General features: G+C 37.2%; 11 protein-coding genes, 1 long non-coding RNA gene and 2 pseudogenes across 17 annotated transcripts; 4 read left to right on the plus strand and 10 right to left on the minus strand.

Annotated features, from left to right (window-relative positions):
- Positions 1–604: 604 nt before the first annotated feature.
- Positions 605–10,542, minus strand: LOC145214860 (uncharacterized). Its single transcript, XM_080083468.1, has 19 exons — positions 10,357–10,542; positions 10,064–10,249; positions 9,799–9,984; positions 9,502–9,687; positions 7,151–7,325; positions 6,731–6,846; positions 6,092–6,181; positions 5,894–6,024; positions 5,163–5,306; positions 4,881–5,096; positions 4,324–4,533; positions 4,090–4,209; positions 3,407–3,544; positions 3,232–3,341; positions 2,701–2,908; positions 2,492–2,636; positions 1,936–2,099; positions 1,173–1,343; positions 605–865 (listed from the first exon to the last, which is right to left on the minus strand). Exons 1-19 carry the CDS (start codon positions 10,511–10,513, stop codon positions 665–667), a joined length of 3,054 nt encoding a protein of 1,017 aa, XP_079939594.1. The 5' UTR covers positions 10,514–10,542; the 3' UTR covers positions 605–664.
- LOC145215477 (complement factor H-like) lies at positions 7,546–9,390 on the minus strand (annotated as a pseudogene). Its single transcript, XR_013857310.1, has 7 exons — positions 9,234–9,390; positions 8,962–9,147; positions 8,686–8,871; positions 8,405–8,590; positions 8,134–8,319; positions 7,856–8,041; positions 7,546–7,785 (listed from the first exon to the last, which is right to left on the minus strand). The product of XR_013857310.1 is annotated as a complement factor H-like (transcript).
- Positions 10,543–14,374: 3,832 nt separating the features above from the next.
- On the minus strand, positions 14,375–33,588 carry LOC145213246 (uncharacterized). Its single transcript, XM_080081479.1, has 20 exons — positions 33,540–33,588; positions 27,083–33,217; positions 23,518–27,031; positions 21,812–23,445; positions 21,520–21,642; positions 21,183–21,345; positions 20,820–20,938; positions 20,663–20,752; positions 20,465–20,595; positions 18,791–18,946; positions 18,280–18,567; positions 17,803–18,021; positions 17,504–17,623; positions 16,660–16,797; positions 16,467–16,576; positions 16,198–16,405; positions 15,990–16,134; positions 15,646–15,809; positions 15,417–15,587; positions 14,375–15,271 (listed from the first exon to the last, which is right to left on the minus strand). The coding sequence occupies exons 1-20, from the start codon at positions 33,586–33,588 to the stop codon at positions 15,050–15,052; spliced, it is 13,899 nt and encodes a 4,632-aa protein (XP_079937605.1). The 3' UTR covers positions 14,375–15,049.
- An 11,486-nt stretch (positions 33,589–45,074) lies between these two features.
- On the minus strand, positions 45,075–49,666 carry LOC145214858 (sushi, von Willebrand factor type A, EGF and pentraxin domain-containing protein 1-like; annotated as a pseudogene). The gene is made up of 15 exons (XR_013857143.1): positions 49,486–49,666; positions 49,214–49,399; positions 48,942–49,127; positions 48,662–48,847; positions 48,388–48,573; positions 48,116–48,301; positions 47,844–48,029; positions 47,564–47,749; positions 47,292–47,477; positions 47,006–47,191; positions 46,726–46,911; positions 46,453–46,638; positions 46,182–46,367; positions 45,905–46,091; positions 45,075–45,804 (listed from the first exon to the last, which is right to left on the minus strand). The product of XR_013857143.1 is annotated as a sushi, von Willebrand factor type A, EGF and pentraxin domain-containing protein 1-like (transcript).
- On the minus strand, positions 49,648–50,219 carry LOC145213247 (protein lev-9-like). The gene is made up of 3 exons (XM_080081480.1): positions 50,039–50,219; positions 49,724–49,944; positions 49,648–49,671 (listed from the first exon to the last, which is right to left on the minus strand). The coding sequence occupies exons 1-3, from the start codon at positions 50,193–50,195 to the stop codon at positions 49,648–49,650; spliced, it is 402 nt and encodes a 133-aa protein (XP_079937606.1). The 5' UTR covers positions 50,196–50,219.
- An 83-nt stretch (positions 50,220–50,302) lies between these two features.
- LOC145213248 (coagulation factor XIII B chain-like) lies at positions 50,303–52,025 on the minus strand. Its single transcript, XM_080081481.1, has 5 exons — positions 51,807–52,025; positions 51,136–51,321; positions 50,856–51,041; positions 50,583–50,768; positions 50,303–50,496 (listed from the first exon to the last, which is right to left on the minus strand). Exons 1-5 carry the CDS (start codon positions 51,955–51,957, stop codon positions 50,303–50,305), a joined length of 903 nt encoding a protein of 300 aa, XP_079937607.1. The 5' UTR covers positions 51,958–52,025.
- A 9,069-nt stretch (positions 52,026–61,094) lies between these two features.
- On the plus strand, positions 61,095–79,624 carry LOC145213249 (uncharacterized). The gene is made up of 23 exons (XM_080081482.1): positions 61,095–61,215; positions 61,607–61,775; positions 61,936–62,076; positions 62,850–63,054; positions 63,128–63,302; positions 66,056–66,237; positions 66,584–66,732; positions 66,902–67,042; positions 67,720–67,864; positions 69,072–69,105; positions 69,849–70,096; positions 70,431–70,579; positions 70,740–70,880; positions 71,550–71,754; positions 71,828–71,955; positions 72,024–72,027; positions 76,023–76,271; positions 77,083–77,231; positions 77,676–77,816; positions 78,267–78,395; positions 78,731–78,941; positions 79,014–79,141; positions 79,205–79,624. The coding sequence occupies exons 1-23, from the start codon at positions 61,095–61,097 to the stop codon at positions 79,242–79,244; spliced, it is 3,384 nt and encodes a 1,127-aa protein (XP_079937608.1). The 3' UTR covers positions 79,245–79,624.
- A 195-nt stretch (positions 79,625–79,819) lies between these two features.
- LOC145213438 (uncharacterized) lies at positions 79,820–82,711 on the minus strand. Its single transcript, XR_013856830.1, has 3 exons — positions 82,657–82,711; positions 81,989–82,117; positions 79,820–79,866 (listed from the first exon to the last, which is right to left on the minus strand). It is a non-coding gene; the product is annotated as an uncharacterized LOC145213438 (long non-coding RNA).
- LOC145213435 (melatonin receptor type 1B-A-like) lies at positions 80,304–83,973 on the plus strand. 3 transcript variants are annotated; one of them, XM_080081712.1, is made up of 7 exons: positions 80,304–81,123; positions 81,447–81,589; positions 81,766–81,909; positions 81,997–82,125; positions 82,683–82,902; positions 83,138–83,265; positions 83,322–83,973. In XM_080081712.1, the coding sequence occupies exons 1-7, from the start codon at positions 80,779–80,781 to the stop codon at positions 83,332–83,334; spliced, it is 1,122 nt and encodes a 373-aa protein (XP_079937838.1). In that variant the 5' UTR covers positions 80,304–80,778; the 3' UTR covers positions 83,335–83,973. The 3 variants fall into 3 exon arrangements, with proteins under 3 accessions (XP_079937838.1, XP_079937839.1, XP_079937840.1); XM_080081713.1 differs by lacking the exon at positions 83,138–83,265; XM_080081714.1 differs by lacking the exon at positions 81,766–81,909.
- On the minus strand, positions 83,964–86,460 carry LOC145213434 (uncharacterized). The gene has a single exon (XM_080081711.1). The coding sequence runs from the start codon at positions 86,458–86,460 to the stop codon at positions 84,109–84,111; it is 2,352 nt and encodes a 783-aa protein (XP_079937837.1). The 3' UTR covers positions 83,964–84,108.
- Positions 86,461–87,090: 630 nt separating this feature from the next.
- Positions 87,091–89,738, minus strand: LOC145213436 (SAGA-associated factor 11 homolog). Its single transcript, XM_080081715.1, has 5 exons — positions 89,560–89,738; positions 89,212–89,321; positions 88,897–89,028; positions 88,660–88,787; positions 87,091–88,547 (listed from the first exon to the last, which is right to left on the minus strand). Exons 2-5 carry the CDS (start codon positions 89,287–89,289, stop codon positions 88,055–88,057), a joined length of 831 nt encoding a protein of 276 aa, XP_079937841.1. The 5' UTR covers positions 89,290–89,321; positions 89,560–89,738; the 3' UTR covers positions 87,091–88,054.
- Positions 89,739–90,378: 640 nt separating this feature from the next.
- On the plus strand, positions 90,379–93,288 carry LOC145213437 (basigin-like). Its single transcript, XM_080081716.1, has 5 exons — positions 90,379–90,724; positions 91,133–91,317; positions 91,531–91,621; positions 91,827–91,940; positions 92,104–93,288. The coding sequence occupies exons 1-5, from the start codon at positions 90,416–90,418 to the stop codon at positions 92,215–92,217; spliced, it is 813 nt and encodes a 270-aa protein (XP_079937842.1). The 5' UTR covers positions 90,379–90,415; the 3' UTR covers positions 92,218–93,288.
- A 1,247-nt stretch (positions 93,289–94,535) lies between these two features.
- On the minus strand, positions 94,536–102,669 carry LOC145213250 (uncharacterized). The gene is made up of 18 exons (XM_080081483.1): positions 102,438–102,669; positions 102,296–102,341; positions 102,032–102,082; positions 101,762–101,929; positions 101,581–101,698; positions 101,117–101,269; positions 100,026–100,131; positions 99,837–99,952; positions 99,639–99,759; positions 99,477–99,587; positions 99,244–99,289; positions 98,962–99,012; positions 98,715–98,882; positions 98,517–98,634; positions 95,581–95,733; positions 95,394–95,499; positions 94,931–95,046; positions 94,536–94,879 (listed from the first exon to the last, which is right to left on the minus strand). Exons 1-18 carry the CDS (start codon positions 102,544–102,546, stop codon positions 94,769–94,771), a joined length of 1,968 nt encoding a protein of 655 aa, XP_079937609.1. The 5' UTR covers positions 102,547–102,669; the 3' UTR covers positions 94,536–94,768.
- A 2,640-nt stretch (positions 102,670–105,309) lies between these two features.
- On the plus strand, positions 105,310–113,161 carry LOC145214616 (melatonin receptor type 1C-like). 2 transcript variants are annotated; one of them, XM_080083175.1, is made up of 8 exons: positions 105,310–108,426; positions 108,492–108,640; positions 109,830–109,964; positions 110,312–110,440; positions 110,778–110,988; positions 111,564–111,704; positions 111,841–111,906; positions 112,835–112,900. In XM_080083175.1, exons 1-7 carry the CDS (start codon positions 108,196–108,198, stop codon positions 111,886–111,888), a joined length of 1,044 nt encoding a protein of 347 aa, XP_079939301.1. In that variant the 5' UTR covers positions 105,310–108,195; the 3' UTR covers positions 111,889–111,906; positions 112,835–112,900. The 2 variants fall into 2 exon arrangements, with proteins under 2 accessions (XP_079939301.1, XP_079939300.1); XM_080083174.1 differs by having other exon boundaries at positions 105,312–108,426; positions 111,564–111,697; positions 112,835–113,161.
- Positions 113,162–114,053: the final 892 nt, after the last annotated feature.

Raw genomic sequence — 114,053 nt, forward strand, 5'->3', positions numbered from 1 at the left:
ACTGTGAATTTGGCAGTTGTATGTATTAGCATTAAGTCTTGTGTATAATAATTATTTGTGTGTTTCCTTTTATTAAAATCACTTGGTGGAGTGGAACTAGGTTTGGTTTATAGACAGGTTTTACTTTCATAAAATAATTTAACTTTAACTAAAAGTTCGTTCTTACACAAAAAGCAATCAGCGAATTAGTGAACTCACGCAATAATAAAATAATTATATAATCTACATTAACGTAAGATTATACTCTAAATTTAGTGGCGTTTTTATGATAGCTCAAATAGTTAATTTAGACTAAAAAGGCTACCTAGAAACGTTACAGTCACCAACGCTTTGCAAGCTTCGATGCTTAACTTAGCATGAAATTTGACTCCCGCGATATACGACGCTTTTTAATAGCAGTATTAACTGCGATGGGTCTATGTGCCTTCGACTTGTCGCGCTTTACAACGTCTCAATTTCCGGCATGATGCATATATTAGCGCATCGCTGCGACAATTTGTATTACTGAACAAAAATTCACTTGATTTTTGGTTAAATGTATATTACAACAATACATATTAAGTTACAGCTATGATTTGACAAAGCCTATTTACACAATACACAAACGAACACAATGATATATCACCAAATATAGATCTTGGGCATTAATTACACAACAAGGTAGTTAAGGCAAATTGGAGTGACTAGGACTGACAGTGGCAGCTGCACTCGACTTCGTAGCATCTGAAGACGCCGCAAAAGAAAATCTTCTAATCATGTCATCACTCAGATTGCAGTGGCAACACAGTCTTGTCCGAATGGGATTCCACCAAAAGTTGAACATGTCCTCCCTCGTTACGCAAGTGATGTAGAAGAGAAAAACACCCTGCCATATTTTTTTCTTGTAACATGTTTTGTAAAGACGCTGGTGCTGAACATACAGTTATATAGCAGGAACATTTTAAGATAGGCAAAATTATGAGTCGATTGACTGCCAACACAGTAAAAACATTGTTCTTAAAGAAAGTAGCCTAAACTAGGTACTAAAAAATGCTTTTCATTGGAAACATTTACAAATCTAACAATTAACAAAGGTTATTAAATAATAGCACAAGTAACAACGAGATTCAAATCCCAAGCAGGGTCGAGAAAACTATACGCTATTGGCGAAGCACACAAATAAGTCTCCGTACCTGAAACGAATTAAACAATGTAAACAGCCAGTTCAATACGAGGTGGTACGTTTCATCTGTGGCAAAAAGCATGAAAATCCCAAAAACCCATGTAATTCCGAGTGTAAAGGAAAGTATACAAGCCATAACCACTTGTTGAGATGTGGTAAATTTTTTCGCTGTAGACTTGATCTAAATTACAATACAAGTCTGGTGATAAAACATCCTACATGTGTTCTTATACTCATAGTGATAATGTATACCATTGAAAGATTTTAAAACTTTCAACGGCGCACAATGTTGGTGTGTTTATATCAGTAGTTCTCAAACTGTGCGTAGCGACGCCCTGGTGCATCGTTTCAATTTTCTAAGGGCGTCGCAGAATAGTTTCGTGGCCGAACTCAGTTTATCTTATAAAAATGAGGTTAACACTTTTAGTGCGGTTGACGTATATCTACGTTCAAAGACGTATTGCGTAATGTGCAGATTGACATAACTTAATTTAAAAGTTTTTGTTTAAAAATACGGCTGCCCGTAAATGTACGTCGAGAGCAAACAGCCCGTGCAACAAGAGCGTGGTCGACGCGGGTCTGGGGGCGACGCTTGGCGGACATTAAACTTGATTTTAAATTTTTTGTTAACTTTTATTTGCTGGTGCGAAGACTTTTCCAGGGGCGTCGCAACAAAAAAAGTTTGAGAACCACTGGTTTATATCATAATAATGAGGGTCCGGGTACCACTGATAAAAATGGAAAAAATAGCTTTTTTTATAAAAAAAACTTACCTTTCGGCGTTTACAAAAAAGTTTAACTAAAACCAGCACAAGTATGACAATATTGTTGACCAACACCAGACCCACAATCAGTAAAAATCCCACATAGAGAGAGGAACCATGGAGCCAACACATGTTCTCTGCACGGTAAGTTGATTGCAAGTATTCTGGGTCGTCTAAAAGCAAAGGTTTTCAGCTTAACTAGACCACTAAGGAAAATCTCAACCTGGGGTTGACAAGATTTTCCAAGTCGGGAATTAAAACCAACAGCAGCAAAATGTCGGTAAAAGATTCTATTTTTCAACATACAAGTCTGTTCTTTTTAGTGTTTATATAACCGCTAAAACTAGCACATTTTCTTCCGATTTAAAAGTAGTTTAATTTTTGTGATAGTAGTTAACAGTTCAAAACGAAAACACAACAATAAAGAAACACAAGTTGCCTTCTCGCATTGAGCTTTATTATTTAGTTTTCAATAATTAGTGGAGAATATGTCAACATGCTGCGGGCTGGATTGAGTCCGGGGCTCATAGCTTGAGGACACTTAGTGTTATGTAAAGAAACATACCTTTCATACACAAATCCTCGTTGACTTGCAACTTATCAAAATACAAGAACGTCAAACCAACATTCATTCCTACAACCAACAAAGGAAAACCATAGGCAAAAATACAAGCCTTTATCATGTAGGATTTGCTGGAAACGGTGAAAACCTGTGAAACAAACAGAAGTGGTATAGTGAGACTATCTTCAACGTAAATTCCACGAAAGATAAACCTTAACAAGCGCTGTGTATAGTTTGTGGCTGTACACTGCCATCCACATCCAGCTTGTCAGAAAAGTGTATTGCATGACAACAGTGAGAACTGTACATACTTCGGAGTCTTCGACTTTTGAAACACCAAATAAGAAGACTACATAGGCCACAAGAAGGTTGATGCAAACATGAAGTTGAATCTGGTTTGGTCCTTTTTTTAACTGTGGTCTAAATAAAAAAAAATGTTGTTCAAAACATAAAAACGAGTTTACTGCAGACTAAACAACATCCAGTTTTTCTTCAGTAGGAAATGCACCATATATTTCGGAATGTTAAATGTATATATTACTCATTTTCCCCTTTGGAAGTAAATTGTCAACGAAAGCAGGAATTGGATGAATCCTCTGTTTTCAGTTCGTTTTTCGGTGTTTTTTTGTGCTGTTGAACGTAACTTTAGGTTCCAGTAAAGTTCAGAAAGTTTTGATTGTTAACAAGCAAGCAACTGTAAGGTGTTTTACTCCTAATGACTAATCGGCAATACTATTACAAACTTGTTCAGTAGATGAAGTATAATGGTGGCAACGAAACAAAAGATTGAGAATCCACATCCGACATCACTTACGATGGAAAGAACAACATCTTGAGGTATTTCGATTGTAGACTGTAAGTTAACAGTATTGCAATATAGTTGTTTAGACCAAAGTTTAACACGCAAATTTAACTTACAACTAGAAGTGCAAAGCTGGTCAAGTGATCACATTTACACACTGGAGGATGAGCACTGTTGTCAAGGCAACATCCATCTGTCTTCCAATCCGAAACATCTGGATCCCAATACGCACATTGCTGACGAACTTTTTCAGCCTAAAACATTTTAATGTCATCACTTGAGTTTTCGCTTGGAGAAAGAAATTGTCTAATGCAGGTCTCGGCAACCCCTGGCACGCGTGCCAAAGTTGGCACGCGAGGTGGTTTTTCATGGCACGCCAACCGATTTGTGTGTTTATATGGAAGTAACAAATAAACCTGTTACATTGCTTATTTTCAGTTTTTATCATACCATTGTCTTAAAATTCACCCTTACATGCACAAAACACTATGCTTTCTCCTTATCATTGATATCAGCTGGCACGAAGCACCATTATTCAGAAAAACGTTGGCACGCACGGTCATTAAAACATGGAAATAACAAGTTAATTGGCACGCGTCGCCTAAAAGGTTGCCGACCCCTGGTCTAATGTTTCGACGACTGTTACCCAAATGCATGTTTAAAGGGACACTTTGTACAATAGTAGACAACGATATTTTTTTCGTATTTGTGTTTCAAATTTATTGCACGCAAAAACATGTTTCTGTGTGATGTTCCTCGTTTCTGTGAACGATAACTGTTTGGCTGTTGGTGCAGTTACCTTTAAATTTGTGGAAATATGTTTCTGTCCGTATCTTGCCTTTTCGTTTCTATGTTTGATTGACACAGGTGGGTTCAGCTCAGTGAGCGAGGTGCCGTTGCCAACTTCCACAGTTATAACCTGCAAAAAAACTCTTTCGTGATTAAACTCAGCCAATGTTACATCTAATAGTGGTTTACTGGGAAAATAGTTATGATTGGACTAATACCCAAAAATCTGTTTCACCCAACTTACGAATTCTGGACTCTTGTTCGAGGGAAACAAAAAGTTTCCTTTGTGTAGTAGAAAGACTGTTTTTAACTCCTTTCCATTCATTTGACTTTGTGCCTTGGATAAAACCGAACTTGGTATGGAAACGTTAATGGGGACAACATTCTCAGCATTGCTAACTTCTGGTGCAAACCAAAGTGCAGCTGGATCAATTTGCATAGATTGTTCCACAACCTGTAACCGATAAGGATAACAACAGTAAACTGCTGAAAAAAAGTCTATTCCTTCAGTTCTCTGGTCAGATTGTGTCATGACAACAATCATCCATCAATTGTTTTTGACTTATTGAACTTGCAGTCACATCATTTACAATGCTATATTTTTAATTGGATTTAGTCTGTAAAACAACTAAGGGGTCAATCAAAATAAAAATGTGTCACACTTTAGTAATTGTCTTGTTCGTATGACAGCTATAACAGTTTAAATTACACGTTGTTGACCAAAACGTACAAAGAAAGGGAAGGGACCATTAAGCTATATTTTTAATACTTGTTTTTGTAATTTCTTTTCGGCAAAATTACCTTAAGTGATACCGATTTTGTTTTTATTTCGATTGATGAACCGGTGTCGTTATCAAACGAAACACGGTGAGCGAAAAAACTTAGAGATTGAGTAATATTTTTCCTCATTTCGTTGACATGTTCTGAAGATGCTTCTATGTTTTCTGACATCATTTCCAGCGATTCGCTAACAGATGCAATGACCGTGACGACGTTAACCAAGATATCCTTTGTAACCTGTTTAATAAATGCACAATCGTGAGGTCATATAGCTAAGTTTTTGTTTATTCGCTTTATTTTTACCTCAGTAACCACTTGCGCGATTGAGTTTACAACCTCGAGTGAATCTTCAATCTCTTTTGTATGCAAATCTGTTCCCGATGTGATAATTTGCAGAGAACTGGCTACTTGTTCTACACTCTCTTTTGTCACGTCTGATGTATTGATCTGTAAGACAAGTTAGAATCTTTCAAAAACAAACTTAAAGTTGTTACGTTACAATGGTGATTGTTTCTTTCAACTCCAATTAGAAAGTTATTGTCAAAAAGGGACAATGATCTCGTTCGTTTACTGCATGTGGCGTGTTAACTACCTGCTACGATTTATGTGACAGTTGCAAGTTTATGTCTTTTCGTAAGGATACTTAGATGCAATCTGTTGAGAGTAAACGTTACAAATGTGCCCATATGTTGTTATTCGACTGACGTTTCTGACAGTGTGTTGCAAATTTGACTCAATGCACTTGAAAAGTTATTCAAAATGTCAATTGTCTCAAAGTTACGCGGTAATGTTGTGAATTGGATGTGTAATCGTAAAATGCTTTGGATTTCTTTGAATGTGGGTTTGTCTACAGACTATTTAGCCTGTATTGTTTAACTGACCACTCCAAAGGTTTCCGACATTGCCATTTTAGAACAACTATGTCAAAAAGATGTATAGTGATGCTTTTTCGAAACTGTTGGTTTAATCAATCGGACTTCTTGTTTTGGCCACTACAATATTTTTAAGCCTTTGGCAACCCGACAGGCAGTTACCAGGAGGTTCCTAATAGTTGTTTCACATTTGGCAACAGACAAGCTTGTAAGGTCAAATTTAGAGGTATGAAGAAATCCTTCGTTTGTTTCTTTGATACATGGACTGCAACGTAAAGATGCTTGTGAATAACCTTTGAAGAAACAGGGGTTTGGTAAGCACAACAACAAAAAATGGTCTCATTGATGTAGAGCACCAACCTTTTGGGCAGATTTCTTCAGAGTAGCTCAATTTGTTGGCAGATACTTCAGGGAAAATAAAACCTCCAAACGAAAGCCTTTTGCAAGAAGCTACAGACAAATTATACAATGAGTGGTAACCTAGCACATATTGCCTTACACATGTTGGCTATTTTAACAGTGATGTACTGTAACATCAGGATGTACAAACTGCTTAAATAATGATATTATATGAGGTACAAACATCCATTTTACATGAAGTTCAATATGGTTTAGGTGAAACGCAGCAATTGGCACCCGGCCTACAGTACGTATTGTAACCTTACATACTGTCAAAAATCCATTCAACTGATACATTGTAAAATTCTACCAGTTCCGGGGAGACCAGCAGGGTATAGGATAAAAACAAAAAAATGACCTTGCACAAAGGCATGTATTTAAAAACGAACTTTTATGCTGCAAACATCATAAAGCTCTCTACATACAACCTCTGACAAAGGCCCACAAATAACTATATTTTAACGCCAAAGGCCTAAATCTACAGATACATGACAAATGCAGTTAATGAAATTGTTAGGTAGCCTCATTGAACACAGTGATTGCCTCCACCCCTGATGTATAATCAACATTTATGGCAAGTGCTTTGTAGTTAATACATACTTGTTCGTGGTACTCCTTGTAACATTAGGTCATTGATTTGGTTATTTTTTATGAAATCTTGATACATAGTCAAAAACACATTTGAGGGTTGAAATTGAGTGAACTGCACCAAGTATCTGGGGATAAAATATTTTCCATGTAAACTTTGCCACCATCACCCACTCACCATTCTACTACATTTGTATATATTCAACACATATAAGTATAACTATGCTGTTCCTACAAGACATGATGCAGTTTTTTTATAAATGCTTTTTACACTTTGTCAGAACTTTGGGATTCAAGAAATGCTATTAATCTGATAAACTTGTTTTATAGAAGACAACTAAACGTTGGTTGTTTATGATAAAATTGATTGAAAACCATTACTAGTTTGTATGTACGAATATGTAAAAAAATGTATGTATTTTATTTATATACCTAATAACAGAAGAATTCGAAATACTTTTGACAAAAATATTTTGAACATTGACACTTCCAGATTGAAATATTCTCAGTAAATCATTTTTTAGTTTTCGAGTTATCCCTCCGATATCAGTTTTGCTGCTGTTGAAGTCTTGATCGAATTCGTGCAAAAAAATATCTTCAGGTATGACTGAACAACAAACATGCCAAATTATCAGGTAAATAACTATTTTAATCAGAGCAATAGTACATTTAATAATATCCCCCATGTAGCTCTCTAAACAACACAAGACTTGAATTTTAAAATTTCTAAACAATAAAAAAAAAATTAAGACCCATTTTAACCAATAAAAAAAGTTTTACTATCATCCTGGTGTAATTAATACAAACACACTTGACAATATGCAGCAAAGAGATAGTACAATTTTAGTTCGATTGTGTTTCTATGTTAAACAAAGAAATACCAATCAATTGACATTGAGGCCTAGTTGTCCATTCTCCACTGTCCTGACAAGTTATTGTAGCAGAACCAACTATCTGATAGCCAGCAATACAAGTGTATGTGACAACATTGTTTGATATTGGAGTGTATGGTGCCAAATCTGGTGTGAAACTTGCCATGTTGCTAATAGTTGAAGGTTTTGTACAAACTGCCAAAATCAAAAGAAAGATTTTATTCATTAAACACCACAAAGCAAACCTTGAAACTGATCTACACACCTATCTGTTGGCATTGAGGGCCAGATGTCCATTCTCCACTGTTCTGACAAGTTATTGTTGCAGATCCATCAATTTTATACCCAGCATTACAAGTATATGTGACAACATTGTTGGATATTGGAGTGTATGGTCCAGAATTTGGTGTAAAACTTTCCATGTTGAACATGCTAGGAGGAATTTGACAAACTGTTCACAAAATACATTATGTTCCAGTTGTGTATGACATTGATTTACATTAGAACAGTCAAAATAAATGAAAATTGCTTCACAGTACACACCAGTTTGTTGGCATTGAGGTGCAGTTGTCCATTTCCCACTGTCCTGACAGGTTATTATAGGAGATCCAACAATTTTATACCCAGTATTACAAGTATATGTGACAACTTTGTTGGATATTGGAGTGTATGGTCCAGAATTTGGTCTGAAACTTACCATGTTGGTAATGATTGGAGGCTTCTAACAAACTGTCAAGAATAAAAATATTTTACACCAGTTTGTCATGAAAATGAATTCCACAGAAACAGCACAAAACAAAAATTATGTATGTACCAATTTGGTGACATTTAGGGATAGTTGTCCAGTTTCCACTGTTCTGGCAAGTTATGGTAGCTGATCCATTAATTGTATACCCAGTAATACAAGTGTATGTGACAATGTCGTTGGATATTGGAGTGTATGGTCCAGAATTTGGTGTGAAACTCACAATATTTGAAATGTTGGGAGGAATTGGACAAACTGTTTAGGAAAACATACGTCATTACAGTTGGGCTTCGAAATGATTCACATAAAAGTGAACAAAAAATAACTGTAAATCGCTCTACAGTACTAACCAACTGGTTGGCATTGAGGGGCAGTTGTCCATTTGCCACTGTCCTGACAAGTTATTGAAGGAGATCCATTTATTTCACACCCAGCATTACAAATATATGTGACAACATTGTTGGATATTGGAGTGTATGGTCCAAAATTTGGTGTAAAATTTGCCATGTGGGTAATGTTTGCTGGGTCTGGGCAAACTGTAAAGTACAAAATATACACAATATTGCAATGTGTCCTAAAAATTCATATTAAATACCTTGTTTAGAACATAGTGATGCAATATGTACCTATTTGAAGGCATTTGGGAATAGTTGTCCAATTTCCACTCTCCTGAAATGTGATTGCAACTGATTCATTAATTTTATACCCAACATTACATGTGTATGTGACAACATTGTTCGATATTGGAGTGTATGGTCCAGAATTTGGTGTGAAACTTGCCATGTTGGAAACGCTGGGAGGAGTTTGACAAACTGTTCACAAAATCCATTAGTTTGGAATAACACTAGTGTACACTAGTAGTGACAAAATAACTGCAAAATTGGTTTACAGTACACACCAATTTGTTGGCAGTGAGGGGCGGTTGTCCAGTTTCCACTGTCCTGACAAGTTATTGTGGCAGATCCAACAATTTTATACCCAGCATTACAAGTGTATGTGACAACGTTGTTGGGTATTGGAGTGTATGGTCCAGAATTTGGTGTGAAACTTGCCATGTTGTTAATGCTGGAGGGGTTTGGACAAACTGGAAAACAAGTACCCAACTTTATTTTGCAAATGTCCATTTCATTAGACTTGGAGAAAAGTTGAAAGTCATGTACATATACCAATTTGTTGACATTGAGGGTTTGTTGTCCACTTTCCACTGTTTTGACAAGGTATAGAGGCGGAACCATCAATTTTGTACCCGGCATTACAAGTGTATGTGACAACATTGTTGGATATTGGAGTGTATGATCCAGAATTTGGTGTAAAACTTGCCATGTTGCTAATGTTGAGGGGATTAGGACAAACTGTTATACAATAAAACATTACACTTATCAATTTGTTTTGGGTTTGTATTACAAACTTTGTAATGCCCTTTCTTCATAGCATACATCAATTGTACTGTATGTCATATATACCTATTTCTTGACATTGAGGTGTTTGTGTCCATGTTTCATTTTCCTGACAAGTTATTGTAGCAGATCCATCAATTTTATACCCAGCATTACAAGTGTATGTAACAATATTGTTCGACAGCGGAGTGTATGGTCCAGAACTTGGTGTAAAACCAGCCATGTTGGTGATGTTGGTAGGATTAGGGCAAGCTGAGAAAAGTATGGAGTTTGATATTTGATTAACATTGAAAGAAACAAAAACATATGATGTAGCAATCACTATGCATACCAATTTGTAGACATTGAGGGCCAGTTGTCCAATTTCCATTGTCTTGACAAGTAATTGTGCTGCGTCCAACCATTCTACTTCCAGCAGTACAGGTGTATACGACAACATTGTTGGTGTTTGGAGTGTAAGTTTGCGTGTTTGGATGAAAGCTTGCCATATTGTCAATAAGCCCTGGATTTGTACAATCTAAAATTACAAAAGGCAATTAGTACAGTATGGTGCTACAGTTTATGCACTCTTCAGTTATGGCAAATATTTATTTTTAGGAATTATTATCTCAGTTTTAATCCTACGTGTTTCTTCACATGATGGTTTAGTTGTCCAAGTACCATTCACCTGGCAAGTTATGGTATTGGATCCTACTATTTTGTATCCAATGACACATGCATATGTAACAGTGTTGTTTTCTACAGTAGTGTATGGTCCAGTGCTTGGCTTATAGCTCACCATGTTGAATATGACTGCAGGAGGCGGGCATTCTGTAACTGCACAAGTTAAACTTAGTTAGATTTACTGGGTACACTAGCATTTTATTTTTATTACAATAAAACTTAATGATTTGTCAAACAAAAGTACAGCATTATAGTTGTGCACAGGAGCCAAATTAATTTGTTATTGGAACCGTTTGTGCCAATTGCTGCAAATTGGACAAACAATCTTCTCACATAAAGCTGTTAAACAAAAAATATGAAAACTAATTTCCACATACTGCAAAGAAATTGGGTTTCACCAGATTATATGTGGATTGGTGCATGTCAAAGAAGATCACACAGTTTTACCAAGCTAGGAAATGAGCCTTAGGAGAAATGCCTTAGGATCCTGTTTGTTACTAGTTGTCTAACAGTACACGTTAAATACACAAATAAAAATCCGCGTTTCAAGAAAACACAGCATTTGATGCTACATGGGAACATGGGAAATTTCATTTGCTTTCACTGTGAACCTAGCATGCAAGAAACTAATAACAACGAAAAATGCAAAAATGGTTAACGCACAGGTTCTCAAACTGGGATCTGCGGTCCTTTAGGTATTTTGTGGTGACCGCGAAAACGTGGAAGTAATTCTATATTTATATTTGGCGTCAGTTTGTACAACTGAATAAGTTTGAGTCAAAGTGAAAGTGAGAATCTACTGTCTCCATTGCTAAACAATTTTATTGCACGACAACCAACAAAAATGCATGAATTGTTCGCGCACAATTGTAATGCTTTTGTCTTGTCTGTGGTGTCAGATTTGTATTATTGTTATACGCAATTTTGCATAACTAGATAAAATCCTGCAATCAACTTTCGTTTTTCGGAAACACACATTCAGGCTTACGCACCGCTAACCCTCGAAATAATGGCAAAGGAACTATTCAGAAAAAAGAACGAAAATGCTTGAGAAAAACTGGGTTAACGCAACTATTCAGAAAAAAGAACGAAAATGCTTGAGAAAAACTGGGTTAACGCAACCGAGATAAATTTTGTCAGGGATTGTGTATCAAAAAATATGGCAACCCTGGCCTCAATAGAACATATAATTTGAAACAAGTAATATAAATCTTAATAAGCAAGGCCATTGTGACATAGTTTTCGTCAGTACATCAATGTCCTATTCAGGTATTGATATGATCATTTTTCAGTTGAGTAATTAGTTATAGTCCCAGCCAGCATTTTCAACATATTCTATAACACTTTACAGATTATTGCCCCACAAAATAATAGCCATAAAGTTTTTTTGGGTATCATAACTGACGAATTTAACAACTGCATTACATTTATTTCAGCTCTTGTTTATTTAAACATCTTAACCTTGAAGTTTTGTGCATAGACTATTGTCTTTCAGTTTCTTAACTGCTATACTTGCCGATTTATTTTAAAGGAAATAGTTTTAATAACTGTTTTTTCCAATATAAAACTTCTCTAAATTTACAACACTCACACTCAAATTTTAACTATTTTATCAAACCTTGCTTCCTTTTTACAAATACTTGATATGCAATTGTAATCTACGAAAATGTTTTTTTTCCATGTAATGCAAGCACTGCAGGTGCAAGTTTTTTTTTTATAAATAATCGTGTTTCTTAGAAAAGTTTGCATTTTTTTAATATTTAAAGCCATCGATTTCTGATGTTGTTCTGCATTTAATATTGCCTGAATTTCCGCGTGGCATTTTCAAACATTTTCAAAGTCACAACGCCATTTTTCTTTTGCTCCATTCAGAATTAAAACTGCGTATTTTTTGTTGTTTCTTATTCCTGCCTGAATTTTTCTTTTTGTTTTCTTGCATTATTTAATTCACTTATTTATTACATAGGTTGACTTTTTTTACTTTTCAAGGTTGCCTATTTTCAAACGTTACCTTTTAAAATCATATATTCAAGATGGCAAAATAATTCTCCTATTACTGTTCTCACAGTCGAACGTACGAATATGCCACACCCTGGGTGTGGCTTTGGGCACAGCAGACTAGGAGCAGACAACACATCCACCGCTACGTCACGGGTGGAGCTGCGCGACAGCTTCTTACCAACTACTTCACCCGGCATAGCTTTTCTTAGTGCGCATGCGCACAACGGCAAAACGTCATGAAACTGGAGCTGTGAAGCGCACAGCTCCACCAAAGCAAAGAGTATAGAATTAATATTAACATATTGATCCCATACAATGTTAAAAAAAATCCCCATCAAGGCGGGAACTACTATGATTATTACATATTGTTAAAGAATAAAAAAATATGTATCATAAACGTTATCTGTAATACAATGGTAGGAATAGTAGGTAAAAATATCTAGGGAGTGCTGCAGCTCCGCAGCTCCTATGTACGAGCCACCTGGTCTGGTATAAGCCATTAAAAGGATGGCTTGCTATGACTTTAACAAATGTTTTGCGTTTGGGTATGTATTTCTAAGGAACTCTATATCCTGTTTTCCATTGTAGAATGCGACAAAATAGTTTTTCACACAAACCAGTTATAAATTGTTCGACACGCATCTAACACAATCAATCACAATTATTGGTACCGTTATAGTACCTTGAAAAGGCATAAAATTGAGGTAAATAAGAAGAATACAGAGATATAAACGAAACCATCCAGGCAATAACAATTAGTCTAAAGTTATAAACAGACCATCATCCTCGGACTCGCTGCACAAACACTTTGTCAGAGTTGATACATTTCCTCACATACAAAATCTAAAAAATATTATACCTTCAGCCGTACTGATTTGCATGAATAAAAAAATAAATCCCAAACTCCATATAGGCCACATATCGCTTGTTTTCCTTGTCTTGGTGCAGGTCAGTAAAACATTTCTCGCCCAAGGTTCTTGTGTATGTATTAAGCCATGTATTACACTTCATCACCGATACAGTTTTCTGATGAGTAAGTATGCATGAGTCAATCTAGTCTTTAAACGGATGACTTTCCATATCATACTAGCAGCTGCCACGTATTACCGTTGTTTTCAGGGAAACACCGAAGTTGGTTGAATCATATCGTTTCTTATGGAGCTGTTCTCTAACGAACTTGCCATGGGAAACAACAACATTTTTTGGTCTCCAACCTGACGACTGTAATGTCATTGACATATATCATTGATATGACATATATCATTGATATGGTGTTATGTTAGTTATGTTATGAAAGTGACAACTAAATTATGAACTGTTGGCCTAAAGTAACATGATACAAGCTGTGAAACCGCATTTGTCATGTTAATTTTGGTTTGCACTAATCAATTAAGCAAAATCACTGATAAACATTTGAATTAAAGTTGAGTTTGTTTGTGGTTTGTACAAATCAAACAACTTCTTATCAGCCAGTTGTTCTTCCTAGAGATGGCACCGCTCTTGTAGCGACTTTATTATGGTAGCTTACAAATTACAGTAAAGGTAAGTTATAAGGTCTTATTAGAAACACATTGCATGCATTGGCGCTGTATAGTAGGCTTATTTGTTACTTTAAATAAATCTTTTCAGCTTGCAGAATGAGACGACAACCAACGATTAATCAGGTAATGCGTACCCGTAACCCAGTATGATATCACCTGTTGCAACACTGGTAAGTAATTTAAATATGCTCACAGAGATTTAGTCATGCAGTCTGTTGGTTGTGATGGCTTAAGATGGAACCTGTTATTATGAGCGATCGGTATGATTCGACATAACGACAATTGTGACCCCGGCGCAGTTTTGATTACTATCATATGAGTCATATGTACGTGGGGTTATCGCTGCTTTGCATATACGTACAAGGACCAACTCATGTTTACTATTACCGAAGAGTTTTATTTCAAATGGTAAAAGATAGCAAGTTTAAACCGTCCTGCCATGCGCTAATTTTTGCCTTAAGCCTTCGTTTTTGCACAATATGAAAAACATCCAAAGAGTGAAGGATAAGACCTAATCTGTCATGTTAATGTTCTTCTTGTTACTGTAAATGAATAACAGAACCAACGAAGTTGTAACTACCACACCGGACTTGACGTCACTGATAGTGTCATCACAAACCTCGTACCAAAAGCATAATCTCTGACTCATGATAAAACGGGTAATAAATGGCAAATGCTATGCATATTTATAGTTAAAAGCAAAATTGTTATTGGATTTTTCAGTTGTCCAAAAATTTCGTGATGCCGGGAGATTTTTTTACAAGTTTGAAATATATGCGCGACTAAACAAATATGTGGTAAATAAAACAGTTGCATTCAAAACCAACTACACTTGTGGAACATACATAGGCAATATGCGGATACAATCCGGTTTCGCACAGGTCTTCGTAACAACAAAAGATAGGATAATATGAATTTAATGTTACATAACAGTTTAAAAATATAGGGAGAAACAAGGCATAAGGCAATAAGACTGCAAAACAAAGTCAAAAACATACTTGTTCTTAGAAACAGAAGAATTAGTTTTGGATCTAATCAAGACTGGGAAACGTTAGTGCAAGGCATTTGTGTTTTAATCAAATAGTTTATAGTGTCATACAACGCAAGTTATTTTAAGCTTCATGAACAGAATAACTCGGACTGACAGTCGGAGCGCTGGTCGATTTGGTGGTAGTGGACCTCGTGGCGGCTGACATGGAGTAGGAGGTTGGTTCAAATCCAGCTGCGTCTTTTACTCTATTTCTCAAACCTCCGAACAAGTTTCTAACTGGATGCCACCAAAATTTAAACATGTCCTCCCTCTTTACGCAAGTAATGTAGAAAACAAAGACTCCCTAAGCAATAGGAAAAAAGTCTAGTTGACCTATCTAAATGGCCGAACTGGTTACACAACTTGTTTTGTTTGTGTTATATTGTTTTTAGCTTAAGAGAAATAAATATGCGTCAATAACGAAAACAATGAAATTGCAAACAACCCACCTGAAAGGTGTTTAATAAAGCAAATATCCAATTCATCACTTGGTTGTATTCTACGTCTGTTGAAAAAAGCATGAGAAAGCCGAAAATCCATGTGAGACCAAGAGTCAGTGATAGTGAACAAGCCATTATGAGTTGGTTCATTTTGCTGTGTTTAGTAGCAGTGGACTGAATCTAAAAACACAAATATAGCGATTGTAAATGTGCATTTATTTAAAAGATTTTTTATTACCTTTTGGCGTTGAAAAACTGCCTTTCTCAGGACGAGGACCAATATGATGATATTGTTGAGCAACACTAATCCCACGATAAGAAGAAATCCGAAGTAAAGAGAGTAACCACTCAACCAGCACATATTATCAGCACGGTAAGTTGATGACAGGTATTCTGGATCATCTAAAACAGTATATAACTAAAAGATGAATTTGTACCTGCACTTTTACAAAAAGTCACAAAAAACAGTGGTCAGCTCAGAAAGTCAGGAACTATAAACTTCACTCAAGTAAAGGCACTCAAAGAAGCTTAACGCGGCCAACACAAACATAAATATATTTCTATCTGTGGCTATCCACCTACCATGTATACATGCATCCTCATTGGTAAGTTGCATATCAAAATGCAAGAGCGTAAGGCTAAGATTGAACCCGACAACAACCAATGGAAACCCATAAGCAAACAAACAGGCTTTCCGCATGTAGTCTTTGGTTGCAGTGTTAAATACCTGTCAAACAAACATAATGTATCCATCCTGTTAAAGCACAACCTACATCAGCTTATTACTTACTTTGACGAGAGCTGTATAAAGTTTGTTGCTGTACACCGCCATCCACATCCAACTTGTAAGAAAAGTGTATTGCATGAGTGAGGCGACGGCTGTGCACGCTTCAGGATGGTCGACATCGGATACACCAAACAAAAACACTAAATAGGCCACAAGAAGGTTGACACAGACATGGAGTTGAATCTGATTTGGTACTTTCTTTAATTGTTCTCTAAAAACAAACAATGAAATTATTGCGCTGTATAAAATAAATTGCGTTACGAAATACTAGCCTGTTAAGTACGTGTAACACGACAGTAGCAATAAAGCCACATAAAGACAGACCACATCCAATGTCACTTATAGTTGAAAGAACAACGTCCTCTGGCACTTCGATAGTCGACTAAAACGAACGAAAACAAACAATATTTTGGAGATAGTACTGTATGAAGACAAGTAAAGAAACTGTCCATAACAGTTACTTACAACCAACAGTGCAAAGTTGGTCAGGTGATTACATTTACACACCGGAGGATGAGCACTATTATCAAGACAACACCCATCCGTTTTCCAATCCAGATCGTCAAAATCCCAATACGCACATTGCTGACGAACTTTCTGCGCCTAAGAATACATGGACATATAGACTAGCCCAGGGGTGGGGAACCTGCGGCCTAAAGGCCATATGCGGTCTTTTGGGGCACAAAGTGCGGCCTTCGACGTCAAAATACATTTTTAGAATGCTATTGATACTACTGACTGCACCAGGCGCAGAAAAACTAGTCCCATAGAGCTACACGCAGCGATTTCCACAGAACTACCGAAAGCGCAAGGTTCTATTAATTTTGTTGCAAACGAATACTACTTGTTTGCGCATAATCGAATGTCTTAAACTCGTCTGTGATGTCACAAGGCGTCTTAGATTATTGATATTTGTAAACAAGCGAGTTTCTGGGTTAAATAAATCCTGAATGTTTTAGTGAAGGTGAAAATGAAGTCAGGAACTTTATTTAACTTCGGCATTAAGTCTTACAACACTACGAGGGAATAACAAAACGACCACTTTGCAAGTCAAAAATGTAAAACACCACTGTCATTGGCCTGAAATAGTCTATGCGGCCTAACGAGTGTTGATAAATTGTTTGGAGGCCTTTGCATACAAAAAGGTTCCCCAACCCTGGCCCAGCCTTTTACGAGACATCCTATAAAAATATGTAGACAACATGAAACACAATGTTAAGTGACAGTCAGTCTGACTTATGTGAAAATAAATTATAGATGAATCAGCAATACTTTAGGTTTGATTTCGTCAGTGATTTGAAAATTATACCATTAAACCTTGCGATCCGTTTTTTATTCCGTATTTAGTTCTTTCATTTGCGTGTTCCACCGAAACTGGTGGATCAAGGTTGGTTAGTGTCAGTCCGTCGCCGACTTCCACAGTAATAACCTGCCAAAAACATTATTTACATGAGTGGTCCTTTTTGGTGTAACTTCCCATTAAAGTCGATTACCAAGTTTAAAGTCGATTACGAATTTTCCATTCTAAAATTTTTATGATGATGTTGTGTGCCGTACATTAGCAATACTGTTCTTTATGCGATTAAAAATTACATTTCAAAGTCTTACAAATTCGACTTCCATTTCCGACGGGAATAGAGAATCGCCTTTGTGGAGAAAGAAAACTGTTCTCAACTTTGATCCATTTGTGTTCTCCCACGCTTGCGATATGACAGAGCTCGGGACAGAAATGTTCACCGGGACAACGCTCTCTACTTCAAGATCAACGTCTCCCTCTGGTGCGAACCACACATCGGCTGGAGCAGCCTCCGGAGCCTGCTCTGTTACCTAAATGTAACAAGAAAGCAATATAAAATCTCATCAACAAAATAGAGTTCGGTCTACACATCTAGTGATAATGCATTGGGCAAGTTAACATTTTAATGCCAATCCAATATTTTAGTCTATAGTACTCTATGACACGTTTCTTCTGGATCAAAATCTTCAAAGTTTGTTCCGTAGGACAAACCTTTACATTTTTACATGATTGAATAAAGTGTTACCAGCTAAGACCATTGATACAACAGTTTTACAAGACAATCATACCTTAATTGTGATGGATTCAGTCTTAATTTCAAGCGTAGGGTTGGTAGTATTTTCCAACACAATTTTATGCGCCAGGGCGCTCAGAGACTTCACGATTTTTTGCTTTATAATGGTCTCATTTCTTGTGTCTCTCTTTACTGGTGTCGGTGTGGTTGGTGCAGGATTGTTAGAAGTCTTGTTATTATTATTGTTGTTGCTATCAGCAGGAGGAGACGGCGCAGCCGCTTCAAGCGAACCTGTGAGTTGGGACGTGGTCGTGACTATATTTACCAAAAGACTTTGCGTCACCTGCAAAACGTTAAGTTTGGTAAATTGGAAACACTAAACCGGGACTTAAAATTACTTTAATTAAAAATGTAACTGCACGTCAGTGATAATGACATAAGCAATAGGTGATGCGTCTGCGAGGATGTATTCTGTACTTACAAATTCTCTAGTAGCTATGTTTTTGATAAAACAAGCGAATCGCCTTTGGCAAATCCAAATCAGTGTCGTAAATTACGCACATTACCTCTACTTTGCCTTCTTCAACGGCCTCGGCAATTGAATCAACAACTTCCAGCGTTTCCTGTACTTCCTTTTCTTTCAAATTCGAACCTGATGTAACAAGTTGAAGAGAGCTTGCAACTTTTTCTACGCTGTCTTGCGTAACATCTGACGTGTTGATCTGTGCAGTATTAAACACTCAGCGTTGCTAGGGCAATTTTTTTGAAGAATATAAATCTAAACCATAATTGACTGTGAGATAACACAAACCAAAAGTGACCTGACGCCGAAATGAATATAAACCAGTTTGGAGATGGAACTAACAGAATACAAACCAGTTTAAAAAACAAAACTGATTTAACTTAGCGGTTTTCTGGGGACCGCAGTCCTTTAGGGGTCGGTGATACAATTTTGGGGGGACCGCGAAGCGGTTGAAGTAATTTTATTATCTTTTTTAGCGTTAGTTTATGTCACTGAATAAGTGTAAATTAAAATTAGAACTGAGAATCGACTGTCTACATTGCTAAACAATATCCTTTATTAAATGACAACTATCAAAAATGCAATTGTTCGCGCACAATCGTAATGCTTTTTGTCACAAGCTGTCTTTGGATTATTATTATGCGCAATTTGGCATAACTAGCTAAAATCCTGCAATTAACTTTCGTTTTTCTGAAATGCACACTCCAGCTAAAGGAGACCTCGAAATAATGGCAAAGGGACCGTTTTGAAAAAAAAACTTTTACGTGACAACTTTAAGCTTTGTCTGACAATAGTTAATGTAATTCATATATACATTCTATGATTGCTTGCATAAAGTGTTCGCGGGCCCCACAAAAGCTGCAGTAAAGGTGCAATGGATTAGACCAGGGCTTCCCAAATTGGGGGTCGCGACCCCGGAAGGGGTCGCTTAACCAACTTGAGGGGTCGCAGAGAGCTGTACCAATTTTTGCAAAAAGTACTCCATACACTGGCGCAGAATACGGGGGTGCGAGGGTGCCGCACACCCCCGGCCTTTACCTTTGTATAACGTCAAAATCGCGTCTTTGTTCAAGTTACGTCGATTTTAAAACTTTTTCAGCCAAGCGCAAACGCGTTTGTAGTGACGCCATTGATCGAACAGACGTCGGTTGAAACGCGACGATTGCAATTGTTTTGAAATACAGGCAATACATTTACGATTTCTAAGCAGTGTTTAATATCCGTTTGCAAAGAACTGCAACGGCCTAAACTTGGGCCAAGGTGACCTCAGTTTAGGCGTCAACAATACATGATTTAAAACTTAAATTTATTTTCCGCCCTAACAAATTACTTAAAACCTAAATCGTTGTGAAACTTGCCGATTCGGTAAATCGTCCTTTATGAACGGTATGTTCTCGACGCACAGCAAACGTTCAAACCACAATGAGAAATTGTGGCAAGTGCCTATTTGCAAAACTATATGTCAGAAAGTAAGGCTTAAGCACCTAAAAGTTGACTCCGAGTACCGGTAGGTTGTTGTTAGTTTTCGTTTGAATTGGTCGTTTCAATAAATACAACAAACGTATTTTTCGCACCGTTTATCATATTATCCGTGAAGGGTCGCGAAAAATTTGAAGAGATTAAAAAGGGTCGCGATCAAAAAAGTTTGGGAAGCCCTGGATTAGACTACCCCGGTACACATAACCAAGATATACTCATTACAGCAGTTGGCCTATACCTTAATTTCTTCAATTTTTACTTCGCATGTTACTGATGACAGACTGTTGATATCGAATTGCGTCGAGTGAAGTTCACCATTTACTCCGAAGCTTTGAGTCGGAACGCAGCGCAAAGACGCTTGTGAGTATCCTACAGATCAGATAGAGAAATACTTCACAGAGACAACAAAACTTTACCAGCAACATTCGAGAGTTACCTTTGGGGCAAACATCCAAAGAAGAACCTAATGCATTCACAGAGACTTCGGGAAAGGTGAAGTCGCCCACTTTTTGACCTTGACACGAAGCTGGAACAAAGTTGGCATATCAAGCAAAAACAGATTTTATGTTTTCTATTGATTCATGTTCGCATACCAGTTCGGGGAATTCCCACCAGCAAAAGTCCCGCATTTTTATGGATTTTGTAATGTTGGAGGTAGGTGTCCAAAAAAACTGACGGTTGTTTATAACCATTGTAAAACTGCACCAAGTATCTGTGATAAAAGCAAGGTAACACTGCTACGGACTTGCACTAGGTAAATCCACCTGCTAACCAAGATTGATAACTATGATTACATAACATATATTAAATAGTAAGGTTGTAAAGTTTTTTATAATTTTTGTACCTGGTAAAATGACGCTAATTTTAGATTTAGATTTATTCCCATTCAAATTTTTTGATATACAGCCATGAAGAGACATCTTTGATTTAAATTATAATGCACATGTATCGCATACCTCACTATTGATCCAAAATATATGTTCTGAACAAAAATTCTTCTCACATCTTTGTTATTAAATGTATATACTTGAAGTAGGTTTTCCTGAAGTTTGTTCTTTAAATCACTTTGAACCAATGAGTTTGATGTGAAGTTTTGTGAAAATTCATGAAGATACAACCCTGGGAATTGTACCAAATATCAATGTAAATACTGTACTTGCTTGCTAAAATACAAATTCTGTTTTAAAAAGCCAATTGTGTGATGTTAAGTAACTTGCACTTAAAATCCTCATTAAATATGACACAAGTTTGCCTAAACTCTTAGTGATCAACTGAGCAGCTTTAATAAATTACTTTTGCATATTTTTCCATTGCCTTCATATCCCATATTGCAGGTACATGTGTAACTTCCAATTGAGTTGGCACACTTTGCATTCTTATCGCATCCATCAGTGTTTTCTTTGCATTCATTAATATCTATTACCAAAAATAGTCATGTCAAGGTCTAAATACATAAAGTTTATTAACTTTTTTTTAAAGTATTCTTGTTGAGATAACATACCTGACAGCAGCCAGTACATTACTATACATTTCAAAACAGTGCGCAAATAATATACATGTATTAGTGTAAACCCAATTTGCATACCTTCACACTTTATTCCATTTCCAGCAAATCCAATTTTGCATTTACATTCAAAAGTGCCAGGCGTGTTCATGCACAAACCATAGGTTGTGTGACAGTTGTCTGTTCTTATTGAGCATTCATCAATGTCTTGGCATACAGTACCAGTGCCAACATATCCATCCTTGCATTTACATAGAAAGCTTCCTACTGTATTGGTACATGTGGCGTCTGTATGGCAAGGGGTTTCATTACACTCATTCCTATCTGCACAATTCCTACCATCTCCAATGTATCCAACTTTACAAGAACATGTGTACGTTCCAAATGTATCAGCACATGTTGCTTGTGCGTGACATTGGTTAGTATTATCCTGACACTCATTTTTGTTAACACACTGGTTTCCATCACTTACATAGCCAGGTGTACAAAGGCACTGATACGATCCTGGAATATTACTGCATTTAGTGTGAGAAGGACAAGTTCCTGCAACCAGACATTCATCAATGTCAGTACAACTAACTCCATTTCCCCGAAAACCAGCCTTACACTTACAACTGAATGTCCCAGGGCTGTTAATACAGTCTGCATTTCCATGACAGTTGTTTGGCCCGACAACACATTCATTAACATCAATGCAAGTTTTTCCATTGCCAGTGAAATGATTATCACACTTGCAGGTGTAACTTCCAACGGTGTTTGTACACATAGCATTAGTTTTTGCGCATTGGTGCACACCAGTTTTGCATTCATCAACATCAACACAAGTGTTTCCGGTTCCATTATACCCTTGGTTGCAAGTGCAAATATAACTACCAACTGTGTTTTTACAAGCTGCATTGGGAGAACATGAATGCATCCGAAATGTACATTCATCTATATCAAAGCAGTGGGTTCCATTTGCTGAAAATCCTGTTTTACAAACGCATAAAAAACTGCCAACAGTGTTAGAACACTCAGAGGAAATGTGGCAATTATGTGAGCCTGTGCATTCATCATAATCACTGCACACCATTCCACTACCAGTAAAACCTGGATTACACTGACATGCAAAACTGCCAACTCTATTAACACAAGTGGCTTTGGTGTGACAGTTATTCTCACCAGTTAAACATTCATCAATATCTTCACAAGTTGTTCCATTTCCAGTAAATCCAGAATTACAAGTGCATACAAAACTGCCGTCTGTATTATTGCAAGTTGCATTGCCATGACAGTTGTCTTTATTCAGATGACATTCATCAATATCTTCACAAGTTGTTCCATTTCCAGTAAATCCAGAATCACAAGTGCAAACATAAGTGCCAACTGTATTATTGCAAGTTGCATTGGCATGGCAGTTGTCTTTATTCAGATGACATTCATCAATATCTTCACAAGTTGTTCCATTTCCAGTAAATCCAGAATTACAAGTGCATACAAAACTGCCGTCTGCATTATTGCAAGTTGCATTGCCATGACAGTTGTTTTCATTCAGATGACATTCATCAATATCTTCACAAGTTGTTCCATTTCCAGTAAATCCAGAATTACAAGTGCAAACATAAGTGCCAACTGTATTATTGCAAGTTGCATTGGCATGGCAGTTGTCTTTATTCAGATGACATTCATCAATATCTTCACAAGTTGTTCCATTTCCAGTAAATCCAGAATTACAAGTGCATACAAAACTGCCGTCTGCATTATTGCAAGTTGCATTGCCATGGCAGTTGTTTTCATTCAGATGACATTCATCAATATCTACACAAGTTGTTCCATTTCCAGTAAATCCAGAATTACAAGTGCATACAAAACTGCCGTCTGTATTATTGCAAGTTGCATTGCCATGACAGTTGTCTTTATTCAGATGACATTCATCAATATCTTCACAAGTTGTTCCATTTCCAATAAATCCAGAATCACAAGTGCAAACATAACTGCCATCTGTATTATTGCAAGTTGCATGGCCATGACAGTTGTCTTTATTCAGATGACATTCATCAATATCTTCACAAGTTGTTCCATTTCCAGTAAATCCAGAATCACAAGTGCAAACATAAGTGCCAACTGTATTATTGCAAGTTGCATTGGCATGGCAGTTGTCTTTATTCAGATGACATTCATCAATATCTTCACAAGTTGTTCCATTTCCAGTAAATCCAGAATTGCAAGTGCATACAAAACTGCCGTCTGCATTATTGCAAGTTGCATTGCCATTACAGTTGTTTTCATTCAGATGACATTCATCAATATCTTCACAAGTTGTTCCATTTCCAGTAAATCCAGAATTACAAGTGCATACAAAACTGCCGTCTGTATTATTGCAAGTTGCATTGCCATGACAGTTGTCTTTATTCAGATGACATTCATCAATATCTTCACAAGTAGTTCCATTTCCAGTAGATCCAGAATTACAAGTGCATACAAAACTACCAACTGTATTATTGCAAGTTGCATTGCCATGGCAGTTGTCTTTATTCAGATGACATTCATCAATTTCTTCACAAGTTGTTCCATTTCCAGTAAATCCAGAATCACAAGTGCAAACATAACTGCCAACTGTATTATTGCAAGTTGCATTGCCATGACAGTTGTCTTTATTCAGATGACATTCATCAATATCTTCACAAGTTGTTCCATTTCCAGTAAATCCAGAATTACAAGTGCATACAAAACTGCGAACTGTATTATTGCAAGTTGCATTGCCATGGCAGTTGTCTTTATTCAGATGACATTCTTCAATATCTTCACAAGTTGTTCCATTTCCAGTAAATCCAAAATTACAAGAGCATACAAAACTGCCAACTGTATTATTGCAAATAGCATTGCCATGACAGTTGTCTTTATTCAGATGACATTCATCAATATCTTCACAAGTTGTTCCATTTCCAGTAAATCCAGTATTGCAAGTGCAAACATAACTGCCAACTGTATTATTGCAAGTTGCATTGGCATGGCAGTTGTCTTTATTCATATGACATTCATCAATATCTTCACAAGTTGACCCGTTTCCAGTAAATCCAAAATTACAAGTGCAAAGAAAACTGCCAACTGTATTATTGCAAGTTGCATTGCCATGGCAGTTGTCTTTATTCAGATGACATTCATCAATATCTTCACAAGTTGTTCCATTTCCAGTAAATCCAGAATTACAAGTGCAAACAAAACTGCCAACTGTATTATTGCAAGTTGCATTGCCATGACAGTTGTTTTCATTCAGAAGACATTCATCAATATCTTCACAAGTTGTTCCATTTCCAGTAAATCCAGAATTACAAGTGCAAACAAAACTGCCAACTGTATTATTGCAAGTTGCGTTGCCATGACAGTTGTCTTTAGTCAGATGACATTCATCAATATCTTCACAAGTTGTTCCATTTCCAATAAATCCAGAATTACAAGTGCATACAAAACTGCTAACTGTATTATTGCAAGTTGCATTGCCATGGCAGTTGTCTTTATTCAGATGACATTCATCAATATCTTCACAAGTTGTTCCATTTCCAGTAAATCCAGAATTACAAGTGCAAAGATAACTGCCAACTGTATTATTGCAAGTTGCATTGGCATGGCAGTTGTCTTTATTCAGATGACATTCATCAATATCTTCACAAGTTGTTCCATTTCCAGTAAATCCAGAATTACAAGTGCAAAGATAACTGCCAACTGTATTGTTGCAAGTTGCATTGCCTTGGCAGTTGTCTTCATGCATATGACATTCATCAACATCTTCGCAAGTTGTCCCATTTCCAGTGAATCCAGAATTACAATTGCAAAGAAACCTGCCAACTGTATTATTGCAAGTTGCATTGCCATGGCAGTTGTATTCATTCAGATGACATTCATCAATATCTTCACAGGTTGTCCCATTTCCAGTAAATCCAGAATTACAAGTGCATGCAAAACTGCCAACTGTATTATTGCAAGTTGCGTTGCCATGACAGTTGTCTTTAGTCAGATGACATTCATCAATATCTTCACAAGTTGTTCCATTTCCAATAAATCCAGAATTACAAGTGCATACAAAACTGCTAACTGTATTATTGCAAGTTGCATTGCCATGGCAGTTGTCTTCATTCAGATGACATTCATCAATATCTTCACAAGTTGTTCCATTTCCAGTAAATCCAGAATTACAAGTGCAAAGATAACTGCCAACTGTATTATTGCAAGTTGCATTGGCATGGCAGTTGTCTTTATTCAGATGACATTCATCAATATCTTCACAAGTTGTTCCATTTCCAGTAAATCCAGAATTACAAGTGCAAAGATAACTGCCAACTGTATTGTTGCAAGTTGCATTGCCATGGCAGTTGTCTTTATCTAGATGACATTCATCAATATCTTCACAAGTTGTTCCATTTCCAGTAAATCCAGAATTACAAGTGCAAACAAAACTGCCAACTGTATTATTGCAAGTTGCATTGCCATGACAGTTGTCTTTATCCAAATGACATTCATCAATATCTTCACAAGTTGTTCCATTTCCAGTAAATCCAGAATTACAAGTGCATACAAAACTGCCCACTGTATTATTGCAAGTTGCATTGCCATGACAGTTGTCTTTATCCAGATGACATTCATCAATATCTTCACAAGTTGTTCCATTTCCAGTAAATCCAGAATTACAAGTGCAAATATAACTGCCAACTGTATTATTGCAATTTGCATTGCCTTGGCAGTTGTCTTCATGCATATGACATTCATCAACATCTTCGCAAGTTGTCCCATTTCCAGTGAATCCAGAATTACAATTGCAAAGAAACCTGCCAACTGTATTATTGCAAGTTGCATTGCCATGGCAGTTGTCTTCATTCAGATGACATTCATCAATATCTTCACAGGTTGTCCCATTTCCAGTAAATCCAGAATTACAAGTGCATGCAAAACTGCCAACTGTATTATTGCAAGTTGCGTTGCCATGACAGTTGTCTTTAGTCAGATGACATTCATCAATATCTTCACAAGTTGTTCCATTTCCAATAAATCCAGAATTACAAGTGCATACAAAACTGTTAACTGTATTATTGCAAGTTGCATTGCCATGGCAGTTGTCTTTATTCAGATGACATTCATCAATATCTTCACAAGTTGTTCCATTTCCAGTGAATCCAGAATTACAAGTGCAAAGATAACTGCCAACTGTATTATTGCAAGTTGCATTGGCATGGCAGTTGTCTTTATTCAGATGACATTCATCAATATCTTCACAAGTTGTTCCATTTCCAGTAAATCCAGAATTACAAGAGCAAAGATAACTGCCAACTGTATTGTTGCAAGTTGCATTGCCATGGCAGTTGTCTTTATTAAGATTACATTCATCAATATCTTCACAAGTTGTTCTATTTCCAGTGAATCCAGAATTGCAAGTGCATACAAAACTGCCAACTGTATTATTGCAAGCTGCATTGCCATGGCAGTTGTCTTCATTCAGATGACATTCATCAATATCTTCACAAGTTGTTCCATTTCCAGTAAATCCAGAATTACAAGTGCAAACAAAACTGCCAACTGTATTGTTGCAAGTTGCATTGCAATGGCAGTTGTCTTCATTCAGATGACATTCATCAATATCTTCACAAGTTGTTCCATTTCCAGTAAATCCAGAATTACACGTGCAAACAAAACTGCCAACTGTATTATTGCAAGTTGCATTGCCATGGCAGTTGTCTTTATTCAGATGACATTCATCAATATCTTCACAAGTAGTTCCATTTCCAGTAAATCCAGAATTACACATGCAAACAAAACTACCAACTGTATTATTGCAAGTTGCATTGCCATGGCAGTTGTCTTTATTCATATGACATTCATCAATATCTTCACAAGTTGTTCCATTTCCAGTAAATCCAGAATTACACGTGCAAACAAAACTGCCAACTGTATTATTGCAAGTTGCATTGCCATGGCAGTTGTCTTCATTCAGATGACATTCATCAATATCTTCACAAGTAGTTCCATTTCCAGTAAATCCAGAATTGCAAGTGCATACAAAACTGCCAACTGTATTATTGCAAGTTGCATTGCCATGGCAGTTGTCTTCATTCAGATGACATTCATCAATATCTTCACAGGTTGTTCCATTTCCAGTAAATCCAGAATTGCAAGTGCATGCAAAACTGCCAACTGTATTATTGCAAGTTGCGTTGCCATGACAGTTGTCTTTATTCAGATGACATTCATCAATATCTTCACAAGTTGTTCCATTTCCAGTAAATCCAGAATTGCAAGTGCATACAAAACTGCCAACTGTATTATTGCAAGTTGCATTGCCATGGCAGTTGTCTTCATTCAGATGACATTCATCAATATCTTCACAGGTTGTTCCATTTCCAGTAAATCCAGAATTGCAAGTGCATACAAAACTGCCAACTGTATTATTGCAAGTTGCATTGCCATGGCAGTTGTCTTCATTCAGATGACATTCATTAATATCTTCACAAGTTGTTCCATTTCCAGTAAATCCAGAATTACAAGTGCAAACAAAACTGCCAACTGTATTATTGCAAGTTGCATTGCCATGGCAGTTGTCTTCATTCAGATGACATTCATCAATATCTTCACAGGTTGTTCCATTTCCAGTAAATCCAGAATTGCAAGTGCATGCAAAACTGCCAACTGTATTATTGCAAGTGGCGTTGCCGTGACAGTTGTCTTTATTCAGATGACATTCATCAATATCTTCACAAGTTGTTCCATTTCCAGTAAATCCAGAATTGCAAGTGCATACAAAACTGCCAACAGTATTATTGCAAGTTGCGTTGACGTGACAGTTGTCTTTATTCAGATGACATTCATCAATATCTTCACAAGTTGTTCCATTTCCAGTAAATCCAGAATTGCAAGTGCATACAAAACTGCCAACTGTATTATTGCAAGTTGCATTGCCATGGCAGTTGTCTTTATTCAGATGACATTCATCAATATCTTCACAGGTTGTTCCATTTCCAGTAAATCCAGAATTACAAGTGCAAAGATAACTGCCAACTGTATTATTGCAAGTTGCATTGGCATGGCAGTTGTCTTTATTCAGATGACATTCATCAATATCTTCACAAGTTGTTCCATTTCCAGTAAATCCAGAATAACAAGTGCAAAGATAACTGCCAACTGTATTGTTGCAAGTTGCATTGCCATGGCAGTTGTCTTCATTAAGATAACATTCATCAATATCTTCACAAGTAGTTCCATTTCCAGTAAATCCAGAATTACAAGTGCATGCAAAACTGCCAACTGTATTATTGCAAGTTGCATTGCCATGACAGTTTTCTTCATTCAGATGGCATTGATCAATATCTTCACAAGTTGTTCTATTTCCAGTGAATCCAGAATTACAAGTGCAAACATAGCTGCCAACTGTATTATTGCAAGTTGCATTGCCATGGCAGTTGTCTTCATTCAGATGACATTCATCAATATCTTCACAAGTAGTTCCATTTCCAGTAAATCCAGAATTGCAAGTGCATACAAAATTGCCAACTGTATTATTGCAAGCTGCATTGCCATGGCAGTTGTCTTCATTCAGATGACATTCATCAATATCTTCACAAGTTGTTCCATTTCCAGTAAATCCAGAATTACAAGTGCAAAGATAACTGCCAACTGTATTATTGCAAGTTGCATTGGCATGGCAGTTGTCTTTATTCAGATGACATTCATCAATATCTTCACAAGTTGTTCCATTTCCAGTAAATCCAGAATTACAAGAGCAAAGATAACTGCCAACTCTATTGTTGCAAGTTGCATTGCCATGGCAGTTGTCTTCATTAAGATTACATTCATCAATATCTTCACAAGTAGTTCCATTTCCAGTAAATCCAGAATTACAAGTGCATGCAAAACTGCCAACTGTATTATTGCAAGTTGCATTGCCATGGCAGTTGTCTTCATTCAGATGGCATTCATCAATATCTTCACAAGTTGTTCTGTTTCCAGTGAATCCAGAATTACAAGTGCAAACATAGCTGCCAACTGTATTATTGCAAGTTGCATTGCCATGGCAGTTGTCTTCATTCAGATGACATTCATCAATATCTTCACAAGTAGTTCCATTTCCAGTAAATCCAGAATTACAAGTGCATACAAAACTGCCAACTGTATTATTGCAAGCTGCATTGTCATGGCAGTTGTCTTCATTCAGATGACATTCATCAATATCTTCACAAGTTGTTCCATTTCCAGTAAATCCAGAATTACAAGTGCAAACAAAACTGCCAACTGTATTGTTGCAAGTTGCATTGCAATGGCAGTTGTCTTCATTCAGATGACATTCATCAATATCTTCACAAGTTGTTCCATTTCCAGTAAATCCAGAATTACACGTGCAAACAAAACTGCCAACTGTATTATTGCAAGTTGCATTGCCATGGCAGTTGTCTTTATTCAGATGACATTCATCAATATCTTCACAAGTAGTTCCATTTCCAGTAAATCCAGAATTACACATGCAAACAAAACTGCCAACTGTATTATTGCAAGTTGCATTGCCATGGCAGTTGTCTTTATTCAGATGACATTCATCAATATCTTCACAAGTAGTTCCATTTCCAGTAAATCCAGAATTACACATGCAAACAAAACTACCAACTGTATTATTGCAAGTTGCATTGCCATGGCAGTTGTCTTTATTCAGATTGCATTCATCAATATCTTCACAAGTTGTTCCATTTCCAGTAAATCCAGAATTACACGTGCAAACAAAACTGCCAACTGTATTATTGCAAGTTGCATTGCCATGGCAGTTGTCTTCATTCAGATGACATTCATCAATATCTTCACAAGTAGTTCCATTTCCAGTAAATCCAGAATTGCAAGTGCATACAAAACTGCCAACTGTATTATTGCAAGTTGCATTGCCATGGCAGTTGTCTTCATTCAGATGACATTCATCAATATCTTCACAAGTTGTTCCGTTTCCAGTTAATCCAGAATTACAAGTGCAAACAAAACTGCCAACTGTATTATTGCAAGTTGCATTGCCATGGCAGTTGTCTTTATTCATATGACATTCATCAATATCTTCACAAGTTGTTACATTTCCAGTAAATCCAGAATTACACATGCAAACAAAACTGCCAACTGTATTATTGCAAGTTGCATTGCCATGACAGTTGTCTTTATTCAGATGACATTCATCAATATCTTCACAAGTTTTTCCATTTCCAGTAAATCCAGAATTGCAAGTGCAAACAAAACTGCCAACTGTATTATTGCAAGTTGCATTGCCATGGCAGTTGTCTTTATTCAGATGACATTCATCAATATCTTCACAAGTTGTTCCATTTCCTGTGAATCCAGAATTACAAGTGCAAAGAAAACTGCCAACTGTATTATTGCAAGTTGCATTGCCATGGCAGTTGTCTTTATTCAGATGACATTCATCAATATCTTCACAAGTTGTTCCATTTCCAGTGAATCCAGAATTACAAGTGCAAACATAGCTGCCAATTGTATTATTGCAAGTTGCATTGCCATGGCAGTTGTCTTCATTCCGATGACATTCATCAATATCTTCACAAGTTGTTCCATTACCAGTAAATCCAGAATTGCAAGTGCATACAAAACTGCCAACTGTATTATTGCAAGTTGCATTGCCATGGCAGTTCTCTTCATTCAGATGACATTCATCAATATCTTCACAAGTTGTTCCACTTCCAGTAAATCCAGAATTGCAAGTGCATACAAAACTGCCATCTGTATTATTGCAAGTTGCATTGCCATGGCAGTTGTCTTCATTCAGATGACATTCATCAATATCTTCACAAGTTGTTCCATTTCCAGTAAATCCAGAATTGCAAGTGCAAAGATAACTGCCAACTGTATTATTGCAAGTTGCATTGCCATGGCAGTTGTCTTCATTAAGATGACATTCATCAATATCTTCACAAGTAGTTCCATTTCCAGTAAATCCAGAATTACAAGTGCAAAGATAACTGCCAACTGTATTATTGCAAGTTGCATTGCCATGGCAGTTGTCTTCATTCAGATGACATTCATCAATATCTTCACAAGTTGTTCCATTTCCAGTAAATCCAGAATTGCAAGTGCATACAAAACTGCCAACTGTATTATTGCAAGTTGCATTGCCATGGCAGTTGTCTTCATTCAGATGACATTCATCAATATCTTCACAAGTTGTTCCATTTCCAGTAAATCCAGAATTACAAGTGCAAACAAAACTGCCAACTGTGTTGTTGCAAGTTGCATTGCCATGGCAGTTGTCTTCATTAAGACGACATTCATCAATATCTTCACAAGTAGTTCCATTTCCAGTAAATCCAGAATTGCAAGTGCATAAAAAACTGCCAACTGTATTATTGCAAGTTGCATTGCCATGGCAGTTGTCTTCATTCAGATGACATTCATCAATATCTTCACAAGTTGTTCCATTTCCAGTGAATCCAGAATTGCAAGTGCATACAAAACTGCCAACTGTATTATTGCAAGTTGCATTGCCGTGGCAGTTGTCTTCATTTAAACGACATTGATCAATATCTTCACAAGTTGTTCCATTTCCAGTAAATCCAGAATTACAAGTGCAAACAAAACTGCCAACTGTGTTGTTGCAAGTTGCATTGCCATGGCAGTTGTCTTCATTCAGATGACATTCATCAATATCTTCACAAGTTGTTCCATTTCCAGTAAATCCAGAATTACAAGTGCAAACAAAACTGCCAACTGTGTTGTTGCAAGTTGCATTGCCATGGCAGTTGTCTTCATTAAGATGACATTCATCAATATCTTCACAAGTTGTTCCATTTCCAGTAAATCCAGAATTACAAGTGCATACATAGCTGCCAACTGTATTATTGCAAGTTGCATTGCCATGGCAGTTGTCTTCGTTCAGATGACAGTCATCAATATCTTCACAAGTAGTTCCATTTCCAGTAAATCCAGAATTACAAGTGCATACAAAACTGCCAACTGTATTATTGCAAGTTGCATTGCCATGGCAGTTGTCTTCATTCAGATGACATTCATCAATATCTTCACACGTTGTTCCATTTCCAATAAATCCAGAATTACAAGTGCATAAAAAACTGCCAACTGTATTATTGCAAGTTGCATTGCCATGGCAGTTGTCTTCATTCAGATGACATACATCAATATCTTCACAAGTTGTTCCATTTCCAGTGAATCCAGAATTGCAAGTGCATACAAAACTGCCAACTGTATTATTGCAAGTTGCATTGCCATGGCAGTTGTCTTCATTCAAAAGACATTCATCAATATCTCCACAAGTTGTTCCATTTCCAGTAAATCCAGAATTGCAAGTGCATACAAAACTGCCAACTGTATTATTGCAAGTTGCATTGCCATGGCAGTTGTCTTCATTCAGATGACATTCATCAATATCTTCACAAGTTGTTCCATTTCCAGTAAATCCAGAATTGCAAGTGCACACAAAACTGCCAACTGTGTTGTTGCAAGTAGCATTTCCATGACAGTTCACTGCATTTAGAGTATATTCTTCATTAATGTTGCATTGTTAGTAAACTGAATAATCACAGATACAATTTTAATGTCTGATGTGTAAGTTTACTTTAAAATATTTCATAAATATCAAAAAAATAAAAGTAGATAAAGTTGTTATGTTTCATTAAGCACTAATGTTTTTTGCAAGTATTAGTAGTGTGAGTGCCACTTTTTATCATTATCTGGAATTCTTACTTTTGCATGTTTTTGAAATTAAAAAAAGGAAGTTTTTTATCGTGATCTACTGTAATGAAATGATTGAGAAGCGAAGTTGAAGCAACATATCTGCATAATCAACTTTGGTTTTTGTTCAATTTGATGCAAGGTTCTGCTTGTCTGTAGGTCATTTATACTAATCCCACAATTTCAAAAGATCTTGGTGCATGGCTAGTTATAATAAGTTCTGCGCAAATAGGTTTCTTTGACATTAGAAAACAATAGTGTTTGTAAATTTACATTTTTGTATTTGCAACAAGACTTAAATTTTGATTAAGTGTTCTAATACATGCCTGTTTTGTATAGTGTTTAAGCATAGGTAACTCAAGAAACACTATTTACCTGCAGACTGTTGAGTCGCTGGTTCACCGATTGTCACAAATTGGGTAATTTCTGCAAAAAGGGGTTTAAAAGCAATCTAGTAATACACTGCAATAATTGTTATATGTTTACCCATTGTTTCTGTTTGGGCAGATCCTTCAGTAAATTCTGCGACTTTAAAACAGAGAGTAATATATGGGCATCAATGAAAACAATAAGAAATTATTAAAACAGATCATGATTAATCTCACCTTTTACACTCTGTGTTATATAATCTGTTGTTCTATACATTTCTGTGGAAAAAAATCACAAAATCTATGAACACAACAAAAATATTATTCTGTATGATCATAACTTTTCATGTATTAAATATTAGAGTAAATGCATCAATTGGAATATTATTTAATCTAAACTCAACCTGGTTTGCTTATTTTTTTAGCTCAAATAGTTTTAATTTGATACATTTTGTTTACCTGGAGATGTTTGTGAAGTCGTTTCACCAATTGTCACAACTTCAGTATTTCCTTCAAACAAGACATACAAGTGTTTTTGATATAATATTTTAGAGCAATATGACTTTTTTGTTTGTATGTTATTTTATTGCATTAAATAAAATAGTGGCACCAGTGATAAACATCTTTAAGTGTTTTAGACAGATACACAACAATATTCTGTCCACAGTTACGTTTTTTATCCTACAATTGACTATTTTAATTGATTATTACTTGTAAACAAAGATATATTGTTTTTGATTTCAGTTGACTCTGCAACTAATAAAATTATACTGGTGCCTACAAAACCCCCATTCCTGTTAGAAACATGATTTGTGCACTACATTAGGGTTATATATAAAATGAAATAATGAATGGTGTGTTTTATTTGAAGAGAATAATAACATTACCTATGGTTTCTGTTTGACCAGATCCTTCAGTTAACTCTGTGGCTGTAAAATAAATAAAATTGAAAAAATGGTAACTTTAACATCAATGTTTGATAGATACATTTGAGAAGGAACTTGGTTGGAAAGAAGGAAAAAAACAGTTTTGCAAACACCAGTCTACCTAAGCATATGCAAGTACACAAAGTAATTGGTTATAAGAGAGACATCAACTTCTTGATGTTGTTTGGTAACAACAAACTTGTTGGAATGTTAGTTTTTACTCTTTTGAAAATAAATCTTTCTGATCAAAATTTGAGTTGGATTGATGATAAATAGGGGTTAAATTTGAACAAAATCCTCGTAACAGTGCCTACAGATTTTGTTATGAATGTATTTATAAGTACACAATCTTTTTAAAAAATACCTGTTGTGCTTAAGGTCTCTAGGTAAGTTGCTGGGTTGTAACCAAATAAAATGGTTTTGGACGACCACATATACTCAGATGAATAAAATGCCCAGATTATTAACCAGCAAAGGATCAGTGAAACTTTGAAAGTCATAACTTTGTCTGTGCATTTTTTTCTTATTTGTAACTACTTTAACTGACTCAAAACAAAACTGTTGCGCTTACTGGTTTACTTTTTCAGTTTTATGTTCAGAAATATAATTTACCCATGGAAGTTAGTGTAGTAGGTTCACCCTTCGTCACATATTCAGTACTTTCTGCAAAACAAGATATTGAAAATAAGACAAAACAAGACACAATGTACTTGCAAATGCAATTTATATTTGTTTGGCCAGATCTTCAGTTGTATCTGTGACTGTCAACCAGTAATGTGTCACCATTAATGACAAATATTCATATTTTGTAGTGCTACGTGTGTTACATATGTTTAGCAAAAAACAATTCATCCATTGGAACATTGAAATTGATCTGTTGTGCTCAGTTTTCTGACTTTAACATTTTCATCTTCAGATACTCCCCTTACCTGCGGATATTTGTGTTGTTGTTCCTACCATTGGCACAACTTCAGTACAAAACTGGGAATTTTAACCAGTAGGTGGTTAAATTTATTCCTGTGTGTCAATCTTGTGTATGAATTTATTTCACTTGGTGAAAGAAAAGATGGGAACACAATTGCACTAATAGATTTGCTGAATTTGCATTCCCACACTTTTGTTTCAGGTGCAAACAATGCTTCATATTTACCCATTGATTCGGTTTGGCCAAATCCTTCAGTAGATTCTGCTACTGTAAAACAGATAAAGTCAGATGTAAGCATTTATTTCAACAATATAAAGCAATACACACAAAATTTATCATTATGTGTTTTGTCAGTTGATAAACAGTAACAAAATCTCCTCAAAGTACATAAAACAAAAGTTGTGGTGTTTACACACACTACTATAATTTATTTCTGCACATTTTTATACCTGTTGTACTTGATGTTTCTAGATGAGCTGCTGTGGTTGCAACTGAAAAGGCACATTTAAATGCATGTCAATTTAAGACAACAAACAATTATGGACACTTAAAAAAATTATTTTTTGGGTGTGTAACATAAATGTTTTTATTTTTACCTACGACTTTAATTAACCTGAAACACTTTTGTCCTATGCTTTCTTCAAACTGCTAAACATCATTTACCTGCAAAAGTTTGTGTAGTTGTCAAAAATTTCGGACTTTCTGCAAAACAAAATGTTAACACACAGAAATGAACTTGTAAATTTAACGTAAGAAACACAACATATAAATTTACCTATTGTTTCTGTTTGACCAGATCCTTCACTTGATTCTGTAACTGCTAAACAAATAGAAATTCAGTATATGCGTTTAACATTTTTAATAATTGAAAAAAGTAACACTTGCCTTCAGTGCTCTGTGTTACATATGATGTTGTAGTATAGATTCCTGTAAAAAAGTGAAATTTAAGATTCCAGAAATCAATAAAAGTATTTTTTCAACATAAATTTATGTAGTTTTTAAAACTTGAATTAAACCAAAACATATCAGCTAAGCCACAGATCAGCAACTTTTTGAAGGCTTTATCCTAAATTGCATGGTATGTAAAAAAATACATGACTTTACTTTTCAAAATCTTATTTGAGCTAAATTGAAGAAGAATAACAACTAGGCAGCTTCACACCTATGGGCAGGCTTTTTGAACTAATATACCATATTAAATGCAAAACAAGCATTCATAAACATTTCAAAATGCCATTAACCCGCAGAAGTTTGTGTAGTTGATTCGCCCACAGCCACAACTTCAGTACTTTCTGTAAAACAGAACATCAATAAATATTTTTCACAAAATACACCCTTCTTGTTTTAATACTTAATTGATACACACATTAACAGTGATGGCATTTATGCAGTTTTTTTTTTTTTGTAGACAACTCACCCATTGTATCTGTTTGGCCAGACCCTTCAGTAGATTCTGTGACTGCAAAAACAATATTTACATGCATAATGCAATTAATTGAAAACATTAGTTTTGGGATAACTAACCTCTTGTGCTTTGAATAGTGCTCAGTTCTGTTGTTGTATTGGTTCCTGCAAAAAAAAAAAAAACGTTCCAAAATATCACCAAAATAAGAAGTAATTGAGTTTTCAAACCTGATGGTGTTTGAATATTTGTGTTGGAAAATGCAACGACTGAATTTGTTGTGCTTGGTGTTGTTTGATCTGTTGTTGTGGCAACTTCTGTAGTTGTTACTGAACCCATTGATTCTGTATGATATAAATGCACAGAACAACAACTGCTTAATCAAAAGTGGTAAAACAAAGTGGACATTAAAGTAAATGCTGTTGCATTTTAAAAGTTCTTGGATCCTTCTTTGATAGTTCTTTGATACATCTGTGATATTGTCCCAGCAATATTTTAAAGTACATTTTTTAACTTGTGTTTGTAACTGTAAAATTTGCATAATACTTGCATTTCAAAAGATTTGTTTCAGTTGCTGACAATTTATTGTAGTTACCTGTAGTTTCAGTAATGCTATATCCATCAGTTGATTTTGTGACTGTGAAATAAATAGTAATATATATATATATTGTTATATATATCTAAGCAACAATGTCGATTATTTAAACAAAAACCTTAACCAAGGAAAAGTGTTCATATAAGTTTTCAATTTATGTATATCTTTGTGCTATACCAACATCTATCAATAAGATGAAAAGTATGATTTTGTCTATATAGTTCAACCCTTGCACCCATAACACAAAGTTCCTAAACCATAGAAGCTTATTGACTAAAACGACATCCACTGCCTGCAAATTAATTTTTGTGTTGTAATGTTTTAGTATTTGCACAAATTTATGTAATGGTGGAAAACCCTAGCCACTTTATAAACGCCTCTTTTGTATTTTCCCTCCCTTTTTACATGACTCAGACATGGAACCGCTGCCTAATTGTTAACTACTTTGTAATACTGCAGTAATTTAATTCACTGTTTTGACAATAAACAGTGATAAACAAATACCAAAACATACTATTCAGTAAAAAAACATAACAAAGAAGTGCAACAGTATCTCCAACACTTACAATCATAGGCCACTTTGATTTTTGAATGTCACTATCCAGTTGTTTACTGGCATAATTTTTTTCATTTGAATGAAAGAGCTTTTACCAAAGAATACATACTTTTTGTTTTAGTGGGATTTAAATTTATTTGTATTTGATTAAAATGGTGCATTCTTCTAAAACTGTGTCTATTTAGTCAACGGGTCTACAGCACAAATTTCTGTGAGCTTAGCACATTAGTATGTGACACATAGTAATTTGTTTTTGCAAACATCATTCCAAAAAAGTGTTTAGGTTATGGTTTGCTACAATTATATATATAACAAACTTACCTATGCTGGTTTGAGAATTAAGTGAAGACGTAACGGCGGTAGCTGAATAAAGTTATTTAAATAGTTGTATAAAAAATTAATAATCTTATTGGGGGACACATAAAAATTCGTCCTCCAATAATATTATTTTTTAAAAGGGTAAAACTAAAACAGATTACATTTTGCGGAAATTTGCGCCAAAAATAAAAACAGTAAGTATGCGAATGGCAAGGTTGTGAGGTTTTTATTTATATTTTGATGTTACATGAAACTTTTCATTGTGGTATTTGAAAGACCACTGTTTTTTACATTTAGTTAATGTAATCATTTCTTGCCCTTGTTAAAAGGCAAGCGTTTGGTAATGTACTCCATAGTCCACATACGAGGCATTACCAAAGGTTTAAATTGTTTGGAGGGAATTCCCCATGGGCGAATTTTGGTTCGTACATAGAATAAAAAATTTCAAACAAAAGCCTTCAAACCAGAAAAACAGTTTTGGACTTAACGATACTGAGTGAATTGCAAAAAAGATATGACAATTGGTGCGTCAAAAGCCCACAACCGTTCAAAACTAGGTTTATAAAATGAAGTTTTGTGAAGTTAAATTAGTAACATAAATACCAATATTTAGATTTAAAATTTGTTTTGTAAAGGTGTAGTTGAACCGCGGTTGACTTAATGTACCATTTCAAAGATAAAATTATTACACTATTAGCAGTGGTGGGATTCAGCCGGTTCGCACCGGTTACATAAAACCGTCTCAGGAAAGTTTATGAGATCAGCGAACCAATTAGCCTGACTGGTTACTGCCAATGGACTTTTTAACAGAACCGGACGAAAAGTATGACTTTTGTGGTAGAACAGGCTAACAAAAAAATTGAATCCACCCACTTACTATTATAGCCATAATTTTACTAATTGTTATAATTTGAGTCATCAAGCAATCAGGTAATCGTTTTATGTTAATTTAGCTGTTAATTGCATACACGTTAAGGAGCGCGAATTTTAGAAAAACAAAACCTGAGCAGCTTTATAAGAGTTGATTGAAATTACAAAATGTATTACTTGGTCCAATCGGACAAACAGCAGCAATTACATTACATTTGGCTATAATAATTACATGCAATAACTCTAGCCCGGACTTCGGTTTAAAGGCATCGATAATAACTTATACTTTCACAAAATTGTTTAAAACCAAACACCGGAAACAACTGGCAAACAAACGAAAAGTTCTGATCGGATCTCTGTGCGAGGAAGTCCGCTGAAACGTTGACGAATTCACGAGTCGTTCTTTTTTGCGTTCGATTGGACCAACGGTCATGGAAACGAGATATATGTAGCCTATTAAGTGCTACGTGACGTATGTATTGCAGTACCGAAAACGAAACTCAACTAACCACAAGGATCGTAAACGCCGAGTCGTGAGGGGTTTGATATGAGGTCGAAAAGAACGAGGCTTAACAGGAAACAATATGGATGTCATTGACAATAATGCTAGCGAATATAATCACTCATAAGTGGCAGCTTGTAGTGGAACGAAAAATTCCCCTGTCACTAAATTAGATTCATGTCTACAGATTAGCAATAAACTTGCAAAAAGAAGACGTATTTTATATATCAGTGAAGGTCGGTCGGCATAAAAAATGTCCCGTGCTTAGTCAGCCTTGACCTGTCGTGGGTTTTTTAAGCAAAATCTTGAGCGGTACCGTTTGTTAGTCGTTTAAGATGAGCATAAATTTATGACTGGGTTCAGCATTGAAGCATCAATGCAGACCAGCGATCGTGACATACTAATCTATGAGACCACCGAAGGTTCCCACCGTTAGGCTAAGTTTGTCTAGCCTGGCGCATGGTTTGCCATTTGGAAATGATTTGGCAACAGGCTTAATTCGGTACAACGCCTTCAATGGGCCTAGTCTATGCTCTGATTTTTTAGTCATACATTGCGTATTGGGGTACCTACATTACGTTTGCGAACATAACCGACAAAATAAACAAATGCCATTTTTAATTAGTACTTACCGATTTCAAAGTTTCCGAGCAACAGTACAAATAAAACCAGAGGAGCAAATATATGCGCCATCGCACCCGTTTGCAATTAAATGTCTACTAATGTTCTCGACGCATTGTGTCGTGTTTAAACACGTAGAAAACCTACGGATTTTGGAAATTTGCAACCTACCTTTTTGTGGCTTCCTGAATTTGGTGATTCAGCCTTGCTTTTACGTCACCATGTCAACAACGCGTCATGCTAAACTCTGGCGCACGATGACTCGAGTGAACAGCTGTTAATGTAACTACGCGCGTTGCTTATTGTTTCTTCTGCGCTGTGTTAACCGAAAAACGTCAGAATATATTTTTATACACAACATAGTTTTTACTGTAATGTCGAATAGCGTTATAGTACATCTACGGCAAAACACGGATGATGTGGAACGAAATAGACAAAATTTAAAATTTAACTCTTACAACCACGAAGAAAGTCATCGGCGTTACAAGATTCGACAAATTGCTGTCTATAGATACAGATTTGGAATTAAAGCTTTTTATGGAGCTTTTTCCATGCCGGTTTGACCATAACATAATAAGGGGGCACTTAAGGATCTGTGTGTTTTGTCATACCGTACTAGCCTAATGTAAACACGGCATTATGGGATGGTGGCAGAGCAGAATTGTAAACGGCCTGAAATTATAGCCCGAATCCGAAAGTTCAAGCCTGAAACCTGTCCCGAACCCGAATCGTTTTTGAGAAGGGCTCGTTTAGGCCCGAAAGTCTAATCAGCATGCCTACACATTTAAGCCTAGACCACAAACACAATAGACAAGTGGTCTTAATTGAATAGGGTGTTTTAGGGCTGTTTGACATAAGGTTTGGTTCAGCAACTGGCTACTTATAAAAAAATTAATCAAATTTAAGAATACAGACACAAAATGCAAAGTCAGGCCTTAATTAAGCCCGTTTTTTGAAAATAAACCTAAACCCGAACCCGGCCCGAAGAGACCGGCTCGACTTACAAAATGTTGCAGAGCTGTTAGTAACAATCCCTATTAAATGTGTAGCCGCGATACCACAGCCGTATGGCACAAGCAATAGAGTGCCTTGTCAGTGCGCAAATGACATTTCGCACGCAACATTGTGGAAACAGAATAGGAAGCGTGTGCTCAAGTTAGTCACAACAACTGATTCGACAATACACTCGGTTGTTATATCTCCCACAGGTATATCAATACACATGATTACAAAAGTCATGTGTTCAAAGTTGGTGTTTAATAAACAACTAAACACAATTTTCGTAAAAACGCATAGACATACGACAACTTTGGAGACATGTGCCAAGTGTTTTGCTTGCACTACTGGACCATCGTTTCAGAGCCCTGCTTAAGGAACGCTGTTCTCTAGAAATATCCAAGTTCAATTACAATCGGATATACCCTATATTGAGCTAACGATGACAAACAAACAATACAACTTCCGGAAATATCAGCCTATGTACAAAAGCAGTGAGTGCGTTCGGGGTACTGTTTAGCTACATGGCAAATGTTCCACGATGTTTGTCGTCAATTTCTTATCGGGTTTATCTGTGAGACTGTGACTATAGGTTGCAATACTTAGCTTGAGACCTTTGGGATATAATTTATAACAAGCAATCCATATAGGAACAAAATCTGTTTTACAATTCTTCTTAATTAATGTAGTCCCAAAATATATCAAATTTATTTAGCGGCTGAACCAGGACATGGTGTGGACCTAAGAATTAGAAACAAACGAAGCAACGTTACTCATGTGGAAGATAACTTAGACTGAAGTCTGAAAATGTCCAAACTAGTTATGTAACCTAAAGTTAAATCTAGGAGTGAGAAAAATTCACAAACAAACGTGCGACAAGCCATTGATGGTGCTATACCGAATCAGCCGGTCACCAAGCATTCACCACCATATGGCAAGGCGTAGGCTAGAAAAATCTAGCCTACGCCATGCCATATGGTGGTGAATGCTTGGTGACCGGCTGATTCGGTATAGCGCCTTCATATGGGCCTGGCGTACTGTGATTTATATGTGAGTGTGCCGTGATCGCTGGTCTGCATATAGACGCTTCAGGGCTGATCCCAGTTATGAATGAATTTATGTTCATCTTTCTTAACTTTTTCTCTTTAAGTTATAAATTTTTTTAGGGCATATGTGCAAAGTTATAAAGTCATAGCGCCCTATAACTGAACTGCTAGGCTTTTTATTAAAAACACCATAGGTTGTGCGTAACATTCTATAATAGGAATATGATTTTTTTATACATCGAACGAAATGGAAATGCTATATCGTCGAAAACTTAATAAGTTTAACACGTTTCCCGCCGTAGCATAATACACTCTTAATTGCACGCGAAAATGAAAACGTTAATGTAAACATTATACGCAGTAATATGATAGCCGGCGTCCAACAAACAGTCTTGAATTAATAATCGGTAGATGTCTCCTCTTTCACTGATAAGATGAAAACAATTTTACGTAGACATATTTTGCATCCTTGTGACAGAATTTAAGTTGTTTTATACGATAATCGATGTTTCCTTCACTGTTTCAGCTATAACAACCATATCAGCAATAACTTAGTAACGATTTCTTATAAATGTTTCCCCAGTTGAATATCACAGCAACCATAAAGTATTATAGACCACACAGGATAGGTTAATCCACATTCACCAACCTCTGCTGGAATGGTAAGTTAGCACACACAAATGACACAAACTATAGTTTGGATACACGCAACATTGTGATACCGGAATAGGAATTGTGTGTTGAATATACGATAATAATGCACTCGAATGCTAACTCCCACGGGTAAATCAATGCACTCGTGCCATTTAACGTACGTGAGCTGTTCTAATACGGCAATCTTTTGGAATTGAGTTTTTAACTATTTGTGGCTGTGACAGTCTTTTAATCCAAAAATATATTAATTTTTTTTAAAAAGAAAAGAAGTATGTGAAGGAAGAAAAAAGACGAAGGAAAAAATTGTGTCAATTACTATTTTGCGCTCCATAACCTTGTAGAGTTGCGCATTTGATTCCGGCTTGTTGATTGTGTAGTGCAATTGTGGCGCTATGTGTCTCTTACACCGAGCAAAATAAACTCAACCAAACCAATAGTTTAATCGAAAAGTAAGAAAAACTCAAACAAACACAAACAAGCCCAAGACACGGAATTTACATACGAAATGACCGATACTGTAGGTGTAGGGCAATGGTTCTCGACCCTTGTTTTGTCGGGACCAAAGTTTTTCAAGTGTGTATAAGGAGTCGCATGAAACGATTTAAAAAAGAATGCACGATAACAGCGGGGAAACAACGAGAATCTAAAAAGCGGCAGAATACTTACAGACTCCGACTTCCGAGACACAATACAATAAACAATTACCTTTGTAGGCAATAATTCTTGGTAAAATATCGATTGTGTTAAATAATGATAGTGTTTAAATATGCTACATTGTAACCTTTTAAAAATAGTCAATTTTGAAACATCGATTTTCTTTCTGATGTTGCTTTTGTGGTAGAAGGCCTGGTGAGGGTAGAACAACTAACGTAAGAACTCGCAGTAGTCAGGTTTTAGAGAAAGTAATTTGCAGGAGTTTGCTGATTCAGAAATTATTGTTGTTGAGATATGTATTTGCCATTTTTGGTTATCTTGGGATTTTTGTTGGGTGAACCTTGGATATCTTAAAATTCCTGATTGGAAGCCCCGAGAGTCGGGTGTTCACAGTGGTTCACATTCAAAATTTTTGTCAGCCGGTTCTATCACAAAAGTTTCGCTGATCTCCTAGAATTTTGTGAGACGGTTCTACAGAAGCCGGCTGAATCCCATGCGAGCCGGCTGAATCCCACCACTATGTGTTCATGTATGCAGTGGATTTATGCAGTGGGGTGGCAGCCCTGGTTGGAAGTCCCGAGAGTAGGGTGTTCATGTGTGCAGTGGATTTATAAAGGTTCTAAGCGTTGTGGTGGGATAATTTGAACTCAAGGTTTGTGACAGGTCAGATTTGTTTCTTAATGTGCAGCATTACAAAACATTAAAAAGCACTGCTTTTTATGTTAGGTGGTGATGGCAAGACCATGTCTCATTGATTTGAAAAATATTAAAAACTCTCATTTCCACAACTTGTTTTGATTATAAATATAAATAGATTATGACATGGTTAATAGTGAGATTTTAATTATTCTATAATGTTTACATTTTATCTGTTTACCTAAAAAGATTTAGCAAAAAATCTTATCCCAAAACTTAACTCAAGCTTTTTCTAATTGTTTAGACTACTGTAACCACGTATTTGGATTTAGTGGAACACATAACTCAAAGCAATGTCTTTTACCAAACTTATGAATCGGGGGTTAGTTTTTACTGCATAAATTTTTTTAAGAGTTTTATTGCTGGTGCTATGGTTTGCAAACAAGACCAAAATTTAAATGCACCTTACTTAATGTTTGTTTCTTAGGCTGGATTTGTATCTGCCCCAAAAATTACTGGTTGAAATTAAACCAAAATTCCCAAAGCCAAGTTTATATGAACAACATGATTCTTATCCCCAATTAACTTCTTACTTTTTATTATGAATAACAGTTACATCTCGCATCTTAAGTTGCAATTGGACATACAATGATAACATAAAGTAATAGGTTGAAACATTTTTTCTGTTAAACATGGTAAAACACTAGACAATGAAAAGTATTCAATTGTTCACACATTTACACACAATTCAAGTCACCAAATACCCCATAAAATTGCTTCAAAGAAAAGGTGAGCAATGTAGAAAAAGGATTAGGGTTCTGTTTTGTGTATTGCTTGTCACAATTTTACAATGCACTTGTCACAAGAAAGTAAGTGCTTATAAAAATGTTTATTAATTTGAAATCCTACATATACAATGAAAAGGTGTATTCAATACCCCACGTTAAAACACTTTACAAGCAGTTCAAGTTTTATCTAATATTGCAGTTTTTATTATATTTACCCATGCTAGGGCACAGTTTGGGCTGCAAACTGAAAGATGGCAATTGATAATGTAAAACAGCAAATCCAAAAGTACACTCCATCAGAAAATGATATGGGGTAAAAAAAGGCTAACAAAAAAAATGATTTGGTTCACACGTAATAGGCCTGGCATACTATAAAAAAATTAAAAGTTGACCAACTCAAGAATATGAGTTAAAAATATTGTGTTGATGATGATAATGATGTTTGTTGATATTAAAGTGAATGGTCCATAAATAGCAGAAAAGCTTGCCATGTTACACAATGGGAATTTCCGGTTTGGACAAACTAAAAAAAATGGCATGGTTAACTTGTCATTGTGTTTACTATTTAATAAGCTTCAATAAAACAAAAACAACGAATATATACTTAAACCGCACATACATACCAATCTGTTCACATTGAGGGCTAGTTGTCCATTCTCCACTGTTCTGACAAGTTATTGTGGCAGATCCATTAATTTCATACCCAGCATTACAAGTGTACATGATAACATTTTTTTGATATTGAAGTGTATGGTCCAGAATTTGGTGTAAAACTTGCCATGTTGCTTATGCTGGAAGGATTTGGACAAACTGCACAAAAATATGTAACATTTATGAGATTACCAAAAAAAATTTTCAATTCTATCAGCACAACCATCAAATGTTACTTTTTGTACTCACCAATCTGTTGACATTGTGGGCTAGTTGTCCATTCTCCACTGTTCTGACAAGTTATTGTTGCAGATCCATCAATTTTATACCCAGCATTACAAGTGTATGTGACAACATTGTTGGTTATTGGGGTGTATGTTCCACAATTTGGTGTAAAACTTGCCATGTTGCTAATACTGGACCGATTTGGGCAAACTGAAATGAAGAAAGTGATAGCAGTGTTTGCTACAGGGATTTGTTTTCAAACCTCTGCAATATTAGTGCAAAATTATGTACATACCAATTTGTTCACATTGAGGGCTAGCAGTCCATCTTCCATTGTTTTCACAAGTTATTGTTGCAAATCCATCAATTTTATACCCAGCATCACAAGTGTATGTTACAACATTCTTGGATAGTGGAGTGTATGGTCCAGAACTTGGTGCAAAACTTGCCATGTTGCTAAAGTTGGAAGGATTTGGACACACTGAAATGAAGAAAGTGATGTTGTTGTTTGCTATTGCATTTTTTTTTTGAACCTGTTCAATGTTAATGTAAAACTTTTTGCACATACCAATCTGTTCACATTGCAGATTAGCTGTCCATCTTCCAGTGTTTTGACATGTTATTGTAGCAGACCCAACAATTTTGTACCCGGTATTACAAGTGTATGTGACAACATTCTTGGATATTGGAGTGTAGGGTCCAGAACTTGGTGAAAAACTTTCCATGTAGCTGATGCTGGAAGGATTTGGACAAACTTCAAACAACAAGTATAAAAGAATTTATTTCAGTTTGATATTTTAGTTTGCAATGTAAAAGTATGTATCTAATTTTATCATCCAAATACACACCAATCTTTTGACATTGAGGGCTATTTGTCCATTCTCCACTGTCCTGGCAAGTTATTGTGGCAGATCCAACAATTTTATACCCAGTATTACAAGTGTATGTGACAACATTCTTGGATATTGGAGTGTAGGGTCCAGAACTTGGTGTAAAACTGGCCATGTTGATAATGCTGGAAGGATTTGGACAAACTTCAAACAACAAGTATAAAAGAATTTATTTCAGTTTGATATTTTTTTTTTGATTTACAATGTAAAAGTATGTATCAATTTCTACCATCCAAATACACACCAATCTTTTGACATTGAGGGCTATTTGTCCATTCTCCACTGTCCTGGCAAGTTATTGTGGCAGATCCAACAATTTTAAACCCAGCGTTACAAGTGTATGTGACAACATTCTTGGATATTGGAGTGTAGGGTCCAGAACCTGGTGTAAAACTGGCCATGTTGCCAATGTTAGAAGGATTTGGACAAACTGAAATGAGGAAGTTGATATTGTTGCTTGATACTGGGATTGATTTTTGAACCTGTAGAATATTTGTTTAAAGCTTTTTTACATACCAATTTGTTCACATTGTGGGCTAGTTGACCATCTTCCAGTGTTTTGACATGTTATTGTAGCAGAACCAACAATTTTGTACCCAGTATTACAAGTGTATGTGACAACATTCTTGGATATTGGAGTGTAGGGTCCAGAACTTGGTGAAAAACTTTCCATGTAGCTGATGCTGGAAGGATTTGGACAAACTTCAAACAACAAGTATAAAAGAATTTATTTCAGTTTGATATTTTAGTTTGCAATGTAAAAGTATGTATCTAATTCTATCATCCAAATACACACCAATCTTTTGACATTGAGGGCTATTTGTCCATTCTCCACTGTCCTGGCAAGTTATTGTGGCAGATCCAACAATTTTATACCCAGCGTTACAAGTGTATGTAACAACATTCTTGGATATTGGAGTGTAGGGTCCAGAACCTGGTGTAAAACTGGCCATGTTGCTAATGCTGGAAGGATTTGGACAAACTGGAATGTGGAAGTTGATATTGTTGCTTGATACTGGGATTGATTTTTGAACCTGTAGAATATTTGTTTAAAGCTTTTTTACATACCAATTTGTTCACATTGTGGGCTAGTTGACCATCTTCCAGTGTTTTGACAAGTTATTGTGGCAGATCCATCAATTTTGTACCCAGCATCACAAGTGTATGTGACAACATTGTTGGTTATTGGAGTGTATGGTACAGAACTTGGTGTGAAACTTGCCATGTTGCTTATGCTGGAAGGATTTGGACAAACTAAAAAAATATAGCATTTTATGTGTTTGCTATTATTATTTACAAATATACCAGCAAAATTGCAATATGTTTCTTTATGTATGCACCTATATGTTGGCATTGAGGGCTAGCTGTCCATCTCCCAGTGTTTTGACAAGTTATTGTAGCAGACCCATCAATTTTATACCCAGCATTACAAGTGTATGTGACAACATTGTTGGATATTGGAGTGTATGGTCCAGAACTTGGAGTAAAATTTGCCATGTTGCTAATGCTGGAAGGATTTGGACACACTGAAATGAAGAAAGTTATATTGTTGTTTGCTATTGCAATTTGTTTTTGAGCCTGTTTAATGTTAATGTAAAACTTTTTTGCACATACCAATCTGTTCACATTGTGGATTAGCTGTCCATCTTCCAGTGTTTTGACATGTTATTGTAGCAGAACCAACAATTTTGTACCCAGTATTACAAGTGTATGTGACAACATTCTTGGATATTGGAGTGTAGGGTCCAGAACTTGGTGAAAAACTTTCCATGTAGCTGATGCTGGAAGGATTTGGACAAACTTCAAACAACAAGTATAAAAGAATTTATTTCAGTTTAATATTTTAATTTGCAAAGTAAAAGTATGTATCAGGTTCTACCATTAAAATACACACCAATCTTTTGACATTGAGGGCTATTTGTCCATTCTCCACTGTCCTGGCAAGTTATTGTGGCAGATCCAACAATTTTATACCCAGCGTTACAAGTGTATGTGACTACATTCTTGGATATTGGAGTGTAGGGTCCAGAACCTGGTGTAACACTGGCCATGTTGCCAATGTTAGAAGGATTTGGACAAACTGAAATGAGGAAGTTGATATTGTTGCTGGATACTGGGATTGATTTTTGAACCTGTAGAATATTTGTTTAAAGCTTTTTTACATACCAATTTGTTCACATTGTGGGCTAGTTGACCATCTTCCAGTGTTTTGACAAGTTATTGTGGCAGATCCATCAATTTTGTACCCAGCATCACAAGTGTATGTGACAACATTGTTGGTTATTGGAGTGTATGGTCCAGAACTTGGTGTGAAACTTGCCATGTTGCTTATGCTGGAAGGATTTGGACAAACTAAAAAAATATAGCATTTTATGTGTTTACCATTATTATTTAGAAATATACCAGCAAAATTGTAATTTGTTTCTTTATGTATGCACCTATCTGTTGGCATTGAGGGCTAGCTGTCCATCTCCCAGTGTTTTGACAAGTTATTGTAGCAGACCCATCAATTTTATACCCAGCATTACAAGTGTATGTGACAACATTCTTGGATAGTGGAGTGTAGGGTCCAGAACTTGGTGCAAAACTTGCCATGTTGCTTATGCTGGAAGGATTTGGACATACTGAAATGAAGAAAGTGATGTTGTTGTTTGCTATTGCAATTTGTTTTTGAACCTGTTTAATGTTAATGTAAAACTTTTTGCACATACCAATCTGTTCACATTGTGGATTAGCTGTCCATCTTCCAGTGTTTTGACATGTTATTGTAGCAGATCCAACAATTTTGTACCCAGTATTACAAGTGTATGTGACAACATTCTTGGATATTGGAGTGTAGGGTCCAGAACTTGGTGAAAAACTTTCCATGTAGCTGATGCTGGAAGGATTTGGACAAACTTCAAACAACAAGTATAAAAGAATTTATTTCAGTTTGATATTTTAGTTTGCAATGTAAAAGTATGTATCTAATTCTATCATCCAAATACACACCAATCTTTTGACATTGAGGGCTATTTGTCCATTCTCCATTGTCCTGGCAAGTTATTGTGGCAGATCCAACAATTTTATACCCAGCGTTACAAGTGTATGTGACAACATTCTTGGATATTGGAGTGTAGGGTCCAGAACCTGGTGTAAAACTGGCCATGTTGCCAATGTTAGAAGGATTTCGACAAACTGAAATGAGGAAGTTGATATTGTTGCTTGATACTGGGATTGATTTTTGAACCTGTAGAATATTTGTTTAAAGCTTTTTTACATACCAATTTGTTCACATTGTGGGCTAGTTGACCATCTTCCAGTGTTTTGACAAGTTATTGTGGCAGATCCATCAATTTTGTACCCAGCATCACAAGTGTATGTGACAACATTGTTGGTTATTGGAGTGTATGGTCCAGAACTTGGTGTGAAACTTGCCATGTTGCTTATGCTGGAAGGATTTGGACAAACTAAAAAAATATAGCATTTTATGTGTTTACCATTATTATTTAGAAATATACCAGCAAAATTGTAATTTGTTTCTTTATGTATGCACCTATCTGTTGGCATTGAGGGCTAGCTGTCCATCTCCCAGTGTTTTGACAAGTTATTGTAGCAGACCCATCAATTTTATACCCAGCATTACAAGTGTATGTGACAACATTCTTGGATAGTGGAGTGTAGGGTCCAGAACTTGGTGCAAAACTTGCCATGTTGCTAATGCTGGAGGGATTTGGACATACTGAAATGAAGAAAGTGATGTTGTTGTTTGCTATTGCAATTTGTTTTTGAACCTGTTTAATGTTAATGTAAAACTTTTTGCACATACCAATCTGTTCACATTGTGGATTAGCTGTCCATCTTCCAGTGTTTTGACATGTTATTGTAGCAGAACCAACAATTTTGTACCCAGTATTACAAGTGTATGTGACAACATTCTTGGATATTGGAGTGTAGGGTCCAGAACTTGGTGAAAAACTTTCCATGTAGCTGATGCTGGAAGGATTTGGACAAACTTCAAACAACAAGTATAAAAGAATTTATTTCAGTTTGATATTTTAGTTTTCAATGTAAAAGTATGTATCTAATTCTATCATCCAAATACACACCAATCTTTTGACATTGAGGGCTATTTGTCCATTCTCCACTGTCCTGGCAAGTTATTGTGGCAGATCCAACAATTTTATACCCAGTATTACAAGTGTATGTGACAACATTCTTGGATATTGGAGTGTAGGGTCCAGAACTTGGTGTAAAACTGGCCATGTTGCTAATGCTAGAAGGATTTCGACAAACTGAAATGAGGAAGGTGATATTGTTGCTTGATGCTGGGATTGATTTTTAAACCTGTGGAATATTTGTTTAAAGCTTTTTTACATGCCAATTTGTTCACATTTTGGGCTAGTTGACCATCTTCCAGTGTTTTGACAATGTATTGTGGCAGATCCATCAATTTTATAGCCAGCATTGCAAGTGTATGCGACAGAATTTTTGGATATTGGAGTGTATGGTCCAGAACTTGGTGTGAAACTTGCCATGTTGCTTATGCGGGAAGGGTTTGGACAGACTGTGCAGAAAAATTTGTTGCTCGCCTAATTCATGGTATGAAACCAACTGTACAACATGACATGGCTAAAGTCCACATCCGAAGCGTTAAAACATATTTTGCTAGGCAAGTTTTGGCACTATGGATTTGCAGAACTGTGTCAAAAAATTCGGTGTTTCCCAAAGTTGTGGGGCTGAAGCTGTTGTGGCTGCATGCGTTATTTTTGAAACTTACCAATTTGATCACATGTTGGAGCTGATGTCCACGTTCCACTTGCCTGGCAAGTAATTGTGCTTGATCCCTCTAATTTGTATCCAGTGGCACAAGTGTACCTGACCGTTGATCCGATAGCGTATGATCCAGAAACTGGTGTGTAGCCAGCCATGTTTGACACGCTTGTGGGCGTTCCACAGGTTGTGACTACCACTATCGTATAAAAAATGTATAGCCAGGTAAACGAAACGGGAAAAATGTTGTAGAGTCGTTTTTCGTAGTTGGGGTCGTACTTGATATTTCACACCTAATGCCAAAAGTTTATGTCAAATTTATAAATTAGGCCTTTTCAGTTAATGTAATAAACGGCAGTTGACGTTCCGTTTACCCGTTTGCTATTTTCACTTTTGGTTTAGTTGTCCTTTTTTCCTGGTGTTAGACCTGGCGTTCGTTTTCAGGGGTGTGCAGACCGCAGCCCGAGGACCAAAATTGTTCCGCTGGAAGGAAGTGGTGTGGCCCGCAAAGACGATTTTAAATAAAGTTTAGTTCGATAAACTGTTTTAACGTAGTGTTAACGAGCGATCCTTTTTTGTTTCAGATTCGATGAATGCGTCGGTGCCATTTTTGTACATTGAGTTGAGTTTGTTTCACAGGGTGAAAGAACAAATAGCGAATTAATTTTAATAAAGCTTTAAATACCGGCGCGCAATGTTGACATAGTGAATGACACAATTGGTGGATCACTAACAAACTCCCTACAGCTTTACTGTTTTGCTTTATGTGGCGGTAGGTCACCAGAATATGATTAAAACATGACTGGTGTCTGGAAAATCATGCCGAAGTACGCACTGTACGGTGGTACACCACTCCACCGGAACCGCACCATCGTGCTGGTAATTAATAAATGTGGACTAAACACTAAACGTTATTTTCGATCGTTTCCACTTGTGAACCATATTGCATCTTTGAAATTCACTGAAACTTGGGTGCCAATTTACAAAATTCGAAATGCGGCTTTGCTTGCCATTGTTGATGACATCAGTACTTTATTTTGTGTTTTGTAGTGTGGCGAATTTTTAGCACTCCCACCTTCTTAAAAACTAGACATTAAACTAGAATTAGATTTAAGCCAACAAACTTTCTTTGAAGATTTTCATGTTTTACACCGTTACAAACGGAGCTGATGTGGCCGTAATGTCAAGTAGGTCTCAGCAGCATGAACTCGAAAATACGGTAGTCCGTTATTTTGACCCAAAAGTTTCGTAAAGCTCGAACATTTTTACGTCGGCAGACAGTTGCATTGTATTTGCCCTTCGCGATTTACGCAGCTACATCAGTTTTCGCATTCCTGTATTTTCATGGAAAATATTGTTTTTCATAATCTGATGATGCTAAGTGAGTGAACTTTTACGCATTATCCTCTTTCATCTGACATACAAACTGAATTCCCTTTTTATACCAGATTATATTACGCCGCAACAGCCAAGAGGTAGTGCTTATCATATAGGGACTGTTCGTCACAGTGCCAAATTTAACTGAAAAACATGTTTCAGTGAAGTAGTTGGTTTTTTTAATTCCGTGGTTTTGTGCGCTTTGAATAAGAAACGCATTTTCGGATCAAATGCCTAAAAATGATGGTGGATAAACTAGCATTTTTAAGAAAACTATAAATTAGATTAGAATTAGAGCTTACTCGATAATTCTAAATTAGATTAGAACTATTGAATTACCGCCATTTTGCTCTAATTTGCCCAACTAGACAACTAGAATTATCTAGTTGTCCAAGTCTGTATTAATGTACAACACATAGACTTTGGAATCTTGATATTCTATACGCAGCTTTATTACTACGAACCATCTGCTTTTGAACATGGTTATGGTGTATAACGCTTACCTCTCTGGCATGAAGGTGCACGTGTCCAGGTTCCTGATGCCGTGCACGTAATTGTCGCAGATCCCGATATTTTGTAACCAGCAGCACAGTAGTAAGTCACAGCACTTCCCGAATCATACGGACCAGACGACGGGACAACTCTTGCCACGTTTGCAACATGCGGAGGATTGTCGCATCCTGCGAAAAAAGGTTGTTATTTTTCGACGCACAAATCTTTTTTTTAAATCGTGTTTTTTTCCAGGGTTTTGATCGACAATTTAATATTATGTGGTCGTGGACAAAATGTTGGCTGTGTAATTAGGTATATATGTGTCGCTAAGAACCCCCAACATCCGAGACTACACGCAATATACAAGTTTCTACTGCAAAAAATATAAAGTATACAACTGTTCGTACCTTCAGTCGGCCTACAATCGCCAGCTCTAATGCCCACTGGACAGATAGGCCCTTCACCCAATGCTGAAAAAAATATGTAAAAAAAATCATGAACATAAAATAAGAGGGTAAATAATCAAACAGTTAAACATCATGCAGACGATCGTGATTTTTAGTTGCATTTAATACAACCATTTAATTGATTTGTTAAGGACATTACACTTACCACCCTCTAAGTTTCCCAACAAAACCAAAAACATAATCGTACCCAACACTACTTCCATCGCAGACGGCTGCACATACGTCACTAATGAAAACTGCGCAATGCTTAGAAATATAAAATGTAGAAAACCCACGAATTGTGGAAACCTGTGTCCGTTTGCATGTAGTTTCCTGTATGTCTAACAGCATAGCAAGCAGTGTTTAATGTACCAAAAAATGTTGGATGTCGGTATAGCTCACTTTAAGTCACTTCCTAAATTATTAACAGCAGGATAGTGTGGTGTGTTTAAACAAGAAACCCACATTTGAGGAAATCTGTAACCCACCGCTTAACGCTTCCTACATTTTTTGGTTAGGTTGATCCAACAGGTTCTATGTTTGGTTATCTATAGCTAAGAGCGCTTATGGACGGTGACACAATTAACACTTGGCTCAAAGAGGTTTTATTGATCCAACATTTTTGTTTTACAAATAAGTTAGAAAAAGACAATTCGTGTTTGTTACACTTGTTTGTTTTGCTTTTTTACAAAGCAATTTGAGCAATGCAACAACACATCTTCATCAAAAACGCAGTTCGGGCAAAATATTGACACAACTCATGCGCTTGGGCTGCTGGTTTTGTGATAGGACTTAAAATCCTATAGACCAGTAGTTCTCAAACTGTGCGTCAAGGGCGTCGCAGAACAATTCCGTTTCGTGGCTGTTTGTTGTTGCATCAATAAACACAACTTTAATAATAAGTTTCCTCATTAACTTTTGTTTGCGAGTGTCGCAAGTCCAGAAAATTTTTCCAGAGGCGTCGCAACAAAAAAAAAGTTTGAGAACCACTGCTATAGACGATAACGGAAAACCCGGTTAATTGTGCGGCGCAAATGGACACACATTGGAGTTGGACGTGTCTACTAAAACTAATCTCAACAGAGTTGGCTTAAAATTATTTGCAAATTAACGCTAAAGATTAGAAACCGGTAGGGCGCTGGGTGAACCTCTATATTCAACGACACCAAATCAAATAGCTATACCCTCTTCTCCGTCGTGATCCAAGGTCTGACAAGCACTCCTACATCTAAAATATACAGGATTGTGCATTATTATCACCGCTTGGCGCACCGTTATAACAATTGGCGCACCTTCATATTGTTTGGTGCACCCTTATATCGGTTGGTGCACTATTATGTCACTTGGCGCATATGTATATCGCTAGGTTAAGGTGCACCTACTTTGGACAGGTGTACCAAGCAAAATAAAGTTCCACCAATCGAAAGGAAGGTGCAACAGGCGATATAAAGATGCACTGAGTTATATAAACGTGCACTAAGTGATTTGAGCGATCCTGTACAATTTATATGCACCGCTGCTAAAGCGTATTTATAAAGTCTCTGGGTTTCTTTAGAGTTTCTGATACAGCTGCAAAAATATGGAAGTTTTATGACCTCAGAAATAGTGATGTGCGTAGTGATGCTTTTTAAAACCCATAGACTTATTGTTTGCCAAAAATGTCCCTAAATTTGAAACATTTAATCTTACTTACAGACATATGTGTATACTCGTCAACCTACGCTAAACGCTTTCAGCATCAGACAGGAACAGGTCTGGAACAGTCTGTTCCTGAAAATGCGGCACGTGCTCAAGTTAGTCACAACAAATTCAACTTAATGCAAAACGATGGTTAGATTTCTTATAGATTGTGTCCAATTAATAAATCTCTCCTGTGTGGTTTTAGCGCTTGAAAGTAGGTTTCATTTTTTTTCAGACGTCGACTAAAATGTTAATGATTCAACATGATATGATAACGAATACAGCTGATGCATAATTTACTAGGGAATCAACAAAGGGTTTAAACGTTAGCCGACTATAAACTGCAAATAAGAACACTGACGGCCACTGGTCCAAAGAACCAGTGTTGTGGCTTTACGCCCAGATGCATCAAGTCCTGTAAGTAACAACTGGTGGAAAATGCACAATTGTGGAATTCCGCGTCCGTTTAGATGTAGTTTCGTGTTTATCTGACAGCATAACAAGCAGTATTTAAAAGACCCACACATCTTGGATGTCAGTATAGCCTACTTTATGTCACTTCCTAAATTAATAACAGCAGGATAGTGTGCGGTGTTTAAACAAGAAACCTACAATTGTGGAAATCTGCAACCTATTACAAAACCAGCAGCCTGTGCTCATGGGTTGTGTCAATATTTTACATGAAGTGCGTTGTTGATGAACATGTGCTGTTGCATTGCTCAAATTGCTTTGTAAAAAAGCAAAGCACAAAAAGTGCAACAAACGCGAATTGTCTTGCAATATTTGTTAAAAAAAGTAAGACAAAAATGTTGGATCTAGAAAACCTCTTTGAACAAAGTGTTGATTGAGTCATTGTCCATGAGCGCTCTTAGTTATACATAAGCAAACGTCGAACCTGTCGGATCAATCTAACCATAAAATGCAGGAAGCGACATGTGATGGGTTGCAGATTTCCACAATAGTGGGTTTCTTGTTTAAACACCGTATACTATCCTGCTGTTATTAATTTAGGAAGTGACATAAAGTAGGCTATACTGACATCCAAGATGTGTGGGTCTTTTAAATACTGCTTGTTATGCTGTCAGATATACACGAAACTGCATCTAAACGGACGCGGATTTCAACAATTGTGCATTTTCCACCAGTTGTAACTTACAGCAGTGCTCTTCAACCGGTGTGCACGGTGCACCCTAGGGTGCACCAAAATATGCATGGGGTGCACCAGTACGGAAAGGTATTCAAGGGTGCATCACAAACTTTTCATAAACCATTAATATTTGACTTTCACGATGTTAGAAAAAAGATGTAGGTTTTAACTAATGTATAAGCCAGGTAAACTTTTTTAATGTTTTATCTCTGTGTCAAGTTTAAAAGTGTCTGTGTTACATTTGGGTTATATTAGATTAGGACATCGAATTTTGGCTTTTTCGCCGATGTTTCATAGAAAATTCGCGAACATATGCTTGAAGTATTGGTAGCAAATCAAGCAAGTTTTGAAAGCTCCGCTCAGTTTAATTAAAGTGATGATACGCATAAAGATTTTTCATGTCGCTTTTTACCTCAGTTTACCTTTTAAGTAAACATGGTGCATGAGTTCGTCACAACAACTTTAGGGGTTCACCAAACCAAAAAGGTTGAAGAGCACTGACTTACAGGACTTGATGCAACCGGGCGTGAAGCCACAACTCGCGCATAAAACCCTTTGTCGATTGCCTAGGAAATTATGCATCAGCTTAACTTTGTACATCATAATAAATCATTAACATTTTTGTCCACAGCTAAAAAAATCGCTGAACAACACAGGCGTGATTTACTAACGGTACATATAAAATATACAGGATGGCTTAAATCACATGGAATGCGTGCATCTTTATATCACTTGGTGCAACTTTATATTGCTTGGTGCACCTGTCCAACGTAGGTGCACCTTTACCTAGCGATATGAAGATGTGCCAAGTGACGCAAAGGTGGACCAAGTGATAGAAGGGTTCACCAACAATATCAAGGTGCACCAAGTGTTAAAACAGTGCGCCAAGCGGTGATAATAATGCACTAAGCGATCCTGTATATTTTGGAAGCAGCTCTTTAACAGTACGCTTCTCAGACCCAACGTCGCCGCTATTTGATTTGGTGTCGTCGATTTTTTTATAGAGGTTTACCCAGGCTATCGGTCTCGAGTCTGTAGCGTTCATTCGTGAAATAATTAAGCCAACTTTGTTGAGATTGGTTTCAGTAAACACCTGCAACTCGAATGTGTGTCCATTTACGGCGCACTACTGTGTTTTTATAGTCTAAAACAGGAGTGGGCAAACTACGGCCCGCCAAATGTTAGTAAATTTGAAAGAGTTACAGATTTCAATTTTTTTTTTAATTTTTTTATCTTTTTGTGATTGTTTGTCTGAAAATTGATTCGTTGCGTCATAAGTACATGTCATGAGTGACGACTGCTGCTTTTTAGTGTGGCTGTTAGCAGTTATCTTCGTAAGCGTGGTTGTTAGCTATTTATCTTCGTAAAACGAAGTTTTGCCGCATCTACAAAATAAACAGTTCATTTGCCGAAAAATACGACTTTTTGTAACAGAACCGGCTGTAAAATATGTTTTTGTGATAGAACGGCTTGCAAAAAACTTGAATCCCACCACTGCATGCGGCCCGATGAAATTGAAAACATTTGAATGCGGTCCTTGTACTGAAAAGCTTGCCCACCACTGGTCTAGCGTTTAAGCCCTATCCCAAAACCAGCGGCCTGGATGCTTGAAATCGTATTGTACTAATTGTTTAAAGAAGTAAGACAAAGTTATTGGATAAAAAACACTCCAAACACATTTTTGATCGAGTTATTGTCCATATTAATATAACGCGTTTAGCTATAGAAAAGCAAACGTAGAATCTGACTAAAAATGCAGGAAGCGACATGTAGTGGGACTTACTGCTAGACGATAACGGAAAACGCGGTTGTGTGGCGCAAATGGACACACATTGGAGTTGGACGTTTCCACAAATACCAATCTCAACAAAGTCGGCTTAAAGTTATTTGCAAATTAACGCTAAAGACTCGATACCGGTAGGTATGGTAAACCACTATAATCGACGAGACCAAATCAAATAGCGACCCCTTTCTACGTCGCGACGCAGGGTCTGAGAAGCACTGCTAAAGGGGTGCATCTAAAATATTCAGGATTGTGCATTATTATCACCGTTTGACACACCGTTTTATCGCTTGGTGCACCTTCATATCGCTTGGTGCACCTTTATATCACTTGGCGCATCTTTTCATCGCTAGGTCAGGGTTTGCCTAGCATTATGCAGTTGCTTCAAGCAAAATAAAGTTGCACCGAGCCATATGATGGTGTACCAAGCGATATTAAGATGCACCAATTGATATAAAGGTGTACCAAGCGATCCTGTTAGTTTTATGTACCGCTGCGAAAGTGTATCCAAAAAGTCTCTTGCCTTTTTTCAGTTTCTGGTACAGCTGCAACAACCAAGTGTTATGATTTGAGGGTTTTAGTGCGTAGTGATACTTTATCGAAAACCCATAGACTTATTGTTACCAAAAAATGTCCCCAATTTTAAAACATTCAATCTTACCTACAAAGTACAGACAATTGTGTATGCTCTTTAACCTACGCTAAACGCTTTCAGCATCAACCAGGAATATGTCTGCAACGGTCTGGACCGGAAAAAGCGGCACGTGCTCAAGTTATTCTCAACAACTGGTGCAACGGGTAAGTTTCTTTCTCCTTTAACAGGATTATAAAAAATACCACCATCAACTTTAAAAACAATGTAAATATCTGACCCACAAACAACATAAAAATCGGGCGCGTTCAGGGTTCGGATCCCATAAAAAAAATCTGATGTTTGGGAACGTAATTTCGCGAAAAAATCCCGTGAATTTCCCAAGATGTATTTTCATGAAAGAACCCTTTGTCGAAGTGTAAACTGTCATGTACGTTTGAGGCACTTCATGCATCTATGATTGATGTTGTTCCCTAATCATATCATGTGCGTGCAAAAATATCTTACATTTATTGACTTCGCACCACGATAAAGGAAGGAAGCTTCACATAGGCTATCCGTTTCTGACGCACCGACCGTGACTAACATGACTGATGTGAAACCCTCAGACTAGATAGTTCACTCTTATTAAAGAGATGTTTCTGTTTTCAATTTAACGAACAGAGATTTTTTTATTGGTAAAACTGTTGAAACACGTTTTTTTTTCGGTTTATGCAGTTTGGCATAGGGTATAAATTTCAGAAGTCGAAGAAGTAGTAACAGGGGTTTGTGGTAGATTAGACCTACTAATAAATGCTTGTATCGGCGATTGAAAGTGTATTTCAATTTCTGTTTGCCCGGATGCGAAGAAAATCTTTCTATCACCCGAACCCCAAACTTCAAATTCTGTAATGCAACGGAGTGGTGGTAACGTGTTTGACGCCCACACCCATGCACGACTAATGCTTTACTGTTGCCAATCTTCTCGCAATGTATTACTTTTGTAATGAATGTTTTTAGAAATTTGTTTACACCAACCAATATTTTCATAAAGCTGTCTCATTGACCATAACGACATGCTTTCAAAGCGAACGACAGGCATAGTTCATCACGTTTTTAATTTTCACATAGAACAGGCCAGATTTCCGTAATGTTGTTTCGGGAAGAAATGACAGCTTCCTTAACTCAACGTCATATGTTGTTGGTCAAATTAAACGACAAACCTAAACATTTCTTATCGCGCTTGCCTAAAACTGAATTAATACACCGAATCGTCTCAAGCAGGTTCGAGTCTAAACAGTTATTGTACATAAATTCGGACGAACTAACCAAATCAATCGTCAGAAGGGTTTAAGCGCCATCCTTTGTTTGTGTTTATTTTTAGTGTCAGAACCTTTATGTACATATACCAGTTCCAACTGGTCCAGGACACAGCAGTTCTTTTCGTATACTTCGACTTCAGGAAGGTTTTTAAGTCCAAAAGTCACTTTTGAAAGCGAACCACGAAGGCCTGAAAACACGTCAATGACAAAGCTTTTACGACGTTAGCAACGTTTAAAATGTCATGCGATGATGCAATTCCGGCTTTGAACAGGAAATACAAAGCTTAAAAAGTTTCGTATCCGTTTTCGGTTTAGAAGCTGCATGGTGTAGCAGTTGCGACCTAGTTCAGAACACAGCAGTTCTTTGCTTATACTTCGACTTCAGGAAGGTTTTTTAAGTGTAATCATGGCGAAAAATGTACCAACTAATGCATATATTTGCAGGTTGCAATGAACACGTCGGTAGGCCTATTTAACATGACGGAGGCAGCTCCTTCGTGTCAGGTTGCTACTGGCAACCCGTGGTGCGACCAATCACAAGCTTCAAAAGTCATCGAAATTTTCTACTTGACGTTAGTTGCAATCGTTGGAACTCTCGGTAACCTTTTGGTTATTTTTTCGATCGTTCTTCTTGGCAAAGTCCATCAGAATGGGAATATATTTCTTGTGAACCTTGCTATAGCGGATTTGCTGGTGAGAACTTTGAGTTAAACTAGAAAGTGAGGACTCAAAAGGTGATTATGGTAATTTCAAAACTGTCAACTTGTAAGGACGTATGTGTAAAAACAAGAAGTTAAACAAGTTGTTTTTCAAGGGTTGGTTGTAATATAGCCTCTGTCTTTAAAATTTATCAGTAAAAGCACTGTCGTTTTACTTTGGTGGTCTTAGTTGTAGTAACCACTGAAAGAGTTGTGGGATTCGTTTTACAACGAAGTTGTGTTGGTAACGTTTTTGAAGTATATGTCAATAAAAAAGAACTTTGCTTATAGTAATGATCGACCCTTTGCAGATGGTTGGAATATTTGTGCCGATGAATATTCCCAACGTTTACAACGGCTACAATGCTCTCTCTCCTGGGCTTTGTAACTTCAGCGGATATATTGCAAGTTTTTCAGGAGCCTGTTCACTTCAAAACATCGCAGCGGTTTCGGCCAACAGGTGAAATGTCGGTATATTTGTAGTGGGCGCCTTAAATTAAAACCATGGTCGCAAACATCACTCATATCTTGAGAAAGCGATGTAAATTATTTTTATCCAAAAATTTCATAGTATGATAATGTGGTTGTTTAAAGTGTGTACGTCCTGTTCATTCTGACAGGTATTGGGCAATCTCTCGCCATGCATCTTACAGCAAGGTTTTCTCCAAACGCCGTATGTACATCATGGTTTTGTTCACGTGGTTCTGGGCATTATTGCTTACACTGCCACCACTTGCCAATGTTGGAAACCTCGATTTTAGGTAAAAGTATTTATCAGAAAACAAATAAACTTAAAAGCAAATTTAAAATGTTAACGTAAATATTATTTTTGCATTGAACAACTTGTTTACATTGACCATCAGAAAAAGTATGTACAAAACCATGTAATAACATTGAGAAAAACAACACAAATTGCAAGTAGTATAAGTTTATAACATTACGTTGTCATAAAGCATAAGCGTGACGTTCGTAAACGTCCATATAAAACATTTTACACTGACTTAAAAGTTGCACCACTAAATACAAAATTGCTAAAGAGCTAATATTTACATGGCCCAGCTGCAAACATTTTTGAAGTCGATGTTTTTTCTGCACTAACAATCGATAGCAATCGTAAAACCCTGTCACTGTTGTTTTGTGTGTTAAAGGTACAACAAAATGACAATGGCATGCATTTGGTCCGTGTTCAGTTCGTTGGCTTACGACATATGTTGGATAGTATTTGGATTTCTCTTGCCGTTAACTCTGATCTGCATATTTTACTGGAAACTATACAAGTAAGGTTATGTTTCAATTGGTAATACCTTCTCTTGTCACGTGTTATTTCATATGTCCTTTGTTTCTTTTGGGGCCGGAGAAAAATTTCGCTGCATATCCTTACGGAAAATCGTGTTTTAATCGGTAACAATAAATTGCTTGTTTGACCCCAAATTTTTTTTTCGCAAGTGGTTTAACTTCGACGTGATTGGAAAAATCAGATCTGTAAACACGAAATTACCTAAAATGCCCAGAACTAAAATCTTTTTCTCTGTAGGACAGTAAGAAAACGACGTTTGTGGCTTAAAACTCACATGTCCAACACTTCTAATAGTGCGAAACAATACAAGAAGTCACTGGATACGGAAATCAACCTGCTAAAAACCTTGGCTGTGACTGTCCTTGTGTTCATCCTATGTTTGGCGCCGCAAGGAATAACAGTTCTTATTGGGGAACCTGGCATTCCGCCATTGCTTCACAAGGTGAGATAAAACTTGTATATGGACGCGTTGTGTTTGTGGTTTTATGCAAAATCATCTTCTTTCTTGTGTACAGGTTATCGGTTGGCTGACGGTCACCAACTCAAGCTTGAACTTTATTATTTACGGAGTCATGAACAGAAACTTAAGGATGGGATACAAACGGCTACTAGGTAGAATGTTTCGGATGAACAATTCGTGCTGGTATGAATGTGTTTGCAAAGCTCAAATTACTGAAACTTGTAGCCGTGGTAACTTTTTTCAGAATGGCCAGTAAACGGTCTTCAACGGGTGAACAGTAGTGAAATCAAACAGATACATAATTGACCCGAAATATTCCAAAGCGGGTCTCTTTATGGAACACAAACATATAGTTTATATTATCTGTCTTCAAACTGTGATGTTCCTGTTGTTGTTGTTTAGTGAAACCTACTTCGTAGTGTAATGGAGAAAAGTGTAAATAATATGGGGTACTTTCTTTGCACAGCCTTGCCATAAACCAGTGGTTCTTAACCTTTTTTCCTTGCTGCACCCCTTTCAAATCACCAACCAATTTTCGCACCCCCTTTCAAATCACTAACCAATTTTCGCTCCCCCTTCTGTAATTGCTTAAATAGAATAGACCTAACCAACCTTAATGATTCAGCATCCCCGCACCCCCTAGGAACAGTTCTCGCACCCCTTGGGGGTGCGTGCACCCCAGGTTAAGAACCCCTGCCATAAACATTAGTGGGTCGAAAGTTATTAACTATACACTTGATATTTACATCATTACGTACCAGTTTAAATTTCATCTGTATTTCACGAATAAAAACCATCCGATCCGACTTCATTAATCGTTTCTTTTACGATTTTTGACGTGTTGCATTTAAAATTATATCTACAACCACATTTGTATGTGTTTTGTCATATACACGCAATATCTGCGTACATTCATGGTCAATGTTCTTTGGGTAACAATAATTGTCATGTTGTGGCCAACTCAAGATTTTAAACTGTCAAGCGAGCGCGATTGCAAACGCGGGGGAAGCTTATAGAGAAAATACCAGCAACACCCACGAAGACTATCTTTGTTTTTGTTGAAAAACATTAGCAAGAAAACAATCCGGTTTACTGCCGGTTTTAAACAGGCACCATTTGCTTGCAATAACGAGTTTTTCAAACAAACTTTTTCGAATTAGCCTGATTAGAGTTAAATTTCTGCAATAGTACTGATGTACGATGAAACTGTGGCGACCTCACTACCGTGTTTGCTTATGCGCACCAAAGCGTGCTATTTGCTTTTGCTTTTTGATCGCCATGGCTCATTCACAACCGCCGGTTTTGCGTTGCTGTACCTATTACACGTTTTTAGCATGGCTCGGACATGGCGCCGCTGCTGAATAAAGGTTTGGCTGCTTCATTTTTATGTATGCCTGGTTTGCATCCTGGTGAGAAAATTTGAGTGTTTTGTTGTTGCTAAAATCTGCATTGTTTCACTGGTGGAAAACTAAAATGCAGTGTGTGGAACTCGTACAACGCTGCCGTGCCAATTTTTGTGTAACAATTCCATGCCGTGCTAACGCTTGGGGCCGTAAATTTCTAACAAACTTATTTCAAACTTAACATAGCTCTTCTGCCAATTTTATATTGGTAATAAACGTTCTATTGCCTAAAAAGCTATTGGTTTATATTACGCGTAGAAGTGTATGTTAATTCTTTCTAAATTGCTTAAAAATATCGCACGTCGATGGTGCTAATGATTTTTAGAGATAGTGATTTTATTTAATTGTTAGGTATTACAGTTTATACCAGCAGGGTAAGCCAAACTACAGCCCCTCATTTATACAGACCCAAACATTACTTGATTTGCTGCAAACAGTGCACACTGTTTCGACCTATAAGGTCTCATCAGTGCAGCTAGTGACGAGAGATCGGCCGCATTGGCTAGTGTAGCCATGGCAAACCATTGTATGCCCCTTGTTACCTGTAACGGAATAAAGAAGCAATCTAACCTCAAATAAGATGGCTGAAAAACCACAAGCACTTGGTGGCCCTATGGAAATCACTTTTCGGGACTCGGTTGAAGAACCGCTGCGTCGGATTTTGTAAGCTATGGTGCCCTTGCCCACCATTCCTGCCTATTGCAAAAATGTTAAGTGACCTTTTTGGTTTATATATACTACTGGTATACTGTACTAAGATGCAGTTTAGAATTGGAGGTTGTTTATCGTAACATTAGCGCACTCAGTTTTAGGCTTACAAATGTTTGTCAGGTACCTCGGCTGCCCGCTTAAAAAACGTTGCCTGCCACATTTGGCACACGTGTCACGTGTTGGAGAACCCTGCTGTAAAACAAGTTATGATTGCTTATAAATGTGTTGCCAGTTGAAAATCGTAGCAACTATGATGAGTAAGCCACACAATACAGGCTAATCCACATAAATTAAGTTTTGCTGGAGTGCTAAGTTGTCAAACGTATGACAACAACTAACACGCAACATTTTGCTACGGGAAAGACAAACGTATGTTGGAGTAAGTCACAATAACAGATATGTTGATGCACTCGAATTTCTATCTCCCACAGGTTCACCAAGACATTAAATACGCTAAGTGTCATTGATTTGTTCAAAAATTCAGTTGATGGTGTTTGATGAGCTATATGTCGTGTAACATTTGAAAGCGGACCACGAAGGATTAAAAAAGTCAATGACGAAGCTTTTAGGATGTTAGCAACGTAAAAAATGTCATGCGCTGATGCAGTTCCGTCCTTCAACAGGAAATGCAAAGCTTAAACGATTTCGTATCCATTCAACCATCCTCCTTTATTTTTGTTAGTGTCAGAAGCTTTAAGCTGGTGAGACAGTTCAACCTACTTCAGAACACAGCAGTACGTTGCGTACACTTCGCCTTCGGGAGGGTCTATAGGTTTTTGATTTATGGAAAAATTACCAACTAAAATATATTTGCAATGAACGATTCGGTTAGCCTATTTAACATTACGGAGGCAACTCCATTGTGTCAGGTTGTTACTGGCAACCCGTGGTGCGACAAGCTTCAAAGGTCGTTGAAATTATCTACTTGGCGTTAGCTGCAATCGTTGAAACTCTCGGCAACCTTTTGGTGATTTTTTCGATCATTCCTTTCGGCAAAGTCCATCAGAATGGAAATATATTTCTTGTGAACCTTGCTATAGCGGATTTGCTGGTGAGAACTTTAAGTTAAACTAGAAAGTGAGGACTCAAAAGGTGATTATGGCAATTTAAAACTGTCAACTTGTAAGGACGTGTGTGTAAAAACAAGAAGTTAAACAAGCTGTGCTTTTTCAAAGGTTGCTTGTGATGTAGCCTCTATTTTTAACATTTATCAGTAAAGGCACTGCCGTTTTACTTTGGTGGTCTTAGTTGTAGTAACCACTGAAAGAGTTGTGGGATTCGTGTCACAAGGAAGTTGCATTGGTAACGTTTTTGAAGTATATACCAATAAAGAATAATTCTGGCCTTGTCGGTTATCGATTAATGTGTCTGTCATGCTTTTGTTCAACCCTTTGCAGATGGTTGGAATTTCTGTGCCGATGAATATTCCCAACGTTTACAACGGCTACAATGCTCTGTCTCCTGGTCTTTGTAACTTCAGCGGATTTATTGCAAGTTTTTCAGGAGCCTGTTCACTTCAAAACCTCGCAGCGGTTTCGGCCAACAGGTGAAATGTCAGTATATTTGTACTGCGGGCCTTAGATTGAAACCATAGCCGCTATCATTATCTTAAATCTCGTATATCTTAAAGTCAATGTGAATCATTTAACCCAAGTTTTGCAGGGTAAAGTGGTTGTTTAAACTTTAAAGTGTATACATCCTGTTCATTCTGACAGGTATTGGGCAATCTCTCGCCATGCATCTTACAGCACGGCTTTCTCCAAACGCCGAATGTACATCATGGTTTTGTTCACGTGGCTCTGGGCATTATTGCTTACCTTACCAGCACTTGCCAATGTTGGAAACCTCGATTTTAGGTAAAAGCATTTATCAGAAAACAAACAGAAGCAACACCAAAATGTTAACGTAAATAAAATTTGTGTATTGATCGACTTGTTTACATTGTCTGTAGCAGGGGTTCCCAACCTGTGGAAGGTTTTTCAGGTGGTACGCGAGTAGCTTCCGTTTTTGTCGCAAAAACTAGGTGTGCCCTGAAATGACTTTCGGTCCAGCTGCAAACATTTTTACATGTGATGATTTTTGTGCACTGACGATCGACAGCAATCGTGAAACTCTGTCATTGTTGTTTTGTGTTTCAAAGGTACAACAAGAGCACAATGGGATGCGTTTGGTCCATGTTCAGTTCGTTGGCATAAGACATATGCCTGACAATATTTGGATTACTTTTGCCGTTAACCTTGATCTGCATATTCTATTGGAAACTATACAAGTACGATTATGTTTCAACTGGTACTACCTTCTGTTGTCACGTGTTATTTCATTTGTCTTTTGTTTCTTTCGGGGCCGGAGAAAAATTTCGCTGCTGCCAATTAACCATATATCCTTACGGAAAATCCTGTTTTAATCGGTAACAATAAATTGCTTGTTTGAACAAAAATACGATTTTGCGAGTGGTTCAACGTGATATGAAAAATCAGACCTGTAAACACGAAATTAACTGAAATCCCCAGAACTTAAACCTTTTTCTGTGTAGGACAGTAAGGAAACGACGTTTGTGGCTTAAAACTCATATGTCCAACACCCCTAATAGTGTGAAACAATACAAGAAGTCACTAGATACGGAAATCAACCTGCTAAAAACTTTGGCTGTACATACATTCATGGTCAATCTACTTTGGGTAACAATAATTGTTATATTGTGGCCAACCCGAGATTTTATTCCGTCAAGAGAGCGCGATTGCAAAAGCGGGGGAAGATTATAGAGGAAACACCAACAACAGCCAGGAAGACTATCTTCGTTTTTGCTGCACAATTGTTGAAAAACATTAGCAAGCTAAAAACGGTTTTGAACAGGTACCATTTGCATGCAAAAACGAATTCTTCAACAGACTGTCTCTAATTAGCCTAATAACAGTCCAATTTTAGCAAAAGTACTGATGTAAGATGAATGCATTTTTGTATAAGCGCGGTTTGCATACTGGTGATAAGATTTGAGTGTTTTGTTGATGCTAAAACATATATTGTTTCACTGGTGGAAAACTCTAAAGCAGGGGTGTCCAACTCGTAGACGCTACCGTTCCAACTTTTGCGTAATAAATCGATGCCGTGCCAACGCTTGGTTTTGTAAATTTCTAACAAACTTATTTTAAACTCAACATCCCCTTCTGGCAATTTTAAGCTGATATTGGCAAAACAGGTTCTATTACCTAACAAGGTATTGGTTTATATTATGCGTAGAAGTGCACATAATTCTTTCTAACTAAACTGCTTAAAAAGATATTGCACGCCGATGGTGCTAATGAATTTTCGAGTTAGCGACTTTCGGTAATTGTTAAGTATTACTGCTTATACCTGCAGGGTACACCAAACTACAACCTCAAACATTACTTGAGTTGGTTTAATAAAACGCATGGAACAACATTACATTTTTGACGGGCATATAAGCCAATAATGCTTGTGAAGATCTATTGATTTCTACATGCTTAGACTTGCTACGAATGAGTGGTCCTTGGAACATTTTAGAGAAATTGCCATCCCAGCTAAATGCATGAGTTAGTTATTGAAAATTGATTTACTCCTACAACATGTAGGATTACTTATACCTAGCTAACAGAATTACAACCATATGTTACAACACGAAGAAGATTAACAAATAACAGTTGTGCGCAAACCATTGTATGCCCTTTGTTACCTGTAACGGAATAAAGAAGAAATCTAACTTCAAATAAGATGGCTAAAAACACAAGCATTTGGCGGCCCTATTGAAATCACTTTGCGGAAATCGGTTAAAAAACCACTGCGTCGGACTTTGTAAACTATGGGACCCTCGCCCACCATTTCGGCCAAATGTGAAAAAAATTATACCACCTTTGGTTTATATTACAGGTTCACACACCAAGATGCAGTTTAGAATTGGAGGGTGTGTCGTAACAGTGGCAGTTTTCAGACCTGACATTGACTGCACGACAAACTACAGCTTTATGATTGCAATTTTTTTTCACGGGGTTCGAACCCACAGGACCTCGCCTGCCAGTTCAAAACACGCTACCACGTGTTGGACACCCACGCTATAAAGTTACGATAGCTTATAGATATGTTGCCAATTGAAAACCGTAGCAACTATCATGAGTAGGCCACACCATACAGGCTAATCCACATAAATTAAGTTTTGCTGGAGTGCGAAGTTGACAAACATAAGGCAACCACTGACACGCAACATTTTGCTACGGGAATAAGAAACGTGTGTTGGACGTAGTCACAATACCAGACATGTTAATGTACTTGAATGTCCCACAGGTTCATCAAGACATTAAATACGCTAAGTGTCATTGATTTGTTTAAAACTTTCAGTTGATGGTGTTTGATGAGCTATATGTCGTGTAACATTTAAAAGCTGACCACGAAGGATTAAAAAAGTCAATGACGAAGCTTTTAGGATGTTAGCAACGTTTAAAATGTCATGCGCTGATGTAGTTCCGTCCTTCAACAGGAAATGCAGAGGGGTTTCGTATCCATTCAACCCTCCTCCTTTGTTTATTTTTAGTGTCAGAACCTTTAAGCGGTTGTGGCAGTTCAACCTTTGAGTATACTTCGCATTCAGGAGGGTCTATAGGTTTTGGAATTATGGAAAAAAATTAACAACTAAAAATATATATTTGCAAGTTGCAATGAACGATTCAGTTAGGCTATTTAACACGACGGAGGCAACTCCTTTGTGTCAGGTTGTTACTGACAACCCGTGGTGCGACCAATCACAAGCCTCAAAGGTCATTGAAATGATCTACTTGACGTTAGTTGCAATCGTTGGAACTCTCGGTAACCTTTTGGTGATTTTTTCGATCGTTATTTTCGGCAAAGTCCATCAGAATGGGAATATATTTCTTGTGAACCTTGCTATAGCGGATTTGCTGGTGAGAACTTTGAGTTAAACTTGAAAGTGAGGACTCAAAAGGAGATTATGGTAATTTAAAAAACTGTTAACTTGTAAGGACGTATGTGTGGAAACAAGAAGTTAAACAAGTTGTGTTTTTTCAAGGGTTGCTCGTAATGTAGCCTCTATTTTTAACATTTACCAGTAAAGGCACCGCCGTTTTACTTTGGTGGTCTTAGTTGTAGTAACCACTGAAAGAGTTGTGGGATTCGTGTCACAAGGAAGACTGCATTGGTAACGTTTTTGATGTATATACCAATAAACAAGAATTCTGACCTTGTCGACTTTGCTTAGTAATGTTCGACCCTTTGCAGATGGTTGGAATATTTGTACCGATGATTATTCCCAACGTTTACAACGGTTACAACTCTCTGTCTTCTGGTCTTTGTAACTTCAGCGGATTTATTGCAAGTTTTTCAGGAGCCTGTTCACTTCAAAACCTCGCAGCGGTTTCGGCCAACAGGTGAAATGTCGGTATATTTGTATTGTGGGCCTTAAGTTAAAACAGTAGTAGCAAACATTACTCATATCTTGAGAAAGCAATGTAAATCATTTTCAACCCAAAATTCCTAAGTAGGATAATGTGGTTGTTAAATGTGTATACGTCCTATTCATTCTGACAGGTATTGGGCAATCTCTCGGCATGCATCTTACAGCAAGGTTTTCTCCAAACACCGGATGTACGTCATGGTTCTGTTTACGTGGTTCTGGGCATTGTTGCTTACACTGCCACCGCTTGCCAATGTTGGAAACCTCGGTTTTAGGTAAAAGTATTGATCAGAAAACAAACAGAAGCAACTCCAAAATGTTAACGTAAATAACATTTTTGTATTGATCGACTTGTTCATATTGTCTATAGGATAGTGTGTACAAAACCCTAGAATAATAAAAAGAAAAGCACCACAAAGCAAACAGTAGAATTGTATAACTTTGCGAGTGCGAAGCATAAGTGTGAAGATGATATTTATATGGTCCAGCTGTAAACATTTTTACAGTTCATGATTTTTATGCACTGACGGTCGACAGCAATCGTGAAACTCTGTCCTTGCTGTTTTGTGTGTTAAAGGTACAACAAAAAGACAATGGCATGCATTTGGTCCATATTCAGTTCGCTGGCTTACGACATCTGTTTGATCATATTCGGATTTGTCTTGCCGTTAACTCTGATCTGCATTTTCTACTGGAAACTATACAAGTACGGTCATGTTTCGACTGGTTATTTCAAGTGTCCTTTGTTGCTTGCGGAGGGAAAATTTCGTGTAAAGTAACCTAGAATTGTTGAGGAAAATCCTGTTTTAATCGGTAGCAATACTGTAACTTGCTTGTTTGAACAAAAACACGATTTTGCAAGTGGTTTAACTTCAGCATGATTGGGAAAATCAGACCTTAAAACACGAAATTAACTGAATTTCCCAGAACCCTTTTTTGCGTAGGACAGTAAGGAAACGACGTTTGTGGCTTAAAACCCACATGTCCAACACTCCTAACAGTGTGAAACAATACAAGAGGTCACTAGATACGGAAATCAACCTGCTAAAAACCTTGGCTGTGACTGTCTTTGTGTTTATCCTATGTTGGGCGCCGCATGCAATAACAGTTCTTATCGGGGAACCAGGCATTCCACCATTGCTTCACAAGGTTGGATAAAACTTGCATATGAACGGATTGTGTTTGTGGTTTTATACAAAACGATCTTCTTTCTTGTGTACAGGCCTTTGGTTGGCTGACGTTTACCAACTCAAGCCTAAACTTTATTATTTACGGAGTCATGAACAAAAACTTATGGATGGGGTACAAACAGCTACTAGGTAGAATGTTTCGGATAAACAATTTGTGCGGGTATGAATGTGTTTACATTGCTTGAATTGAATTACTGAAACTTGTAGCTGTGGTAACTTTTTTTTCAGAAGGGTCAGTAAAGGATCTTCAACGAGTGAACAGTAGTAAAACCAAGCAGACACATTATTTACACGAAATATTTCAAACCGGGACTCTTCATGGATCACAAACGTAGTTTATATTATCTTTGTCTTAAAACCGTGATGTTCCTGTTCGTGTTGTTTGTGAAAGCTACTTCGTAGTGTAATGGAGAGAAGTGGCGTCCTTTCTTTCTACAGCCTTGCCATAAAAATTAATGGGCCGAAAATTATTAGGTATACGCTTTACTGATACTTACATCATTACGTACTACCTCTTAAAAGTTCAATCTTTCTTTTACGAATTAAATCCGTCCGATCCGACAATAATAACCGTTTCTTTCTCGATTTTTGACGTGCTGCATTTAAAATTATATCCACAACCACATTTTTAAGTGTGTTGTCATACACACGCTATACCTGTGTACATTGAAGGTTAATATTCTTTGGGTAACGATTATTGTCATGTTGTGGCCAACCCGAGATTTTATTCCGTCAAGAGAGCACGATTGCAAAAGCGGGGGAAGATTATAGAGAAACTACCAACAACACCCACGAAGACTATCTTTGTTTTTGTTGAAAAACATCAGCAAGCAAATAACCCGGTTTACTGCCGGTTTTGAACAGGTACCATTTGCTTGCAAAAACGAATTCTTCAAAAAAACTTTTACGAATTAGCCTAATGAAAGTTCAATTTCTACAATAGTACTGATGCAAGATGAAACCATTTTTATGTAGGCCTAGTTTACATCCTGGCAAGTAGATTTGAGTGTTTTGTTGATGCTAAAACATATATTGTTTCACTGGTGGAAGCAGGTGTGTCCAACTTGTACAAGCTGTCGTGCCGATTTTTGTTTAACAACTTCATGCCAACGCTTGGTTTGGTAAATTTCTAACAAACTTATTTCAAACTTAATATAGCTCTTCATATTGGCAAGGTTTTATTGCCTAAAAGCTATTGGTTTATATCATGTGTAAAAGTGTATATATTTATTTTTCATTTAACTAATTAAAAATATATCCTACGCCGATGATGCTAATTATTTTTAGAGACAGCAAATTTAGTTAATTGTTAGGTATTACTGCTTATACCAGCAGGGTGCACCAAACTACCCCTCATTTATACAGCCCCAAACATTACTTGACGTGGTCGAATAAAACACATGAAACAACGTAAAATGTTTGATGGACGTACAAGCCATCAATGCTTGAGAAGACCTGCTACTTAGGCTTGCTACGAATCAGTGGTCCCTTGGAACGTTTCCAAGTAATTGTAATACCAGCTAAATGGATCGAATAAAGCTTGAGTTAGTTATTGAAATTGTTTTACTCTTACAACACATAGGATTTGCAATCCCGCATCATATAGGATTGATTGTACCTAGTCTCATAGAATTACAACCCTTTGTTGCAACACGGAAATAATCAAAAAACAACAGTCGTGCGCAAGCCATTACATGCCCTTTCATTTCCTGAGATGGAATAAAGAAGCAATCTAACTTCAAATAAGACGGCTGAAAGACCACAAGCTCATTTTGCGAGACTCGGTTGAAGAACCACTGCGTCGGATTTTCTGAGCTATGGGATCCTCGCCCACCATTCCGGCCAATTGCGAAAAAAGTTATACTACCTTTACTGGTATACCAGACTACTGGTATACTATGCCAAGATGCAGCTCAGAACCGTGTGCCTACATTTTTAAATCCCGGTTAGAATTTTGTTTGATTTTAAAGAACTCGACCGCCTCATACTTTCGGGGAAAACAATCGCCCAACTAACGTACTTTAGAAACTAACCATTTCGCAAGCAAAATCCAAAACGACATTGTTGATGATAACTTTATCAACAACTTGAAGCATGTTTATACTAGGGAATTGACAGATCCAATTTGTACTAATTCAAGCGAAAAGTTTAATTGGGAGGTCGCACTACAATATTCAGTCGACAAATTTTGTTAAGTTTGCCCTAGCGGGTCTTCGAACTATCCAAAATAACAACAAACAATACGGTTTCCGGATATAGGCACCAGCCCTTGTACGCAAGCAGTGCATTTAATCGCAGTGAGTCCATTTCATGCAAATGATATTTTTTCGTTGTCAGTCATGGTACATCATAGTATATGAGGCCTATGTTTGAATGCGTTGCAGTGAATCAAGCCGGGCTCCCAAACATTTCTTGCCGCAAGGTATTGACTGGAAAACCTAATCTGAGGTGAGTTTAGAATTTATTATTTCATTTTGAGGCCAAGTTTTGTTGACTATTAAGATATTAGTTATAGCTTGTACAAAAAGAACATTAGATCTTAATGATTATTTTGAAACAATTTCACTAATTGCCCTTACTTTGATGTGAATCGCGAAAGGGGACATCAATGACGTAAAACTGTGGCACTAATCAATGCATAGACGCATTGTTATGGGACAGACCTGTCGCAAAACGTGAATCGTGTCAGAAATTATGCTGTTCACCAAAGCTTCCTGTTCAGTAGCTGGAATGAGGTGATAGGTGGTAAATTTACTATTAGTCTCAAATTACAAGATTCCCAACATTGATTGTTTAACATTGTCGGTTTGTCTCAAAACCGAACAGCTTAGAGTGAGAGTCAAGCGTCGATTGTTTTGGGTTTTCGAACTGGCATGATTGAATTTCAAAATATTTTTATGATTTTTCAAAACGGTTTCATCTCATACGCTGTCTAGAACTAATCACAGGTGAAGTTTGTTTAAGTATCTTTTTCCTAGCTGTGGTACTTTAGGTAGTACTTGTAGAACATTCCAGGGGATGCCGCGAAAGGCCTTTTTTCCATATGTCGGTTTATCTTGAAAATTGTGTCACTGCATTTCTCCTACTTGACTTTTACCTCATCTTTATCTTGTCTACCCTTTACGGTTTGCCTGAAAGGTAGCTTCGAGATGCAGTGACAGATCAGACGGTGCGCTGCCAGAAAAAGGTTTAATTTCACTGCAGTAGGTAACTTGACCTCCAAGCAGCCTCAAGTAGTTTTAGCTAGAAATTTAGATGTTTGAGTTTAAATTTTAGGAACTTTTTGAAAGCATAAGCAAGTAAACGAACTTCCTTTAATCAAAACAAGCTGGTTCGATTATTTGTAAATTTAAGTTGACGGTGTTTGATGAGCTTGGCCTAAATGTCGTGTAACATTTGAAAGCGAACTACTAAGGCTTGAAAACAAATCAATGACAAAGCTTTTAGGACGTTGGCAACGTTTCATGCGATGATGCAGTTATGTTACGAGGGTATATGTTTCCTGCTATCCCATGTTTATGTCGAATTGCGTGCGTAAAAGCCTCACACGCATTGACTTCGCACTTTGACAAAGAACGGAAACACGGAAGGGACGTTTTCTGACGCTGCAGTCCCTGATTGAAAATCAAGCATTGAGATTAGCGAGTGTGTTAAAAGAATGACAGTAACTAATATCGCTGAAGAAAAAACTCTTTCATTATATGTTTCGCTTTTTTAAACGATATCCGATTAAGATACGTATATGGTCGTTGTATGGATAACAGGACAAAACTTATTTTCAGTTTGCAGTTGTTTGGCATTAAGACAAATTTCAGAAGTCGAAAAAACGCTATTTGTGTTTTTTTTGTAGATTGTGTCCAATCAAAAAATCGCGCTTGAAAGTTGGCTTCGATTTTTGTTCAGAATTCTTAGTACTATCGGAACCCCAGAAACAAGTTAGAATAGACAATCAAGTTAAAGAGTTATTTTGAACTACAGCAGGTGCATCGTTTACTGTGCAACCGGCAAAAGGTTTTATCCGCGAGCCGGCTATGGAACGGAAATAAAAAGCTCAAACGGTTTCGTATTTATTACCCTTTTGTTTGTTTTAGTGTCAGAACCTTTAAGCTGACGTAGCAGATGCAACTTAGTTCAGAACACAGTGGTACGTGTATACTTCGCCTTGAAGAGCGTTTATATGCATAGAATTATAGAAACAAAGTACCAAACTGTAACATATATTTGCAGGTTGAAATGAACACTTCGGTTAGCCTATTTAACGTGACAGAGGCAACTCCTTCGTGTCAGGTTGCTACTGGCAACCCGTGGTGCGACCAATCACAAGCTTCAAAGGTCATTGAAATTATCTACTTGACGTTAGTTTCAATCGTTGGAACTCTCGGCAACCTTTTGGTCATTTTCTCGATCGTTCTTCTTGGCAAAACTCATCAGAATGGAAATATGTTTCTTGTGAACCTTGCAATAGCGGACTTGCTGGTGAGAACTTTGGTTAAAATTAGAAAGTCAGGACTTTTGCTGCGGTTATTTTAAAACTGTCATCTTGGAACGACGTTTGTGTAAAATTAAGAATGTAAAAGTGTTGGTGGATCAGTGTTACGACAGCTTGTAATGTAATCTGTAAATGTAGATTTCATTGACACACACTAGAAGAGACACTAAATGGTTTATGTTGAAATATCCACTGTAAAGTTTGTGCATTAAATTAGTGCCACAGCGAAGTTGCATTAGTAACTTTTGTGACGACTATTCACCATTGGCTAATATGGCTTTATTGATGTCAAGCTTCTGCATACGCTCTTCGACGTAGTTAGCCAAGCACTAATAAAGGAACTGTCTCATTGTTCGTACGTTTTTTTTTTAACGCGAACAATGGGCAAAGTTCACCACGCCAGAGATTTTAACATAGAAAATGCCGGATTTCCTTGTCGCTTTGAGGAGAAAGCTTTCCTAACTCATTGATAAGCCAATTGCTGTTATATTTAGTTCGTGACAATAAACCCCTAAGTCTATTTTGCTGGGTTAAACACCATTTAGGCAGTTTGCAAGCGGACCTTATATTTAAATTCTATTTCGATCCAAACCAATTTTGCAGCCATACATGCCTTCGTAAAGGTCTGCGGTAACAGGATGTACGTTGTACCAGCAAATCAATACACGACCTAAATATGTACGTACGTTCTGACAAAAATGTAAAATATAAACATATGTGGTTTAGTTGGGATATAGGCCTTGTGGGCTAACATCATGGGTGTCAGTTCAGCTTAATGATATATTCATTGCTTTTTAGATGGTTGGAATATTTGTACCCCTGATTATTCCCAACGTTTACAACGGCTACAACGCTCTCTCTCCTGGGCTTTGTAACTTCAGCGGATTTATAGCAATTTTGTCAGGAGCATGTTCACTTCAAAACCTTGCAGCCGTTTCGGCCAACAGGTAATAACAGATCTTCATTGGTAGGAAGCAACAAATTATCCATGTCACAATGTGAATTAGTCGCCTATGCGGAAGCAACCGAACAGCTCAAATAAGAATCTGTAGGGTTCGTAGAGTTAAGTAGCTGGTTGCTGGTCTTAACCTAAAATCCAACAGCCCTAAAACGTCCTGTTTAAGCCATTGTCTATTATAGCCCATTCTCCATTGTGTATGTCTTTTTTTAGTATAGGCCTGTCAGTCAAACTTTTAGGCCCAAACGGGGTTTCCAAAAGCGATTGGTTTCGGATCGGGCTTCGGGCCCGCTTAGAGCTCTGCATCAAGCGCTGGTTTGACAAATCTTATTTTATTGTCAGTTACAAACATAAAGTAAGGCAATAAGCAGACAAAACGTACGAGGAAAAAGTGGTTGTTTGCAATGTGTACGTAATGTTTTTATTCTGACAGGTATTGGGCAATCTCTCGCCATGCATCTTACAGCACGGTTTTCTCAAAACGTCGCGTGTACGTCATGGTTTCGTTCACGTGGTTCTGGGCATTCTTGCTAACACTGCCACCACTGGCCAACTTTGGAAACATTGATTTTAGGTAAAAACAAAAAACAAATATTAGAAGCAAACACTCGTCCACCAATTAAAAGTTAACGTAACTGAATGGGTTATTTTTTCTGAGTATTAACTGTTATGTGCTTTAAACAATATGTTTACTTTACACAAGATAAAGTATACACAAAACCGTATTATATTCAGTAGTTAGTACCGAGTAGTTACAAACCACCTTACAGTTATTGGAAATTTAAACAGTTATGTGTAGCCTATGTATTCCAGAAGCTTCAGAAAGGCGTTTGAAAACGTCATAACATTCAAAGGTTAAGGGACCCAGAAACGAATACAAAATTACCTAAGAGCTTCTATGGTGAATACCACTGTACTTGCTGCCAACGTTTTTACAATTGAAGTTGTTTTACAATTGAACAAATCGAAATCGAAGTTAAACGACAGCTGTCTTGAAATCCTGTCATTAATGTTGTTGTTTCAGGTACGATAAGAAGGCAATGGCGTGCGTTTGGTCAATGTTCAGTTCAATGGCTTACGACATCTGTCTGATGATATTTGGCATACTTTTGCCCCTAACTCTGATCTGCATATTCTACTGGGAACTATACAAGTACGGTAACGTTCTACCCCCTGTTTTATTATGCGTTTTACGTGCATAAATTTTGTTTTGAGACAGGGTGAAATTTAAAAAAATCTCGTTTTAATTTGTCGTCGTCTGTTGATAAAAATTTGTATTATGAAACGAACGGCAATAAACGCTCTCTGCACTGTACTTTACATTAATCATTTGAACTACTAAGCAATCAGGAAAACATTGTTCTGTTTTGGTAATGTGGATAGGGTAAAATGTGTTTGTAAAAATAGGACCTGCAAACACGAAATTGCCTGACTAGTCTAAAATTACAATAATACGTAATTTGCCGATAAGTAAACCTATTTTTATAGGACAGTAAGGCAACGACGTTTGTGGCTTAAAACTCAAAGAAAAATGTCCAGCACTCCTAATAGTGTGAAACAATACAAGAGGTCGTTGGATACGGAAATCAACCTGTTAAAAACCTTAGCTGTGACTGTCCTCGTGTTTATCCTATGCTGGGCGCCGTATGGAATAACAGTTCTTATTGGGGAACCTGGCGTCCCACCATTGCTTCACAAGGTTGGATAAAACTTACACATAAACGGATTGTGTTGTTTTGTTATTTAGTCTAATTGAGTTTCTGGCATACAGGCCTTCGGTTGGTTGACTTCCACCAACTCAAGCCTGAACTTTATTATTTACGGAGTTATGAACAGAAACTTAAGGATGGGATACAAACGACTACTGGGTAGAATTTTCCGGACAAACAATTCGCGCGGGTATGAAACTGTTTATGAAACTCATCGTAAAAACTATAGTACCGATAAGATTTGTTTTTTCAGACCTGAAAGTTCGCGGTCTTCTGCGGGTGAACAGCGGTGAGATAAATTATCCAAACACTGGTAAGGGAAATGCCCATAGAAACTGTCATGTATTTGCCAGATTTTGTGAAGTACAATCAGCCGCAAAAATTCAATTACTTGAGTGTAAGTGAATAAGCTACACACATAGGTTGCATCTTAGACCTTTTCGGTAACACAGCAGGCTTTTGGGCTGTACACGTAGCATGCCAATGGTTTTTATAATGCTACAGTCATATGTTGCGAATAAATACTTCGTGCACTTTATGATACTTTAACCGTGGATTTAAACGTCCTGCGTAAGTACTTTTGGAGACCTTGTATTGTGAAGTTTCGGGTTTGTATCATACGTCAAAAATGTTCGTTGTGTTTTGCCGTGCCCCGTGTTTTGTGTAAGTTTCATCCCTGTTTTATGCTGTTCTTATTGTTTATGGAAAATGCTTAGATGTGTCGTTTTTACGTTAGCAATAAAAATATTTGGTCAACTAAGATTATAAACTATACATTAAAACGAGATTTACATCATTACGTACCAACTTTTGATAACCTAGAAAGAAAAATCATTTTATTTATTTTCATTCTTTCTAAGTGCTTGCAATGTCGGTATCCGTTTTAAAAGCAACCGTTCGATGCATATTCAATCTCTGTAACAAAAAGCGAATCTGTTAACATTAAAAACCACATGTTTAGGCATTAAATTGAACTCGCCGACGGGCTTTGTTGCCAGATAGGCTACAACAGAGAACGTTAGAAAAAGTGTAAAATTCGTCTTCACAAGGCAACAAGCACAATTAGGGCAAATATGGGATGTACTTACGGCAGCAGATAATGGGTCTGTCGGGCATTACTGTTGTGTGTGTTGATATTTATTACTTTACGTGGCAAACCATCAATGGTAAATCCGGATATTACAATGCAAAGTCGGGACCGATAAACAGGGAAAAACTTATTGCCACAACACTCGGTACCTGATCCGCACGCAAAACAAAGGTCAATTAGGATTTAATTTGAATGTCAAGTTTTATTTATCATTTCTGGGAAGCTGAAATAAATCAAAGGCAAGCGTCACTGTTTGAAAGCATTTCCCCTTGAAACCATAACAATGAGTGTAACTACTGGCTTCTGAAGTTTTGTGTTGTTATAAATTGGCTATAACGCGTTCTTGGTCCCATGCGAGGAGGTTTAACAGCATTCTTGTTATTACTGCGATCAAAGAAGGAAGTCGTAATCATGGCCTGATACTAAGTTGCAGTTTAGTAGTATCAGTTAATCTGAAAAAATAAGATTACGAAAAAAACTCGGCAAATCAGTATCGGTTCGTTGCGTGTACATGTTTGAAATCAACAACAATAAACAACACTGTTGCACATCTAAAGTTTAACACTATAAATTATGATGTAGACTCCAAGGCAAGGCAAAAATTACTCAGTTACAGCAAGATTGGTTAGTATTTCAAGTTTACATAGGAATCTGTTGCTTGTTAGCATCTTCAATTGATTACAATTTGAGGGATCTTGTTTAATTGAATACAACTGGAGGGATCGATCTGAATATGAATGCATGTGTATCAAATGTTAAAGCTACTCACTTTACACCAGATACAACTTTATCATAGGTTGTACAACAAACATAGCTTTCATAATCGCAAAAGCGGTATGAATGCAACTAATCTAAGTCTCGTGGGCCTGGCGTTTCAAAACGTTTCGTGTCAGGATTTTACAGGAAACCCTTGGTGCGACCATTCAGATGTTTCCAAAGTCGTGGAGATCGTGTACTTGACCTTAGTGTCAGTCATAGGGACATTTGGTAATCTTTTGGTTATCTTTTCGGTTGTTCTGCTCGGGAAAGCTCACCAAAATGGAAACGTGTTTATTGTCAACCTAGCAGTGGCGGACTTGCTGGTAAGAATAGGCAAATATCATGAGACTTTTGGGACTTAAAGACGTTTGTGCAGTTGATTGTGAAAATGAGTTTTAGAAATGGTTCGAGCACTACCAATAAAATACATTAGAAAAAATAGTTAATTTTGAACAGATGCACAGAAGCTCCAGAACGCATGTTGCCAACGATGGTTTTGGATAAAGTCATATAGAAATAAAACTATCAGATAAAAATATTTTTATGGCCGCGAAAAAGCTGAAAGCGTCAGATCTTAAATAAATGGATTAAGTAAAAATTTGTCGCTGTGGAGATACATTTTAAAAGCATGTGCGTATTTTTGTAGATGACTGGAATTTTTGTTCCCTTGATAATCACCAACGTTTACAATGGTGGCAACTTCCTACCTATGTGCAGCGTCAGTGGTTTTGTTGCCATCCTGTCTGGCTCCTGCTCCTGCATTAATCTTGCAGCTGTGGCCGGAAACAGGTACTTGTCAGTTCGCCCGCCCCTTAATGACTTGTTTACAGGCCAATGTTGCAATCCCGTGTCGTGTCCATTTTGTTTTTGCACAAATCAGTACCGTGCAACATTACGTAGCGCATTTAATGTACAGTAACTTATAATGCGAAAGTTAACTGAAACATGAGCTTTTTTGACAACAGGTATTGGGCCATCGTTCGACATGCGACCTATAATGAAGTTTTCTCCAAACGTAACGTTTACATCATGGTTTCAATAACTTGGATGTGGAGCACTTTATTTACTTTGCCACCGATCCTTCTCACCCAATACGGAATAAAATTTAGGTGCTACAACCCTACCCTATACATTTCATATATTATCGACAACTTAATTGGTTTAATAAGAAATTAAAAAATATCTCACATCAACAGCTACGACTCCAAGGCGATGGCGTGTGTATGGTCTATGCGCGACTCCGTGGCATACGATGTTTGCCTTATGATTTGTGTGGTATTTCTTCCCAACATGTCAATCTGTTTCTTCTACTGGAGGCTTTATAGGTAAATACATATAGGTAAATACATAAACATATAGATTGGACTTTTAGCTGCTGTTTGTATAATTTTAGACAAAAAAATAAATAAAAAGCACCCATCTCAGAAAAATAAAACAAGGGCCAGAAACGACGGTTTATGTCGAACCCCACCCTCTTTCCCTAACACGGGTGGTTAGATTCTAGGGCTCCCGCGACTGGTCCCACCATCGTTACTCACTCTGCGCCACACTCACTTTCTTGTGAGCACCCGACACATAACGCCTTATAATACGGTGTAGCTGCAGCGCGTTGTACCATTATCCACCAATTGTGCCCGACACTTTTTTGCGCTTCATAACGTTTTAACGTTGCGCAGCTATTTCTGGCTTGGTGATTGTTTTAGTGCAATTGTGTTGCTATGTTGTCTTTCACCAAGCGAAATAAACTCAACTCAAGGAGCAGAAACAATCATACTATGTTTCTATTACGAACAGTGATTTTGGTTTAGCACTCGGCGACGTTAACAAAACGACTCATAAGCGAATCCTGCACTAACCGTTTGTTTTGTCGTGTCCTTTACAGAAGAGTAAAACACAGCGGTAAGCGGCTTCGTCGATCAAGCAGCGAAAAACCGGGAATTGAAAGAAGAGGGTCGACCAGGATCAGACAAAGATCTCTTAACAATGAAGTAAATTTGTTAAAGACGCTTGCAGTAACAGTTCTGGTGTTTTTGCTGTGTTGGGCACCATATGGAATAATGATCGTTATAGGCGACCCAAGAACCCCACCCGTTTTGCACAAGGTTAGAGTTTTTGTACTACATTGACCACGTTAAGGTATCAATCATATTTTTTTACTACAATGGCATCGATTTTTAAAACACAAACAAACATCCATTTTAACTTAAGATTTCAAAATATCGTCTAAATAACAAACACTATTGTGGTCCAAAGCATTATATATTACCCACAGACACGTGTAGTCTTGTTTTCTAGAACTAAATATAGCACAGTCTTTACGATGTTTTGCTTTATTAGGCATTTGGTTGGCTCACAGTTACTAATTCATCACTCAATTTTATCATATATGGTGTCATGAACAGGCGGTACAAAAACGGTTACAAAAAAGTTCTAAAAAAACTATTCTGCGTCAAAATATATAACAGGTAAGTAAATGCAAACTCAACATGCTGCAAACAAACCAACAACCTTTCTTTTGCAGATACAAGTTTTGAAGTGAGGACAGAATGATGATATTTTGCCAAACCTCTATAAAAGTTACTAAAACTTTTGGATCGTTGTGATTTGCATGCAAACAGCACCCATCTTGTTGTCCAAAGTAAACTTGGTTCTTAAATGAGCAGAGACAACAGCAACAACCAGTCTTATTTTCGCTATCTTCCCGCCAAAACTTGAACATAGAAACAGTATCAGTTTTTTTATCGCGGAAATTGACGGCGATGTTAACGGTTAACGCTAAATTTGCATAAACGTTTCGTTCGTTATTGCGTCTTACTTTTATTCTAATTTATCATTTTGCTGCGCTGTACCAGCTAACTGCAACAGCGTTCATGTACTTACATATCAAAACTAAGTTACCATCCTCCAAAATAACCAACTTTGCTGCCTAATACCTTAATTGGCAAATATATGTGGCTGCGATTCCTAATATTTGATATTTTCTTGCTCCTTGTACACTTCTTGATCGATCAAACAACGTTTTGTAGCGGCCTCTCTCACTTCCGTTATCGTGTGCCTTCATACTACAGCGAACCGGACAGATTGCCTTCTTTCTCTGACTCTCGTCTTATGCGTCGTATTCGCTCATTGTGTTATTCTATTGTACCTCGAATAAACACCTCGCTACAGTTTCATGTTTTGTTTTAAGAATTGTGTACAGTATAGCAGCAATAAGAGTAAAAAAAACACAAAATACAAACACATAAGAAATTCACAAACTTAAAAAAAAAAAATTATTGTGGTTTACATAAAGGAAAGAAGTCCAGGAATCATTTTCGTAATGCTACCATTCTGTTTGCATCCCACAAAAGATTGAGCGATTTACCTTGTAACACAGATAAGTTTGATAAAGCATAAACACTGGATTGTGCACATCTTGGTACAGCACAGGATTTTCGTATTTCTTTTACAGTTTCCACTGCCCAGCACGCATTCCACTTTGAACCCATTTTTTCACTGTAAGCTTGTAAAGGTGAGGCAGCAACGACTTCATATCGACCTGTTTGTAACCTCCAACATAGAAAACACTGAAATTGCTGCAAGGCATTAGCCTTAGAACCAAAATTGCTGTGGTGCCGAAAATGCATCTCCCGTAGTTTGGTTTTTGACTTTTGAGGTGAAACATTCAGAAGAGCTACAATAAGCAGAATAACAGATCTGGTGCTTGGGCAGACATCAATAATTTGAACGTCATAATCAATAAGATATCCAAACTTGTAAGTGGTATAACATCTTGTTCGAAGAACATCAAAAATAACATGTTCAACATCTAGCACTAGGTTCTGACTAAACGCAACAGATTTTTTTGAAGACTCATCTTTAACTGGATTGAGGATCATACCATTACCACCTTGGATTGTAACAGGGCCACAAAAGAGACTGTTTTCTGCAAAAGGTACTGGCTCCTCAGCTGTTCCCATTGTAGGCCCATATAGAGTTTCTAAAAATGACACAATTCCATCTGTGCTTCGACACACAGGTCTAAGGTTTCCATGTGATGAAACATCACCATTACAATAAACACTACCAGTGCCACTGCTTTCACTTGCATTTGGACTGGGAGATGTAACACTCTCCATAGAAACTTCCATTTGACTACGAAAACTTGACAATTTCAAGACTTTTGAGGTACTTCGATTAGGTGGGGTAATGTTGGTAAGTGAAAAAGAATCTGTCCTTTTCCTTTTTCCAGTTAGTTCATGGTTCTCTGGGATGTTTCGTCCACAATAAACACAGTTATTTTGTTCTGCTTTATAAGATGCACATGCATTTTCATGTGCACTACAGTTTGCATTGGTTGCCAAACCACAACAACAATTTTCATTTTTAAATTGTGTTCCTGACAGTTGATTCACATTATTTGACCTTTGTGATACAAGCACAATACTTTTTGGTTCTGGATCAAAGTATGGGTCAACTGTATCATCGGCAACAGTAGTTCCATTACTAGCTATCATAATATTGCAGCATTGTTTACATCTTGCGTTGGAGGAATTATTTTCACTCAGAACTATGCGCTGTGATGTGGGTAAGGAATCATCAGAGGTAAATGAAAACAGTGAGCCTTGCGTTGGGGATCGAATAGGTTCATCAACCTGAGAATTTGAGGGACTGAACAAGTCTGTCTCCATCTGAATTGAACTAGAAAAATCAGATGTGTATGGTGTACTGCTGCCTGAGAAATCTGCATTATGCACACTGCCATTATCAGAACCTCTTTGAACACCAGAAGAAACTAAATTGAGGTGTCGGGTAAGAAGTAGGTCAAATGTCCTGTCACTATTGGCCATTGGTTTGATTTCTTCATTATTACATGGAACTGGGATATCCTCAAATGTTGCTCGCTTTATGGAACTTAAAGGAAGAGATGTAGTATTTCCATTTGTCGGCAGAATACCAAGACTAAACACCCCAATTGAGTGGCCCATGTTTAACACCAGTAGGTCATCGATTTTTAGGCCACATGCATTCAATACAGTAGAGTTAGAAGATACAGATGTATGCTTCATGTGTGCAACAAAACCATGACTTAAACAGTTACTTGTTGAAAGATCATCAGTTTCTTCACAGAGTTCATCTGTGTGTTGATTCCCAAATCCACAGTCTTCACAAGGTGAAAAAGCAGGCACAGCTGCAACAGTGATGTAACATATGTTAGTCTGTTTTCCATAACCAGTGACAACAATTTTTGACCTGTCTTTTGGCCACTCAGCATATGTTATACATAAACGGCCACTTATTTCCTCATTGGCAAAAAGTCTTACTGTCCGAACTTTAACCATCTTTTTGTCCTGTCGAAATAACCACCAATGGAGTCTGTAAACCAAAGTGATAAACCCAGTGTGATCTGATGGCTCATATATTTCTGTGTATGATATCACAAAGGTTCCATTTTTGCTAAATCCAAGAAAAACATGGGCCTGGTCCATCAAAATACTCTCACTCACAATATCTTTAAGACAAAATGCCAATCTTGATGGTAGGCGACTAAATGTTGGTCCAACAGCAAGTTGACTTCGCTTTATGGGATATTTTGAAAAGTTTGCATATATTTCCCTTCTTCTTAACATACATGTAATAGTTGTTGCCCCTTTGTTTTTAGTAGTGCTTTTTAAACTCATGTTTCATAAATGTTACTTCATCCAAAGAGATAACAAAGCTTTGTATGAGTTCTTTGCTTCATCTGAAAAAGAAACAGTAAAACATTGCACCTGACTGGATTGGAAATTTTTGAATCATTTTGCAGCTAATTTACAAAAAACTTCTTAAAAATATAGTTCTTACAAAAATGCATTGCTGACGACTGACAATGCCAGACAATGATCGATTGTAGCAAATTGATAACACATCGCAAATCGGCTGGGTATAAAAATCGGAAAACCATTCGGTTTTGCTGCATTTTTGCTAAATTTTCCGCACGCTCTCTGCAATACATTTTCTATTTCCTTTTTCGTTTAAAAATCTCGTTGCAACAGCTAAGCGAATAGAAGCAAACCCGTAAAGTTAAAAAATATTTCAATGTTTGTTTATCACGTGGTTTCTTTACAATTGGTTGCACATCGCTGCGTTAACTGATGATGCATGACGACGGCTAAAGTTTTTATGCACAGCCTCCTGTTAAAATAAATCAACTCAAAACAATGACAAATTTTTAACCCGATCCCGTTTTTTACTTTGGATTTTCTGTCATTCGTTTTCAATATATCCTGTCACTTGAATTATTTCGAATCCAAATAAATGAACTAATCAAAAACAACACAGCAAGTTATTTTATTTTATCCAAAAGGAATAAATAAAGTTGTAATCACAATGCAAGAAATCTACACATTTTCACAAACACGCACAGGCAGTGTTCAGGCATCAAGTTCTAATTGGACAAAGTTTTTTTTCATTATAAGCCAAGCCCTTTAGTGAGTTGGTTTTGAGCTACATCAACAAGTCAAAAGCAAATCAAAAATTAATTGGCAAAAAGTAACAAAGAAAAAGAATCTAATGCACGGCACAAAACAGCAAATGTTAGCAAACAAAAAGTTTTGTAACAGTGACATTCCTGTTTTTGTTAGCATAAATTTAGACCTAGTATTGTTTAAGAGAGAGGTAACTAATACAACATAAAACATTTAATTTGTAAGTGCATGGCTGCAGAGACAAAAAGACAATAGGACAACAACAATTAACAAAAATCCATTTAATTATATTTATCTTTTTTTACAGCACCTTTTGACAATGGATGGAAATTACAAAGTTTAAATTGAGAATTAGAAAGCCGTATTGAGTTGTATGGAAAATTTACTAAAACTACTGTAAAATTCACTTGTAGCAGCCATGCACAATATTTGCTCTCTACATTGTTACAGCAATAGACAAACAACACACCAAAACACAAGAAATCCACAAAGAAAACGTATACAGTGCTCACTGAACGGTAGATATGAACAAAAAATGAGGAAACAGAAGGTAACGAAAGAGCTTCGCAAAACTAAATTTCATTTAGACGAACTAAAAAACTGAAAAGGAAATATGGGTAGATGCACGATACACAACCCACAATTACGATTTTATGATGCACACAGGCCGTACAGATTTGTCAACATTGCATAGAACTAAAAAATGAATTTTGTAATGACATATGTCCTACGGAATTACTTGGACTTTTAAAATTGTCAATAATTAGAAATATTCAGGTAAACTCCACATTTGCTATTTGCTAAACCTTCAAGAAAGGCCTAAAGATTGATGCGCTGGTAATTGACGTTTTTTATTCTTTTTCGAATGGCTATGTTTAACCCCTTTTTTAGATTTCTTTATAATTCCACCAGTGGGCGGTACAGCAGTTTGTGTAATTCTGGCTCCTTCAGGCTCAGAAAGAGTTGCGCTGATGTGTTGTTGCCACAGAGACATGGTCTGGTGGATGTTTTCGTTTTGAGCAATGTTGCTTTCCAGTTGGTGTCGCGTACCAGCAGGTAGTATATTAACATTGTCATTAAGATCATGCACATCACCAGACAATAGTTTTGGTGAATTACCAGATGTCTTTGAACGGCCTATGATTGCCTTAGATGTCCGTGGTGAACCATTGCTACGCTCAGCTTTTCTCTTCTTTGTTTTTCGTGTAGAAGAACTTTCACAAGCTACAAACCAATCAGCATCGTTTGAATCATCTGGATCTTCTTCAGGACCCAAAACATCACTAACAGTTGAAAATTTTCTAAAAAATACATATCAAATTTATCATCTCACCTACTTTCCCATTTAAGAAGAAAGTTTCACATACAAACATACACTGCAACACACATTTGGAAAATACTATTGGCACTTACCCACTGTTGGCTATCCTTTGTGAAGCAATTCTACTAGAATTTCTACCCATTCCCATACATTTCTCTAAATGCGGCGCAAACCGACTTGCTGCCATATTACGTTTACAGTTTGGGCAAAGACATTCAACCTGAATACACAGATTATTGTTAAACATTTCACTACGGATTTCAAACATAAAAATTTAGTTAAAACACATTTATTAAAAAAAAAATTGGGAATCATGCAAATTAACTTACATTTTTCTTTGACCCACAAAGAGGTTGTCCAAAAATATCTAGGCCTTTTTCAGTAACTATTTTGTATTTTTCTTCATCATCCGATTGATTTTCATCCAGAAATAAAGTTCCTCTTGTCAACGATCTGTGTGCCTAAAAGCAAATTTTCATTGCTGAGATCCTACAATTTTCATACAACCTTCACTCTAATTAATGTGTACCCAAATGGCAAAGCGAAAATAAGAACGCTGATGAAATTCTTATAATTAATGAAACCAACTTTGTGTGTATCTTGCATGCAATTAAAACTACAGCTAATCAATGCAAAAAATCTACCTCATAAGCAATTCCTAGTACAGCCTCTTCTATCATTTCATTAAGAAAGTGATCAGCATACATTTGCAAATCTGCCATTGTGCATTGTTATTTGATAGGCGCAGTAGCACCTTAAAAACACGAAGTTATAAAAATTAGCAAAACAGGGAGCAATTAAACCTCAAAGTTGGAAAAACGTTTATGTTCGGTTATAAAAAAACAGGTTGCTTGACAAGTTGCGACCAGAAAAAAAATGTGTGCTCGTTTAACAAAATGTATACATGCCGATTCGGCAATTGCAAACATTTCCTATTAAAAACTGGAAGTTTGCAATGCAATAAGTAAACCATTTTGTCAACAAAACCACACCTTTTCCTAAATATGCAAGAGATTTTTATTAAGCCTCAACAAATTCAGTAATATTCATTTGCGCAAAGCCGCACAAGCAATCACAACTGTGAACCCATTTGACCTCATGTGTATTTGTCTGCTTTGGCACGAGGCGTCGCCAAATCCAACGCGAATTATAAAAAACAAACAAGAACAGGTTTCCTTTGACGGCCTCGCTACAGCGACTGCCATAATGAGGTCACAATCAATCGATACGCTTCGTTGCTCCAAGCTCTTTGTGACGAAGACTGTTTTGCAATCGCTGTTTTGTTGACATTTGATGCTGACGGCCGGCTGCGCTGTTACTGGTTGTTGAAGGGCGAGGCACGTTTGGTTCTTTGTTACCGTTTTTCGTCGTCGTTGGCGTTTTTACACCAAGAAAAGCAGTGGGAGAGTATGTTGTTTTACCACTCGTGTGTGTTTGCGTATAAGAACGCTTTGTATAGCATGGAAGAAAAGTTCAAGACAAACAGACAGATCGAACAACACACAACTAAAGTGTACTGGTTTTTAGCAAGAGTTTTCGTTTTGTTATTTTGTCGTTGCTTGCAGATCATTTTAGAGCCATGCAACCTTTTTTGCTGCAAGAATCCAATTGCAATTAGACTAATGAGCAGCATTGTCGAAAATAGGCTCTTGTTAGTAATATATCGAACTTGCTGGGATTGTACAAACAGTATGTAGTAAAACATGAGCCACTGTTTTACATTCATACCTTTTGTATTATTATATTGTCACAAGTGGTAAAATTTGTTGATTATAACCTGTTTAAATACACAAAATAGTTTAATCATGAAACCATGTGATACTTACTATTTTAGGTGCAGTTAGAAACATGTCATCTTTAACAGTTTTATTGGCTGGCCTTTTAGTTGGCATAGCTTCATCTGAAAGTGTGCTACTTTCTTCAAAAACAAGTGCAAAAGATCCGGTGCCCATATCCTGTTCTTTGGACAAAGTTACAACTGGAAATATTGTATCATGGAACTATACAAGTCCTTCAGGAATGTCTTCAGTTGTTGGAGTTGGTGCTATGATTTTCAATTTAACAAGTACTGCAGAAGCTGGGGAATACATGTGCATTGCCAACAATACTGTTGTTAATAAAGTGTCGGTTATGTACCTTGCCAAACCTATCATACAGGTCAGAGCTGTGTTCTTTATTGCAAACATGACTTAATGCAGGGCTGTGGTGTTATTTGCGAAATTTGTTTTAAATGACTGTATTATAGAATTTTGTTATCATCGTTTTACATGATATAAATTGACCTTTTATGTGATAATCTCATCCATTGGTAATAACCTTACTATTTCTTATGGTTGTAAAAAAACAGGTCTTCATAATTGCAATGCACAACTTGCTGTCCTAAAAAAACCTTCTGTTGTTTAAAAAATGGTTGCATGTATGAAAATAGTGATGCTTAGCAATGCTTTCCACCTACTTAGTTTTTTTCAATTCCTGACACTGTGTAGCAGTAATATTCTGTTCAATTTTAAGCCTGAGAAATGTGGAACACCCTTTCTGTAAATAAAACTTGGTAATCTTTTGTAGAACACACGGAAGTCTGTTACTTTCAATGATGGAGACCATGACCGAAAGTTAACTTGTGTTAGCGATGGGTCATACCCAACTGTGACATTTCAATGGAGCCGCAGAGAAGAGGGGGAAAATCAAGTAGCAGTGATAATCTCACCACAATCTGATCCCAACATTAATATCACAACCACTGGCAACAAGTTGGTGTTTTAATGACTGAAATGTATTTAATAATGCATGGCCTACTCAAAGGGAAAACGAACCCTTTGCAGTTAGAACTGTTTTCTTGTGTATCTCATGGTTTTAAAGTACTTGTATGTTTTACTACTCAAATTTATGATGACATAAGGTGTGTTGAAACATTTATACACATTAATTTACAGTATCAAGTAAGCAATTAATATGTTTTTTAGTTCTACAATTCTCTTTCGCAATCTTACCTACAGTATGCAAGCAAATTATATATGTGAAGTAAACAATGTCGCTGGAAATGCTACAGTTGAGGTAAGAAATAAATCCAATCTGTGCTTATATTAATGTTTAACATTTTGTACCATACAATACACATGGGGGTTCAGAGCAACAGGCACATCCAAATGTCCAAGTTTTATAGCCTTTTTAAGGTTGAAATGTGACCTGTACATAGTTTGTGGGCTTTGACATGCCCCACTGAAAGAGATGATTGATCTAATAGCTTTTGCCCTTTTAGGTTTTGATTCGTGTGAAAGACAGACTTGCTGCACTTTGGCCATTCCTTGGTATTGTTGCTGAAGTTGTAATTTTGATCACAATTATATTCATGTATGAAAAACACAGCAAAAAGGTATGTGAAGATTTAATAAAGCAGATTTTAGATTTTAATGTCATGGCAAAACATAGTTTACCGACTCGGACATTTCAACACTTAAACAATTTTTTACGTTTTGAAGTATAGTTAAAATAAATATTAATCATTGGAAATAAAAATAACTCATTTGTGTTTAAAGACTGTTGTGGAAGAAGTTGATGCAAAAGATGAGGAAGAAAAACCTTTGCAAAAAGAAGAGGAGGAAAATGGCACAGACATAAGGAACAGAGTCCCCAACAACAATTACAAATAAGCAACTGATTTTTAAACATAGGTGTATAAGTTTTGCTATTGTTGTAAATTGTGCGTCATCCAAAGCCAGCCACAGCCCAGAGACTTGAGATTTATAGTACCATTTTTTCATGTTGTTGTGAATAAATCTTTTTGTTGTCCTGAGGCAATAATTCTTTTTTTGTCACTGCAAAATATCATGGCACATCTTTGTTTAAAGTGGTTTTATTAGCTTATGGCTTTGCTTACCTTGTAGCATTTTAATTGTGATTTGTGTTGTTTACTAATGTGTGGATGTCTTGACAACCTTATCTGTTTAGTTAAGTTGCAAAAAAATTGTCTCACAATAAAATTGAATGTTATTGTGCTTTATTCGATTTGTTTACTCACCTCTTTCAACCAAATATTGATGAAAAAGATGAAAAAACTATGCTTACTGCATGTTTAGCATTTTTAACGTTTTCACAAGCCATAATAATGACTTCAACATTTGTGAAAATGTTTTTTTTTTAATTGTGTAGGATATGCAATGAACTTGTTCTGCAAAATGTAACACGGTTGGATTCTAAATTTCGTGTTTTTATTGCACGTTAGGCGCCACTTTGCTTTTCGTTTGTTCTTTGCGAAAGAAAGGTTAAAATGCCCTTGATGTTTTGCTTTGCTTGAACAGCAAAACGACAACCATTTCACAGCTGTCATGCAAGGCCAGATGCTAAACATTTTTTATCTCGTTAAGCCTTCGGGTGTTCGTTACCAGTTAAGTGAACTACCTTTTCCCCAAGTCAGGCTACTGAGTTGCATGACTTTCAGCTTATTATTAAAACCTCGTTTATGATGCAACCCTTAAGGTTTGTTGTTGTTATGAAATAACACTTATTGTATCTTCACCCTGTTTCGTAAACATACGTGCATCATGTCGATGTTGTGCTGTCGTGTGCTACAATGCTGTGCTCTTTCATCTTGTTTTCTGCCCTTTATATTGCTTAAAAAAGCTTATTATGAATCTACCGGTTTGAGATTCTTTTTTGGTTGCTTGTGTATTGCTGTTCAATTGAGAATAAATCATGGTACAATAAAATTATACATCAGCGTGTTTTACAGAGTCATGACTTTTTTGAGGTATAGAACATTTGGAGGAGATTCTGTGCGAAAGGTCATTACGCTGCGCAGTAGTAGTGCCAGTTATGTGGCACGGTATCTGGTTACAAATAATGTTGCTGCTTTCGAACACCGAGACTGGTTAGGGAGATAACGTTTGTGAAACCAAGTTGCATCGTAAGTCTTAAACTTACTACCCTACTTAGGGAAAGAGGGTGGTGTTCTAAAATCTAAAGGAAAACCTATTGAATAGCTTTCAGCGCCGGAAGAAATTGCGCTGCACAAACATAATGCCTATGTTGCAATGTATTTACTGTGCACATAAAGCTCTAAGTGTTGTTCACGACCAAGCAACTTTCAGGTCTGATGCTTGTGGGGACATTTTCATTTTTGATAGTGGTTTACAACTATCTATGATTTTTTTTCTCTATTTGCTGGAGTTAAAAATACAGCTCTTTCGTACACGAACTGTAGACTGACTAAACTCTAAATATAAAGTGATGTTTATGTCTTGTAATTCAACTCGAGCAGTTCAAAACACAATAGCAACGTCAGTAAAGCGACACATCTTACTTTGAAGGCGACATGGTTTGCTTTCAAATCGATTTGCATTTCACAGCATAAACAACAGTGTAGCAGCGCGTTCAACCATTATCCACTAAATGTGCCTTTTATTTTTTCGCGCTGCGTAACGTTTTAACGCAGCTATTTGTTGATTGTTTTATTGGTATGATGCTGCTATGTCAGTGGTTCTCAATCAGGACCCAATGCCACCCAGGGTGACCACGAGCTGTATTGCGGAGTGCCACGGATGTAGGTCCATTATAAACATTTACCCAAAGTCACTGAACCATTTTCTTTTATAATGCTCAGAGTTAAGTGTGTGCTACAAACGATTTAATTTCCTAATTGAATCGACTATTACCACACTATTTGTGGGTGAGGTCTAGTTTTTGTAAAAAAACATTACAATTTAGTTGAGTTTGCTTCATGCATGTTTTGCTAGAGTCCATGCATAGGGGGTCTTCCGGGGTTACTTACAGGGGGCCACGAGACCCGAAAGTTAGTTCTAGAGGGCCACGGTGCATGAAAGGTTGAGAAACACTGCGCTATGTTCACCAAGCGAAATAAACTCATTTCTCATCTCTCTTAACTTGTTGATCTCCACCAAATTACGACCAGTTATATTACTAAATTCCTTTCTTTACTTTCAGACAAAGACCATGTTTATTTTGACAATGTATTCACAGGAAATCAAGGTTATTTTTGCAAGGTGAGGTTACACACGCAACAACATTAGGAAACAGATAGAGCAAATCTTTTTATATTTTTACTCTACCGGCAATTCTTACACTAACTCTGCTAACAAAACATGCTTTATCACAAACGTAAACTGCTGCATTGTATGATGGAGTTCGTACCGCCCACTGAAAATTGCAATACCTCCAACATGGCGACACAAGTTATGAAGGCCTTTAGAGCATTACAACCGCTTTGCCGATGTTTCCACCTTTCAGCATAGACATAAATGCCTTCGGGACATTTTCAAATCCATTTGTTACAGTTTCCCGCGTCTTGATCTTGCCCTTAAAATACATATGTTTATCATGTTGAAGTTTTACAAAAAAATCACCTACTTCCTTAATCCACTGGTTAAGAATGTCGTAAGTTCCTTTTTTATCCTGAAGGTTGAATACTTGAAGACCTGTCATTGTCAAGCATTTGAATACAAAGTGCAGTTGCACCACTGGAGCTGAAACAAATATATAAGCAGCGATTTAACAAAGCTGATACAAAATACAACGAATCTGAAAAACCCAATCCCAGCGATAGATTATGCGCTTGAGATGGTTTAAGTGCTTAAAACTTTGCTGTTCCATAGAGTGGTAACTCCTGGCTGGAGAGTAGGTAAGAGTAATTCAGAAGGGTGAAAATATTGTAGTAGGTTAGTATACTTGTAAATATATTTACAATCATATAAGGCCACTCGGTACTACATAGTAGGCACCACTGAAAATTTGACAATGAAAAGTACCTATGGAATAACCCAGCCTTGCTCTAGCTTGATGTAAAACAAAAGAAAACAGAAAAGTAACTAACCTTGAGGTACTTCTTCGCTATTATAAGCCGAAACCGCACCACAAACTGCAATTCTTCCGCCGATGTTCATTTGTTCAATAACCGCTGAAGACATTTTGCCACCCACCTGTACATTTAAATACAGGTTTGGGAGGGAACATTAACAACTTAATAATTCAGGATGAAACTCCGTCGAAACCAGGCTTACATTGTCGTAGTAGCAATCGATTCCGTTGGGTGCTGCCTCTTTGAGAGCAGTTTTCCAGTCCTGGGTCTTGTAATTGAAAACCGCATCAAAACCAAGCGACTTTGCAAATTCGACTTTCTCGTCGGATCCGCAACTTCCAATAGCTCTGCATCCCTAAAGTGTTAATTTTTTGGTGTTTGTAGACACAGTAGACAAGCAAAGCCAGCACTGTCCTGTCAAGTGCTACATATAGTTGTAACATAATGATGTAATATTCGCATTGACGTCATGAGTAAGAGCGGACGTGACTTGTAAGTTTTCCCATTACGTGATTTATATACCTCAAGTGTTTGATTGCGTGAGACCGCAGAGGTACATCCCATATAATTGCTAATTGATGTTTTGAACACAGGATGGAAACGTTCTGTGCCTCCAGGCCAATAACAGATCCCATGTGCGTAGTTTAATGACGTTGTTTTGATATGTGTTTATATACCGTATCTTTCAAGTTCTCGTTGGGCAGATTTGACTGGGCTTCGCCCCAGCCCTGGACATTATTCTATTCGATTCGACTTCGGTTGGGCGTATGAATCACATTACGTCAAGCCACGTTTAAATTGCATTACCGTTGGTGTCAACCGCACAAACTAAACCAACCAAAGCTTCGTGCTTGCAATCGGAATTTGGAACTTCAAACCTCAGAACCCCCAACATATTTCCTACAAATTGGTGTACCCCGACTGCGATTTGCTACCAGCAGTAAATTGCAAGAAGAGAAGAAGAAATACGTCAAACAAGAACAACCACAACAACAACAACAACAACTGTGACCGTGAGTACCAAAACAATTGTACTTTTTGGTCGGAAGATCTTTCATCATCTAAACGAAGATAATCTTTCTTAAACCATTCAACAAATAACCTTCTGATCCATTCAAGTGTCAAGCAACAATCAAGCAAGCGGTACAACTTAACCCCGCAACAATCAAGCATCGCTTCGACTACGACGAGTCGACGAACAAGCACTAAGCCTTGCCAAGTGCTAGAAGGTTACTATCAATCAATCAATCAATCCATCGTGTACGGGAATCACATTATTCGAGACTGCCTACGAAGATGGGAAACACAAACTGTCTATTATAACCGGATCACAGAACAAATGGAACAAGCAAATACATCAAGCATCGTCATGAATCACTACTTCAACGATGACGCTTCTTTGAATCTTACCAGTTAAGTTTTCCTTATTGTTTTTGTTATGTCATTAAGTTCTTTGCCTACCCCATTTTTGGGATATGTTATACTAACACCTTTGTTTGTCTCTTTATTTGTAATGTGCTAGTTTAAAAGCTACTTATTGTGAAAACACACACTTAATTTGAACCATTAATTTCGAAACTAAGCTTTTTATTATCGCTTTTGCTTGTCTCGATATCCATTAGCTTCGTGGAGACTCGACTTTGCGAGTTGAGACACTTTATTCTCTAGTATGCCACCTAGGAAAAGTTAGCTCTTGGTAGCGATTGTGTCTGATCAACACAATTTATTACTTTTCGTGGTTCTGAGAAATACGTTAGCTTCTCGCGCGTACCTGCTTTACACCAGTCCTTATTGTCTGCAAGCAACATGCTCTATTTTTGACGGGATGAGCTTTTCCCCGCACTTATATTCTCCCATGACACTTCACAAGGTTGCTATACCTTTACTGGCTAGATGGCGTCCCAATTGGAAACATGATGCATTAGACACTAGACCAGATATCTTTGCTAGGCCATAGCTGCCTCAGATGTTGCTTACCGAAGCATATTGCGTGAATAACTTTGACCACGTAGAGTAAAAGCGATTATTATTTAGTGATGTTTTGTTATTTGTAATTGCATCTAAATTTTGCTCTAGCACAAAGCAAACCGTTTTGTACGTGTACTGCTGTTTATTTTTATTGTTACAGAAATGTGAATTCATACAACAACTTGTGGCACAATGAAGGAGGACATTTGAATTTCCCATACCACTGCTGAGCCCGATTCTCGAATTTTCGGATAACTGTCGACAACCGAGCTCGAGAGACGCGCAAGCGTTATGACAAATTGTACTGTTAACGCGTATCAGTTTTGGTGTGGTTAATTAAATGTTTTTCTTCGTATCGTCACAATTGTTTTCACATGTTTTTTCGCAATTCTTTCTTGTGCATGTTTCTTGTAAAACACTTTTTGGAGGAAGACTAATGTAACATAATGATGTAATATTCGCATTGACGTCATGAGTAAGAGCGGACGTGACTTGTAAGTTTTCCCATTACGTGATTTATATACCTCAAGTGTTTGATTGCGTGAGACCGCAGAGGTACATCCCATATAATTGCTAATTGATGTTTTGAACACAGGATGGAAACGTTCTGTGCCTCCAGGCCAATAACAGATCCCATGTGCGTAGTTTAATGACGTTGTTTTGATATGTGTTTATATACCGTATCTTTCAAGTTCTCGTTGGGCAGATTTGACTGGGCTTCGCCCCAGCCCTGGACATTATTCTATTCGATTCGACTTCGGTTGGGCGTATGAATCACATTACGTCAAGCCACGTTTAAATTGCATTACTGTTGGTGTTATAATAAAACAAACTAACCAACGGCTGGACTATTGCTGTTAGCACAATCGGAAGCGCAAGAACACGTAATACACATACATACCTATTTCCTACATAGTATCGACCATACGGGACAACGGCTTTGGCAACAAACTGCACGTGTAACACGAACCGACCTACGATAGGTAAACAACGACTTTACGTAACAACACCGATTCATGTTACGCCTTTTTACATGGTAGAAAATATAACACGATGCTAAAATTATACCCCTTCCAAGCCCTACCCAAGACATAAACTGATATTCTCATCACGGGCTTATTTACTTATGGTTGATTCATCTTAGCCAAGTACTGCGGCAAGGCAACTTACCAATATCTTAGAGATCTGGCCGACAATGCTTCCGACAGCACCAGCTGCCCCGGAAACCATTACAGTTTCACCAGCTTTGGGCTTGCAGATAGTAGTCAAACCATAATGTGCTGTTACACTGCAAAAAGTAACCTACATCACTGGAATGTAATTGCAAAATTACAAACAGTTTGTTTCAGTGCAGATAGGTTTTAGTACCCTGGCATTCCCAAGGCACCAGTTGCAACTGATATCGGTTGATCTGGGCATATATCATCGCAACGATACCACACAGCCTCCCCTTTGCTTTTGCTGATCGTTCTCCAGCCGATTTCCTGCAATACCATCGACCCAGTCGGGTATTTTGAGTTTTTGCTTTTTAGCACCCTGAAACGCAATTAAAAGTGAAAACGCAGTTCTGTCTGTTTTTTAACGTTCTTGCAAAACTTGATTGTTAACAACTTACTTGGCGACTTGAAAGGCTCGAAACTCAGACCCAACTGGTGTCGGAAAAACTCTGCAAATTTGAATGAGCATTTTAACACAAAACTATGGACAGCCCTTATCGTTTTCAACAATAACGATAGTGCCAAAAAAACACCAGCTACTCTATTTTTATCCCCGTTCATGGTCCGTATATAAATGCTTGAAGTTTTCTATTCACCCCATGTATTCATTTTACGATAATTCACCGATTGGAGACGGTTTTTGTCCTTTGCCAATACGTGATTTAAACAGGTTTTCTTACCGGATGTATGGGTCGGGGCTGATGCATACCGCTTCCGTAAGAATCTCTGTAATACAAACAGAAACAGAGCATATCTACTTTTATTTACATCGGCATTGATGTATATACTTTGCTTTGGACTTACAAAATTCGTACTTTTTGCCTTTGGTGAAAGCACATTCTTCTCATTTTTTAAACGTGAAGCAAAACATGTCTCTTCTTATTGCCACATGAACTTTTTTTAGTGCTTTTACCTTCGTCTTTGAGATTTTCGTCCACATCTTGCTCAATGATTTTAAAATCTTCTTCCTTGGGATTTCCAACGAACTCTTGAGCTTTTACGTACACCTTTGACTTGACCATTATTATTTACGTTTCTAAGCTTATGCAGTTGTAATTACCGTAGACCCTTGTACGTTGTCCTGTACAGCAAGAAACATTTGAGTTTATGATGTTCCCACCCTTCAACATAGCAATGAAAGCCTTAGGAAGGTTTTCGAATCCGTTGGTCACGGTCTCTCGCGTTTTGATCTTGCCCTAAAAGTATTGCATTACTTTTGATTTTATAGCTTTAGTTACAGTAAGCACAAACGCTAGAATTTTGTATGACGTACGTCTTTAATCCATTGGTTCAGAGTATCATAAGTTTGTTTTTTGTCCTTCAAGTTGAATACTTGGAAACCTGTCATCGTAAGGCACTTTCCGACAAAGCTCAGTTGAACCACTGGGGCTGAAACAAACAAACAGACAAAGAAATTTTTCGCGAAGGTTTATGCATGAAACTCATGATTGACTAAATCAACCTTGTGCAACTTCTTTGCTGTTATAAGTAGAAATCGACCCACAAACAGCTATTCTTCCGCCAACATTCATCTGCTCAATCACCGCCGAAGACATTTTGCCTCCAACCTAAATATTATACAGTTGACTAACTTCAATCAGCTTTAAGGTAAAGCAGTTTAAGGCAACATTCAAACAATGTGAAATAATGCAAATGAAGTTTATATATCAGACAAAGTTTGCCAAATACGGATAGTCAGCGCAAAAGAGCTTTCGCAAATATTTAAAAATAATATTTAACAAATTGTGTGAAAATACTGACGGTTGGGACTGCAGCGATCGCAATGATAATTTGTGCAAACTTTGCAATAGTTGTTTATCGAAATAGCTCGTTTTGACGCGCTAGCTCAAAGCTTGCGAGGAAGTTAAAATGTGTAGCCACCAAATCCAACTGTATTGACAAATCATGTTCGGACTTGGTAATATGTCCTGTCGCTAATATTTAGGATGTAGATGTGACTTTGTGATCTGGTGTTTACGTGCTTTAGCCGTATATTTGGTCATGTGCTGTGATTGGACGCTGCTTTGTGTGGGAATTGGGCCAGAGCCAATCGCAAGAGCACTTGTGTACGATTTACCTCCTTTATCTGGGGTGGGCAATATATAAAACCGCACTGGTTCATTATGATCTCCCTTTTCCTTCTCGTGCCTTTCAGAGGTGATAAACAAACGAACCGAAGTGCAAGACACTTAAGTGGAACTTCCACTCGGTACTGACAAGCTCAGAAGCTTGGGAAGTTAAGGACGATGGTGTACCTCTTTAATTTGATTGTGAATCGGTTTATAGCATGTATCGGGACACCTAATTTAAAAACTACAGGGCTATTAAGGTTGGGATATAATACAAAAACCTACAAACCGAAATGATAAACGTGGTTCTTAACGTTACATTTATAACTCATCCCACTTTCATGTTAGTTTAACAAGCTGTGCTCTTTACTTTATTTATGTGTACTTAGCAAGCTTTGTCTATTGTGAGTCCAATAGTAGTAGCTCTACCTAAACATATGTTTTGTAAGTAGTAAGTTATGTCACACAAATGCAATATGCTTACATTGTCGAAGTAACAATCAATTCCCTTAGGAGCTGCTTCTCCTAAAGCAGTTTTCCAGTCCTGAGTCTTGTAGTTGAAAACCGCGTCAAAACCGAGCGACTTGGCAAATTCGACTTTTTCATCTGATCCACAACTTCCAATGGCTCTGCATCCCTAGAATTATTATATTTTGATGATAGTGCTCTTTGACTTCAGGTAACGAAAGTCAAAAAGGATCAAGGATTGTAGTTTTACCAACCAAGGAGGACTTTAACAAGACTGCTGATTAGGCAACAAGTCAAGTTTATTTGCATTGTTAAGTCAAGTTTATTTGCATTGTCACTTCCTGAAACATATCCATGTTGAACAGTTTTGTAAAACACCTGAAATGCTGTTAAGTGATGTTTAGAGTGTACTGAGTTTGGTACAACGACAATGTCATGAGTGATATATATAAGTTAGACCACATCATAACATCAACTTACCAATATCTTGGCGATCTGGCCGACCATGCTTCCCACAGCACCAGCAGCTCCAGAAACCATAACGGTTTCACCAGCTTTGGGTATGCAAAAAGTAGTCAAACCATAATGTGCCGTGACCCTGCAAAAATACCCTTTGTTAGTCAAATTCATTTGGTCACAATTACTAACAAATCAAAAGCACCCCGGCATTCCTAGTGCACCAGTTGCAACTGATACAGGTTGGTCTGGGCTTATATCATCGCAACGATACCACACAGCATCCCCTTTGCTTTTGCTAATCGTTCTCCAGCCGATTTCCTGTAAGACCTTCGATCCAGTCGGGTATTTTGAGTTTTTACTTTTCAACACTCTGTGCAAAAAATATATTAACAAACAAAAGCAGTAGACACAGTCCAAAGTCCAAGCAACAATAATGTGATGTATTTTTTGCGTTTTTCAAACAGAAACTTACTTGGCGACTTGGAATGCACGAAACTCAGAGCCAACTGGTGTTGGAAATACCCTGTGAATGTGTAAAAAGGCAGGTTACTTTGTGAAAGTACTTTAAATTACATTAAAATTACATAAATTTACATTGTAACTTAAAAAATACACCTCGAACAACAACACGTCAAAAACGCAATTATGGACTTCTAAGGTCAGTGACCTGACTTAAACTTGCTGAGGTAATGACTTAAAAATAGCCAAAACCTTTTGAATGTGTTATGATTCTTACCTTATGTATGGATCTGGACTGATGCACAATGCCTCGGTCAGGATCTCTGTAACGTAAAGCGTATATTATTACATGAATCACCGTTTATGTGGTCCAGCTAACACAAGGTTATTTTAGTTTTAGGTTGTTTACTACATCCTACCATCATCCTTGAGATTTTCATCGACATCTTGTTCGATGACCTTGAAGTCTTCCTCCTTTGGATTTCCTACAAATTCTTGAGCTTTAACGTACACTTTTGATTTTACCATAGTCAAACCTTGATTTTTGCCCTCCTACTTGTGTCAAAACTATACTCAAATGCTGCTCATCAATTCCTTTGAAATTTAAGCAAATTTAATTCCGGTTTGATAAATAACAGACCTCATCTCTAATGAATTAAGTTTAACGCACCGGTTTAGCTGATTTGGTTTGGCCTAGCACTTATATTCAAAGCTGCAGATAAGACCATGTATAGCTTCAATGATTTCAAAATCTGAAATTTACCGTGTTTTACCCGTTCAATGCTCTGTAAACAGACATTGTCAATACAGTTGTGTGTCTTTCTGCCTTTGCTTAACGATGACTGTTCCTAATCAATGTTTGCACTGATAACAATTTTAAGCCTAAACAATCAAAAATACACTTGCTGGAAATGAATTTGCTAATTTTTATTTGCTTGGTCATGCGGCTTGGGTGGCAGAAAAGTTGCATTGAATTACTGCACACACAAAACATCCCGCTAAATAAAACGATTAAATCAATACGTTCAAATAAGTAAGTTAATACTTCATTATCCTTTTTCGACACGTCCCATGCGCAGTTGTGCCACAATCATTTTCAGACCCACTTATGCGTTGTTTTTACTCGGAAATTAGTTTTGTCTATGCAACATGTTGGTATTGTTAAAGAAAGAAAGCTGAAAGATCTGAGTACAAAAATAATGCGGTTTGGTGGGAATCTTGTGGTTTGTAACCGTCAGCTTCCGCGTAAGGTAAGGCTGTGTGTACTTTCATCAATATTCAGAATGCAAACGGCGTTTAAGAAGACGTTATGCTATAGTTTGGACTTCGCGGTTATTGTATGTAATTACGAAACTGAGGAAGTTAGATTTATTTTTTACTTTTTTTACATTATAAATTGTTAAGTCCGCTTTAAGTATTAAAATTTCTTATGTCTTTTTTCCTTCGCGTCTAATTGCTTTTTGGCACACCTAAAAATTGTTGCATTTGATTCGCTCTTTCATTTAATCTTGATGATTTACTTTCTTAGGTTTTTGCATCTGTTTACAGATTCTTGTGTCTCTGATGCAAATATTTTTTTTTATGCTTGCCAAGGTTATCCGCAGAACAGAAAAACAATACAATGCAGAAGCTACATGTTACGAAACCACGCATAATCCGGCGCCCAAATCAATTGCCATTCCAGTGGCCACGCCCACAAAACTACCACCAACTTCGGCTGCCACGCCCCCTACCACTTCTGCACCAGCAGTCGTTGCAGCCCCGGCGGCAGCTTCGGCTACGACCTCTACAGCACTGCTAGTTGCAATCTCAGCAGCTACGTTGCCTGTAGTAGCAGCACATGCAGTTCCTTCAGATGCTTCAGCTACCGCTATTTTAGCGTCGGTTTTGAACAGTCTTGCAAGGTTTTTAAAAGTTTTCGTTTCTATGATTCGATCAACAAGTAACGTGCCAGCAACTTTTTTGGTAATTCCCTTTGTCTCATCTTCTGCAAAGTCCTGTTTCCAGTGATCCGACGTTGGTGCATTTTCTGTTGGTTTTTCTTGAGTTTCCGCAACGTCTATGTCTTTGCTAGAGCTATCATGGTTCTTGTTCTCATTTTCCTTTTCCATGACCACATAAAGGTTTACAACAATTTTCCTAATATGTCGCTGATATAATGTTGTTGCGAATGACCATGAATTATGCATAATATACTTGATTTGTAAAAATATAAATAATTTATTACAGTATACACACTACTACAAACATATGCACATCTTATCACAAGTTGTATTAACCTAATCCCTTATGAAAACAATTAAAGCATCATGCCGGTATTTCTGCCAAAATCCTTTTCCTCTTTTAATATTTTTCTTGTTCGTAAAGTAAAACTGCAAAACGTAAGTACTATCTACCGTCACTGCTTCGTTATATAGTTGGCCAGATGTTCTCACTTTCCCCGTATGTGACCCGATTGATTGTTACCCCACTGTTGCAGTGCTTATGCGGCGCTAGCACTTATGATTTAAAGCTGTCATTTACGTTAGAATCCTTTCAATGTGACATCAAAATCAATTTATTGCCCTTGTTAAGGCCCATTAACCAATTCAGACACTTAAGGGTTGATCATGTAATATTTTTTGTAACCCAATTACATCAGTTTATTCTCGATTGAAACCCAGTGTACGTTTTTTTTTGTGTTCTTATAATTTTGTTTCTGAGACCATTAAATTCTGTTTTCTGCTTTGCTAGCTATCAGGACCTGCAAACCTATTAATCGTAAATAGTAATTTAGCTTACCAAAATAGGTTTCAAAATCTTGATCAAAGGATTAACAAAATAGATTTTCAATCATAATAAACTTTTGTACCACGAGATGGTGCCCGAGAGCCGATAATTGTTTTGTAAAAATATATGCGCGGATTGCAACGTAACAGCAATGTTGGTGACATTACAATCCATTTTTTTTCAAAGTTAATCGACCATATGCAACTCCAACATACTTATATGTTGATTTTACAATATTGATCACAAAAATCTCAATGGCAGCACAAGCAAATCGCTCTGTAGTGTTCTCTTATTTCCAAAATGCCAATGACTAATTTGTCCCATATAAGCACAATAATTGGTACCAAAACGCTCTAATTACAACGCGACACAATGGAACCTATCTAATGACTTCGGTTCTCGGTGAAAAGTTTCTGCGAGGCGTGTTTATTCATGCGTATAACACCTCGGGGTATTTCCCAAAGAGCAGCGCGAGGAAGATGTTATCAGACAAACACCCTCGACTGTTGCGGCAGACGTGGCTAGTTGTTAGTTGAAGAGATTGTTCAGGGCTAAGATTCTATTTCGCACGTCAGTTAAACAGCAGCTTTTGTTCATTGTGGGTATAATTGCTTGCAAATTGTGTAGCTAATGAGCTAGAAACGCATAGAAACGTACAGACAAGACGAATAAACAAATCTTTCCTTAGGAAGGTAGTTGTTGGACGAAACTGATTTTTAAGTTAGGTGCTTGGGAATTTATGCATAGTATAAGCTTAAGTAAGTTCATCTTGTTTGAGTTAAGCACTGCAAATCAAACACAAGGAGCTTACAATTCAACATTAAACGTTTTGTTGCCTGTTGCGGTATAATCGGTGTTAACCAATATTAGGGAGTAAGGGGGCTTCGTACCTGCACCGCCATTACAAAGCGTTGTTTGTCAAAAGCTAAATGCGCTTGTGGACAACCTTGCTGGTGTGTATAGGCGTAAAACAACTGCAATTAATTGCATGTTATTTCTGAAGAGTTTTAACTGCCATGAAATTTGTTGAGTAGTTAAGTATTTTGCCTGTTGTAAGAAAATATAGCGACAATATAGTTTATGAAAACAATTAAAACAAGGTGTGCATCACCGTTGTGTCTTGGTTAACAAATGTGTAAAACAGAGAGCGAATCTTTAAGCGAATGCAAATAACTAATTGTTGGTTGGCGTGATGTGAAACCGGATCAACGGGTTTAATGTTTCTTTGAAGACGTGTATTTGAAAAAGCATTACTTCTCTGTACAAAATAAGAGTTTAATATGCAATTGCAAACCAAGAAAAGAACTCCATGTGACAAAACTACCAAAATGAATGGCAACGCTTGATATCGACAGAATGTTAAAAACAACTCACAATTTCTCCGACGTCATAATTGCGAACGTTGCAATTAAAGATTACGCGACATTTTGGACGGTGAGCCAAAGTAAGGGCATGCTAATGAGAAAGTGTGCGTTGTGCTACGAAATCGTCCCGTAGTGTTTACCGTAACATTGGCGAGCGGTCATGAGGGAAACTATTTACGGATGTCTGCTGACTTTGCAAATTTCTACGATTTTGTTTTTGTTTTCATTGAAAACATGTTTTACTGCAACATTGCGCAATACACTAATTGCACGCCATGTTTAATACTTGAAAGGAAAACAACCCTCTTCTCACAAAACAGTATCTAAGATTTATTTCAATATCTGTACATTACCTTTTAAAACCGTTGAATTCCGGGTACTTGTCTTTTATACCTTTGCTGCGCTATAAACGTATGCAAGTTTCATATGCAACAAACGCATGATAACCGCTTTACGAAAGATACAACAACGAGTTGGACTTTAAAGGTCTTTATACCACAGATACTGCTTTGGTTAAGCGTACTTGGGTTTGAGGATTAACGCGATGTAGTCAAGCGTTCAATGTCTAAACTTACCGCTATTTTAGTTTAAGGGGGTAACGTTAAAAACAAACCGCAGTTTGTTGGGGTTTTAACTCGCACTATGTATGGACAAGTTGTCCTCTGTCCTCTAAACAAGTTTGTCCTTCAAGGTTCCGTGGTGCGTCTTTTTTAATGCACACGTCAAGTAAACCTTGCCTGACTTTTTTCGGAAATTAGAGTTGTGAAGGCGATCAGGGATTTTTGATTGCGATTTACTAATAATTGTCTAGCATATCTCACAATAGTGAAACAGCTCTTTTGCGGCTGACACACTGTTTTGAACTGTTAGGTCTCATTACTTGGGAGAATTTTAAATTTATTCTTGGGAATGTCAGAACGATTTGATAACAAGCGAGAAATCAGAAATTCCTTTATCTGAAATTCGCGGTTTAGGATAAGCAATCAAATCATTCCTGGTAATGTTTAGCCTGCTCCAGTTTTGCTTATGAAATGCTGTCAGCCAACCAGACTTCCCATGTGTTATCATACACCTAAATATGAACTTACCTTCAGCTACTGACGTATATGGTTACCTATGTTTGTTTGAGTGCAGACGCCCAAAAGTATTTGAACTACCACCAACGACCAACATATTCATGAGTAACCGGTCTTATCGTTCAAATCAGCTTCAAACTGGTTAGATTTGTTGAGAAACGGCCAAGCGGTACGCATTGGTGACACAGCGAATATAAGTCTGTAAATAAATCTACGCACATATATCGCTGCGTGACGTCAAATGTACTTGGGGATTTTTGACAGTTCACCGCTTTTCAACCGGGCGCGACGACCAGCGGATTGATGCCTAACAACACAAATATTAGACGTAAGGTCCGATACAAAACAATCGCTGAAATAATGGAAAACATTGACAGGTTTGGTGTAACCTGTTTTAAAAATAAACGCCATAACTGGAGTTTTGTTCATAGCGTTAAGCATCGTCTGCTCTTTTTGAAAGCTTCACAGTGAGAAAGACAAAAGAAACAGCAAAACAACTCCCCTTGCGGAGGTTTTCTTTAGAAACTTAAAATAGGTTTGTGTGCAACTGTGAGTTCCGCTGTTGTTTGTACTTGGCAGATGTGTTGCATAAACTCTAAGTTAAATCTTGACGTCTTGTGCAATCTGTCGCGTGGTATTTTGTATTTTAAACTTTTGCTCGCTTTGTGAACGACAGTTGACACGCAGCGCATGCCTGCAATTACAGGACTGACCAAGTCGAAAATGTTAGCAAACGTTTTTCTGTCTTATCGTAACTTTTCACAGTTACGGAAAAGGCTTAAGGCAGCACAGGTCCATGAGATAGCAAGCAATATATAGTGCAAGCGGAGATGTTGACAAAAATGTAGCAGAAGTGTTTAATCAGCTCATTGTTGTTTTAGAGAAGCTGCTGTTTTGTTCCAGAATAAATTGAATTTTTGTCATATTCTATGACAACAAACACAAATCTGTTGTGGACATGATTTAAAATGGAATTAAACACGACTTCAGCCGGACAATTGCCAAACACTACAACTGCAAACCCAGATACATATGCCCCAATTTACGCCTTAAAGATATTAGAAGTCGTTTATCTCTCTTTCATCACTGTGATCGGTACCATTGGAAACCTACTGGTCATTTTTTCGATTATTTATGCCAAAAGAGTTCACAAAAGCGGAAACTTGTTCATTATAAACTTAGCAGTGGCTGATCTCATTGTAAGTATTTATTCGTTTGTTTTCCGCCGTTTTTTAGTGTACTATTACTGTTAATCTTTTTACAGGTGACTGGATTTTATCTTCCCACTGTAATTGCGAACGTTATTGCGGGTGGCAATGCACTTCCAAACGCGGCCTGTCAAGTGGCAGCATATCTTATTACTGTTTCCTGCGTCTGTTCAGTCTCCAATCTCACCTGTATCGCCATAAACAGGTACAAAGTTATGTAGTTGTTGTTTACTGCATTCAACGTACCGAACAAACATATTGTTTTGTTTTTCTTGTGTTAAGCTATTTTACAACGTAAGTAAGGATAAAGCATCGAGATATAGATCATAAAAGTCGTCCGTGTGTTTTCTGTCGGTCAACCTAGCTCAACCCAGGCTTTATTTAGCAATTTGTTGCAGTTTATAGATACACGTGTCTTGTGTTCCACGCATTTGCGCCTATTTTTGTCTGCAGTTTAGCATATGGTCTATAGGTTTCCGTATTAGTTCGTGACAGCGTTCGCCTTAGGGTAGTGTACCTGCGTGATATAAGTATGCAAATGTGTTTTTGTTTTTCAAAAAAAGGCGTACATTTAATGCGTGAGGTTAAATTAGTATTTACGGTCGAAACTTTTGTTCGTTTGCAAAAGTTACCTCCGTTTTTGATATAATTGTTTGAAAAAAGGCGATTTTTGTGGACTTTGAGGAGAATTATAACAATACGTACAAACTATTAATAACATTCTGAGAAAAAATGGAACTAAGTTGTTTTCTTTAGAAATGTGTTTTTCAACTTTTTTTTTCCATTTCCTTCACAGTATATGGGTCCACTTTTTGTTCTAAACATTTGTAAACGTAGGCGAATAATTAAATATTTTAAAGGTCATTGTGGTTAACATATGATTTAAACGAAAGGCGTCGACTTAAACTGACAACATCTAATTTGTGATGCGATAAACTCGCAGAAATTACACGTGCAAAATGTTTGTCACGAAAAAGAATTGCAGCCAACAAACGACTGCCCTAGGCAAAGGCATTAAAAAATCTTGTTATACCACGAGGAGCAAAACTGGTATTACCACGAGGCTCTTGGTTTAAGTTGGTTTTCTTGCGTGTATCCAATTAAAAGCTGCTGTCCTGATCGATTTTGTCCACTTATTTCGTAATGGCCTTTTGGGGTAGCGTTTTTTAAAGTTTAAACAGGTGCAGAGTCCTAGAATGTAGATTGCTGATTCATACAAACCAGTATATATCCCCGTACCGTTTCCAAAGCTTTAAACGATTTCACGGGTGCTTCGATTTTCTGGCTTTTTTAATCCTTTCCTGAGGATTTATGGCCAGGGAATAGCCCTCCCCACTCCGAATGAAACACAGCTTGTGAATTTTTAATGTAACTAATTGCCCTCTTGTGCGTAGGTACCTGGTCATCGTGCACCCGTGCTGGTACGAAGCACATTACACGAAACGAAAGACTTTCCTCGCGGTCCTACTGGTCTGGATCTGGTCGAACTTTTTGACCTCGCCCACATTGTTCGGTTGGAGCGGCCTGGGGTAAGATCTCAATCTCAGTCTAATGTGTTTTGTGTTTCTCAACACTTTTCTTAACACTTGGAAATGTATACATGATATACCTGTCCAATAGGCATTAATCTGCAAGTCCAATAAAACGCCAAAGCTTGTACTTTTTACAATCATACCGAGAGAAAATGTAAAATGTTACCAGGTTTCTAAAGTTTTTCTCTATTTTGGTAACACTAAAGTAAACTGTGAAAACAAGTTTCTTTTTTTTGTAGTAGCTAGTTTTTTTAATTGTATAGCAAAGTGTGTTTCTTATAGTTTATTGCACGACGTGTAAAACTCCATCGTTCTAAATCCTTAAGTTTTTTTTTCGTTTGCAGTTACGACCCTAAAATGGTTGGCTGTGCGTGGGACGACCAGGCGGCCATAAGTTACAACGCTACTTTTATGACACTCGCTGTATTCGCTCCTCTAATTACTATATGCATCTGCTATGGGAGGTTATACAGGTGAGCTATGCGTTAATTTCAAAGATCCATCACCAATGTGCATGTAGAATTACACAAAGAATCATTGATATTTCACCACCAGAAAAAAGGATTTTCCCAGCAGAATTACATTTTGTAATAGGTTTACGGACGCCATCATACTGCTGTACTGTGAAAACGTTGCTTAGTTTTATATGTAATAAAGCGTTATAAAAGCTTACAGCCATTAGCTGACAAGTAATTAGCTACAGAGTGTGTACAGTGTTTCGGCCAAGAACGTACCGCCTTTTTTTAAAAATTGTCGGTCACAACCAGTTTGAAGATTTGTCAGACATGTGACCTTAAATGATCTTTCTAGGTGCGTACGTAATCGTGGTCGGTGGATCCGAAGTTTTGCAGTCTCTCCCTCTAATGTGCTGCGCCAGGCCAAGGAGCGGCGATCCTTGCAGAAGGAAATCAACCTATTGAAGACCCTGGCTACGGCACTGGCCTTCTTCATTTTATGTTGGATGCCGTACGCCTTTAGCGTGACCTTTGACCCGAAGGGTATTCCCCACAAGTCCAAACAGGTTCGTAGCGCATAGCGTTTGTGAATGATTTGAAAACATTTTGCGTTGGGAAATTTTAACTTTAGCGGGTTTGGACGATGAGCAGCATTGTTTGAAGGAAGTACGGTTACAATTGCTGACTGTGGGTTGTTTAATTTTCAATTTCATAGGATTTCCTGTATTAGTATTACCAGGACAAACGCATGAAAGTTGTCAATGACGCTGCTACAACCCTTTTAATAACACAACTTTATGCGCAATTAGCCTTAGATTAGAACAAATCACGCATTTGGGTAAATCCAAAAACTTAGAGAATGAGATCAAGTTTGGAGAATGTAAATAAAAAACATCACATAAGCATGAGTAAGAAATATTGTGGCCTAATAAACATATAAGAGATTTTTTTCCCGGTGGCAAGTGTTTTCACCTCAGCGGTTTACTATGTTAAAAAACTTTAATTTAAATGTTTGTGATAGCAGTACAGTTCATGCGAAATACAACCTACAATAAATACGTAATTGTATCATGGGACCTCTGCACATAACGAAAGTGTACCCTAGATAAATTGGTTAGTGACAATATGTTTTTCCTTGCAGATCGTAGCCTGGTTTGGCCTCTCAAACTCCGCGGTAAACTTCATCGTGTACGGTGTAATGAACACCACCTACAGAAAAGGTTACAAGAACCTGCTTAGGCTGCTCTGTTGCTGCAAGAAGCCAACCTTGTCAAGGTACGAGGTGTGGATCTTTGATTCTTTCTAATTATTTATAAGTTGCCATTTATAAATTGGGGGGATATTTACTTTTATTTCTGATTGGGGTCGTCAGCCACAGATTTGTTACCTAATTGACTTCGGTTTGTTGTTTATTTTAGACTTCCATCGGTTTTTCGACATTACAACGAATCGCGGAACAACAATGAACATGCGTCGCCTCATCGGTAAGCACACAACCACTTTAAGTTGTTTTAACATTACCTTTTAAGCCGCAAGCAAAGGCTTTGTAACCATCATATCTCAAGTAACATAGGTGACCGAAACTGTCAAGCCAACAGGATGCAGGCTTTGACATGTCAGACATACATGCAACTCAACAAAAGCAATACAAGAGTTGCATTTGCATCCCACTTTACGCAACATCGCATAGACTATGGAGATTCTCCATTTGTCCACAACATGTTTTGGTGTTATAAGTGAGGAATAATCACATTGCAATTATAGTCGTCGATGTGTAATTACATTTACCAGCTCAAGACCTAAAAACAAAATGAAACAACGCAAAACAACAAAAAACAGTTGACTGTGAACGAATTATAGGCATAACATCGCCCATAAACTGCAAAACCTTTATGCAAAAAATGGCAAGTCATTTGGGGCATCGTTGGTTAGCTAAAATGCTAAACGACGATGTGGTAGAGTATACTGGGAATCTGCACTTTGTAGACGGACGAAAGGCACGAGTAAAAAGGTTTGATCTTTATCAACATATTTGCGGGAAGTTTGGGATTTGGGTTTGACGTTGTCGGCGACGTGAATTTGTGGCCAGCAAAACACACTTCGTGAAGTGAAGTTTTTCACAGCACAAACAGTCTATAAAAGTTGCGATGTCCAAAGTTATCTGCCGAAAAGTGTTGCAAAACAACAGTATGTTGCACAGAAAAGTAATTAATTGCAACGTAAATATTTCACTTGTTTTGCCTGTTTTGTAAACCCCACTGACAACTTTGGTTGCGGGTAAAGATATAACCAACACTATTTTCATTATGTGCGTCTACGATTATGTGCGTCTACGCAGATCTGATAATTTGTTTTAATTAGGTTTGTTGTTTATTGTGGGAACGTTTTGCATAATTTGTTGTATTAATGCAGGGCCAACAACAGCCTTCCGGTTGGGGAGTCAAACTCAAACATTCATCAGTACAAGGGTGTTTCTTGACCACGAAGAAAAACACGTCAAATTTATTTCACGTGTCTCCACAAGATTGCCACAAACGGCTTCAAATCAAACTAATGCCAAATAGCTTATAAGCTGATTGATTTTCATCATCCAAAGTTGATTCCAGTGCTGGTTCAGTGTTTTGCGTTTTATTGCAGTTTACAAACCGCCGTCAAATATCACTGTGATACAGTTTACAGTTGTCTTTCTTGTTGTCTATTTCTTGCGTTACATTGAATAAACTGTTGTTCCTGTACGAACTCAAAGGTGTTGATCCATAACGTTAAACTCGTAGGTCTTTACAAGGTATGCAGTCCGTTGAACCAAGCGTAAAAGTTCGACGGAACAAATAATAGCTTACATTGCAAACCGCTACGCTGAGAACTAACCAAATGCGGAATCCAGTCAAGCATAGAAGAGTTCTGTTGGTTACTAAGGATCAAGACAAGGGCTTTATTCCAGCTGAATACATGGTCACGCCTTAGTGCTATCGTCGCTAAAGGAATTTTAAGTTTTTTGTCGAAATATCAGCTGCAATTAATGTGCATTTTCACTTTAAGTACATATGTGTGTTCAGCACCCAAAATATCTTTAACCGAATTGAAATATTTTCAGCTAAAAACGAAAACGTGTCCTCTTTTGATGGCTATAATGCACACTTGAAAATATTGCGTAAAAATTCCCTTGCGATATTTTTCTCTCACTTACCCTATTGATGAGCTGTAGAGACTTTAGGTTCATCACGCCGTCCATCTCTCTTAGGAATTAAATCCCTACATCTGTCCAGCGCCAATTGTCGCACTTAAACCGTGATTAAAGGACTGCCCCTGGAGAGCGGTGTCAAATGCGGCGAGGTTTTACATCCTCAATGACGTCATACATTGTGACGCGAACGACGTCAGATTGATGGCGTCAACAATCCCGACAACAAAAAACCTGCAACCAAAGGTACTTTAGCGACACCAAGTGTGCAATAAATTAAAATAAAACCTGCCACTAGAGGAAGATTAGCCTCGAAGTTACATAACAATTTTGTTGCGAGAATAATTTATGATCTGTTTTACGCGTTGTCCGTAGTAATACTGTGTGTTTCTTTGCTATCTTATAATTTATTATTTATGTAGTTCTTGGTTTAGTCCTGATTGATTTTGT

Source organism: Phallusia mammillata, chromosome 2, assembly GCF_965637545.1.
Source record: "Phallusia mammillata chromosome 2, kaPhaMamm4.hap1.1, whole genome shotgun sequence".
Lineage (NCBI taxonomy): Eukaryota > Metazoa > Chordata > Ascidiacea > Phlebobranchia > Ascidiidae > Phallusia > Phallusia mammillata.

What these genes read in the sequence shown, in the direction of transcription:
- LOC145214860 (XM_080083468.1), bottom strand. Translation starts at nt 10,513, where the DNA reads ATGGTGAGCTATAAGCCAAGCACTGGACCATACACTACTGTAGAAAAC. An exon ending in TGAAGAAATCTGCCCAAAAG is followed by an intron (nt 6,025 to 6,091) that starts GTTGGTGCTCTA and finishes GTTTCTTCAAAG; the next exon opens with GTTATTCACAAGCATCTTTA. An exon ending in CGAGGATTTGTGTATGAAAG is followed by an intron (nt 2,100 to 2,491) that starts GTATGTTTCTTT and finishes CTTTGCTTTTAG; the next exon opens with ACGACCCAGAATACTTGCAA.
- LOC145213246 (XM_080081479.1), bottom strand. Translation starts at nt 33,588, where the DNA reads ATGACCTACAGACAAGCAGAACCTTGCATCAAATTGAACAAAAACCAA. An exon ending in ACGGATCGCAAGGTTTAATG is followed by an intron (nt 16,798 to 17,503) that starts GTATAATTTTCA and finishes ATGTATTCTTAG; the next exon opens with GCGCAGAAAGTTCGTCAGCA. An exon ending in TTTATACAGCTCTCGTCAAA is followed by an intron (nt 16,135 to 16,197) that starts GTAAGTAATAAG and finishes TTTGTTTGACAG; the next exon opens with GTATTTAACACTGCAACCAA.
- LOC145213247 (XM_080081480.1), bottom strand. Translation starts at nt 50,195, where the DNA reads ATGGCCAGTTTTACACCAGGTTCTGGACCCTACACTCCAATATCCAAG. An exon ending in CCCTCAATGTCAAAAGATTG is followed by an intron (nt 49,945 to 50,038) that starts GTGTGTATTTGG and finishes TGTTGTTTGAAG; the next exon opens with TTTGTCCAAATCCTTCCAGC. An exon ending in TTTACATTAACATTAAACAG is followed by an intron (nt 49,672 to 49,723) that starts GTTCAAAAACAA and finishes TCTTCATTTCAG; the next exon opens with TATGTCCAAATCCTTCCAGC.
- LOC145213248 (XM_080081481.1), bottom strand. Translation starts at nt 51,957, where the DNA reads ATGGCTGGCTACACACCAGTTTCTGGATCATACGCTATCGGATCAACG. An exon ending in TCCACAATGTGAACAGATTG is followed by an intron (nt 50,769 to 50,855) that starts GTATGTGCAAAA and finishes TCTTCATTTCAG; the next exon opens with TATGTCCAAATCCCTCCAGC. An exon ending in CCCTCAATGCCAACAGATAG is followed by an intron (nt 50,497 to 50,582) that starts GTGCATACATAA and finishes ATATTTTTTTAG; the next exon opens with TTTGTCCAAATCCTTCCAGC.
- LOC145213249 (XM_080081482.1), top strand. Translation starts at nt 61,095, where the DNA reads ATGACGGAGGCAGCTCCTTCGTGTCAGGTTGCTACTGGCAACCCGTGG. An exon ending in TTCCGCCATTGCTTCACAAG is followed by an intron (nt 63,055 to 63,127) that starts GTGAGATAAAAC and finishes TCTTGTGTACAG; the next exon opens with GTTATCGGTTGGCTGACGGT. An exon ending in ATGCAGTTTAGAATTGGAGG is followed by an intron (nt 69,106 to 69,848) that starts GTGTGTCGTAAC and finishes TATATTTGCAAG; the next exon opens with TTGCAATGAACGATTCAGTT.
- LOC145213435 (XM_080081712.1), top strand. Translation starts at nt 80,779, where the DNA reads ATGCATGTGTATCAAATGTTAAAGCTACTCACTTTACACCAGATACAA. An exon ending in CAATACGGAATAAAATTTAG is followed by an intron (nt 81,910 to 81,996) that starts GTGCTACAACCC and finishes TCACATCAACAG; the next exon opens with CTACGACTCCAAGGCGATGG. An exon ending in TTCTACTGGAGGCTTTATAG is followed by an intron (nt 82,126 to 82,682) that starts GTAAATACATAT and finishes TGTCCTTTACAG; the next exon opens with AAGAGTAAAACACAGCGGTA.
- LOC145213434 (XM_080081711.1), bottom strand. Translation starts at nt 86,460, where the DNA reads ATGAGTTTAAAAAGCACTACTAAAAACAAAGGGGCAACAACTATTACA.
- LOC145213436 (XM_080081715.1), bottom strand. Translation starts at nt 89,289, where the DNA reads ATGGCAGATTTGCAAATGTATGCTGATCACTTTCTTAATGAAATGATA. An exon ending in TTTGTGGGTCAAAGAAAAAT is followed by an intron (nt 88,788 to 88,896) that starts GTAAGTTAATTT and finishes CTGTGTATTCAG; the next exon opens with GTTGAATGTCTTTGCCCAAA. An exon ending in CAAAGGATAGCCAACAGTGG is followed by an intron (nt 88,548 to 88,659) that starts GTAAGTGCCAAT and finishes TGTATTTTTTAG; the next exon opens with AAAATTTTCAACTGTTAGTG.
- LOC145213437 (XM_080081716.1), top strand. Translation starts at nt 90,416, where the DNA reads ATGTCATCTTTAACAGTTTTATTGGCTGGCCTTTTAGTTGGCATAGCT. An exon ending in TTGCCAAACCTATCATACAG is followed by an intron (nt 90,725 to 91,132) that starts GTCAGAGCTGTG and finishes AATCTTTTGTAG; the next exon opens with AACACACGGAAGTCTGTTAC. An exon ending in CTGGAAATGCTACAGTTGAG is followed by an intron (nt 91,622 to 91,826) that starts GTAAGAAATAAA and finishes TTGCCCTTTTAG; the next exon opens with GTTTTGATTCGTGTGAAAGA.
- LOC145213250 (XM_080081483.1), bottom strand. Translation starts at nt 102,546, where the DNA reads ATGGTAAAATCAAAAGTGTACGTTAAAGCTCAAGAATTTGTAGGAAAT. An exon ending in TTGATTGTTACTTCGACAAT is followed by an intron (nt 100,132 to 101,116) that starts GTAAGCATATTG and finishes TATAATATTTAG; the next exon opens with GTTGGAGGCAAAATGTCTTC. An exon ending in AGCCCCGACCCATACATCCG is followed by an intron (nt 99,013 to 99,243) that starts GTAAGAAAACCT and finishes TCAAATTTGCAG; the next exon opens with AGTTTTTCCGACACCAGTTG.
- LOC145214616 (XM_080083174.1), top strand. Translation starts at nt 108,196, where the DNA reads ATGGAATTAAACACGACTTCAGCCGGACAATTGCCAAACACTACAACT. An exon ending in TTCCCCACAAGTCCAAACAG is followed by an intron (nt 110,989 to 111,563) that starts GTTCGTAGCGCA and finishes TTTTCCTTGCAG; the next exon opens with ATCGTAGCCTGGTTTGGCCT. An exon ending in GAACATGCGTCGCCTCATCG is followed by an intron (nt 111,907 to 112,834) that starts GTAAGCACACAA and finishes GTATTAATGCAG; the next exon opens with GGCCAACAACAGCCTTCCGG.